At 44.7% G+C, this 114,498-nt stretch overlaps 3 protein-coding genes and 25 non-coding genes across 30 annotated transcripts; 4 read left to right on the top strand and 24 right to left on the bottom strand.

Annotated features, from left to right (window-relative positions):
* The first annotated feature begins 16,765 nt into the window (after positions 1-16,765).
* Positions 16,766-56,113, top strand: DNAJC5B (DnaJ heat shock protein family (Hsp40) member C5 beta). Its single transcript, XM_015855671.3, has 5 exons — positions 16,766-16,939; positions 19,054-19,184; positions 43,744-43,957; positions 48,344-48,518; positions 53,568-56,113. The coding sequence occupies exons 2-5, from the start codon at positions 19,078-19,080 to the stop codon at positions 53,660-53,662; spliced, it is 591 nt and encodes a 196-aa protein (XP_015711157.2). The 5' UTR covers positions 16,766-16,939; positions 19,054-19,077; the 3' UTR covers positions 53,663-56,113.
* On the bottom strand, positions 24,075-24,163 carry TRNAY-GUA (transfer RNA tyrosine (anticodon GUA)). The gene is given in 2 exon segments: positions 24,075-24,110; positions 24,127-24,163. It is a non-coding gene; the product is annotated as a tRNA-Tyr (tRNA).
* Positions 25,231-25,303, bottom strand: TRNAA-AGC (transfer RNA alanine (anticodon AGC)). Its single transcript has one exon. It is a non-coding gene; the product is annotated as a tRNA-Ala (tRNA).
* Positions 25,629-25,717, bottom strand: TRNAY-GUA (transfer RNA tyrosine (anticodon GUA)). Its single transcript is given in 2 exon segments — positions 25,629-25,664; positions 25,681-25,717. It is a non-coding gene; the product is annotated as a tRNA-Tyr (tRNA).
* On the bottom strand, positions 27,254-27,342 carry TRNAY-GUA (transfer RNA tyrosine (anticodon GUA)). The gene is given in 2 exon segments: positions 27,254-27,289; positions 27,306-27,342. It is a non-coding gene; the product is annotated as a tRNA-Tyr (tRNA).
* TRNAA-AGC (transfer RNA alanine (anticodon AGC)) lies at positions 28,419-28,491 on the bottom strand. Its single transcript has one exon. It is a non-coding gene; the product is annotated as a tRNA-Ala (tRNA).
* TRNAY-GUA (transfer RNA tyrosine (anticodon GUA)) lies at positions 28,817-28,905 on the bottom strand. The gene is given in 2 exon segments: positions 28,817-28,852; positions 28,869-28,905. It is a non-coding gene; the product is annotated as a tRNA-Tyr (tRNA).
* Positions 30,345-30,433, bottom strand: TRNAY-GUA (transfer RNA tyrosine (anticodon GUA)). The gene is given in 2 exon segments: positions 30,345-30,380; positions 30,397-30,433. It is a non-coding gene; the product is annotated as a tRNA-Tyr (tRNA).
* Positions 31,718-31,790, bottom strand: TRNAA-AGC (transfer RNA alanine (anticodon AGC)). Its single transcript has one exon. It is a non-coding gene; the product is annotated as a tRNA-Ala (tRNA).
* TRNAY-GUA (transfer RNA tyrosine (anticodon GUA)) lies at positions 32,117-32,205 on the bottom strand. Its single transcript is given in 2 exon segments — positions 32,117-32,152; positions 32,169-32,205. It is a non-coding gene; the product is annotated as a tRNA-Tyr (tRNA).
* TRNAA-AGC (transfer RNA alanine (anticodon AGC)) lies at positions 33,243-33,315 on the bottom strand. Its single transcript has one exon. It is a non-coding gene; the product is annotated as a tRNA-Ala (tRNA).
* On the bottom strand, positions 33,645-33,733 carry TRNAY-GUA (transfer RNA tyrosine (anticodon GUA)). Its single transcript is given in 2 exon segments — positions 33,645-33,680; positions 33,697-33,733. It is a non-coding gene; the product is annotated as a tRNA-Tyr (tRNA).
* Positions 35,005-35,077, bottom strand: TRNAA-AGC (transfer RNA alanine (anticodon AGC)). Its single transcript has one exon. It is a non-coding gene; the product is annotated as a tRNA-Ala (tRNA).
* TRNAY-GUA (transfer RNA tyrosine (anticodon GUA)) lies at positions 35,403-35,491 on the bottom strand. Its single transcript is given in 2 exon segments — positions 35,403-35,438; positions 35,455-35,491. It is a non-coding gene; the product is annotated as a tRNA-Tyr (tRNA).
* TRNAA-AGC (transfer RNA alanine (anticodon AGC)) lies at positions 36,529-36,601 on the bottom strand. The gene has a single exon. It is a non-coding gene; the product is annotated as a tRNA-Ala (tRNA).
* Positions 36,931-37,019, bottom strand: TRNAY-GUA (transfer RNA tyrosine (anticodon GUA)). The gene is given in 2 exon segments: positions 36,931-36,966; positions 36,983-37,019. It is a non-coding gene; the product is annotated as a tRNA-Tyr (tRNA).
* On the bottom strand, positions 38,306-38,378 carry TRNAA-AGC (transfer RNA alanine (anticodon AGC)). The gene has a single exon. It is a non-coding gene; the product is annotated as a tRNA-Ala (tRNA).
* On the bottom strand, positions 38,703-38,791 carry TRNAY-GUA (transfer RNA tyrosine (anticodon GUA)). The gene is given in 2 exon segments: positions 38,703-38,738; positions 38,755-38,791. It is a non-coding gene; the product is annotated as a tRNA-Tyr (tRNA).
* On the bottom strand, positions 39,853-39,925 carry TRNAA-AGC (transfer RNA alanine (anticodon AGC)). Its single transcript has one exon. It is a non-coding gene; the product is annotated as a tRNA-Ala (tRNA).
* TRNAY-GUA (transfer RNA tyrosine (anticodon GUA)) lies at positions 40,252-40,340 on the bottom strand. The gene is given in 2 exon segments: positions 40,252-40,287; positions 40,304-40,340. It is a non-coding gene; the product is annotated as a tRNA-Tyr (tRNA).
* On the bottom strand, positions 41,464-41,536 carry TRNAA-AGC (transfer RNA alanine (anticodon AGC)). Its single transcript has one exon. It is a non-coding gene; the product is annotated as a tRNA-Ala (tRNA).
* A 546-nt stretch (positions 56,114-56,659) lies between the features above and the next one.
* On the bottom strand, positions 56,660-56,749 carry TRNAY-GUA (transfer RNA tyrosine (anticodon GUA)). The gene is given in 2 exon segments: positions 56,660-56,695; positions 56,713-56,749. It is a non-coding gene; the product is annotated as a tRNA-Tyr (tRNA).
* A 109-nt stretch (positions 56,750-56,858) lies between these two features.
* TRNAR-ACG (transfer RNA arginine (anticodon ACG)) lies at positions 56,859-56,931 on the top strand. Its single transcript has one exon. It is a non-coding gene; the product is annotated as a tRNA-Arg (tRNA).
* A 294-nt stretch (positions 56,932-57,225) lies between these two features.
* TRNAR-ACG (transfer RNA arginine (anticodon ACG)) lies at positions 57,226-57,298 on the bottom strand. Its single transcript has one exon. It is a non-coding gene; the product is annotated as a tRNA-Arg (tRNA).
* A 287-nt stretch (positions 57,299-57,585) lies between these two features.
* On the top strand, positions 57,586-57,675 carry TRNAY-GUA (transfer RNA tyrosine (anticodon GUA)). Its single transcript is given in 2 exon segments — positions 57,586-57,622; positions 57,640-57,675. It is a non-coding gene; the product is annotated as a tRNA-Tyr (tRNA).
* A 1,168-nt stretch (positions 57,676-58,843) lies between these two features.
* TRNAR-ACG (transfer RNA arginine (anticodon ACG)) lies at positions 58,844-58,916 on the bottom strand. Its single transcript has one exon. It is a non-coding gene; the product is annotated as a tRNA-Arg (tRNA).
* A 9,723-nt stretch (positions 58,917-68,639) lies between these two features.
* Positions 68,640-102,990, top strand: TRIM55 (tripartite motif containing 55). Of its 3 annotated transcripts, XM_015855729.3 has the most exons (11): positions 68,640-68,948; positions 69,372-69,544; positions 75,087-75,252; positions 76,977-77,072; positions 80,979-81,212; positions 82,042-82,064; positions 82,165-82,289; positions 84,311-84,537; positions 86,561-86,836; positions 89,014-89,101; positions 102,609-102,990. In XM_015855729.3, exons 1-11 carry the CDS (start codon positions 68,760-68,762, stop codon positions 102,617-102,619), a joined length of 1,608 nt encoding a protein of 535 aa, XP_015711215.2. In that variant the 5' UTR covers positions 68,640-68,759; the 3' UTR covers positions 102,620-102,990. The 3 variants fall into 3 exon arrangements, with proteins under 3 accessions (XP_015711215.2, XP_015711213.2, XP_015711214.2); XM_015855727.3 differs by lacking the exon at positions 89,014-89,101; XM_015855728.3 differs by lacking the exons at positions 86,561-86,836; positions 89,014-89,101.
* An 872-nt stretch (positions 102,991-103,862) lies between these two features.
* On the bottom strand, positions 103,863-105,337 carry CRH (corticotropin releasing hormone). Its single transcript, XM_015855730.3, has 2 exons — positions 105,023-105,337; positions 103,863-104,820 (listed from the first exon to the last, which is right to left on the bottom strand). Exon 2 carries the CDS (start codon positions 104,804-104,806, stop codon positions 104,300-104,302), a length of 507 nt encoding a protein of 168 aa, XP_015711216.1. The 5' UTR covers positions 104,807-104,820; positions 105,023-105,337; the 3' UTR covers positions 103,863-104,299.
* Positions 105,338-114,498: the final 9,161 nt, after the last annotated feature.

Raw genomic sequence — 114,498 nt, 5'->3', positions numbered from 1 at the left:
TGGGATGGGATGGGATGGGATGGGATGGGATGGGATGGGATGGGGATGGGGAGGGGATAGGGATGGGATAGGGATGGAGATGGGATGGGGATGGGATGGGATGGGATGGGATGGGATGGGATGAGATGGGATGGGATGGGATGGGATGGGATGGGATGGGATGGGGATGGGGATGGGATGGGATGGGGATGGGGATGGGGATGGGATGGGATGGGATGGGGATGGGATGGGGATGGGGATGGGGATGGGGATGGGGATGGGGATGGGATGGGGTGGGATGGGATGGGGATTGAATGGGATGGGATGGGATGGGGATGGGGATGGGGATGGGATGGGGTGGGATGGGATGGGATGAGATGGGATGGGATGGGATGGGATGGGATGGGATGGGGATGGGGATGGGGATGGAAATGGGATGGGGTGGGGTGGGATGGGATGGGATGGGATGGGGATTGAATGGGATGGAAATGGGATGGGATGGGGATGGATTGGGATGGGGACGGGGAGGGGGATGGGATGGGGATGGGGATGGGGATGGGATGGGGATGGGGATGGGGATGGGGATGGGATGGGGATGGGGATGGGGATGGGGATGGGATGGGGATGAGGATGGGGATGGGGATGGGGATGGGGATGGGATGGGGATGGGATGGGGATGGGATGGGGATGGGGATGGGATGGGATGGGGATGGGGATGGGGATGGGGATGGGGATGGGGATGGGGATGGGGATGGGGATGGGATGGGGATGGGGATGGGATGGCGATGGCGATGGGGATGGGGATGGGGATGGGATGGGGATGGGAATGGGGATGGGATGGGATGGGATGGGATGGGATGGGGACGGGGAGGGGGATGGGGCCATTGCTTTTCCCTATAAAAAACAATTGACGGAGCAGTTCGTATTTGCGTTGGAATGCTGGCGTGAGGCATAAAGGCGAGGGGTAGCATGACATAGTTTGTGAGGTAAAAAATAGGTTGTAGGCAAATCACGTCAGCCCTGGAGTTGCGCTCCTGAGGAGGACACGGAGTAACACCAGAGGTCATATGGACCACAGAGATGTGCATCACGTTCAGTGGGACAGAACTATTTGGTTCCATTTTTAGGAATAATTCTCCCTTTGTTTCTCTCCATGGTTGCTTCCTTTCGTCTCTTTATTCCTATGTCATTAAATAATAATAATACTAATAATAATCCTATATATAGTGTGATAGGTAAGGGAGCGCTTCTGTGCTTTGAAGTGCCTGTACCCACTTAAAAATCAAATTTTATATGATTCATATGACTTCATTTTGCATAACACATTGTTCTCTCGAGCGCTCGCTCACTGGCAGAAAGGCTCAGATTTCACACGATAACAGTTATTTATAGGCAGTGACATGGCTTTGGAGGAGCCCATTTAGGAAAAACACCTGGTTTGGTTTGGAGGATGTGGGTCTGTTTGAACTGGCTGTAAGAAGAAGTTGTTTTATAGGTGTGGGCTGATGGCTGTTTTTCTCCAAGCTAAGAATTTTAACAAATGCACCTCATTCTTTTACAGAGCTGCAATTCAGTGTCATATCACAGATGACTACAAGGCCATGGACACGAGAGACAGCAGTGCATCAGCTGACTCAGTTTAGTAGCTTTTTTTCCGCTGTTTTCATCCTGTTTCTTGAAATAAAGGTGTAACGAGCTTTTACTCTGTATGATATGATAACGTATGCAGTCACCATTTATAATAAGCATACAGTTAGCCGTAAAACAATGTGCTTGGCTTTCTTAAGCCAATGCACCTCAAACCATGCATTTGAAGTGATGGCAGAACTTAATTTTCACACAAGTCAGTGCTGCCCACCTCCATTCACTTTTCAGAGTTACTGTTGGTTCTCTCCTGCTCCTCACAGATCTGTACTCAGATGAGTTGGATTTTTAGCCCATCTGAAGTTCATTTATCAGCGGTATGTTTTGCAAAAAAAAATGAAAGCACATTTTTACTGAGCGTACAGAGTAGGTTTCAATCAAGGTCAGGCTGTAGTTGACGATGTGTCTTCGTGGTTCCTAACAGGGATGTGTTCTTTCCATCAGACGAGTTGATACTCGTTCTTTAAGGTCATACACCAGTACATCCTTAACTAACATAATCAGCATTTTCTTTTATTCTCCCCCGCTCATAATCAAATTATCTTTGATCTCTAATTAACATTAAATAAACACCTTTAAGGAATCTGAAATGCGTTCTTGTGAAGTAAGCATAGGTTTTCCAGACAGTGGATGATTCCCTGAGTGTTTTGTTTTCAGGACACCAATTACTGGTTTTCATACATGCAGAAGTTACGTTATCTGAGCTATGGTTTCCTGTACAAATTTACTGAGAAGATTCCCACCCACCCCGGATGAAAGAGGAAACCTTGCAATTATGGCTTTAGTTAAATATTTGCAGCCTAAGTGCATTACAGGGGAGGAAGTATTGCTGATGGCCAGTTTTGTCACAAAGCAGGGAACCCTCACAGAGCCAGCGAATTGGAAGATCACAGAAACATCATTAGTTCAGTTTCTCTGTTCCTGTGGGAAGAGGATCAAATCACACAGGTACTACAGGAAAACGTTTTGCTGGACCCGCTGTGCTGCACAGAGCACCGCTTTGGGGCACAGCCAGCTCACACTGGCAGAGCTGAGCAGTGCATAGAAGAGGAGGCTTCAGTCACGTTTTTGTATGCAACAGAAAATAAGGATCCGCAAAGGCATCCTATGGTTGTACTTGGAAAATGCCTGATGAGCTCTAAAAAGCTTCTTTGTACAGATAAACAATCAACATGCATGACAGTCTGTAGCTTTTCTTTTGAGCAGAAGTTACTTGGTACACGCAGCACAGTTTATTTCTGTAGGCAGGAAAAAATGTCTTATCAGTTGTGTTCTCAGTAGCTGTATTGTTATGTTTTGGTTTTGGCATGTGCCACTTCTCTGGCACATAGTCAAATACACCTCCTTTTTTTTTTTTCCTCCCTACTCAGGAGGAGTTACTGTCAGTTATTGTCTGAATACTGTACATTTCCACAGGACTTCCAAACACCAGCAGCCCAGCAGCAACACACTTGTCCCTCCTTGGCTCCCTTTACTCCTCTGCTGTCATTTTTCTCCAGCTTTACTCTGGATTTGTGTCAGTCTTCTCTGAACTCTGTGAGGACAGGACATCCCGGGCTCCTGTTTGCTATCTATTGTACCCCAGATCAGCTGCTGCACAACTGTTGCCCATCCTGTCAGTGTGGTGGTCCTTCCATAGTGCTGTAGTTTGTCCTGGCTTTCACTGGACAAACCATTACTGGGGCTGGTCGAGATCATTTTAATACCAGCCCCGTCATTCATAGCTTTTACCTGCAGATTTAAGGAAGGTGCTCTCAAAAACAGGATAGCAGTGAAATTACTGTGAATGATTAAATCCAAGAGCAGTAAGAGGTATCCTGAAGAATGCTGTTTAATCTAACCTATCAACCATTGCTAACTACTCTGAGGATGATTTCCAATCATTTTGGCATTCACATTATCACAGTATCACAGTCTCGTGCGGGTTGGAAGGGACCTTAGAGATCATTGAGTCCAACCCCCAGGATTCGAGCCTCCTGTGTAGCAGAGCGGCACTTCTACCACTTGCGCCACAGGGGGGGATAGCAGCTTTGTGTTCTCTGTGGCCAAGGTTCATCTTTCCTAACTTTAGACACTTAACCTAGAGAGTAATTGCCTGAGGCTACTTTCAAAGTCAATAATTAAGAGAAAGACAGCAGGCATTCAGGTTGTGTCTGAAATGCCTTCTTGGAGGGAAGGAAGGAAAGGAGGAGGGAAGAAAGGAAGGGAGGGGAGAAAGGAGGACCTCAATTTATTCAAGAACTTGGCTAATGGACACATACCTTTCTGCACCAAAACCAGCAGCAAATGACTGATCCCAGCAGACTCCCATTTCTCTCTGCTCACAGCCCTAACAACCCTCATCATCAGTTTAAGAGAAGAGTTTTACTGACCAGTTATAGCCTCTGTAAATAGGACTGACCATGGAAACTAGTTAAGAAAAGTCAGTTACGAGCACAGCAGCAGTGTGACAAAAATGCAATTATAGTTTCAAAGACATCCTGTTGTAAATCCAGTGATGGCACTATTGGCAATAGCAGTGTGTAAAGGTCTTCTTTTCTACAGTAACTAGTTCTTTAATGTATTTCTCGAAAACTTGCTGGAGTAGACTCGGTACAAATGGTCTCAACTACTGAAAGTTATGGTTTTCTCAATGGTTATTGCTGTCCAAAAAAAAAAAAAAAAACGGCAAGCAGATCCATAACTAGGAACTGCTAATTAGTTGGGGGTTTAAATATTGTATTTAGGTTCAAGCAATTCCTGGTGTCTCATCTTGATTCTTTACTGGTCTATTGGCCAGTATTAAAGATGTCTTACAATATTAAAACAGAGAATATCAAGTACTGCTAGAAGTGAAATAACGAGCTGGAGTTCCTACGTACCAACCTGACTAAAGCAATAGTGTCTTATTAATCTCACTATTTGGCATTGGTGAAAACTGAAGGCAAGCAGCTTGTTGTCATTTAAAGCTGAAAGGTGAGATATTGCTTAGTAACACTGGATTTTTTCAAAGAACAGCTTAACTTACGTCATTTCTGATTATTTTGAAGATGAGTGCACTCCCTTATTGCAGAATCTAATTTGTATGAGGATTTAGAATAGTTGCTTTGTTATATGTGCTAAAGTTACTGGATAATTTCTGCCAAGAAAAAGAATAGATTAATGACATTATCCCTCCGGTGTGTGAAGCAAATCAGAAATGAGAGCTGAAGTAATTTGCAGCATTTACACATCTGATAACTTGGATGACTACATCCAGGAACATAGTAGTCTTCCTCTTACACTCACCTTCCTTCTGGCAGTTGGACTTTTTTACCGTTCACTCTTATTCGCACATGCCATCTTGTGCCATTAGTCCCTCATGAGAAGCGTTAGGTTGAGATAAATGTGATTAGAATTAACAAATACCTTCAGAGGATCACATCAGTAGTAAAAAAAAAAAAAAAAAAAAATGTATATTAATTGGTATTCTGATTAGACTTCTTTCTATCTCAAGTAATTATTATTTTCTCTTTCTTTTCAGAAGATGGCCAAATGTACTGCTTTGGTTTCTCCATTAGTTTGAGATTGCATTAAAAATTCATCAGGCATTCCATCTCATTATGCTTCCATTTCAGCTCTTTGATGGGACTGCACTTCTACCAAAAGCCGCATGAACAGAAGGTAACTCAATTCAGATGCACAGAGGTGAGAGGATTCCGTATTTTCAGGTTTTCCACTTGCAGCATCCTGACATTGCCCTGAGAAGTAAAGAATGTGTTGGCTGCAGCCTGACTTCCCCCTGAGAGCCTGGAAAAACAGCTGTCATTCTGCCCATCCCCACATTAACTGCTTGAGCAAATGCAGTGAGCACATTTCATTACTTGCCGGAGACTGGCTCCGGTTTTATTTAGTTTTATTCTTTATTAGACCTTTCGTATTTAACAATAGCAGAAAGGTAGCTGGAATCCTGTCTGATTTACAACTCACTAAATTCCTATGTGCTTAATCCAATTAAAACTGGAAGGAATGTTGCCAATATGTCAACAAAAATGCAACAAAGAGAGGGGAGGGTTAGTTTACAGAAACTGCTGAATTCCTTTGTCTTGACCAAATGAAAGAAAATTGTTCTGGTAAGACAAGTGCATACTAAAAGGATTAACTCTGATAAACTGACTTTTATGTTCAGATAAAAGCTAGTCCAAGTGCTAGGAGTACATTTTTCAATCAATTTCTTAAAAGCAGCTTTGCATTTAATTAGGGTGGCTTGTTTAAAAGCTGGGGGAGGGGTTTAGAGCACTGAAATGCAGCAGTTGGTCTTCATGGTGGTACTGAAGTGTGGGCTTAAAATCAGGTGTGCTGAGCTCATTGCCGTGAGGGCCACAGTGCTGCATCCCACCTCTCCCACACCGCTGCATCACACACATCTGGCTGAGTGCTCCTATCTCTGCAGTGCTCAGGGTGCTGTGCTGGCAGAAAGTGAACCTTCCCCCAGTTAAATACATAAATAAGCAGAGAGAATGGGACCAGATGAGTAGCACAGCTGGTAAAGTTACAGGTATGTAGCTAGGGTCAGAGTGTGCCTTTTGGTGTCAGCCCTCAGCTCCACCACATTGTCTGTGTCAGAGAAATCCACACAGATGGTCTCAGTCAGGATTTCATAAGAGATTTCTCAGCTACTCAAAGAAGTAATTCATTTTAGAGAACCTAGCTTAAAATCTCACATACTCCTTGGGACATGTGTATGATGTGTATGGTAACAGACAGGCGTAGCAGAATTTGCAGTGAAAATCTGAGTTGACAGGGATGATGTACTAGTGGTAGAAAGTATATACCTAATGCTATGCGTGTTCTTACATGCTTTGCTGAGTTGGAATTATGGAGAACACCCTCTAGTCATGTGTCAGAACATGGGTTAAATCTACATAAATCAATACCACGTCAGCATTTTTCTAGGTTAAATTACATGACTAGAAGTCTGTATGCTAGTGACGTATGGGCCTAAGAAAATAAGTGACTTTTGCAATATTTAATCTCACCTCAGACACAAAGTATTTAATGTAATTTTATTCAGCAGTTTAATTCTAAAATATATTAACTGAGTAATTATACTAATCCAAGTGTAGCAGAGTGTTTCGCAGAATAACCAAAAACAGGGAAAAACATGATGTCTGCTCAGGCATACACGGGTTGTACTTAGATAAAGAATTCACGATTACACAAAATTAGTAGAAAAAAACCATGTTCTGAAATACCTGTGATTGTTATAAAAGGACAAAAATAGCATGGCGTCTCTAAAGAAGCACAAAGATTCAAGAACCAATGGATCCAAATAGCTTCATTGGATAAATATTGGTTGTATCGGTGCTGACCTTGAACTGGATGATCTGTGGGCAAACTGTATGCCATTGCATCTGTAACTGAGACAATCAATTCTCAGATAGTGGAAGGATTGTCTTTAAAGAAGTCATAAGCAATGCTAATACACTGCAAGTCAATATTATTTGCATTAGAAGTGAATTGTTTATTGCAAGGTATGGGAACAATCCATAGATCGTGAATCACAGTTCACAGAATCACAGAATGACCCGGGTTGAAAGGGACCTCAAGGATCATGTAGTTCCAACCCCCCTGCCTAGCAGGGCCACCAAACATACACATTTACTAGATCAGGTTGCCCAGGGCCCCGTCCAACCTGGCCTTGAACACCTCCAAGGACGGGGCAACCACAGCCTCCCTGGGCAGCCTGTTCCAGGGCCTAACCACTCTCCTAGTGAAGAACTTCCCCCTAACATCCATCCTAAATCTTCCCTCTTTTAACTTAAAACCGCTTCCCCTTGTCCTGCTATTGTCAGCCCTTTCGAAGAGTTTACTCCTCTCCTGGGTGTAAGTTTCCTTCAGGTATTGAAAGGCTGAAATGAGGTCAACTCCCATAAGTGAAGTCCTGCTCCTAAATGTGACTCTTTCTAATTCAATTTTCAGATATATTTTTATTTTCTTGTGGCTTCATCATGTCCACACGCGTGACTGTCTGTCTGAGGAAGTACTTCATGAAATAGATCATTCTAAACACAACCTGAAAAAAAGAGAACATTTGTCATGCAAACTTACTGATAATCGCCACTTATCAAATATAGAAACAAGCCCTGTTTTGAGTGCAATTTGCAATGATACATTGATTTAAACTGCATGTTACTTTAAAATACTGCGCAGGTAGGAAAAGGAAGAATTAGTGAAATCCACAATTGCAGGTTGTATATTTTGAATCGTGAAATGATTTATGAGGGAAAGCAATGAAGTTGGGTGTCTGTCACCAGCAGAGGAGATTGTGGCATGAAAAAACATGAAAAACAATGACCAAATATTATCACTATTAGCAATATTCATTTAATATACCATACATACTCTGCTCACAAGGTGGGAGCCTTTACTACTGCTGCACTCTTGGTCAGCGAGTGCTGGAGGCTGGCGATGAGAGAAGGCTTCTGCCCAGCTTTCCAGGAAGGTTTGCTGTTTTCCTGTAAGCTGCTATTCACAATACAGAGATCATCTCACTTCTGTCTGAGAGGTTTTTACAAAGATTTGTGCCTGAGCCAACCTTGGTTGGCCTGCTGGTTGAAGGCAGCAGGGCTGCACTATTCCCCAAGATGCCTTCCAAAATAGCACGCTTACTTGAGTGCTACAAAACACATTTGGGAATCCCTACTATTTGTAAAGTCTTTTGAAATACTTGAAGTAACTTGTAGAAGTTTGCAGAGCTGGTGGGGTTTCTTGGTTTTGTTTTGTTTTTGTGGAAAGCAGGAAGATAAAGAACCTCTCCTCCCCTAAAAGTGAGTCATACTCCTCCACTTTAAAAAAACAAAAACAAACAAAAAAAAAAACCTGTAGAATTTGAGAGTAAAACCCATTAGGTTCCCCAGTCACGTACAGTAATTTATAGAAAAGAAATATAAATAAGAGCTGCCGATGACTGGGTGCTAATTTTTTGTCCATCTTAGCTGGAATTTGTGCCACTGATCTATACAGAGCTGGGATTTCACCTTCTGAATCAAAAGTGAATACAGAAAAATCACCTTCTGAATTGAAGTTATTTTACAGGTGTGATTGCAGCCACAACATTATTTATTGAATTCCCTAAGATTTTTCCATGAAGTCCTGGGCACTTTTTGACATAATAAATGCCTTGTAATTACTTTGCCTGAACTAAGAAGAAACATGAGTTACGCTAAAGCCTGTGAATATTTACTGCCAAAGTTTGCTTTTTGGTATAGCGTAACCCTTCATTTATGGATAGCAGTTACCATGGAGTTTTGCAGCCTGAATTGTCTACTGCCATCCATAGCCAAGTCGTGACATTGCAAATAGGAGGATGTTCACGAGCAGGGAACAAATGCCAGCATTCTGTACCTGTCTGGTTACTCTGACCTTATGACATGTAAGCCACCAGGCTGGGAAAGAAGCAGTTGTGGTTCTGGCACTATTTTCTTGTTCCATGGGAGAGATGGTGCCATGTAACCTAGCTGCATGGCCCAGCTGTGGGACCCCATAGTGTGGTCCAGTTGTGGGTCCCTACAGTGAGACCCAGCCATGCAACCCAACAGTAAAGATCCAGCCGAGCAATGCAGTAGTGTGACCCAGATGTGGGACACCAGCATGGCCTAGCTGTGCGACATGGTGGTAGGAACCAGCAGTGGTATGACCCATGAGTGGGATCCCATGGTGTACTCAGCGATGTGGCACAGCTGTGGGACCCTGCAATTGGGACTCATCTGATGGCTTCTGGCCCCGCCGGCCCTATGCCCGTAACTGCCCTGCAGCTGCAGCTGCTCGCCCCACTACGCTCATCTTTTGTTTCTCAATCATAACCCAATTAAAACCAGCAGCTGCAAAATAATCAATGGGTTAATTTCATTAGCTTTTCTCTCTGTGAAATAAACAGGCAAATGAAACTCTCCTCGCTCTTAATTAGTTCGTATAAATGTTGGCAGGAAAACAAAGACACTTGTACACTCCTTTATTTTTATAAGAGACTTGCCTGAAAGAAAAACCTCAGACACGTAATTTCCTTTTTTGTTTTTCCCCCCTGCCTGGTGCTGTCAGTTGGAGGCCAACCCTGCACCTCCGAGGGCACAGAGGAAGGCGGTTTGGCAGTGCTGGGCACAGTGCTGCCCCACAGATCGGGGCATGTCCCAGAGAGGTTCTGCAGAGCGATAGGCTGCAGTTGGCATAAACTCCCTCCTTGTGTAGGGAATTCACCTGCCCCAGCAGCCCCAGCTGAGCGCTGCGGTTCCGCAATCATTACCGCTGGAGCTGTGCCATGCCACATCACCCAGCAGAACAAATTTGATCTGGATCGGGCGTGGGCACATGATTACGCTTTTGTCAAATTAGCAGAGCGCTCCATGAAGGTTTCAGGCTGCCTGCGTGCTCTGCTGGCTGCAGAGGAGGAGGCAGTGCCTGCGCCATGACGGGTTAGAGCTGCACGGGGAGAGGCCTGTCCTCACAGCCATCCCCATGCAGCCAAGCCAGCCAACTGGAGCTTCTTCTGGGCCCACTGAACCGGTAGAGGGTGGTAGCAATCTAAACTTGGCAGCCCTTACAACATCTACTACAGCATCAGACATTGGCTGACACTACAGCCACAAATACTGTCAAACATCAGCCTGTACTATGGCCACAGGCCATAGTCAAACACTGACATACTTATAGCCACAAGAGTATCCATCCTCCCAGCTTTTGCATGGCATTTACTCGTGCTTCACTCTTGCAAGGTATCCTGGCCTATGCATAAATTTAATGGTGGAGTTTTGGGGTGAGCTGGAGACAACATAAAGGCTCAACTGCTACTGAAACTAAAACTAAACTCCTGTTTTACTGAAACACAAGTTTTCTGAGTTACTGAGAAGTATTTCCAGTTGCTTTTCCTATCCCTACTCTGCAAAGAATAGCGTTGATATTTATGGTTTAGTTTATTTACTTTAATGGTAAAACATGTGCTAATTACATGAATTTCTAGGAAGTCTTTACTTAATGCCAAATAAGTGATATTAAGAAAAAATAAATCTGAGGCTATCTTCTCACCTATTATTCAGTAAATCTACTCCTAAGACTGCATATTGCTTTTATTCTTTGATTTTTTAACTCAGCCACTGAAAAGTCATTCCTTTCTGGATGCAGATAGCAGGATTTTAACATCGTTACTCATCAGCACTTTAAAAAGATTTTTTTTTTCCCCTCAGCCATCAGTTAAGTGAGCATTTCCATGACAGTGTAATACATCCTCTGTGTGGATTAATGAAGCTTCAAATAGAGATGACTACTGATTGCCATCTCCCCCGCTGCATCCCCTCCTCCTGGGAACTATTTAGGTGAGAAGCTATAGTGTGGGGGAGCTTGGGGGAGAGCAGGTGCAGGGACAGAGCCAAGGACTGCGCTAAGGATTTCATGAAAGAACTTCTGTAGACAGATTGCAGAAGGTGTCAAAAGGTGGTTCATTAAGGGAACTGTGTGAAGGATGAAAAAGTGAAGAGAACATCATTTGCAGCTTGGAAGGCTGATGGTATCCTGGGCTCCATCAGAAGGGGGGTGGTGAGCAGGGACAGGGAAGTGACTGTTCCTCTCTCTCTTCACGAGGCCCCATGTGGAATACTGCATCCAAGTCTGGGGCCCCCGATACAGGAAAGATGTGGAGCTGTTAGAGAGGGTCCAAAGGAGGGCCATGAAGTGATCAGAAGGCTGGAGCACCTCCCCTGCAAAGACAGGCTGAGGGAGCTGGGCTTGTTCAGCCTGGAGAAGGCTGCTAGGAGACCTCATTGCAGCCTTCCAGTATTTAAAAGAGGATTACAGAAAGGAGGGAAATCAACTTTTTCCTCAGGTAGATAGTGATAAGACAAGGGGGATTGGTTTTAAGCTCAGGGAGGGAAGTTTTAGATTGGATGTTAGGGAGAAGTTCTTCACAGAGAAAGTGGTGAGATGCTGGAACAGGCTGCACAGAGAGGCTGTGGATGCCCCATCCCTGGAGGTGTTCAAGGCCAGGTTGGATGGGGCCCTGGGCAACCTGCTCTAGTACCATATCTGGAGGTTGGCGGCCCTGCCTGTGGCAGGGAGGTTGAATCTTGATGATCCTTGAGGTCTCTTCCAAACCAGGCTATCCTATGAGTCTATGATTAGGTAATGGAGAAAGGTTGTGCCTAGTGGAGAGGACTGAAAGCAGCTGTGGGTTCCTAAGGTGCAGGTACGGTGTTTTGGTCCTACAGCTTCCTAATCTGTTCCTGGTAAAATAAGTTCAAAAGTAGGTCAAAGCAGTCACTCACACTGCTCAAGTTGATCTTCCTGATTCCTAGCTGAAGCTAATTAGGCTGTGCTAAAATGCATTCATTTTCCTTTCTACCAGACTGTGGCATTGTTAACTTACAGTATATAGCGGTAGAATAATGCCTTGAATTGCTACAGCAGTTTGAAAAACTAATAAATTACCGAGACTCTGCCTAAAGACAGCATTAGAAGACTTGTTCCACTTTTGCTTGAAGTCACAGATAACTTACCTCTGAATTGTCAAAGCTGTATAAACCAGGAACTTCCTATCTTTGTTTTTTATAAAGAAATTTAACTTCATGCCACACAGATTGATATGATTTGTCTTAGTTACTCATTTCTTTAGCAAGAAATAACCTTGATAGTTATGGCTACCAAGCTTTAAGTGGTTTTAAATTTAGGGAGACAGAACTGTCTCCTAAGCTGCAGATGAAAATGAATATCTTGTTGAAAAAATTAAGCGTATTACCATTACTTAAAACTTAATTGCCTATAATTTTATTTTAATTTTATTTTTGGGTAAAAGAAGTGTTTATTTGTATGTCACTTAGGTAGTCCACCAAGCCTTCAAACTGGTTTTATTTGCATGAGCTTGGAAGTTACAGTCCTGGATTACATCTCTGGGTCAAACTGACCAGGTAAAGGCACGAGCAATTTGCATATGCAACAGACTGTTCATTTGAGGTTTGTATTTCTTTGGTTTGCTACTTTTTCAAATAGTACAGTTGTTGAGAGATATTAAAAAGCCAAAATACATTTAAATTGAGATACTCTATGTGAATGGTAACAGAAGGTCACAATATGTTCAGAGAATTCAAATATATGGTTGTTCTCTTATGAATACTCCTTGAATAGATGGAGTTACAGATGGCTAAGCAGATGGAATACCTTACTTCCAATATAGCTATATGTATTTAAAAATGGGTGCAATGCAATCATATTATTTAAATCTGTTCTGTATTTCTTTTGAAACCATAATGACAGTGACAATTCAGTAACAGAGGAATGTGACAAGAATGTAATTTATTGCCCTAGAATTGTTGGGCTTGTCTGAGATCTTAAAAGACTCACTCCTAAGAAAGGCACTTAAAACAATTCTCTCTTTTTTAAGAGGTTGATTCACCCTGGGGGTGTTCAAGGAACGTTTGGATGTTGTGTTGAGGGACATGGTTTAGTGGCAGCTATTGGTGAACGGTTGGACTGGATGATCTTTTAGGTCTTTTCCAACTTTGGTGATTCTGTGATTCTGTGATATCTTTCAGGTAGGGCATGTGATTCAGAACTAAGTGGGAAGAAAAGATAAGAAGAACATTTGAGGATGCAACTGCCTCAGAAGCATTCTTCTCTTGTTAACAAAAATCAGCCCTCAATCCTGAACCAGAGACCCAGCACATCTTGGCAGAAGCATCCTTTTCCACTTGCTCAATCTGTTGCCCTTTGATTAGGTTGTTCAGTTGGGTGCTATAAAATTGACAACACAGCAAAATATTCACATACAAAACGAGAGACAGATTATGCTCAAGGACAGAAAAAATGGCACACATTAGCACTGTATATGCTCATTATTGGCATACATACTCTCCTCTTATTAACCTACCATACTTCACTCACATCTTCGTGCTTTACTTGTTTGGGGTCTTTTTTTTTCTAGTTGCCATTCATTCACCTGAGAAAAGTCATCAGTTGGCAAGAGTTCTTGTTTCAGACTCTTCATCTTCCTTCTTTATATTCTCACTTCTTGTCAGTCTCCAGTATAAATCACAATATCTTGTTAGTGTTCTTGCCATCCTTTTGGTAGAGTAAGGCAGAGCAATGAGTTATAAAACTAATCAGATTAGGAAAGTTTTGGGGAAAGGAGGCATTTACGTGCTTACATCAAGGCTGTAAACTAAGTAAGTGAAATCATTCTAGAAATGACCGATGACACAGAACAGGGCACTGAAAGCAATAAAACACTCAAGTTAACATAACGGTTGAGACTGGGAGGGACCTCTGTGTCCAACTGATCCAACCCCTTGGACCCATCTGGTCCAAGCAGGGACAACAGAGCGGGGTATCCAGGACTGTGCCCAGGTGGCTTCTGAAGAACTTCAAGGAGGAGACTCCACAGCCTCTGGGCAGCCTGTGCCAGTGGCTCCATCACCCACACAGCACAGAAGTGCTTCCTGGTGTTCAGAGCGAACTACCACAGGGAATCATAGAATCATAGAGTGGCCCAGATTGAAAAGGACCTTGAAGGTCATCTAGTTTCAGTCCCCCTGCTGTGGGCAGGGTTGCCAACCACTAAACCAGGCAAATTTGTTTGTGCCTGTTGCCTCTTGTTGTGGTGCTGGTCACCACTGAACAGAGCCTGGCCCCATTCTCTTCTTACCCTCCCTTCACATGTTTACACTGATGAGATCCCCACTGTGCCTCCTGTCTTCTAGGCTCAGTGCTCCCAACTCTCACAGCCTTTCTTCATAGGAATGATGCTTCAGACCCTTCATCCTATTCATGGCCCTTTGCCATGTTTTCTTTCCTTGCTTGTATTAAGAATCAAGAGTTAGTAGGGTTTTGATGGAGGTTGGGAGTGGTCTATCTTGTATACCACTTGTATCTCCTGCATGCTTTGGTGATGTCAATATTAACAACACCTGGTTCAACAAACTAAAAAATAAATAATAATAATAATAATAAATAATTCAGCTTTTAAGAATCATCTTTCCTTATCTTGGAAGCTGAAAATTCACACCATTGTTGAGCAATGATGCCAATCCTTTCATGCCGGTGTGTGTACCTACCTGTCTTTCAGCTCCAGGCTCTTAGCTTCTGAACTTGCTGTGAGCCAGGAAAAGGAGGGAGTGGTGGGGTGAAGGACCGGAGTGACTCAGAGCTCTTCAACCCCTACTTCTGTGCAGCTGCAGGCTTCTGAAGAAACTCTGGAGCTCCTGCTCATTCTGGGCCAAGTTTCAAACTTTTACAGGCTGATACACAGCTTTGTGTTTCCAGACATGTTGTGATTTGTTTGTTTTGAAATGCATGTATCATATAAATGAAACGTAAAATGTAAGTAAGACTTACATAGATGTAAGGTCCTTCAGGACAAGGAACGTCTCGATTCTGCATTGGTGGGATCATGGTGTACTGTTAGGTAATGATGTGTTATGATACAGAAAGTAAAAATGAACAGGAGGAGTGAATAAATAGTCAACAAGTTTTGTTCTTCTAACTGTATAGATCATTTGAAGAAAGAGTTAGGACTATTCACTACAGTTGGAAACCTTTAAAGATTCACTGGAATGTACCTAGACTATATGATTCCCAAGGGAAAAAAAAAAGACACCCAGATGTGCAGATACAGTGTTAATTTCCTTCAAACAAACCAAGTTTTCTTATGGAAAAAAGCACACCAACATTATAGGGTACAAAGCAATGTTAACACACCAGAGGGAGCTGTATTCACACAGAACGGCCCATGAGACAAGAATGCAGAGTGCTGTTTTCTTTTTGCTAATAGGACGTACAGAAGTACAGAGAATTTGGGTAGCCTCAAGGTCATTTCATTTTCTTCCTTTTGTATTTTTCCCACCAGTTTCTTCTTACTATTTTTTTTTCTTTTTTGTTTTTCAATAATGATAAAATTATTTCAATCTTTGAGAACAGGCATGATGATCAAATAATGTTTTATTGCATTCATTCAACATAACAGAATTAGCTGTACCTACTCTGTCTTTCATGTCCTGGAAACAATCCCATCAGCCATGTTGGTTGTACTGTGGGAAAAATGTTTTAGAAATAGTAATATACTGCAAGTCAATGAGGAGTGGGGCTGGGGGGTGGGGAGGGGAGGTGAAAAACAGCCCTGAAATGTCAGACTTCAGACAAAGCAGAGGAAGAGCTGCCAGAGCAGGTGTTTCCCTGCGGCCCATGGAAAAGGCTTTTCCACCACAATGGCAAAGATATTCTCCTGCAGTACACGGAGAGGACCACAGTGCAAGAGGCTTTTCCATTCAGCCAGTGGAGCAGACTGCACCAAAGCAAATATCCACACTGTGGCCCATGGAGAGTCCCATTCCAGAGAAGGTGGATATTTCCTGGAGGCACTGTGGGTTATGAAAAGGAACCTAAATAGGAGTATGTTCTTCTGATAGAAAATGCGCTTTAAGGAGATCTTACACTGCAGCCCACAGGAGGAATCCATGCTAGAGCAGGGGAGAAGTGCGAGAAGGAAGCAGAGAGAAGCTGTTAGGAACTCATAACATCCTTCCCCATCCCTTCTGCACTACTCAGGGGCAAATGAACTGGTTTAGTTTCAAGGATGAACTTGTTTGCTGCAAGGATGTCATGCCAAGAGCTGTCCTGTTAAGTCTCTGGCATTAACAGTCTTCTCAATTTCAAATGGAAAAAAATGGATTTCTAGACTTTTCAGTGACATGTTAGAGGAAAAGCTATATTAGAATAAAAGAAGACACCCCATAACTGCTTAGATAGAAATCTTACAAGAATTCAGGAGTCCTAAAGGATCGTCACTTAGTCCTGCTCCTGAAGAGACTGTGTAGTAAACTGAAGCCATTGCTGGTCTTGAGAAGTGAAATTTAGAACACGACCGTTGTATCATTAAATAAACTTAACAAATTCACACTAAAAAAAAGAAGGGGAAAAAAAAAAAAAAAAAAAAAAGGATCAATTCAAGATTCCATCAGGAGTAAAGCACAGAAGAACAACTAGCTAAAGACATGGATGTGCTATACTTTTTTGTGTCAATAACTCTCAGATATACCAGCCTTTGGGTTCATGAATGTTTTATTCATTCTTTTATAGGTCTTCCTGAGAGATAACCAATTGGATACTGGACAAACAAACAAAAAGAGTAATCAGACTCCACTGACCTGTTTAACCTTGAATGTGAAGGATGAAAAGCAGCAGCTGTTTTCAGTGGAACAGGGCTTCTGGTGGCACTTACTTCTTTCCCTTTGGATTATATTTGCCTAGAGACACCAAGATAGCAAACTGAGGATGTTGTGACTTTATACACGGCAGACCGTTCCATCACTATTTGAAGCAGGTATGTTATTTGAATCACCTTGCCTTATTTTTCATTGCAAATCCAGACAAGTTAGGGGTGTGGTTAAAAGAAAAAAAGCCAAAAAAAAAAAAAAAAAAAAAAAAAAAAGCTTGTTATTAGAACTCTTGTGTAAGATACTTCATCCTGGACAGTATAACATTTGCACAGAGGAAGTTAATGTTAGCTGGGGTTCCATTCTCCCAGGAGATGTGGGATAGTTATTGGAATTTCATCTTACTGTCAGTCGAGGAAGTAAACAGTATCTTCTTGTCTCTGTTCTATTGAAATAAAAATATATAGCCTGAAAATAAGACGCCAACACAATTTTAGCCATTAGGAATCAAGTACTAAAATTAAAATTGGAACCATTTTCTTTTCCTTAATTTACAGAGCATAACTTTTCTCCTAGTTCTTGTAGTATTTTATAGGACTGCTGTAAATAAGCAAGCAATAACTCTGAGTAGCTAGGCCTTCAAGGTGATTAATCACTAGAAGACTGATTAGGCTAGTGAGTCTAAATTTCCATAGCTGACTGGCCATTAAAATTATTTTATGAGAAAGTACAAATTATACAACCTTTTTGTTCTTCAGAATAAAAGTCATCATAACTTCAGTTTTGTTTTATGCTCTGGGATTTTCATGTAGATAATCATCATTATGTAATGAAATTTTTAAATAATCCTGCATAGCTGTGACTTTACATGGTTGCCTAGCACTGATTCCTGTGTGATGGGGATAGATCCCAAGATTATGTTACGAGCATATTATTAACAAGCAGCACTATAACTTCTGCTCTTGATCAAGTAGTGTCTACAAACTTGAATATAAATTCATTATTAATTTTTAATTTAAAAATTACAATTTTATCTATTTAGTTGGTAGCTTGTGTATGACATTTAAACGTAGGAAGGATTTTTTTTTCAGCTGCTTGCAAGACCCTGAGTTGTATTAGCTTAGTAGAAAAAGAAAACTTCAAAGAGAATATGAATAAATGGAAGTTGCTTAGTAAATCACATGGTATGTACTAGTATTACTGTCTTTATTATATATCTGTGTGTATTTATGTGGTATTTGATTTTCTTTTTAGTACTGAACAAAGCTAAGGAGCTTAAAAGTGTTACAAGGCTGATTCTGAACCAAAATGTGGACTAGTGAATAATATATGAATAACAGTAAGATAGTATTTCTAGCTCAGCAGTGAGAGGGGTGAAAGATCAGAGTGGGTAGTCTTACCGAACAGAGCAGGTTCTTAGAAATTCTTCTTACAGCTGGAGTTATAGCTCACGTTCAGACTTTTTCTGTGATCACTTGCCAACATTCAGAGAAAGGTGCAGCATCCAAATGAAGAGGTTGCAGTGAGAGTTTTGCTGTAGCAAATCAGCCAACAAAGAGATGCAGCTTTCTCTTTATGAACCATTGTTTTCTACATCTGGTGTAGAAATCATGTTAAATCATGTTATACAAGTACGCATACAAGTTTCTTCATGTCATTACCTAGCATTAGCTAGGTTTGCTTTAAGACATTTGGTTCCTCCAATCCCCAAGGATATATTATGAGTGGCAAGTAGGTTGCAGAGCCTATTTGGTGCAGAATCATTTGTTTGGCTGCTTTACTTCTGAGACACCTGAAGGAAGGAATCTTAAGGGGACTAAATCTGTTGGCCTGTGCTAAACTTTCACTTGCACTGTACATTAAGGTTACCATGGTAGATATATAGCCAGGTCATGAATTCTGACCAAATTCTTGTATTGTAAACCATACTTCAAATGGGATAGGATTCTGGCTGACTTCAGTATTTCCCATACATAAGACTGCAATAAGTAAAACAATATTCTCTGTAAAACTTAGATCACTCTCCTACTTGCCTGGATTCAGATTTATTTCACCTTTCTCAGGCACATAAATTGGCACCGCAGTCATCCTGAGCACCCTGTAGAGGTACTCCTATCTTATGTATGGGAAATACTTTGAGATCTTAAGGAATGGAGCGCAATTCAATGTAAGTTTTACTTTAGTTTTACTGTCTTGAAAATGTGTGATTTTAACTTTTTCTAAGAAATATTATCCATATATACTTGCAATCCGTGCTATTTTAAATTCTGCTCTTCATTAGCAGCCTTGGTAATGCACTGCTAATATGGCTGAACAAAGACAACGTGCTTTGTCAACATCAGGGGAAGCACTATATGGAATCCTGGCCCTAGAGAAGGGAGCAACACATGATGAGATTAAGAAGTCCTACAGGTATGTAAGATGTGTTCTGCAATGTGTCTAAAACACAGGCAACTTTTCTTTCTTATTGAAATTGAGGCAGTGTTGTGCGCACACTGGGAGTAGCCTTCCATAGAAGTTTACAGAGCTATAACACTGAATGTGTTTGCTAACATTTTTATATTTAGCATCTTGTAGCGGCAAACCAAAATTACTCTTAAGATTGTGCTTTATTTCCACTGGGGAGTTTTTCCTTATTTTACTTTGGATTTGTACATGTGTGTGTTCATACTTCTTCCTAATTTTTTTCCTTTTTGGACTTAGCTTCTGCCTTTGTGGGATTCGATGCTTCAAAGTGCTAAAATTGTCAGTGGTTGAAAAGCTAATGTTGATTTTACTATGTCATCATTAACTTGAGACTGAAGTTGTCAGTTACTTAAATCAGTGGCAAACAAAGAGTCTAAAACTACAAAATAAGAAAAAATCGATGATCAGCGAAATTGCTTCTTAAATTAATCCAATATACTCACTCTTCAACACTGTATTGTTATACAAGTTCTTACTATAAAGTAGTTTATTCTAGTTCCAAGAAGCAGAGAAAAATATACTGACAGTAGGAACCAGCATGGCAATTTACATTTGAGTTTTATTTGCCACAACACTTGGCAAAGAAAGTTGAAGCAGCTGATATGCTTACAATGGAAAACCCTTCTGAGTTACTTGCACTTCAGACATTTGTTGTTACAATTTCCTTCTCCTCTGTAAGACTGAAAAAATTCAGAGATGATTCTCTTTGAACCCATTCATTTAATAGCAAAAGTATCCTGTATGCTTTACCTTAACTGCTTGAATCCAGACAAATGGCAGGTCAGACTGTTACTGTTGAAGAAAGCTGATCATGTTTGTAAAGCACAACCCTAGAATAACACCTCCAGTTCTTGTGTTAACATCTTTTCCAGAAGTATGTTGAAAACTGAAGCCAATTCACAAAAGTGCATGATGATTCATGGACTACAGTAAGAGAGAGAGATAGAATGAGGACAATCAGTTTATCTCATCATTAAACAACACATAAAAAAAGGTGGTAACATACTTGATTACAGTGTTTAAAGACTTTGAAAAGGAATAATGTTAAGTGCAAGGGGGTTCTTCAGTTTATGAAGAGAGACATAACCAAAACCAGCTGGATGGACCCTAAAACCAATTAAGCAATTAACCAAAATGAAGTATTTGGTTTTAAGTGAGTGTAACCAGCAGCTGAAACACATCAGGAAAGGAATTTCTCTTTTGAAAGAGAAGGGGGGGACTTTAAATAAGTTTTACTCAAACAGGAGTTATCAACATGATGTATTCTACTGCTGAAATTTAACAAGGCCTAGAAGTAAGTCTAGAAGATTTAATGGGTCTTTTTGCTCTTAAATCTGTTCTACTGCTACTATAAGAGAAAGAACATTAAAGGTCATCAGTGAAATAGATGTTCTTGACATCAAAATATGCCAGGTGTGTATTTAGAGGCTTAATAAATATAATAAAATGTCTACTATACCATTGTAAAGGACATTATTTGTTGCAGTGTATTAGTGAACCAGCTTCAACACACTGTCAAATGTAAGAACATATTTGAACTGAAAAAGAGGTTATGATATAGATCTTTCTGCTTTATCGTTTAGCTTGAATTTTTCTGGGACTTGGTTTTTTAACAAATTCTATCTCTCTTTCTCTGTTTCCTAAAAAGCATGTGTTCAACAGAGGCAGGAACAGTAATGGACAGCCAAACTATATGCACAGCGGAAGCAAAACTATATCATGGTTCTCTTGTCTTGCATAACTATCCCACAGGGGGATAAACTTACTACAGTATCAAATTCACTCACGACTTGCACCTCCTGTGTCCCAGTAGTACAGCCTAGCTCTATCTTCTGTATCAAACCTTGTGCTTTCTTGTTGCTTTTCTGTTTAATATTCTGTAAAGGAGGCCTTCTTTAATCCCCAAAGAAGAGAGTTGTCATGGAAGAATGTAGAATGAAATTAACTTTGTTTAATGCTGAACATGAATACGGGTGATTTACACAACGATGTGTGATAAAACTGACAGTAGTGCTTTATCCATCTTTATTAGTAATTATAGCAAAAAAGGGACTGCTTCTAACTAAAGTGGAAATGTCAAAGGGATTCACTTTTAATGAAGTAGCTGTAAATATTTGCAAGATAAAATGATGAGTCAGTCTCACAGATTTGTTTTAATTATAGATTAATTTATGCTAATCCAAAAATCTGCTGCTGAACTGGTATTCTTTAGTATAAGGTATGAAACCAGCAATACCTGATTCTGAGTTTCCTGCCATTATTAATTAAGTCAGTATTAATCATACTACCACAGCCCAGGGCAAAATTTACTTTTTAATAAACATGACAGAGTTACCTCTCTGTGCTTTTATTTGGAGTTTGGCACAATCTAATTTCTCAAGCAGATAATGCTAACGGGCTTTTAATCAGCAGAATTTCAAAGGAGATCTGTTTAACTTCAGTTCTCTTAAAATATAAATAAATAAATAAATAAAATCCTTCTTAGGGGGGAAAAAAAAAAAAAAGGCATAATAACTTAAACTTTCCATTGACTTCTGCTTTCCATCCTGACAGTGGAATAGTATGCAGAAATACACAGTATTTCCTGTTTTCTTCAGAAGCTCGAAAGGACCCAGTTTTGAAAGGCGAAAGCATAAACTGGTCACAAGCTCAACACAAACAATAGGCACAACTACGTATTATTGAAGTAAAACTTTAGATATCACAGGTTTTTATGTTTTTAATAATATTTAGGCAGTTCTTCTAGACAGTAAATCCCAAAGTGAGAAAATATCTGCATTTGCAAGGGAGAAATGCAAAAGTCCTTGACCTTTCTTGTATGAACAGAGGATGGAGAAAAAAAACATTCTCTAACAGTAAAGCTCTCGAGATTTTTGTAATGCATGAAAGTCTATGAAGTAATTTTATCCTACAAGATTAATATGTCCATGTATAACACTATTTGAATAAATTAAAAAGTGAAGGATAAAATGAACACAATACAAACTTAACTGCAATGAATATCACAAGAACTTTAAGACATAGGATACTAAGCCCACACTGTAGATGAAGTAGTAATAGGAAAGAAAAATAAATAAATAAAAAATAGCGTGATATATGTGCTATAATCACATTGCAAAGGGTTCCATTAATTTTGCTGTTACTAAACTCCAAAATAAAAAATGCCACAAAAACCTTCTTCTTTGTTTGACAGCAATATGAAAAAAAATAATGATTATATCCCTTCAGTAATAATCATGCCCCATTCTATGTCATCTTCATGCCAAACAGAGCTCAAAAGACTTGGAAATGTCCTTTCTATAACCTCTGTAAAATTATAAGTGACTAGTACAAAGTAAGTCCCCATACAAGCCTCTCTTCAGACTGGAAAAGGACACTCCTCTGATCAGATAAGAAGTACGAATTCATCTGTCATGCAGATACTATTACAAACTAGTTATCTCTCACGAATAATTTCCTTGAAAAAGGAAAGATCAAGTCAAAGACCAGTATCCCAGATCACATACAATACAAAATCAAGAAAAAGGGAGGTGCTCTTGTGAAAACCTCTTCTGCTTCATTGAGGTGCACCATTCTTCTTACGATTACCAGAGTACAGGCAATTTCATATTGGATAGAGAATATTTTAATAAGTGGTCACAACATGGGACTCTTCTTTGCTCCACACAAAACCTTCACTTCTCCACATTCAGGAAACCTCTGCATTCACTGTGGTCATCTTTCAGGGGAAGGTCTGCTACCCCCATAAACATCCTGCTGGCATGCTCCTCACATTACTGCACTTCCTCAATGTCCTTGTACACCAAGGCCTGAAAGTGGGCATTGGTGTCTTTCCACCTTTGCCCATGTGGTGAGGAACTGCAGTGAACCCCGTACTTTCCTCCAGACCTCATTCTGTACTTCAACAAATTACTTTCTGGACCTCTCTTGTCTTCTAAAGCCCAGGCACACGGAGATTTCCTGACAGAGCCCTGGAGACCATGATATCCCTTATGCCAACAGTATAGGCAAGGAAATTAAAAGCACTGGAGAATGCGGGCATCAGTCCCGCTGCCTCTCACATGCTAAGCGAGCGCTCTACCACTTGAGCTAATTCCCCAGCACACAGCCTCCACCTCACCTCACCTTGACCGTCACATAGCAGCCCCTCACCCACATGGTCCTGCACTCAAATGTTGCCCTCCCAGCACTTTTCTTTGCCAATCACAACCAACAAACACTTATTTCAAGTGGTGGTGCTCTCTTCAAATAAACAGCTAGTCAAGATCCACAGCACCTGCCATATCTTCTATGCAAACTACAACACGGTCGTCTTCTAGATTGCATGCCAGAGCTCCAGCCTCAGATTTCTACCCGGCATACAGAGGTATCCCAGCACATTTCCAAGGGCAGTGGGGAACCCATATGCCAAGAATGCAGGCAAGGGGATGAAAAGCATTGGAGAATGTGGGCATCAATCCCACTACCTCTCACATGCTAAGCGAGCGCTCTACCACTTGGGCTAATTCCCCTGCACGCAGCCTCTGCCTCAACTCATCTGTCACACAACCAGCCCTCACCCACGTGTTTCAGCACACAACTCTTGTTCTACCAGTACCCTTCTTCTTTATGCCGAGCAACACGCTCAATTTCTAGGTGGTGATGCTCCTGGTAAAATCACAGCTGCTCTACACTAATAGCACCTGTCCTATTGTCTACACAAACCACCACATGCTATCATCTTCTCTACTGCCCACCAGAGCTCCAGCCCCAGATCCTATCAAACACAGCATGCGTGCCCCGGTTCCAAACGCCCCAGTGCCACAGACTCAGTTGGGTCAAGAGCCAAAAGAGCATTCCTTCGAGCCGGAGTTGAACCAGCGACCTAAGGATGGCCATGCAAGGGAGCCTACAGTCCTCCGCTCTACCAGCTGAGCTATCGAAGGAATCACAGGCACCTGCCCTGCTCCACACCCTTCATGATCCCAGACGCGTCATTCCTATGCCATAACGCAGCACAGCAATGCCTAAGCTCCCATTCCACACCCAGACACACTCACCTCCAACAACACTACACCTTCACCAGGACTTCATGCACTCATCTCACTAGCAGCACCACCTGAAAAACAACTCCGCCTTCCCAAACACTCATTTTTCAGCCAGAAACACAGGACACACAACTCCAAGATACTTCACTGCAAGCAGAATATGCTCCAGTCTTTTTTGACCTCTGCTCACACATGTCATCAGCATTCATCCACACACCAGTTTCCTCAGCATTCTGAGAACTGCATCAGCGTTATTTCCAGTCTCAGTATGCCTGCAGAGCTAAGAACATCTGTACAATCTTACCTCAAACAAGTTTTGCGTACTACTACGATCAGGAATTTCAGGGCCTTTGCAGATAAAATCCCAAGTCTACCTGCCAGCACGCACCATTTACAGCCTCTGTGGTCCCACTTATTCTGCTTTGTCCTTCTGACTTGAGAAGAGCGCTATCTTCATACGTGGAGAACGCCTTTTCTGCCTCAGTGATGTGCACCATAGCTCTCAGTTTTTTCCAGAATAAGAGTAATGTCATACTGGATGTAGAGTGTTCCAGTAAGTCATCACAACATGGGATTCTGCTTCTCTAAACTCAGTCTGCTCCCCAAGTTCTGAACACCTCTACGACCATTGAGGTCTTTTCTCAGGGGAAGAACTACTGCCATCATAAGCATCCTGCTGGTATTCCCTCACCTTACAGCACTCCCTCAGTGTCTTTGTACACTAAGGCCCCAAGGTGTGCATGGTACTCGTGCTGCCATTTTATAAGTGATGAGATTATGCTGAGAAACGCTTTCTTAGATCCAGATCCCATTCTGGATCCAGATTCCATTCTCTACTTCAACAAGTTGCATCCTGGTGCTCTCTGTGTCTTCCGTAGCCCAGGCACACAGATGACTCCCAGTAGTGCCCCAGATTCCGTGGTGTCTCTTTATGATAATAGTGCAGGCAAAAGGTTGAAAAGCATTGGAGAATGTGGGCATCGATCCCACTACCTCTCACATGCTAAGCGAGCGCTCTACCACTTGAGCTAATTCCCCTGCACGCAGCCTCCACCTCAACTCATCTGTCACACAACCAGCCCTCACCCAGGTGTCTCAGCACACAACTCTTGTTCTACCGGTACCCTTCTTCTTTATGCCGAGCAACAAACTCAGTGTCTAGGTGGTGGTGCTCCTGGTAAAATCACAGCTGCTCTACACTAATAGCACCTGTCCTATCGTCTACACAAACCACCACATGCTATCATCTTCTCCACTGCCCACCATCGCTCCAGCCCCAGATCCTATCAAACACAGCATGCGTGCCCCGGTTCCAAACGCCCCAGTGCCACAGACTCAGTTGTGTCAAGAGCCAAAAGAGCATTCCTTCGAGCCGGAGTTGAACCAGCGACCTAAGGATGGCCATGCAAGGGAGCCTACAGTCCTCCGCTCTACCAGCTGAGCTATCGAAGGAATCACAGGGACCTGCCCTGCTCCACACCCTTCATGATCCCAGACGCGTTATTCCTACACCATAACACAGCACAGCAATGCCTTTGCTTCCATTCCACACCGAGACACACTCACCTCCTACAACACTACACCTTCACCAGGACTTCATGCACTCACCTCACTAGGGGCACCACCTGAAAAACAACTCCGCCTTCCCAAACACTCATTTTTTCAGCCAGAAACACAGGACACACAATTCCAAGATACTTGGACCAAAATATGTTCCAGTCTCTTTTAACCTCTGCTCACGCATGTCATCAGCATTCAACCACACACCCGTTTCCTCAGCATTCTGAGAACTGCATCAGCGTTATTTCCAGTCTCAGTATGCCTGCAGAGCTAAGAACATCTGTACAATCATGTCTACCTCTAACAAGATACGTGTACTACTAAGATCAGGAATTTCAGAACCTTTGCAGACAGAACTCCATATCAGTCTGCCAGCAAGTGCAATTTACAGGACCCTTGGCCCCACTTATTCTGCTTTGTTCTTCTGACAGGAGAAGGGCGCTATATTCATACCTGGAGAACAACTTTTCTGCCTCAGTGATACATAATTCTCACATTTTCCAGAATAAGAGTAATCTCATATTGGATGGAGAATGCTCCAGTATGTCATTGCTACATGGGATTCTGCTTCTCTCCACTCAAAACCCTCTTTTGCCTGCGTTCTGAACACCTCTACAACCACTGGGGTCTTTTCTCAGGGGAAGGACTACTGCCCTCATAAGCATCCTGCTGGTATTCCCTCACCTTATTGCACTCCCTCAATGTCTTTGTACACAAAGGCCCCAAAGTGGGTATGGTACTTGTGCTGACATTTTATAAGTGATGAGATGATGCTGAGAAACGCTTTCTTAGATCCAGATCCCATTCTGTACTTCAACAAGTTGCTTCTCATTGTACTGCCGCTGCACAACTGATGAGATGATGCGAGAACCACTTTCTAAGATCCAGACTCCATTCTTTACTTCAACAAGTTGCTTCCTGGAGCTCTCTCTGCCTTCTGTAGTCCAGGCATACAGAGGTCTCCCAACACATTCCCGGAGGCCGTGGTGTCCCTTTATGACAATAGTGCAGGAAACGGGACAAAAAGCATTGGAGAATGCGGGCATCAATCCCACTGCCTCTCACATGCTAAGCGAGCGCTCTACCACTTGAGCTAATTCCACGGCACGCAGCCTCCACCTCAGCTCATCTGTCACACAACCAGCCCTCACCCACATGGCTCAGCTCACAACTCTTGTTCTTCCGGTACCCTTCTTCATTACGCCAAGGAACAGGCTCAGTTCATTGGTGATGATAGTCGTAGTAAAATCACAGCTGCTCAACACTAATACCACCTGTCCTATCATCTACCCAAACCACTGCACACTCTCATCTTCTCCACTGCCCACCAGAGCTCCAGCCTCAGAACCCATCAAACACAGCATGCGTGCCCAGGTTCCAAATGCCCCAGTGCTGCAGACTCAGTTGTGTCAAGAGCCAAAAGAGCATTCCTTCGAGCCGGAGTTGAACCAGCGACCTAAGGATGGCCGTGCAAGGGAGCCTACAGTCCTCCGCTCTACCAGCTGAGCTATCGAAGGAATCATAGGGACCTGCCCTGCTCCACACCCTTCATGATCCCAGACGCATTATTCCTATGTCATAACACAGCACAGCAATGCCTCAGCTCCTATTCCACACCCAGAAACGCTCACCTCCAACAGCACAACACCTTCACCAGGACTTCATGCACTCACTTCACTAGGGGCACCATATGAAAAACAACACCGCCATCCTGAATACTCATTTTTTCAGCCAGAAACACAGGACACACATCTCCAAGTTACCTCTTTCAGTCACCATCCACTCACTTTTCACTTCTGCTCAGCCACCTCATCGTCATCCTTCCACTCACATGCCTCCTCATGCGCTCTCAGAACTACTGGAGCAGTCCTGCACAACATCCCATTCTTTTCAAGCTACTCACTCCGTTCTGTGCTGAGATCCTTCTACAGACAAACTGCAGCTCTCAGAACATTTGTGTTTTAAGAAGAGGGTTGTCAGGGCCTTGTAGCCAAAATTCAAGGCAGACAGCAGAGACAGCACAGCCCCTGTAGACAGAATTCTTCCGATATGCTTCCCTGACAAGACAAAGTCCATTCATGCAATTATGATTCACTGATTCAGCTCTATGATTCAGTGAGATTCGCTATTCCTTCTTATCAGAAATTCCAGACTAAAATGCAGAATCCTGTTTGCCAGAAAATATGCCAGTGTGTGTTTGCAAAAAGGGATTCTGCTTCTCTGCAAACAAAGATAACTCATTTTCCACGGCACTGCTAGCTCAATATTGAATGATCTTTTCCTGTGGTGAAAGTGCTGTCGTCCCTTAAGTATCCTTCTGGCCAGCAGGTGTTCTGAACTTTCATATCAAATGTATTGTCTTTATACACTAAGGCTCCAAATGGGCAAGGAACTCTTACTACCTTTGCACAACTGATGAGATGATGCTCAGTACCACTTTCTTAGATCTGGATTCCATTCTGTACTTCAAGAAGTTGCTTCGTGGAGCACTCTCTGTCTTCTGTAGCCCAGGCATACAGAGGTCTCCCAACACATTCCCAGAGGCTGTGGGGAACCCTTATGCCAAGAATGCAGGCAAGGGGATGAAAAGCATTGGAGAATGTGGGCATCGATCCCACTACCTCTCACATGCTAAGCGAGCGCTCTACCACTTGAGCTAATTCCCCTGCACGCAGCCTCCACCTCAACTCATCTGTCACACAACCAGCCCTCACCCACATGGCTCAGCACACAACTCTTGTTCTTCCGGTACCCTTCTTCTTTATGCTGAGCAACACGCTCAGTGTCTATGTGGTGGTGTTCCTGGTAAAATCACTGCTGCTCTACACTAATAGCACCTGTTCTATCATCTACACAAGCCAACACATGCTATCATCTTCTCCACTGCCCACCATCGCTCCAGCCCCAGATCCTACCAAACACAGCATGCGTGCCCCGGTTCCAAACGCCCCAGTGCTGCATACTCAGTCAGGGCAAGAGCCAAAAGAGCATTCCTTCGAGCCGGAGTTGAACCAGCGACCTAAGGATGGCCATGCAAGGGAGCCTACAGTCCTCCGCTCTACCAGCTGAGCTATCGAAGGAATCACAGGGACCTGCCCAGCACCACAGCCTTCATGCTTCCAGACTCATTCTTCCTACGTCATAACACAGCACAGCAATGCCTCAGCTCCTATTCCACACCCAGACACGCTCACCTCCAAATGCACTACACCTTCACCAGGACTTCATGCACTCACCTCACTAGTAGCACCACCTGAAAAACAACTCCGCCTTCCCAAACACTCATTTTTCAGCCAGAAACACAGGACACACAACTCCAAGATACTTCACTCCAACCAGTATATGCTCCAGGCTCGTTTGACCTTTGCTCACGCATGTCATCAGCATTCATCCACACACCCGTTTCCTCAGCATTCTGAGAACTGCATCAGCGTTATTTCCAGTCTCAGTTCGTCTGCAGAGCTAGGAACATCTGTACAATCATGTCTAGCTCTAACAAGATATGTGTACTACTAAGATCAGGAATTTCAGAACCTTTGCAGACAAAACTCCATTTCAGCCTGCCAGCAAGTGCAATTTACAGGACCCTTGGCCCCACTTATTCTGCTTTGTTCTTCTGACAGGAGAAGGGCGCTATCTTCATACATGGAGAACGCCTTTTCTGCCTCAGTAATGTGCACCATAGTTCTCAGAGTTTTCCAGAATAAGTAATGTCATATTGGATGGAGAACGTTCCAGTAAGTCATCACAACATGGGATTCTGCTTCTCTAAACTCAGTCTGTTCCCCAAGTTCTGAACACCTCTACAATCATTGAGGTCTTTTCTCAGGGGAAGGACTATTGCCCTCAGAGGCATCCTGCTGGTATTCCCTCACCTTATTGCACTCTCTCAATGTCTTTGTACACTAAGGCCCCAAAGTGGGCATGGCACACATGCTGCCATTTTATAAGTGATGAGATTATGCTGAGAAATGCTTTCTTAGATCCAGATTCCATTCTCTACTTCAACAAGTTGCTTCCTGGAGCTCTCTGTGTCTTCTGAAGCCCAGGCATACAGCAGAGCAGAGGCCGTGGTGTCCCTTTAAGATAATAGTGCAGGCAAGGGGATGAAAAACATTGGAGAATGTGGGCATCGATCCCACTACCTCTCACATGCTAAGCGAGCGCTCTACCACTTGAGTTAATTCCCCCACATACAATCACCACCTCACCTCCCCACAGCTCTCAGCAAATCACCTCTCACCCTCTTGACTCAGTACACAACTCATCTTCTTCCAGCACCCTTCCTCATAAAGCCAAGACACTCTCAATTTATTGGTGGTGGAGCTCCTGGTAATGTCAGTGGTGATCAAACCCAAGAGCACCTGAGCAATCATCTATAACAATAACTACACAGCATCGTCTTCTTAAATGCCCACCAAAGCTCCAGTCTCAGATCCTGTCAAATAAACAATGTGTGGCCATGGTTCCAAATGCCCCAGTGCAGCAGACTCAGTCAGGGCAAGAGCCAAAAGAGCATTCCTTCGAGCCGGAGTTGAACCAGCGACCTAAGGATGGCCATGCAAGGGAGCCTACAGTCCTCCGCTCTACCAGCTGAGCTATCGAAGGAATCACAGGGCCCTGCCCTGCACCACACCCTTCACGCTCCCAGACGCGTTATTCCTATGTCATAACACAGCATAGCAATGCCTTGGCTTCCATTCCACACCCAGACACGCTCACCTCCAACAGCACAACACCTTCACCAGGACTTCATGCACTCACCTCACTAGGGGCACCATATGAAAAACAACACCGCTATCCTGAATACTCATTTTGTAGCCAGAAACACAGGACACACATCTCCAAGTTACTTCTCTCAATCTCTGTCCATTCAATTTTCACTTCTGCTCAGCCACCTCATCGTCATCCGTCCACTCATCTGCCGCCTCGGCGCTCTCAGAACAACTGGAACAATCCTACACAACATCCCATTCTTTCCAAGCTCTGCACTCAGTGCTGTGCTGAGATCCTTCTACTGACAAACTGCACCTCTTAGAAGGCTTGGGTTTTAAGAAGAGGGTTATCAGGGCACTGTAGCCAAAATTCATGCCAGCAAACAGAGGCAGCACAGCCCATGTGGACACTATTCTTCCATTTATGCACATCTTCCTAACTATCACCTCCTGATATGGCGACAAATCTTGGCTGCCTAGTTACTGTACTTTTGTACAGTGTCTTTTCCTCCGCACACGGGGAAAAGATGGGACTCACAAACAGTGCATAATGCTGGAAGTACAAGTTTAATGCCTTGCAACATACTCTATATAGTGGTAGAGGTGACTGCCCTTGGCAGACACTTGTGATCTCCCTGACTCCCCAGGTGCACACCGGCACCACCTACCCAATGTGCAACACTAACAGCTCTATGATCCAGTGAGCTTTGCTATTCCCTCTTCTCAGAAATTCCAGACTAAAATGCAGAATCCTGTTTGCCAGGAAATATGCCAGTGTGTGTTCGCAAAAAGGGATTCTGCTTCTCTGCAAACAAAGATAACTCATTTTGCCACGGCAATGACATATCAATAGTGAATGATCTTTTCTTGCAGTGAAAGTGCTGTCATCCAATAAACATCCTACTGGCCAGCTGGTTCTGAACTTACATATCAAACGTATTGTCTTTGTACACTAAGGCTCCAAATGGGCATGGCACTCTTACTACCTTTGCACGACTGATGAGATGATGCTCAGTACCACTTTCTTAGATCTGGATTCCATTCTGTACTTCAACAAGTTGCTTTGTGGAGCTCTCTCTGTTTTCTGTAGCCCAGGCATACAGAGGTCTCCCAACACATTCCCAGGGGCTGTGGGGAACACTTATGCCAAGAATGCAGGCAAGGGGATGAAAAGCATTGGAGAATGTGGGCATCGATCCCACTACCTCTCACATGCTAAGCGAGCGCTCTACCACTTGAGCTAATTCCCCTGCACACAGCCTCCACCTCAACTCATCTGTCACACAACCAGCCCTCACCCATGTGTCTCAGCACACAACTCTTGTTCTACCGGTACCCTTCTTCTTTATGCCGAGCAACACGCTCAGTGTCTAGGTGGTGGTGCTCCTGGTAAAATCACAGCTGCTCTACACTAATAGCACCTGTCCTATCGTCTACACAAACCACCACATGCTATCATCTTCTCCACTGCCCTACAGAGCCCCAGCCTCAGATTTCTATCAAACACAGCATGCGTGCCCCGGTTCCAAACACCCCAGTGCCGCAGACTCAGTTGTGTCAAGAGCCAAAAGAGCATTCCTTCGAGCCGGAGTTGAACCAGCGACCTAAGGATGGCCATGCAAGGGAGCCTACAGTCCTCCGCTCTACCAGCTGAGCTATCGAAGGAATCACAGGGACCTGCCCTGCTCCACACCCTTCATGCTCCCAGACGCGTTATTCCTACGCCATAACGCAGCACAGCAATGCCTTTGCTTCCATTCCACACCCAGGCACACTCACCTCCTACAACACTACACCTTCACCAGGACTTCATGCACTCACCTCACTAGGGGCACCACCTGAAAAACAACAACGCATTCTCTAACACTCATTTTGTAGCCTGAAACACAGGACACACAACTCCAAGATACTTCACTGCGACCAAAATATGTTCCAGTCTCTTTTAACCTCTGCTCACGCACATCATCAGCATTCAACCACACACCTGTTTCCTCAGCATTCTGAGAACTGCATAAGCGTTATTTCCAGTCTCAGTACGCCTGCAGAGCTAAGAACATCTGTACAATCATGTCTACCTCTAACAAGATACGTGTACTACTAAGATGAGGAATTTCAGAACCTTTGCAGACAAAACTCCATTTCAGTCTGCCAGCAAGTGCAATTTACAGGACCCTTGGCCCCACTTATTCTGCTTTGTTCTTCTGACAGTAGAAGGACGCTATCTTCATACGTGGAGAACACCTTTTCTGCCTCGGTAATGTGCACCATAGTTCTCAGAGTTTTCCAGAGTAAGAGTAATGTCATATTGGATGGAGAACGTTCCAGTAAGTAATCAACATGGGATTCTGCTTCTCTAAACTCAGTCTGTTCCCCAAGTTCTGAACACCTCTACAACCATTGAGGTCTTTTCTCAGGAGAAGGACTACTGCCATCATAAGCATCCTGCTGGTATTCCCTCACCTTATTGCACTCTCTCAATGTCTTTGTACACTAAGGCCCCAAAGTGGGCATGGCACTCATGCTGCCATTTTATAAGTGATGAGATTATGCTGAGAAACGCTTTCTTAGATCCAGATTCCATTCTCTACTTTAACAAGTTGCTTCCTGGAGCTCTCTGTGTCTTCTGAAGCCCAGGCATACAGCAGAGCAGAGGCCATGGTGTCCCTTTATGATAATAGTGCAGGCAAGGGGATGAAAAGCATTGGAGAATGTGGGCATCGATCCCACTACCTCTCACATGCTAAGCGAGCGCTCTACCACTTGAGCTAATTCCCCAGCACACAAACACCACCTCACCTCCCCACAGCTCTCAGCAAATCACCTCTCACTCTCTTGGCTCAGTACACAACTCATCTTCTTCCAGCACCCTTCCTCATAAAGCCAAGACACGCTCAATTTATTGGTGGTGGAGCTCCTGGTAATGTCAGTGGTGATCAAACCCAAGAGCACCTGAGCAACAATCTACAACAATAACTACACAGCATCGTCTTCTTAAATGCCCACCAAAGCTCCAGTCTCAGATCCTGTCAAATAAACAATGTGTGGCCATGGTTCCAAATGCCCCAGTGCAGCAGACTCAGTCAGGGCAAGAGCCAAAAGAGCATTCCTTCGAGCCGGAGTTGAACCAGCGACCTAAGGATGGCCATGCAAGGGAGCCTACAGTCCTCCGCTCTACCAGCTGAGCTATCGAAGGAATCACAGGGACCTGCCCTGCACCACACCCTTCATGCTCCCAGACGCGTTATTCCTATGTCATAACACAGCACAGCAATGCCTTGGCTTCCATTCCACACCCAGACACGCTCACCTCCAACAGCACAACACCTTCACCAGGACTTCATGCACTCACCTCACTAGGGGCACCATATGAAAAACAACACCGCAATCCTGAACACTCATTTTGTAGCCAGAAACACAGGACACACATCTCCAAGTTACTTCTCTCAATCTCTGTCCACTCACTTTTCACTTCTGCTCTGCCACCTCATCGTCATCCGTCCACTCATCTGCCGCATCGGCACTCTCAGAACAACTGGAACAATCCTGCACAACATCCCATTCTTTCCAAGCTCTGCACTCAGTGCTGTGATGAGATCCTTCTACTGACAAACTGCAGCTCTTAGAAGGCTTGGGTTTTAAGAAGAGGGTTATCAGGGCACTGTAGCCAAAATTCATGCCAGCAAACAGAGGCAGCACAGCCCATGTGGACACTATTCTTCCATTTATGCACATCTTCCTAACTATCACCTCCCAATATGGCAACAAATCATGGCTGCCTAGTGACTGTACAGTGCCTCCGCACACGGGGAAAAGACGGGACTCACAAACAGTGGGTAATGCTGGAAGTACAAGTTTAATGCCTTGCAACATACCTTATATAGTGGTACAGGTGATTGCCCTTGGCAGATACTCGTGATCTCCCTGACTCCCCAGGTGCACGCCGGCACCACCTACCCAATGTGCAACACTAACAGTTCTATGATCCAGTGAGCTTTGCTATTCCCTCTTCTCAGAAATTCCAGACTAAAATGCAGAATCCTGTTTGCCAGGAAATATGCCAGTGTGTGTTCGCAAAAAGGGATTCTGCTTCTCTGCAAACAAAGATAACTCATTTTCCACGGCACTGCTAGCTCAATATTGAATGATCTTTTCTTGCAGTGAAAGTGCTGTTGTCCCTTAAATATCCTTCTGGCCAGCTGGTGTTCTGAACTTTCATATCAAATACATTGTCTTTGTACACTAAGGCTCCAAATGGGCATGGCACTCTTACTACCTTTGCACACCTGATGAGATGTTGCTGAGTACCACTTTCTTAGATCTGGATTCCATTCTGTACTTCAACAAGTTGTTTCGTGGAGCTCTCTCTGTCTTCTGTAGCCCAGGCATACAGAGGTCTCCCAATACATTCCCAGAGGACGTGGGGAACCCTTATGCCAAGAATGCAGGCAAGGGGATGAAAAGCATTGGAGAATGTGGGCATCGATCCCACTGCCTCTCACATGCTAAGCGAGCGCTCTACCACTTGAGCTAATTCCCCTGCATGCAGCCTCCACCTCAACTCATTTGTCACACAACCAGCCCTCACCCACATGGCTCAGCACACAACTCTTGTTCTACCGGTACCCTTCTTCTTTATGCCGAGCAACACGTTCAGTGTCTAGGTGGTGGTGCTCCTGGTAAAATCACAGCTACTCTACACTAATGGCACCTGTCCTATTGTCTACACAAAGCACCTCATGCTATCATCTTCTCCACTGCCCACCAGAGCTCCAGCCCCAGATACTATCAAACACAGCATGAGTGCCCCGGTTCCAAACGCCCCAGTGCCGCAGACTCAGTTGTGTCAAGAGCCAAAAGAGCATTCCTTCGAGCCGGAGTTGAACCAGCGACCTAAGGATGGCCATGCAAGGGAGCCTACAGTCCTCCGCTCTACCAGCTGAGCTATCGAAGGAATCACAGGGACCTGCCCTGCTCCACACCCTTCATGCTCCCAGACGCGTTATTCCTACGCCATAACGCAGCACAGCAATGCCTTTGCTTCCATTCCACACCCAGGCACACTCACCTCCTACAACACTACACCTTCACCAGGACTTCATGCACTCACCTCACTAGGGGCACCACCTGAAAAACAACAACGCATTCTCTAACACTCATTTTGTAGCCTGAAACACAGGACACACAACTCCAAGATACTTCACTGCGACCAAAATATGTTCCAGTCTCTTTTAACCTCTGCTCACGCACATCATCAGCATTCAACCACACACCTGTTTCCTCAGCATTCTGAGAACTGCATAAGCGTTATTTCCAGTCTCAGTACGCCTGCAGAGCTAAGAACATCTGTACAATCATGTCTACCTCTAACAAGATACGTGTACTACTAAGATGAGGAATTTCAGAACCTTTGCAGACAAAACTCCATTTCAGTCTGCCAGCAAGTGCAATTTACAGGACCCTTGGCCCCACTTATTCTGCTTTGTTCTTCTGACAGTAGAAGGACGCTATCTTCATACGTGGAGAACACCTTTTCTGCCTCGGTAATGTGCACCATAGTTCTCAGAGTTTTCCGGAGTAAGAGTAATGTCATATTGGATGGAGAACGTTCCAGTAAGTAATCAACATGGGATTCTGCTTCTCTAAACTCAGTCTGTTCCCCAAGTTCTGAACACCTCTACAACCACTGAGGTCTTTTCTCAGGAGAAGGACTACTGCCATCATAAGCATCCTGCTGGTATTCCCTCACCTTATTGCACTCTCTCAATGTCTTTGTACACTAAGGCCCCAAAGTGGGCATGGCACTCATGCTGCCATTTTATAAGTGATGAGATTATGCTGAGAAACGCTTTCTTAGATCCAGATTCCATTCTCTACTTTAACAAGTTGCTTCCTGGAGCTCTCTGTGTCTTCTGAAGCCCAGGCATACAGCAGAGCAGAGGCCATGGTGTCCCTTTATGATAATAGTGCAGGCAAGGGGATGAAAAGCATTGGAGAATGTGGGCATCGATCCCACTACCTCTCACATGCTAAGCGAGCGCTCTACCACTTGAGCTAATTCCCCAGCACACAAACACCACCTCACCTCCCCACAGCTCTCAGCAAATCACCTCTCACTCTCTTGGCTCAGTACACAACTCATCTTCTTCCAGCACCCTTCCTCATAAAGCCAAGACACGCTCAATTTATTGGTGGTGGAGCTCCTGGTAATGTCAGTGGTGATCAAACCCAAGAGCACCTGAGCAACAATCTACAACAATAACTACACAGCATCGTCTTCTTAAATGCCCACCAAAGCTCCAGTCTCAGATCCTGTCAAATAAACAATGTGTGGCCATGGTTCCAAATGCCCCAGTGCAGCAGACTCAGTCAGGGCAAGAGCCAAAAGAGCATTCCTTCGAGCCGGAGTTGAACCAGCGACCTAAGGATGGCCATGCAAGGGAGCCTACAGTCCTCCGCTCTACCAGCTGAGCTATCGAAGGAATCACAGGGACCTGCCCTGCACCACACCCTTCATGCTCCCAGACGCGTTATTCCTATGTCATAACACAGCACAGCAATGCCTTGGCTTCCATTCCACACCCAGACACGCTCACCTCCAACAGCACAACACCTTCACCAGGACTTCATGCACTCACCTCACTAGGGGCACCATATGAAAAACAACACCGCAATCCTGAACACTCATTTTGTAGCCAGAAACACAGGACACACATCTCCAAGTTACCTCTCTCAATCTCTGTCCACTCACTTTTCACTTCTGCTCTGCCACCTCATCGTCATCCGTCCACTCATCTGCCGCCTCGGCGTTCTCAGAACAACTGGAACAATCCTGCACAACGTCCCATTCTTTCCAAGCTCTGCACTCAGTGCTGTGATGAGATCTTTCTACTGACAAACTACACCTCTTAGAAGGCTTGGGTTTTAAGAAGAGGGTTATCAGGGCACTGTAGCCAAAATTCATGCCAGCAAACAGAGGCAGCACAGCCCATGTGGACACTATTCTTCCATTTATGCACATCTTCCTAACTATCACCTCCTGATACGGCGACAAATCTTGGCTGCCCAGTGACTGTACTTTTGTACAGTGTCTTTTCCTCTGCACACGGGGAAAAGACAGGACTCACAAACAGTGCGTAATGCTGGAAGTACAAGTTTAATGCCTTGCAACATACCTTATATAGTGGTACAGGTGACTGCCCCTGGCAGACACTCGTGATCTCCCTGACTCCCCAGGCGCACTCAGGCACCACCTACCCAATGTGCAACACTAACAGCTCTATGATCCAGTGAGCTTTGCTATTCCCTCTTCTCAGAAATTCCAGACTAAAATGCAGAATCCTGTTTGCCAGGAAATATGCCAGTGTATGTTTGCAAACAAGGGATTCTGCTTCTCTGCAAACAAAGATAACTCATTTTCCACGGCACTGCTAGCTCAATATTGAATGATCTTTTCTTGTGGTGAAAGTGCTGTCGTCCCTTAAATATCCTTCTGGCCAGCTGGTGTTCTGAACTTTCATATCAAATGTATTGTCTTTGTACACTAAGGCTCCAAATGGGCAAGGAACTCTTACTACCTTTGCACAACTGATGAGATGTTGCTCAGTACCACTTTCTTAGATCCAGACTCCATTCATTACTTCAACAAGTTGCTTCGTGGAGCACTCCCTGTTTTCATTAGCCCAGGCATACAGAGGTCTCCCAACACATTCCCAGAGGCCGTGGGGAACCCTTATGCCAAGAATGCAGGCAAGGGGATGAAAAGCATTGGAGAATGTGGGCATCGATCCCACTACCTCTCACATGCTAAGCGAGCGCTCTACCACTTGAGCTAATTCCCCTGCACGCAGCCTCCACCTCAACTCATTTGTCACACAACCAGCCCTCACCCACATGGCTCAGCACACAACTCTTGTTCTTCCGGTACCCTTCTTCTTTATGCCGAGCAACACGCTCAGTGTCTAGGTGGTGGTGCTTCCGTTAAATCACAGCTGCTCTACGCTAATAGCACCTGTTCTATCATCTACACAAGCCATAACACAATATCATCTTCTCCACTGCCCACCAGAGCTCCAGCCCCAGATACTATCAAACACAGCATGCGTGCCCAGGTTCCAAACGCCCCAGTGCCGCAGACTCTGTCAGGGCAAGAGCCAAAAGAGCATTCCTTCGAGCCGGAGTTGAACCAGCGACCTAAGGATGGCCATGCAAGGGAGCCTACAGTCCTCCGCTCTACCAGCTGAGCTATCGAAGGAATCACAGGGACCTTCCCTGCTCCACACCCTTCTTACTCCCAGATGCGTTATTCCTACGCCATAACGCAGCACAGCAATGCCTTTGCTTCCATTCCACACCCAGGCACACTCTCCTCCTACAACACTACACCTTCTGCAGGACTTCATGCACTCACCTCACTAGGGGCACCATATGAAAAACAACACTGCCATCCTGAACACTCATTTTGTAGCCAGAAACACAGGACACACATGTCCAAGTTACCTCTCTCAATCACCATCCACTCACTTTTCACTTCTGCTCAGACACCTCATCGTCATCCTTCCTCTCACCTGCCTCCTCAGCGCTCTCAGAACTACTGAAGCAGTCCTGCACAACATCCCATTCTTTTCAAGCTACGCACTTCATTCTGTGCTGAGATCCTTCTACACACAAACTGCCCCTCTCAGAACGTTTGTGTTTTAAGAAGAGGGTTGTCATGGCCTTGTAGCCAAAATTCAAGGCAGCCAGCAGAGACAGCACAGCCCCGGTAGACAGAATTCTTCCGCGGTGCTTCCCTGACAAGAGAAAGTCTGTTCATGCACTTCTTAACAGCTCTATGATTCAGTGAGCATTGCTATTCCTTCTTATAAGAAATTCCAGACTAAAATGCAGAATCCTGTCTGCCAGGATACATGCCAGTGTGTGTTCGAAACAAGGGATTCTGCTTCTCTGCAAAGATAACTCATTTTCCATGGCTCTGCTAGCTCAATATCGAATGATCTTTTCTTGTGGTGAAAGGGCTGTCGTCCCTTAAATGTCCTACTGTCCAGCTGGTGTTCTGAACTTCCATATCAAACGTATTGTCTTTGTACACTAAGGCTCCAAATGGGCATGGCACTCTTACTACCTTTGCACAACTGATGAGATAATGCTGAGTACCACTTTCATAGATCTGGATTCCATTCTGTACTTCAACAAGTTGCTTCGTGGAGCACTCCCTGTCTTCTGTAGCCCAGGCATACAGAGGTCTCCCAACACATTCCCAGAGGCCATGGGGAACCCTTATGCCAAGAATGCAGGCAAGGGGATGAAAAGCATTGGAGAATGTGGGCATCGATCCCACTACCTCTCACATGCTAAGCGAGCGCTCTACCACTTGAGCTAATTCCCCTGCACGCAGCCTCCACCTCAACTCATCTGTCACACAACCAGCCCTCACCCACATGGCTCAGCACACAACTCTTGTTCTTCCGGTACCCTTCTTCTTTATGCCGAGCAACACGCTCAGTGTCTAGGTGGTGGTGCTCCTGGTAAAATCACAGCTGCTCTACACTAATAGCACCTGTCCTATTGTCTACACAAACCACCACATGCTGTCGTCTTCTCCACTGCCCAACAGAGCCCCAGCCTCAGATTTCTATCAAACACAGCATGCGTGCCCAGGTTCCAAACGCCCCAGTGTCCCAGACTCAGTTGTGTCAAGAGCCAAAAGAGCATTCCTTCGAGCCGGAGTTGAACCAGCGACCTAAGGATGGCCATGCAAGGGAGCCTACAGTCCTCCGCTCTACCAGCTGAGCTATCGAAGGAATCAGAGGGACCTGCCCTGCTCCACACCCTTCATGCTCCCAGATGAATTCTTCCTATGGCCACAACACAGAAATGCGTTGGCTTCCATTCCACACCCAGACACACTCACCTCCAACACCTTCACCAGGACTTCATGCACTCATCTCACTAGCAGCACCACCTGAAAACAACACTGCCTTCCCAAACACTCATTTTGTGGCCATAAACACAGGACACACATCTCCAGGATATTTCACTCCAACCAGAATATGCTCTAGACTCTTTTGACTTCTGCTCAGGCACGGCATTCACCCACACACCCGTTTCCTCATCATTCTGAGAACTGCATCAGCATTATTTCCAGTCTCAGTTCGTCTGCAGAGCTAGGAACATCTGTACAATCATGTATACCTCTAACAATATATTTGAACTACTAAGATCAGGAATTTCAGAACCTTTGCAGACAAAACTCCACGTCAGCCTGCCTGCAAGGACAATTTACAGCGTCCTTGGCCCCACTTATTCTGCTTTGTCCTTCTGACATGAGAAGGACGCTTTCTTCATTTCTGGAGAACAGCTTTTCTGCCTCAGTGATACATAATTCTCACATTTTCTAGAATAAGAGTAATGTCATATTGGATGGAGAATATTCCAGTAAATCATCACAGCATGGGATTCTGCTTCTCTCCACTCAAAACCCTCTGTTCCCCAAGTTCTGAACACCTCTACAACCATTGAGGTCTTTTCTCAGGGGAAGGACTATTGCCCTCATAGGCATCCTGCTGGTATTCCCTCATGTTACTGCACTCCCTCAATGTCTTTGTACACTAAGGCCCCAAAGTGGGTGTGGTACCCGTGCTGCCATTTTATAAGTGATGAGATTACGCTGAGAAGCGCTTTCTAATGTCCAGATCCCATTCTCTACTTCAACAAGTTGCTTCCCATTGTACTGCCACTGCACAACTGATGAGGTGATGCAAGAAGCACTTTCTTAGATCTGGATTCCATTCTGTACTTCAAGAAGTTGCCTCCTGGAGCTCTCTGTGTCTTCTGTAGCCCAGGCATACAGAGGTCTCCCAGCATATTCCCAGAGGATGTGGGGAACCCTTATGCCAAGAATGCAGGCAAGGGGATGAAAAGCATTGGAGAATGTGGGCATCGATCCCACTACCTCTCACATGCTAAGCGAGCGCTCTACCACTTGAGCTAATTCCCCTGCACACAAACACCACCTCACCTCCCCACACCTCTAATCACCTCTTATCCACATGTCTCAGTACACAACTCTTCTTCCAGCACCATTCTTCATAAAGCCAAGCAACACACTCAATTTCTAGGTGGTGATGCTCATGTTAAAATCACTGTTGCTCAAACCCAACAGCACCTGAGCAATCATCTACACAAATAACTACACAGTATTGTCTTTTTAAATGCCCACCAAAGATCCAGCCTCAGATCCTATCAAACACAGCATGGGTTCCTAGTTTCCAAATGCCCTAGTGTTGCAGACTCAGTCAGGGCAAGATCCAAAAGAGCATTCCTTCAAGCCGGAGTTAAACCAGCAACCTAAGGATGGCTGTGCAAGGGAGCCTACAGTCCTCCACTCTACCAGCTGAGCTATCGATAGGGATAGGGGGAATAGGAAGAGGGCAGAAGAGGTTTTAGGGTGTGTTGGTTTTCTGGAGAATGGCCAGAGATTGACTGCCTGATCCCTCTAGCCAAGCATGAGTTTTAAGAGCAATGTCTCTCCTATTTTTCACTATAATTGCTAGGTTTTGTTTTCAGCTAAGAAAAGGAATAGATTGTACAAGCTACTTAAATACTTGGATGGCACATTATGTCATTAGTCATTCAAGAATTAACTTGTTTTCCCAGTTTTCCTATTTCATCTTTTATTACATTTGAGGTACCATCTGAACAGTATATTAAATATGACTGAACATTAGCTTATTTATTTTATCAGAGACACATTTAAGGTGTTAGTTGTGATCTATGAGATGATGATCTGAGTTCATTCTACACAACTGGAGAGACTGTTGGCAGAGGCTAATCCCAGGCTTATATCATTCATGATATTGCCAAAATGTCTCCAAGATATGAACTTGCATCAAGAGCAACGCACTTGCATTTTACTAGGCGAATAACGCGTGCTGAGACTTCAGTAGAAAGTCAAGCAGTACCCCTCTCAGAGGATAGATTTGTTAGAGTAAACGTGGGCACATAGCCTTCGTATCACTATTTAATTATTTGCTTTCTCATTAATAACTTCGTTTGCTTGTTTGTTTTGGTATAATGGGCATGAAGCACTCAGAAAGAACCCTGACAAAATATCACATAGCCGAGCTCGGGGGAGGATGGCGGAATGAAGCGCATTACTCAAGCGGTTTTAATACCACTAGAGGTCAGCACTAGTCGTTGAATAAATGTCCTGGGAAAATCTCATTGCCACTGCTTCGAAGGGAGGGCAGATTTTCGAAAAGATACACGTCTGTGCTTGTTCTGCAGGTACACGTGAGCTCACACTACTCCAATGCGCTCGGAAGCAAATGGCTTCTCCAAAGCTGCACGTCCCCGGCGCTATTTGTGAGCCAATGGTCCCGCGCTGCTGCTTACAAGTTGTAGCTGTTCTGAGATGCCATAGCAATGAGTGCAGTCAGAGAAAAGTGACAGCACTGAGCTCTGTCCCAGCAAAGGCCTAAGCAGCACAGACAGCCCAAAGCAGTCAGCAGTCAGCTTCTGCTGTGCTAAGACTGTCTAAGAAAGGGGCACTGGTGAATTAGGCCCAAAGACAGGCATTAGAAACTGGGGCTAATTCACTATGCCTGTCCATCATGTATTTCAGAAAAGATGCTCTTCCAGCTCCTCAATTTGTTTTTCCTCATCACTGTCTCAGCTCCTGCAAACACAGACGATGCTTATAAAAATTTAATACAGTTACTACTGGTAAACAATCAAACACTTGCTTTAAAGATAATTTTGATGAGATAAACATGGTTTCTTAAAAAACAAAACAAAACAAAACAAAACAAAAAACTTTCTCTAAATGTTTATCTTTGTTGAAACCTGCTAATGGATGCAAATCAGCTGGCAAACATAGTGCAACAAATGGTTGTGATTTATTATCACGCTAAAATCTGTTCTTTCAGCATCTCTTCGTCACTGACCTTGGGAGCTGACTAGGTATCAAGGCACAACTTTCATGCCTAGTGTAACTTTCATTTGCAGTGGCACTTTCCTTTCACTCTGCATGCATTAGATTTGGAAATAAGAAGGCCTGGGGTGAACACAGTGTTCAAAATAATTGAGTCTATTTTGCAATGCTTTATTTGTATCCATGTAAATAAACATATATGTACACACTACAGATTTTCTTTTCCTTGTGTTGGTGTTTTGTTTGTTTTTTTTTTTCCCCCCATCTTTAAGAAAACTGGCTCTGAAATATCATCCTGACAAGAACCCTGACAATCCAGAGGCTGCCGAAAAATTTAAGGAGATTAACAATGCTCATGCAACACTGACGGATCTCTCCAAGCGAAACATATATGACAAGTACGGATCCTTGGGGCTCTACGTGGCAGAACAGTTTGGGGAGGAAAATGTTAACACTTACTTCATGCTCTCTAGCTGGTGGGCAAAGGTAAGCTGTTATTTTCTGTTGAAAAGCAAGTAGTGCAATGCACACAGGTACCTACATATACAAGGAACCCTTTGAAAAAGCTGTTATTTGACAAAGAGTGGGATCGAGATTAAAATGCTAACAGAAGCTTAATTAAACAATAATAAATATCAGAAAATTAACAGTGGCAGATGCAGCATCAGCTCAGAAGAGAGCTAATATAAAATATTTTCTTTATCTTTCTAACTTGGTAAATAGTTGAGTGCACATTTTGTAACACTTTCAGACATTAATTAGATTTGAATCTGGTGCTTCAGGTTAACTTTGACTTTCTTTTCTGTAATGACTAAATAAAAGTGACTCATTGTTCAAAAATGAGAAGTCCCACTTACGTGACAACCAGTTAATAAGTTATTTCAGTACAAATATAGCTGTGTTCTTTGCTATATATAGCACTCAGCTTAAGCAAGCAATAATAAATACATAACACTGTGGGATTATGGTGTCATATATGTGCCCTGTCAGTTTGTGGTGAGGGGGTGAGAGAAGGGATGTGGAAGAAGTGAGAACTGGGGAGTGGAGGAAGAGATCAGGAGAAGAAGAGCATGATGCATCAAATGCTGATACATTGCTCAAGGGAAAACACATCACGGAGTGCTCTAGTGATAAGAGTTGTGTTTGTGTGCTCTATTATGTCACTGTTGTCCCCCGATGTTTCTGTATGTCAAATTCTGGTGTTTCAGCAGAAGTGAGATGTTACAGAAATGCAAGAAACCAGCAGGATTGCAATAGGCAAAGCTCATGCTCTCCCTACCAGTTCCCAGCAACAAAATGACCAGAATGCGAGGGCTCTGCTGGAGCAAATGGAAAATGGTCTGAACTGCATGAAGCAAGCATGCTATGACAGCTCTGATCTGAGATCAGTGGAACATGCATTGCTGTGTTTATGATGGATCAGACCAGTGCTTCACCACTCTGCAATAGGGAGATCACCTGGGCAGTTCTGTGGGTATGAGATGCCATAATTTGTATGTTGGATCACATGGAAATGGTTCAAATGCCAAAAAATTCCCTAAAAAATATCCAGCTAAATTCTTCTGCAGGCTGGGCTCCCCCACTGCTGCTTTCTACCACCGATGGATTCTTCCCTGTTCTCTTTGCTGTCCTTCTACACTTTTCTTCAGCCTCTTTGTCACAGCTCGTGTGCCAGGAAGCATTCCCTTGGAGCCGAGAGAACAGTTGTATTGACTCCTCTAACAGTCTTGATAAATAAGGTTTTCTTCACATTTAGCTTTTATTTCCTCTTCTGCTTGCCGACTGTTAACAGAGATTTTATGAAGTGTAAGATCCTCTGTGGTTACCATATCAGGAACAGAAATAACTGCTTTGGCTTTGACTCATAAAAACAGCAACAGATACTAGAGAGAAACTAGCAAATCTCTAAGAGCTAAAGGGGTGTGTGGATAGATTGAAGGGAGCTGTATCCTAGAGATGAGAAGAGATATGCTGAATATTCCAGAAAAATCTGTTACCGTTTCCTGGGTTTTAAGAATTCCCAGGAAGAATCCAAAATATGCACCACCTGGGGATCCAAAATCCAAAATACACATCACCTGAGGATTGCTGTGAGCAGTCTCTGATCCTCCTCCATCCCAAAAACTCGCCACCTCTAAAGCACACACAGACAGGTCACCAAATGTTGTTTTTTTTCCCAAACTGTGGTCACTATTCCTCATCTCTTCTTTTTTTTTTTTTTTTTTTTTTTTTCCTCATGTACAAATACCGGGTCAGTTTCAGGTTTTTGTATTATCTATCAGAATATGATTGAAGTCTGACTGCAGATGATTTCCGTATTCCTAATTTCTTCCATTCTGGTCTGAAAAAGGTAGAGGCAACATCTTTTGCTCCTTATCTTCTTCAGCTACCAAAATTCCTGGTAAATCCTCTTCCCTATCACACTCGCACTCAGAACATCTGACAATCAGGAGGAGGTGTATCATTAGAAGTAAAGAAAATCGGATGAAAAGAGAAATGCAAAGTGAAAATTATGTTTTTGGAAGTGTCATTCTTTGCAGTCATATTAATCTCGGAACATACTAACTTGAATAATGGGTACTTGAACTGCTCATCCACTGGCAGGCAGAGGAGTTGTTCATTCAACTATTATAGCAAAAAGCAATTTTCCCTCTTCTGTGAAGAAAGTTTATTGATCACATTAGAGTTCCTGATTTACCAACCATGATATTTTAAATTAAAAATATAAAATAAAAACTACACATTTAAAATATTGCTGATAAATTCAAGTATATATTTGGCTTTATACACGTCTATTCATATTTTTCATTCTGTCACTTGTGCTGATTTTTTTTTTGTTTGTTTTCTCCATTATGGCATAAATGATAAACAGGCATTTAGCTTCTTTCAGGGGTTCTGAGATTTCTAACAGTTTCAGATGTCGGTTAAAAGGAAAATGTTTTAAAGCAGTATGTCTGAGTCCTTCTAGTCTTTTAAAACCATCTTGACCACTCTTGGTATATCTGTGAATAGAATGGATTATCATTGGCCTTGAGCCTGTAAACATATGAATGGTAAATGTTATGCATGTAATGATCTTATTACCTTCAAAGCCCAAGTTAACGCTGCCTGAAACATAACTGTTATTTACACAGCTTCATTGTCAAAGTGTGACAATATCCTGGAATCTGGGCTTTATTTCTTCTTCACCAACATATTTATTTATGAACATAACTGCAAAAGCATGTACGTCAAACTTTATGTAGTAAAGTGCAGCCTGGATACGTGTAACACTGAAGCTTAGATATACCTACAAGCTAACTCATGCATATCTGCTGGCCACAAAGGTGTTCTGTCTTTATACAAGCATATTCCACATATCAGCTCTAATTCCCCTTTCAGGAATATCATTGCTTCTGCTTTTCTCTTATATTACTTTGTCCGTGAAGACATGTGGAGGGTTCAGGTCCAGGCCTGGGGCACCCAGAACAGGAAGGACGCGAAACTCTTAGAGCATGTCCAGAAGAAAGCCACTAAGATGGTCAGAGCACTTCTCCTATTAGGAAAGGTTGAGGGAACTGGGCTTGTTTAGCTCAGAGAAGGCTCCAGGGAGACCTCATTGCTGCCTTCTGGTACTTGAAGGGAGCACAGGAAGGGGAAAGGCTGTTTACAAGGCTGGATAATGATAGGACAAAGGGGAGTGGTTTTAAACTGAGACAGGGGAGGTTTAGGTTAGATATTAAGAGGAAATTTTTCACTTGGAGGATGGTGATGCACTGGAACAGGTTGCCCAGAGAGGCTGTGGATGCCCCATCCCTGGAGGCATTCAAGGCCAGGCTGGATGTGGCTCTGGGCAGCCTGGTCTGGTGGTTGGTGACCCAGCATATAGCAGGGGGGTAGAAACTGGATGATCATTGAGGTCCTTTTCATCCCAGGCCATTCTGTGATTCTATGATTCTTCTCCACTACACACACCTTGCTCAGGCCTAGGCACGTGCACGGAACACCAGAAGTCAGTGCCATCCTACAGGCTCCCCTCCTGCATCCCCTGTCCCACCATCACCATGTGGCACTCAGTGGAGCTGTGGAGCACAAGTATTTGTGGAGTTGTGCTGGAAACCGAGACAGTGACCTGATCTCCAGGAAGAAAACCTCTGACAGTTTCTGGCTGAGAGATCTGTCTGTGTTCTCTGCTGTCCACCCCACAAGCCATCCTGGCTGTGCTAAAGCCTTCATACTTTGTGCACCAGGGATGAGAGTGATTGGGCAGATGTTGGTGAGAGATTCTTGTTGCCAATGTTCCCAGCTCAAGAACTCACAGCTCAAAAAGTCTAATTTAGGAGCTGTCACCTCTGTGCTCCTGTGCAGGCTAAATAGGAGAAATATCTCCAATGGGCAACTCAAGTCCTTCTAGAGCTGAATCACCCTCTGGAAGAGCTTTTAACTTTCCATCACCTATGTGGGAAGCTCATGGAGACAACAGTCCTAATTTAGATGCCTTAGTTTAGTGCCTAAAGTTATGTGGGATGCAGCTGGGTCTTTGCTTCTTTTTCTCCTGGCTTTGCTATTGACAAGAACCTGCCAGTAAATAAGCATTTGAGAAAAAGATCTTGGGCAAATGAGTCATTTTTAAGATGGAAATGAGTCATTTTAAGGTGGGTGCGGTTTTGCATACTGCCTGGAGGTGTTTTCCAAGGGCCGCCAGCTGAAGACAGACTTTGAGGAGTTGGGCATGCAGGGACCTGTTGGTTGGTGGCAGATGTGGTCTTGAGTGTCACATACGAGCTTGTGGGTAAGGAGGGAGTTTCTCTGATGAGCCTCTTTGCAAAGGCTGACACAAGTTTCAGGAAGGTCGTTGCTCATGGAGTTTTCCTCCCCCTGTCTTTAACCCAGGGTCTGTTTGCAGTCTGTGGCCTCCTGACGGGCTGCTACCTCTGCTGCTGCCTCTGCTGCTGCTTCAACTGCTGCTGTGGAAAGTGCAAACCCAAAGCACCCGAAGGGGAAGAACAGGAATTCTGTGTGTCTCCAGAAGACCTGGAAGAGCAAATTAAGAACGACATGGAAAGAGGTGTGTGGCTTATTGTGCAGTAAAGCTGTTCACAACAGTCTGTAGAGCTTGTAGGCCAAACGTTCTGCTTGTGATGTTCAGGCTGGTTCCCGACCTCGATGGGGATGAGCCAACTCTCTCCAGCTAACACCATAACCAGATGAACTTCTCAAGTTGCATGTTAATTAAAACCTAAACATGGCACCAATAACTATCTCCTCTAACTCTCATTAGACATAAACATTAGAAGTCTCAGGGCTCATCTGAAGAGATGTTCACCCTCTAACCCCCATACCCCTGTTGTTTCATATCCTAGATACTTCATGTATGCACCAGGCTCTGCCTGGGTGAGTACTTGCCACATCTCACCTGCCTGAATTAGCACATCCAGGTTTCACTCAGGTAAAATCCATTGCTTACTGATATGGGCTAATGCACCCATTCAAGAAAAAGCTTAAGAAAAGAAAGCAGCAGAGCCTCCAACATTGAGGGTGTGCAACAGCCTAAGAGAGCCTGAATGGGAACCACCACGGCCCTGCCTCCTCTACCCCAAGCTGCTCTTTGTCTTCTGCACTGACAGTAGCAATTATGAGACAGAGTTTTGTATGGCCAGTTTTGCCTTTGCCCAGTTGCAAATTTAAATAAACTATGATTAATATTATATTTTTTTTTATGAGGAAAGACCTAAGCAGTCAGCTTACCCATCTTTGCTTCTATCATTATGGAGGGCCTTATGCTGTTATATTCCTATGTTGATTACGCTTAAATTAGCATAATGTGACTGCGAATGTCACATTTCCTTAACAGGAAGAGTTTTTCCCTCCCTTTTCACACAAATTTACCCTTCCATAAATATGTCACAAAACCCTTATAGTAATTGAAACAAATGCTATTTATATAACCAATATGTCAATGAATGTTCTTTTTAGATTGGTTTTGCCTACAGGCATGTCACAATAAATATAGCCAGCTTAAAAATTGATCATACTTGATCACTCAGTGCAAATTCCCCCCCCCCCCCCCAAAAAAAAAAAAAAAAAAAAAAAGAGTGGAACATTTATAAACACAATGCATTACTTTAAATAAATATAATGTACTGTAAGACATTAAGAAAGAGGTATTCAAAGTCAGGCTGGATGGGGCTCTGAGCAACCTTATTTAGCTGTAGATGTCTCTATTCATTGCAGGGGAGTTGGACTGGATGACCACTAAAGGTCCCTTCTAAACCCAAACAATTCTGTGATTCTGTGATTAAGGACCTGAGAACTGCAAACATAAAATTAGTCTTGATGCTAGTAAATCTATTATGAATCTATGACACCATAATCAAGTCTGAAATAAGAAGGTAAAACTCGGAAGGATAAAATTTTTTAGTTCTGTGCGTCTCTCTCTTTTTGATATTTTAGCTTTTGTAATTCAGCAACCATTTTGTTGTCCCCAGAATCCAAAAATCCAGAACTAATTTCCTCAGAGTCAAGAAAAAATGTGGTCTCTCCTTTTGGCAATGGTGATGTTTATTGACACAAGTTCTGAAATTTTAGGCCAGCTTCCTGTCCCTTTACTCCTACCAAGTCTCACCAAAATATCAATTTTTTTTTTTTTTTAAAAAAGACCGCGTGTTTACCAAAGTACCTGTACGTTTTAAGTACTTTGAAGACAATATTAAGTATATAGGTAAGGCCTGAAGAAATCTAGTTATTTCTGTCTTTCCTAGATATCTCTTCAGTCTTGCAATATTTTCTTGCCCATCAAAACCAGCTTGCTTAATTAGAGTAGAATCCTCCACATTTTAGAGTTAGATGAAAAAGAAAACGACAAATCAAAAATAAAAGGAAAAGCTTCTTGACAGAGGAGGATGTGAACATTTTTTCTGCAACTGATAGGAAAATAGGTGGGGAGACCTCACTGTGGCCTTCCAGTATTTGAAAGGAGTGTATGAACAGGAGGGAGTACATCCATTTACGAGGTTGGATAGTGATAAGACAAGGGGGAGTGGTTTTAAACTGAGACAGGGGAGATTTAGGTTAGATATTAGGAGGAAGTTTTTCACACAGAGGGTGGTGATGCACTGGAACAGGTTGCCCAAGGAGGTTGTGGATGCCCCATCCCTGGAGGCATTCAAGGACAGGCTGGATGTGGCTCTGGGCAGCCTGGTCTGGTGGATGGCGACCCTGCACATAGCAGTGGGGTTGAAGCTGGATGATCATTGTGGTCCTTTTCAACCCAGGTCATTCTATTATTCTATGATCTAGAGAAATGAGGGATAATTGGTTTTAATTGGCTTTAACTGCACTTCCCTTCCCTCTTTCCCCCACCAGAATTTAGGGATGCTGGTCAAAAAGATTCAGGTGACTTATAACAGCAAAGAATGGGCTTTTTTAGTAGACGTCTTCAAATTTTGAGCCAGATAAATGAATACTTCCTTTATGTAATGATCAGAAATGTTCCCATAGGTAATTCAAAAGCGAATGTAATCATTCCTGCAGCAGATTTCATTTTGGAGGAGGAAACAATACAAGAATCCAAATTCTTCTCATGCCCTCTGCCCACAGACTGAGCACTCTGGCTAGTGATTAATTTCTTTGCTTCCCGCTGTGCCCGGTGTCTATATTATCACTGGCCAGAACTTTTCTTACGAAGGTCAAAATGTAGATTCTAAAACTAAGGCTATACTTAGTTATATCCACATTTTTGATAGTCATTCTTTGCTTTTCTGAGGAAGACAACAGCGGTAAAACATCTCAATTCCTGATGCTAAAATCCTCTGAGAGCAACTCTACCAGTTCTTGCTGCGCTCAGTGGGAGCTGCTTGGAGCCAGCCATTCTGCTCAGAAAAGGCAATATGCATGTTCTGGGAGTAGAGGGTTAGACATGACATTAAAAAAGCATCAGGTACAGTAATCTGTATTACACCACAGTTTTACAGATGACCTGAGACCCTTTGACACTGGCACAGGGAAGCATCATGCACATGTCTGCAGTGTGGGCGTGTGGTGTATGTTTATTTTCAGATGCACGCACACACTGCAGGTTGACAGATTTTGCTCCTGTCGAAGTCAACTCTTGTGCTGGTTTTTGTGGTCCCAGGTGAGATGATGTTTGAATTTGGATTGCCTTGGTGTTTCAGTGATGCACTCAAACTGTTTGTCAGGTTTGCTCCCCTCTCTTGTTTCGTTATCACTGCACGATGTTTCTAGACCAACTTTAGTTTTACAGAAAATGAAATCCAAAAGAAAAGAAGGGGAAAAAGAACTTGAATAGCAAAATAATCTCACAACTCAGAAGCAGTAAGTTTTTAGCACTTCATTGTCTCCTCCGCACTCCATATGATACCAATGTAGGCGAACAGTGAGCAAGAGCTATCTATAGAAAGCAGTTTAAACTGTGAATTCTGCTGTACCTCCATTCTGCAGCTCTCCATTAACAAGCTATATTTATTAAGTTTATTGTGCCAGAGGTTCCTGCTCTGATAAAAAGCATCATACATCTTTGAAAGGTGCAGGCAGCAAAATATTTATGGAAGGTGTCAGCTCAGGACTGTCCACAGAGCAGCTGGAATCAACACAACATATTTTTAGCAGGTTCTGTTCCCTTGTTGCACATCTGGATATTACAGCAACATTAACTGCTGGTCCCTGCCCTCCATAAATGATCTTCCAAGAAATGAACAACTTGGAGGCAACGGAGGGTGGGAGTGAGTGCTGCTCAGAAGACTGGAAAATACATAGCAATGTAAAAATGGATTGGAGCTGCCAAACTAATGATAACTTGCACTGAGCTCTAAGAATTAATTACTCATGTACTTTTAGAAGTTATGAAACATGTCTGTCTTTGTCCTTGTGTCTAAATTAGGAATTGCCCATACAGAGAAGCTGCTCAGCATTTAATCATCCTTGCCTTTCACATTGTAGGAGTCAAAGCAGTTCTGCCCGCACTGGGGGGAAGCCGTATGGCATGCCGTTAGGTTCCTGCTCTGGGTTAAGTTACTTCTGTACGTTACATCTTCTGCCCATGATTCATCCCATTACTGCCGTGTAAACAAGAGGAAATGTCAGATTATGATTTTTTTCCTAAGCACTCCATCATATGGGGGAAAAAAGTCATAATTTGTATTCAATTACTCTGAAGCCTGTGTTAATATCAAGAGAGAGTGCAAAGATTTTCATAGGAAAGCACCTTCACCCAAATTGCTAAACCCTTCAGAGGTAAAGCACACTCTGAGACCCAAGTACAGAAAGGTAGCTTGGAAAGAAGCCCAGGAGAAAGGCAGATAAATGGTGTTCATCATCAGAGTGAACATCAGCCATTGGGGAACTTCGCAAGGGCTGAACTTCACTCTGCAACAAATGTATTTTTTTACAGATATATTGGGAAACCGAGTATATAACTGAATGGAATGAGAAAGCACAAAGTACCAAGAAGTCATATAGTGATAGTATGAGTTCTTGGCAGTTCCAAACTCATCAAAACAATAGTTCTCAAAATCCTACTGAAAATATATTACATTGGACTTCAGAATGCAATTTAACATTTTTATATGCCTTGCTGGCTTTCAGGATGCCTGATTTCTCCACTCCCAAGCACATTACTGCTCCCGCTTTTCTGTTGTTGTTGTTGCTTTCCTTTTAACTCTCTTTTTGCTTCACTTTTAACTTTGTCTTCCTCAAGACTCATTCCTGGCCCACTCCTGCACACGCTGCCAAGGTCAGTGCTTGCTGAGTCACAGCAGCACTCAGTGTGTTCCTACATTTGCTGGAACAAACACTTGTGACTGGAACAGGCAGGGACCCTTATCTGCCAACCTCTGCACAGCACCAGGTAAAGCCACTGCCCAATTTAATAACAATAGCCACTCTGAAATCTGCTGTTACACCTAGACAAGGCGTAAGAGCATCTGTGGATGCTGTGTGAACATCACTGTCTCTTCAGCAGGCACACGACGGTCTCTGAAGCCAAGATTAAGCCGTAAGCCAGGACAGCAGATGAAATGTTGTGGTGCCAAAAAGAAGTCTGACTTTGGCAGCAAGTGAAGGATTCTTAAAGTAATTTTTGTCTCCTTCCTCTGTTTAGATGCAGAAACTCCTATTGTGCTTCAGCCGACAAACGCAACTGAAAAGACGCAGCTCATAGGGGACAGCCATCGGAGCTACCACACAGACTCCTAGAGCAGGCACACACAGCCTGGTGGTGCTTCCCAGCCAGTGTCACAGCGAGGAAAAACGCGTGACAAGCTCTGCAGCCTGTACCTGTAACTAACCGAGAGTAACCTCAGAGTCATTTCCTGTCAAGGTAGAATCTCCCTCTAGGCCACTTCAAGTAGTTTCAGATCTACCCTCCGTGAAGAGATGCCTACAGCCAGCGCAGAGCTCTCACTGCTTCAGACTGCCCTCTTGGCACCATCTTCCCTCTACAACACTCTCCTTGGTGCAACTGCTCTTCTCCCTGGCCCTCAGCTGGGGTTTCACGTCTAAGACATGGTCTCCAGACACACCAGCCCCATCTCTGTGCCCTGGGGAAGATTTCTTTCTAAGGAAAATCAGTGGCAAGGCTGGTGGGGCTTCTGCAAAGTGGAAGCACTCTCTGGAAAGCGGGCAACACCTTAATGATATCAGCCCAATTCTGGCAACTGGAAATCTGAGCCAGGGTGATGGGCTCCAGGGTCATTCAGGTGGTGGGAACAAAGCAGATAACTCCAAACTCAGGAGCATCAACCATCATGATATGCATGTAGGCTCTGTATCCTCCTGCACACATGCAGACCGTGCCTGCACAAGCTGCAAACACACCAGGGAGAGGATTGCTGGCCCTGGGCTCTCCTATCCTCACCACCAACACAAAGCTTTCCCATTCCTGCATGGATGGGTCTGCTGCTCATACTGTGCAGCCTCAGCTTTTCCATTTGCAGCTGCAATGTGCTGGAAGTTGATCTCCAGCCAACAGCTTTTTGCGGCCTTGCTCACTGCACGGTGCCCCTGGCCACTGTCCACACCACCCTGCTGGCACTGGGATGGCATCCACGCCACGTGTGCTGCCTTGTGGGACAGTGAGGTGTTGGAAGGGCAGAGGAGCAAGCGTCCTCCTTGCAGTCTTTGCCCTTAGGTGAGCCTGGGTCCTCCTCTCTGCCCCTGCTTTAAGAATATACTTAAATATACAGGGGCATTAAGAATATACTGCATGGCTTTAAATGAATCAGGTGTATGCCGCTGTGCAAATCAGTGGAGTTACGTGTGGGTACAGCTAAAGCAAACATAGAGAAATGAGACCCCTCATTTGTAAGAGTTAAAGAAGAAACTCTGAGATCTTAAACTTAGAACTTCACTCATTTAACACAGTAGTTTAAGGCTTAGACAGATGAATTTCACTTTATTGATCATGTTACATCAATCACTGTCAGCTCTCTACATTTGCTATTTTTGTTCCTCTAATCACAGTGCTGTGGCCCAAAGGGGGAAGTAATGTACCACTAACCAGTCAACGTATAGCTAGTCAAAAATCTTATTCTCTTCTTTAAAATTGGATTCGGTGGTTGTGAAACATTATTGTCTTCCTTCTATTCTCACCTTTCACATCAAATGTCATTTAGTGGCAGCTAGATATATGAGAAAAGAGTGTGTTTCATAGCACTAGCAATCACTCCAAGTCAAGAAGTTCTACTTTCAACATTTCTTTACAGTTCCCACAATGCATGGATATTTAAAAAGCCATCAGCTCTAGTTCAGAGTACATGTCTGTTCTCCAAGCATGGGCACTGGGGCCACCTGATGTTTGCATAGTCCTCAAGGAAATCTACCTGCGAAGTCTCCTGTCCTGCTCCCCTTGAAGCACCTTTGGCTTCACCAACAGCCACAGATCAGGCCAGGGAAAGAAGGGTAAATCCCAGATCAGTAAAAGCATTTTGGCAGTTTTGTTCCCATACAACACCCTTGATGACCCTCAGAACCCCAGTTTATGTGCCAGGTCTGAATCTTACTGAAATCAAGGAAATGGTTTCCATGGGCTGGAGAAGTACCATAAGTCAAGTGGTTCTCATTCACTCTTTCTAAATAAGAGATTTTGCTTGAGAAAGATTTATGACTCTAACTTGCAAAGTGATGCAAATACAAGCGAGCTGCTGCATGTCTGCAAAGCCCTTTTACTGACACGAGGATCTGAACAGAAGAACCACAAGAGGTACCATCTAAGACAGCCAAATAATAATAATAATAATAAACATTGTCCAAGCCACTGAGTGGGTTCTTCAGGATTTATAGCTTGGATACCCGAACCCACAGTTTGGCTTCAAAAAGACAAGGTGGATTTCAGGGTACCGGGGTGTTGGGATCAGCCATTTTGAGGACATGCAGAGAAAGGATGAATAAGGATTTCAGGATGCGGCTGTTCCACGTGGGCTCACTTGTTTGTTTTGCTTTTCAGAAAAGCTGCTGAAGGGAACACAGCTGTGCTTACATGATCTGTTTCTATGTAAAACTCAGTCACACACCCGTTAATTTTCTCACAAGGTACAGTTCCTCAGGTTTTTGTTCTATTGTGATGCTTTTCTTTAGATGTAAAGGAAGATGTGTTCCAACCTACCTTTCCCGTCAAACCCTCTGACTAATAAAGCTTGCACGTACAAATTGCAGCACTCCCTTTACTTTTCCAACCCGTCAACAACTTCACTGCAGTAACCAACGAAGCAGCCTTTGAGACAGCTGTCCAAAAGGAAGGCAGTAGCACCCGGGAAGGTTCAGGTTGGGTATCAGTAACAAATTATCATAGAATCATAGAACTACCAGGTTGGGAAAGACCTTGAAGATCATCAAGTCCAACCGCTGCCTAACCAGTACCCGAACTCTAAAGACCCTCCACTAAATCATATCCCTGAGCACCACATCCAAAGAAAGGTGCTTCCCTGTGACTTGCTTTGGGAGGGTTTGTGGTCAACTGGGGTGATCTCGTGTCTCGTTTCCCAGTGCTGCCGATGGTCAGAGCATCGCAGCGAGACTCATAGAGGTTAACAGTGCGGGCGGGTCTGTTAAGGGAAAAACAAAGAACCGGCGGCTGTTTAAAGAGTAATTAGTTCCAAGTACTTTTTCGGGAGCTGCGGTTCTAACTGTGGTGTAGGAAGGACAGCGCCCGGTCTCACGTACTGTGCGGGAGGGGAAAACAAAAATATTGCCGTCTCCTTCGAGCCGGAATCGAACCAGCGACCTAAGGATTCCCGCAGGGAACGCCACTACAGTCCTCCGCTCTACCAGCTGAGCTATCGAAGGGACTTGGCGATTGGCGCTCCAGCGCGGTACATCAACGTACAGAGCGGCTGTTCGGTGACGCACGAGCAGCGGGCTCTAGGCGGCGGGGAGGGAGGGCTCGGAGCATGGCGGGCCAGTGGCGCAATGGATAACGCGTCTGACTACGGATCAGAAGATTGTAGGTTCGACTCCTGCCTGGCTCGTGTTTTTTTTCCCCTCTCCTTTACGCGCACACGTATTGCTGGCTTCTTTTAACCCGAGCTCCTCGTTTCTTACTACCTGCACCCAGCGGAGAACTGTCTCCTGCAGCCTGCAGGGCAGTCACCGGCAGCCGCGGTCTGTTGCTTCCTAATTTGGGAGTTTTGTATTTCAGTGGGGAAAAAAAACAGCTCTGTTTATTTGAATAGTGCCAAACGGCGCTGTGCTCCCATACAAACAGCCAGCCGGACACAACGCTGCTTCAGGGCCGAGCGGAGAGACACGGAGCTAAAACAAAGCGAGCCAGGCAGGAGTCGAACCTACAATCTTCTGATCCGTAGTCAGACGCGTTATCCATTGCGCCACTGGCCCCACACATGAGCCATTCCCCTGCCGCCGCCCGCTCAGCAAAGCGCCCTGTCGGTCGCGGCGCTGCCCAGCTCTCAGTGCCGCCAGGCCGCACACTGCGGGACCGGGCCGGGAGGGACGCGTGGCACCGCCGGGCCGCCCTGCCGACACGCACTCACACACGCACACTGCCCAGGCACCGCCGCCCCCCGCACGGCCCGGCCGCTGCCGGCACAACGCGGCTGTAACTCAGCGCCACGCAAACGGAGGGGCGGGACCTTGGGCGGCCGCGGGCCAGCGCTGCGCAGGTCCCTTCGATAGCTCAGCTGGTAGAGCGGAGGACTGTAGTGGCGCTCCCTGCGGGAATCCTTAGGTCGCTGGTTCGATTCCGGCTCGAAGGAGACGGCATTTATTTTTTCTTGAAGACACTTTTCTGATCTATTATATGCGTGGTAGTGCGCTTGCTTGGCATGTTCTGAATAATAAAGCTAGCGCTCATATTCTGCTTTCTTTTTTCTTTCCTGTCTTCTATTGTATTGCTGCCCTTTATCCTCCTTTCCTTCGTTTTCTTTCTCATTACAGGTGCTACAAGTGTGCGGAACACTTGGCAAGGACTCCTGGCTGACAATAAGTACGCGTGTCTCGAGGCAACCGGCTGCCTGCATTGTAATGGAAGAAAGGCAGGTTTCTCCTTCAAAAGAACGTGGAACGGGTGTTCTCCACGTGAGAGAGTGCTTTGCAGATACGAGTGGAAATGAGAAAGGCAGGAAAATTGTCCATCAGCAGACAAACAGATCAAGCTCAGCCAGAGTGAAACCTCCAGAGTGAAACACTATGTGTTGAACCGCTGGCCCCCATATAAGGACTCTATTGATCAGTACATTTGTAGGTACTCACATTTTTATTAGTACCCGAGAAGTATAGATACAAATGCTTTTCTGTATAACTGTAATGAAGCACAAGACAGAAAGATATTGAGGCCCTGGAGCGTGTTCAAAGGAGGGCTACAAAGCTGGTGAGGGGCCTGCAGCACAGGCCATATGAGGAGAGGCTGAAGGAGCTGGGAACGTTCAGCCTGGAGAAGAGGAGGCTCAGGGGAGACCTTGTTGCTCTCTATAACTTCCTGAAGGGAGTTTGTAGTGAGCTGGGGGTCGGCCTCTTCTCTTGTGCCATTAGTGATTGGACCAGAGGGAATGGTTTCAAGCTGCAGCAGGGGAGATTCAGGCTGGACATAAGGAAATACTGCTTCTCAGAAAGGGTGGTCAGGTACTGGGATGGGCATGTTGGGGATGGGTTGATGGTAGGATTCGGTGATTTAAGAAGTCTTTTTCCAACCTTAATGATTATGTGATGATTTTAGTCTCTTGAGCTATGTCCTTGTTGAATTAATACATATGTAATTGTTTGGCTCAGCTTTCCAGTTGTCTAAGATGTGCTTGTGATTAAATAACTGTGTATGTAGTGTTAGTAAGCACTTCGTTTTGGTGTCTGAATGGGCCAAGAAGACAAAACAAAGCAAAACAAAAACAAAGAGAAAAGAAAACAATTAAAAAAAAAAAAAAAAAACAACGAGCCAGGCAGGAGTCGAACCTACAATCTTCTGATCCGTAGTCAGACGCGTTATCCATTGCGCCACTGGCCCCGGGCGCCGGCGGCATCACAGGCGGTGATGGGCCGCGGGGCGGGGCGAGGTGCCGCAACTCCGGCCTTGGTTCCCCATCGCTGAGGGGAAAGTGATGGTCTCATCTCGGGATGGAGAGAGCGCAGGGAGGGATGGGGATCCCCTCACAGCTCAGGAACATTACAGACTCAGCCTCAGAACTTCTAGGGGCCGCTTTCTGCCTGTCCTTGTAGCAGCCCGGGTGTGGGTGAGCTGCTGGCAGCAGTCACACAGAATCACAGAATGACCCGGGTTGGAAGGGACCTCAAGGATCATGTAGTTCCAACCCCCCTGCCTGGCAGGGCCACCAAACATACACATTTACTAGATCAGGTTGCCCAGGGCCCCATCCAACCTGGCCTTGAACACCTCCAAGGACGGGGCAACCACAGCCTCCCTGGGCAGCCTGTTCCAGGGCCTAACCACTCTCCTAGTGAACAACTTCCCCCTAACATCCAACCTAAATCTTCCCTCTTTCAACTTATAACCATTTCCCCGTGTCCTGCTATTGTCAGCACCACTCCTGTGGTGGCATTTGGGTGCTCTTTGGTTGCTGTTTCAACAGTTGTCCAAGCAGGCTGACATAAACAGGCCTGTCCTGCAGAGAGCCCGGCTGCTGAAAGCAGGCTCTGTGTGGTGTGTAGCTGGAGCTTCATTAGGCAAAGAGTTAGCTAGAGCTGGACGTATTGGAACGTGGTAGACATGAGCGGCTCTTCTTTCCATTCCGTAGGAGCAGGGTGAGATGCACAGCATCTACTGCCAGGGAAAGTGCCGGTAACTGCTGGAGACAGACATTAGTCAGCACAGCCCTCGGTGAGCACTCATTGCTGCTGGCCCTCCCTCAGCTCTGTCCCTCCTCCATTGCTCTGGACTATGCGTGACTACAAATGAAGGCCCTCTGCTCAGCCACAGGTCCTCTCCTTACCTTGAACACACAAGCAGATGGTGAGAGGATGTAGTTTCTCTGCAGAAAAGGCTTGACTTGCTTGTGAATGCTCCTTCAAGTTATGTACCATCTTGTGGGATACTAAACATACTGTGCTCTGGATAGCAAAGAGGACATTGAGAGTGAAGTTTGAAGAGGACGGGCCACTCTGGCACTTTCTTGATTCAAAGGAGAAGATATTGCTTCACCTTCACTGCACAAAGCCATGCAGCTCAGCTTGTCCCTGCTCCAGTTGTCTGTGGACACTTCCAGCACCTGAGTCAATTTGATAATCTAGCAAAGTGTCTCATTTCCCACAGGTGAGAAAGGTGAATCAGCTCAGCTGGTGCAAACAGTTGGACCCCACCCTGCAGCCAGTGGCTGTGCAAAGGAGGAGGGAGATAGAGGCAGGGGCTCCCCAGTCCCAGTGTCTAGAGCAGCTCAGATGCTTGCAGTTGCTTGTAAGACAGGAGGTCATGCTGAGGTGACAAAGCAGAAGATACAAACTGGGAGGAAGGTAGCTGGGCAGGGAATAAGCACAAAAAGTGGAGAAGGTATCCAGTAGGCAAGGCACTGTGGGCTTCCACAGACACCTTACTTTCAATCTGTCATCTCTGTCCTCTTTCTGTTTTCCTTCTTGCTCTCCTTATGTTTTGCAGGTGCTGGTAAGGTGGGCGGTGAAGATGAGGACAGATTCCTCATCGTTTGCCTCAGGCCATTGCAGGGAGGTGAGTGCTGAGAGGAGTAGCCTTTTCATGAGCAGAGACTTGCAAATAGTTCTTCTGCAGATGAGTTTAACTTCTATTCCCCTGGGTTAATCACGAGAAACCACAAACTGAATGAAAGGGTGTGAACATGTCCAAACTGCTGCTGGGCGTTTAATAACAGGAAAAATGTAATTGCAAACAGAAGTTGGTAGAGGTAGGAATAGTGCCTTTTCCCAGCTGGGTAGCTTGGACTCACAGTTTCTCTCCCATTTGGCAGTCAGACATGTCCTCCACCACCCGCCAAGGCCAGGCAGGATGTCTGGATCCCACCTATTTGCTCCAAGCCCAGACAGGGCTGCAGCCAAAAACAATGGCCTCAGGCAAAATCGTGGTCATGCCTGGAGAAAGCTGGAGTCGGAGCAGAGAACTCAGGCTAGTGGCCAGGGGAAGGAATTAACATAGGTAAGAAATGAGAAGGGGTGTGCAGACAGGGAAGGACATGTGCCTGACAGCGTGCTGCTAAGCCTACGCTTTGGTGGCTATTCCTAAACATCTTGTTGTGGCTTCTTTTCTCACTGAAGGGGGTTTTCAGCTTTCTTCTGGCTCAGACCATAAAACAAGAACCACATGTTCTCTCACCACCCCGTAAGTCCTCCAGCAGCTCCCCAGGAGCTCCTGAGTTTTGCATCTGAACCTGTTCTCACTGACAGCCTTCTTTCTTTCTTTCTCCCATCTCTAGAAGAGACTTCTCCCCTTCTGGCTATTGCTAATGCAGGAGGGTCTTGCAACCAAAGGAGGGCACACACAACAATACTTTGGATGCAGTGGAGAACAAGCTGGCAACTATGAGACTTGTAAGGTGCCCCAAGCTCTGTGTGGAGATTTACCACATCCTTTGGCAAGGAACGAGTCATTAGTATCCAATTACACTGAAATCATACTTAATTCAAGACAGGTTAAGGCAAAATGCAAATAAAAACATTTGCTTACAGCTGTCAAGACAGATAAACCTTTTAAAAGAGGTAGGTGGAGAAATGAGAGAAAATCAGACTTCAGTTACTTGCTTTGAAGATTAAATCAGCAAGGCCATTCCCTCCTATCCAGGCATTTTGCTGCAGGCTGTCCTGACACACTGAGTAGCAGAGAGCCTGTCTTCCTCCTCACCTTATACTTCAGGCTATGCTGACCAAGAAGTGTTTCTTCATGAGGGAACAAAATACCTCTCATGTCTAATTTCCTTGTCAAGAAAAATAACCACAATTTCTTTCATTCCAGGGAGGTCCCCTGATTTAACATGGAGCTTATCCTGTTATTTTTTTCCTTATCCAGGGGACACACTGACCTTTTTTCTCAGCAAAAATAAGAATGACTTCATTCCTTCAGCATTACCTGGCTAGCCAACAATGCCTTGACTGAAAGGCTAAGGGAGAATGCTGCCATGTGAAAGATGTTGGCTTAAAGCTCAAAAGCCACAATTTTCTTTCTCCTATTTTGTTGCTCTGTAAAAATGTATCGATCTCTCCTTTGCTCTGCCTGCTGTCACTGCTCCTATGGGCCTGCGGCAAAATGTGTCTGCCTCACAAGCCTCATTCTGGAAGGTCTTGATTCAATTTAGTGTTGGGGTCAGGATGGAGCGGGGCTGTTTCTGCCTGAGCAGCACAGACTGCTCTGCTGTTCACAGGATGTGGATTTTCAGTCTGTTATGTTAGTGGAAGTGGATAAAGGAGCTGAAAGTGTGGAAGCGGGTTGCTGTGATGCTGCAAAGTAGAAGAGGTAGGAGAGCTGTGCAGGGCTTTGGGGTATCAGTAGTGCTTATTCAGTGTATAAGAGCAGTGCTTACTCAGTGTATAAGACGTCCTGGGACTTACAGCTGTGCCTACATGCATTCTCATCCCTTACCACGTTACTGTGTTTTTCACATCTTCTGTTTCCCTCTGCTAGCTTTCTTTCTCCAGTTTTACAGAGGCATCACAGGGACCATGCAGAGATACCCATCCACCAGCCTATGGCAGTTTCCTTGCTAAGCTGAAAGTAAATGGTCCAAAGACTTTTCCGCACCCCTGCAGCATGTGAGGCTGGAGAAGAATGGAGATAACAGCAGCCCAGGCTGAAGAGAAACAGACACATTTCCCTCAGAAGTGATTCCCAGCTGTTAAGTAAGGAAAAGGATTAAAGCAGGATCACTAGAAGAAAGTGTTTCCTGTTCTATATCCAATTGCCCATTCAATTGCTTTATTTCTCCATTCCAGTCTGGTGTAACCTGTGAGGGTCAATGTAAAGAATATTTCACAATGACTTACCAGAGGAAGGGTGGGAGAGTTGTCACTTTCTTCAAGATTAGCTGATAACTGACTGGGTGACACCTGACTTGATAAAGGGACATTTATACTTCCCTGGGATGATTGAAGGGCCAGTGATAGCCACGCCTGTCCCATGTTGGCTGCAAGAACAAGGTGGATACCCGGAGTATAAGAGTGACTGAGGTATCCACTGATGACAGAGGTAACTGGGGATGCTCTTTGGCTTGATTCCTGACATTCCTCAAAATGTTGGTCCAGGGGGTCTGATAAAAAACCCAGTGATAGGCAAATACTTCCTCCTTACCCCAGAACTCTCTGTCTTGGGAGCTGGAGTTGAACCAGTGACTAAGGATTATTCCGAAAGCACCACAGCTCTCCTTCGTTTGCAAAGTCAAAGCCTTTGAAGAGGTACCAGAAATTGAATTTGTTCTGTGGCCAAATGACTCACTGTTTTTCCATTTCCTTTTCTGCATTCTCTCAGACAGAATTGAAAAGGCCAACTCCTGGAAAGCGGAACAATTACAGTATGGTGGGAGATGGGGACTCAACACCGCACACGCGGATGCAGGCTGACATGTTTGAGATGGCTCTTGAAGTAACAATTTAAAAGAATATTAATCTAATCCACTGCTGTTTGGTACAGTGAACACAATGTCACAATGGATGGCATCTCTGATCATAGCTTAAATTGTGTTCGTTCAGTTCCTGGCTGGTTTGAAGGCACTTCTACCATCATTGTGTTCTTACATGCTCACATGAAACACATGTGAGGGAGTGAGGGAAAGAACATGGTTGGTAAATGTCCAAAAGAGGAACTTGCTCTTCTAAGCTGACTTTAAAAGAAAAAAGGCATCAGCATTCAGAAATGAATAGACATGCTGGTTTTGCTGTACACCAAAAGAGCATTTGCAGGGCAAAGGAAGGTATGAAAGGAAAACAGATAAAATTGAAATACAGCGGGGAAAAAAAGGCTAATGGACAGAGGTACCACCTCTGTCACAGGCCATGAGCTACGCAGGTGCTCTGCCAAGTCTGGTGATGCCTTCTTGTCTGAAAACCTTCCTGCCCCCACTCCACATATTTCTGTTTAACTGTAATAGCATAAACCTCGATCCTTCATCTCCCAGCACTCAAGCTTTGCTCTGTCCTGCAGGAATGACCCTCAGGATGAGGAGGGATGAAAACATGTCAACAAGTCGATGGACCTGGGACAGAGTCTAAGCAGGTCTTTGACATGGTGTGAAGTCATATGCCGAGTATAACTTTAAAAACAGCCTTTCCTTTGAATTACAGACCTAAGGATTATCCTGGAGAAAAAACACCCATACATCTCTGTATGGAGGCAGCAGACCGAAATAGCGCTGTGAGAGGTTGATGTTGAGCGGACTGGGGCTGTGGAGAAATGTGACCCTGGCCAGGGCTGTATCTCTGTGAAGTGATGAGCTGACGCCAGCTGGGAAGATGGAGCTGGATCTGTGCTGCAGAACACAAAACCCTTCCCCATTGACCATTGCTGTTGCTTTCTAACAGCAGAGCTATGGGCTGTTACAGACAAAGCAGAAATGAGATCTGTTCCCTGGTCAAAGTTCCTGCTGCTGAAACTCTGCAATCATTTTTCCTTAAGTTGTAGCAGGTTTGGGGGTTCCCAACTACTGTTGTGTCTGGGCTACCCAACAGCCCCATTATCACTGTGCTAGCTTATCCTCCATTAACTAAGCGCTCAATACCTGCGTTAGTCCATGAAATGCAAGAACTACTGAGGGAGGAGCCAGTCATGCCTTCCCTTCTGGGAACAGGAGAAACATTTAGTGATGATCTACAGACTTCTATGGGATGCAGTGCTGTTATAGCCAAGTAGAGGGGAAAGAACTGTAGAAGTGCTAAAAGACTAAAGCGTTGGGTCACTGAGTCTCCAAGAGGAAGCAGGATTGCATTCTTCCATTTCCTAACTGGTTTCATTTTATTTATAGCCTTTTCATTCATGTCTCATTCTCTGTGCATGTTTCTGCAGCATATATTTCAGTGTGTGGAAAATCAAGTCTGTTATCTGTGAAACTTGTCCGTAGCCCTGGAGAGAGCCTATTTTTAGATGGACGGTCATATACGGCACTTTCTGCCCCACACAGTAGTTTGGACATGATTTGATGCCTTACATGTGAAGTTTAGACCTCTTTGTAGCACTAATGTGTCTGAAGTGCACAAGAGGATGAGGATTGGGGACCTTTGGGTTTGCAAAGCTGTGTTTGAGTGAGGGAGCAGCCGATCAGTGATGCTGTATTTGTTACTCCACTGCATAGGCAGCTGTCTTTTTGGACTCACTCAGTTTGAGAGCCTTGATAATACAGAAAATTACAGAGGAGATGATTTCCTGTGTGCAAAGGGACTTTCTGAAGATGTCGTAACCTCCCATGGTGGTCCCTGTTTCACTGGAGGTGTTAACCATCACCCAGTTGTTTCTAGATAATCATATTGCACGTGGGCACATTGCCTATCACCATGTGAAAAATGAACGTGTAAACTGCATGGTAAGATGTCTGGTAACATCTCAGAAGGCAATTGCTTTTGAAATCTCTTGTCTCTGTTGCAGAGACTTTCTTTTGAGACATTAGGCCAGGTACATTAAAGGGTAGGTTCGGTATTTGCTCTGGGATGTTCAGTGATAGCACTAAAGTCATGAAATACAAGATACCACTTGCAGTTGGCGCTTCTATGGGTAGGAGGTGGGGTGGGTGGAGGGGAGATGGGATATTCCTCTGCCCTCCATAGAATATCTGGCTAAAAGTACAAATATTTGCAGTCAAAACAACGAGCAGAGTTAGTAGAACTGGGGAGGAAGGGGCGCTGTGTTGTCATTTTAATCTAAATCTTACGTTCAGGTGGGCAGAGATGGAGGCAGCCACCTCATCATTTTTTGTTAGGATATTGCATTGTGGGGGCAATCAGGACTTCTCAAGTGGCTATTTGGGGGGGAGATGGGGAGCTAGGTCTGGGGTTCTCCCCATGCAGCAGTGGTGGAGCCAGAGGTGCAGCCTTGTCCTTTCCTGGGCAAGGAATCTGATGCTTGCAAAGCAAGCCTTGTCCCTGCTGAGCTTTATGGCAAGATAAGCCATGCAGGAGTTGTCCTCTGGTGAAAATACACTTTTCCCTTTATTTTCCAGGCACGTAAGAGGCAGAGGGCAGATCTCCTGTGACTGACAGATGAGAGTTTCATGACGCTGGTACAGGATAAGAGGTCACAAAGGGAAATTCTGTGAATGTAAAATGCAGGGATGTCATTATGGCATTGAAACCTGAATCTGGACATCACTCAGCCTCTCCTTCCTCCTTCAAATTCCTCTCCTAAATCCTCTACTTTGCAGTCAGCCTTCCAGGCCCTCCTGGCCTTCAGTCCACAGCCCACAAGCTGCAATACACTACAAAAATAGAGGAGCTGGAAGTGATACCAAGGAAAGCAAGCATAATTTTGGGAGCTAGTTTCTAGTTGTGTCAGCAAAGCCAGGAGACACTCCCAGGCAAGCTATGCTGCAAAAAGATACGGCAGAAAAAATATCCTTGCAACCTTCTTGGTGATGGCTGGCAGACATAGTCTTTATGGAGCTGAGGCAAATCCTCTCCTCCTGTTTTGTTCCACTGAGAGACTGCTTGGCTTGGTGCAGAGATCCATGAGGGCTGGTGGGTGCAGAGGCCAGCAGATGTCCTCCACAGATGCATCAGAGGTTACCCTCAACCGGTTCACAGAAGACATCAGTGAGTTACCACAGGTTAGTATAATTTTCCCAGAATTATATCCCAGGCACACAGTGCACCTTCAGAAGTGCCTCTGTACACTGACTCAAGTGTCAATGGGTTTTCCTGTGTCACTGCTGTACACCACTGTTTGCAGCTGGCTCTGCACAGCAGCATATCTAGCCCTCAGCTTTCCTTTGCAGAGTTTTGCTGTTTCTGCCTGTGCTGCAGGCTGAACTGCCTCACCATGCAGAGAAAGCTTTCCTCACCCAACACAAAGCTCCTTTATTCACACGGGGTTTGATGTGCAAGGGGCAGCTGACTCAGGGACAGGAGAATCAGCAGGAGGCCTTCAGATTCCTTCAGACACCAGAGTCACCTCTGACCTGACCACGGAGTGGAGGGAGCAGAACTATCCTCTTGCTGCTGCCAAGAATGACTCCCTGCCACCCCTGCCAGAAGCCCCAGCTGTCTGCTGTTCAGCTGCCGGAGCAGCTTTCCCCTTGCAGCTCCTGAGCTCTTGCCTGCACTGTGGACCTGGATCGAAGTGTGACTTCAGACAAAACTGTCGCAAATTTCTCATCAAAGGAGGCCTTTGGAAAAAGTTTGTTGTTTTTATGGGGCTGCTGACAAATTTATAGGGGTAGCTGAAATTCTGGCTCAGTAGGCTGCAAATGGGTGCAGGATTTAACCCAAGCGCTTAAAGCATGCAAGGCATCGAAGATAAAAACTAGTCGGTAATACACTGAATTTAATGTGATCTGTTGTCACTGCATGCAGAGAATATTATTCATTTTTTCACGTGGAAATCAATGAAAACCTTCACTTTAATATCTCCCTGAACTGCACGGTGTGCGGACTGGTGTGGCATACAGATAGAGGGAAATGAGGTCTGCCCAGGACACACGGGAGATTCACTCAACCGCTGTATTATTACACATATCACAGCCAAGCACTACAGAGTTATAAGCTAACAGAAACACAAGAACTTTCTGCAAGATCCTTAGAGGAAAAGGCATTGAAGTTATTGATTAAGATAGCAGACAATATACTGATTGCATGTACAGTACAGTGGCAAAGTGATTTTATACAGTACATGCGGGGACTCTGGCTTAAATTGAGAATGAGAGATTTTATTACTTGTACAGTTGTGCAATAAATTATTGGCAAGTGGAAGCACAGATGGCTTTCCCTTAAGATCAGGCATCACATGCCACACATTATCTGGGAAATTGTCATTTTAAAAATAACTCTAGAACAAGTGCCAAGCTGAGAGGGATATCGGTGGCTAATAAACAGACACAAACAGCAGTGCCCAAAACCAAAATGCGTTTGAATTAAACTAGGCAGAGAGAGAGTGTGTACAATTAGTACCTATTCTCTAGCAGTAAAAATTAAAGCTTTTCATACTGTAATTCTTCTGTCTCTTTCTTATTAGAAAATTCAGATAGTGGCTTTGGGGCATATTTAAGCTACTGGATTGAACACTCACATTAAATTCTTGGTTCCTAAAAAATTCATACTGGAAGAAAGTTAAGTGCAGTTATTGGTAGGCAGTGCTTTCAGCTGGTTTGTAAGGCAGTGACATGCTTACATCCTGAAGGATGTGAGCCAGAGAGCAGCCATCTCTCCTGTTTTCTCTTCTAGGAACTTTATGTGCTCCATGCCTTGGGAAGGCCAGCTGCTGGAGCCTGCTGAGACACAGGGGCAGCACAGCAGATTGCACACTGCAGCCTCAGCTCTGTGCTCAGCACCGTGACTGTATAGCACAGGAGTAGTGGCTGTCAGTCTGGGCAGCAAGTTTGCTTTGGCCCTGTGAAGATAAGGGCTGCTCAGATGGTTCGTGCTTATCACTTGGCTGCTCCCAGGGGTGAAGGCTGCCATGTGCGAGTGAAGAGAGCCAGGGCTCTGCCGCTGCCCCCCCCCCGGCCCCTGGAACTGTCACCTGTCCCAGCCTATCCTCCTCTCACAGCTTATATGGGCACGGCAGAATGGCATCTTGTGACGCCGCGCTGCTAAAAACAGCCCCGGCTCCCTCTGGCCCCTCGTTCAAACAATGTCCTCCAGTGAGCGAAGCCCACAGAGCCTCTGATTGCACTGAAGCTTGGGATTTATTGCAAGGAAAATTCACCCAGAAACGGAGCAGCGACGCCGTGATCCTGAGCGTATGCCCCTGGAAAAGCTAGGGATGAGCACCTCTCTGGGCTACAAGACCTTCTCCAAAGAGCAGCAGACCATGGATAACCTGGAGAAGCAGCTGATCTGCCCCATCTGCTTGGAGATGTTCACCAAGCCGGTGGTCATCCTGCCCTGCCAGCATAACCTGTGCAGGAAATGTGCCAGTGATATTTTCCAGGTAGGTCCACTCCTGTGGAAAGCTCTGAAGATTTGAGCAGCGCTGGGTTGAATGAATGGAAAAGCTGAGTATCACCCGGCTCAGCTGATGGCTTTTCATAGATGTTAAGGCTGTTTGGGGGGGCTGCCCTTGTGCTCTTGAAGGAGCTGCATTATGTCTAGCACAGATCATTGCAGCACCATGAGCCTCATCTAGGTGGCTTCAGCAGTTTCTCCAATAGACCTTTAGATATTTACTTTGAATGGCTTGACTCAGAGTTCCTTGGGCTGGTAGGGCAGAAGAGGGAAGAGGGAGAGATATGCCCTGATTTCATCAGATTTTGGTCTGTCGTGCTCCAAAAATGATGCCTTGTTATCAAAATGTGTTCTGGTAAAGCTGTACGTGGACTTACTCACCTCTTCTTGTGCTGCTTGGCAAGAACAGGCCTCGAACCCCTACCTGCCCACCAGGGGAGGCACGACAGTGGCTTCGGGAGGTCGGTTTCGCTGCCCTTCCTGCAGGCATGAAGTGGTCCTTGACCGGCACGGAGTGTATGGGCTGCAGAGGAACCTGCTGGTGGAGAACATCATTGATATATACAAGCAGGAGTCCACGAGGTAACATGGGAGATCTGCCACAAAAGCAGACATGACTGGGATGGCTGGGGTGTCTCCTTCTGGTCATTGTTTGTCAAACAGTAGGTTTATTTGTTAATTTCTCTCTTAGAAATACAGAAAGGGGTTGTGTTGCTGTGCATGCCTGCCTGCTTGCTGTGCAGTGAAGTCAGCTCTGAAAGCAGTATCCAGATGGATGCTGGATTTCCCTGCTTCCACTTATAGAACACAACTCTGTCATTTTCATTCCCTTGAGCAGTACTTACCCCGTATAGTCGGCAAGAGTATTCTCATGAATGAGGGAAAAGTAGCTAGATTCATGTTGTTTATTTTATGAACCACTCAAACAAACGTATTTCTCTTTAACCTGTGTATTCTCATGCTAAAGAAGGGAATGGGATTTCAAATCTTGTTAGAAAATCCTAAGGGATAAAAAAGGAGATAGCTGAATTGCACCCAGAAGATACCCAGGATCATAACATTACATTAAAATACAATAAGAAATCTCAACTTCCGTCAGCTTGGGAGAGGAACACATGAAACTGAGTCTTATTTAGAATTCCACAGAAGTGAAGGAACAGCTAGAAATAATATGTATCAGAGCTATATGGTGATGTGTTAGAATCCCAGGGCAGAGGAACAGGTTAATCCTAAAAATTAAGATTTCTCCTAATGTTAAGTTCCTCAAATGCATATGTCCATATCCAGCAGTGGAACAATATCTCATCTGTCTGCCTATACTGGGTTGGGCACAGGCTACCACTCTAGGGAACATAATAGGAAGGAGGCAAAGGCTGGTCAGAGGCCACTAAGCAAGCAGCTCTCACCCAGGGATGCAGCCTGTTGTCACCACTATGCGCATGTAGGTCCAGGTTTGTAAGGCAGGGTATTTGTACACCTGAAGGAAGGTGGAATCCTGGCCTCCTTCCACAAGCAGCTGGGCTTTGCAGGGATAGCAGAGGTGATATCACTGGAGCTGGTGGACTCAACCACTGGACCCAGCTCCTTGGGTGGCTTAGGGCACTTCCATCTTCCTCCAACACAGAGGTTGTTTTGGGGCACAGCAGTGGCTCTGGCTATTCCTGTCTAAGTTCTCACAGAACAGTTGTAGCTGCACATGGATTTGAGCTCCAAAACACTAGAGAGCACAAAGTTGGCTTAAAATTGTCCTTTCTGCTGCCCTTAGCACTCCATGGCCAGGGAAGGTCATCTGTCCTTGTGTGTGTCATTGATATCCAAGTATTATTTGAGTCATGTCTGAGGAATCTCTGAGGAAATGAATCAACAGAGTGGTGGATTTTGCACTCAACCAAATAAGCTGGACACTTGTGGCCTCGTGTGCTATATTTCTTTTTCCAGCTCAAGGGTTGTATTAGCGGCCCACCAGACTCTGAGAGGAATGTTGTCCTATTTCCCAACCCGAACCTCCCCTGGCATAACTGAAGGCCATTACCTCTTGTCCTATTGCTGTTACCTGGGAAAAGAAGCTAAGCCCCACGTTGCCACAACCTCCCTTCAAGCACTGTTCTCTTCAAAACAGTGAGGTCAAAAATACAACATCATGAATAAAAGGGGAAAATCGGAAACAAATATGAACATGAATGATGTATTTGCATAGATACCTGCCTGGAACCCTTGTTTGCTTAACCTTTTCAGGTGTTTATTTAACCTTGATGAATGTCCTTAGAATTAAAATAATTATCAGGGTTATGTAGCAGCGACAATGCATAACAGCATTATCTAAACTATTTGGCACTTTGTAGGCTTCAGCTGCTTATCTCCCTCTGCCTCAAATTCCTCGGCCTCTCATCAGATGCGGGGGCTCTACCCAAGCTCTCACAGGCAGCCCCTCTCATTACCAACGATTACATCCTTTTTTGTCTTTTATCATGCTGCACATCAGACTCCACACAATGACAGCATAACCTGTTGCCCGATTTAGTATCTATTAGCAAGACCAGGGGAAAAATATTCAAGCAGGATGTGACTTTAAAGCTTTAAAGGACAGTAACATGCTGAACCCAACAGAAATAAAGTTAACTAAAATATTACCCCAATGTTTGAACGTCTGTAGGCCACTGTTAACCTGAACTTTCTGAGGAGCATCAGGGGGGCTGCTGCTACCAGGAAAGGGTAGCTGCTGGAGACTGCAGCTCCTCAGTCTCTTCCAGCCTCTAATGAGCTCCACCAGCTATTCCTGAACAAAGGGTGCTTTGGTTTCTGTGTCCTCTGGATCCAGCTCCAGGGTTTGTAGAGTGCTCCTCCCCTGCACCTACAAGGGACAGTACTAGGTAAAGGCTGGCCCTGCTGTGGAGCAGGAGGTGTAGTACAGCAGGGACCAGGAGCCATGAAGAGAGCAGTGTGTGCGGGCTCTGTAGCAGTGGGGATGCACAGCAGGGCAGCATGCCCAACACCACCAGGAGCTGACATGTCAGAGGATGTGGCTCTCCACTATGGGCTGTGGGAGCATGTGGGCTCTCAGATAGGCTGGACCTGGGAGATGAACAGGCAGTGTGCACTAGGGAGGGTCAGTGTTACAGTGCAGGTTGATCCTGGGGCCAGGGCAGTTTAATACTCTCATTAATGACCTGGATAATTGGGCAGGAGCTTACCACTATCAGATTTGCAGGTGATACAGAACTGTGAGGAGTGGCTGGTACACTGAGTGGCTGCTCTTCCTATCAGAAGCATAAATGGTTAGAGACATGGGACGTCAGGAGTTTCATTTAGTTCAATAAAGGGAAGTGGCAAGGATGCTAGAGGATGTACGCAATGGGGGTGGAACTGTTTTAAGTCTGTGCCATTTAGGCCTGACTTGGTGAATAGGTTAACACACTCTTTAACATGTTTTATACAAGACAGGCAATTTTGCTGTCAGGCTCAACTAAATTTACTTTTAAGTGAGAAAGGAATGCAAGTATGAGGTCATAAATGGCATTGTAGATGTAAATCTGCATAAATCCACTTCTACATATGAATATATTAATATCAGTTTTATTAAGGCCTTACTATATCTTTAATTAGAATATACTCCTTTATGACCCCAGTAGCTTTGAAATTCTTCACCAAATTATAGAATCACAGAGTGATTGAGGTTGGAGGGCACCTCTGGGTCCATCTGGCCTAACCCCTGCTAAAGCACCCAGAGCAGGTTACCCAGGCCCACGTCCAGGTTACCACTGCACAGAGCCTGTCTCCATCCTCTTCGCACCCTCCTTTTAGGTATCTGTAGACACTGATGAGATCCCTCTGAGCCTCCTCATCTCCAGCCTGAGCAGCCCCAGCTGTCTCATCCTCTCCTTACAAAAGAGGTGCTCCAGTCCCTTCCTCATCTTCATGGCCCTTTGTTGGACTCTCTCTTATAGTGTGGAGCCTGGAGCTGCATGCTACTCCAAGTGTTGCCTCTCCAGTGTTGAGAACCCTCATCTCCATACAGAATGCACAATACCTGCACATTAAGGTTCAAATCCAGTTTTAATGGGAAAGAATAAGTCTGTGTTACTCAAATGCAGGCTTAGCATCTCAAGGAGCAGAGCCAGAGAACAAGAACACCAAGCTATTAGGCTGTTACAGCTACCTGCTAATTGTGGTCACAGCCACATCTATGATGAATCTTTTCTTCAAGTAAAGCCACATGTCATTTTCCTACTGGCTACTTTTTAATCTTCCATTTCAGAAGCAGCCACTGTTTTACACATAGGAGCTGCATTTCAGATGCTGCTACACCAACAAATACATAGCAGATCTCCTCTGAAAACCTCTCTCCTTTTGCAGAGCCTCAGAAGCAGGCTGTAAATGTGTTTACCTCTAGGCTCCTGTCACTGCTGTCAGGGCCCGGAGAGTTCAGGGAGTTCTGCCAGGTTTCTTCCAGCTCCTTGCATCACCTTTGAAGGCTGGCTACTTCTGGCCAGACTTGCTTGACACCGTTGCCTTTTTGCCCTATGCTGTGTGTCTGTTTTTCATGCAAGTGGCAGAACTCCAGTGTCAAATAACATTCTAGTCGTTTCTGGCCTTGTGAATATTTTCAGTAAGAACAGCTAGTTCAGGCTTAATTAATCGCACTGATGTTCATTGTCTGTTATTACCCTTACATGTGGGCCTTTGCACGGGTACATGGATAATTTAGGGGCTGTCTGCAGTCATTTGCAAACAACCTAAAGCACACTTTAGAATGGAGACACACCTCTTTTGACTAGTGTCAAAACCTGTGCTTTGTTATTAAAAAATCAGTTCCATGTCTGCTCTACTAAGCTCTATGAAAAACTCTAATATAATCTAAAATATGGTCTAAAAATCAGGGGGGAAAGCTTCCATTTAGAATGCCATTAAATTTGGTGCCTTCTGGAAGTATTTCCAGTCCAAGGATGATGATGTATTTCTTTGTTGTCATTGCTCCACTTGCTACAGGTGAGTCATAGTTCTCCAACCAGGCATTAGGCTATAATGGATCTTACTGGAAAGATTTTACACTGCCACAGCTGAAACTGCAACCTTTGGAGGCTTGAACTCCCAGACACACTCCCTCCATCACTCTGCTACCCCCATCCAGTACCACACTGCCACACCGTCACATGCACAGGCTTAGAAAAGCATCAGCCTACCCATACTGACTTGGACAGAGCTTCCTCTTAAACTGGGCATGTCAGTTAAGTGGGTTATTAAAGGAAATTACAAGTGAGTTGGTTTCTGTAATAGCAGGGATTGAATAGTGTGTGCATGGCTGCATCATTTTGGTGAAGGGAAGATTTTGGTGAACTGAGATAATGAATCTAGTGATGGCTCTTGGTTTAGCATAGGTGGTGGTCACACACTCCTTGTGTAACCCATAACAATGGTGGCTGGAACAATCAAAACAGCTGCTGCTTAAAAGCTCAACAGTGAACAGGATATAGAATCATAGAATCATCTGAGCTGGAAAAGACCTTGGGAATCACCAAGTCCAAACAGCTAGACAGATGCCACACAGATAAAATTAGCTTGTGTGAGGCCTTATTTTGATTGCTGGCATGGTGTAAAGGTTGTAGGAACTCTGTCCCATTTGATACTGGCAGACCTGACCTGGACTTCAGAAGGAGTGTAAACAGAAATCATAGTGCACAAAGGCCCGCTGACACCTACTTCACTTTAGACCCCTGCATAGCAACTTTGCTGTTTCAAGGCCAAGTACCCAATATTTTGTGTGATGAATTATGTATGTTTCCTATTTCAGGCAAATGACATGCAGCAGACTAACTAAAGTACATTGATGGCCTAAGACCAATCTTAGTGAGGTTATTTACATTTTTAAATATGAGTGAGAACTCAGTCACACTCCCAGTTCAATATCAACATTACGATATTCTTCTCACATCCTATCGTGGCAGGATGTTAAATGGTACCTCTATCTATTCAGTCATCCTTTGTGACAGGTCTAAATATACCACGAGTATTCAGCTCAGCCTCAGACACTGCTGTGTGATTGTACCCTACGTCATGTTGATACCCTCAATAGTATCATCAGAAACTTATGAGACCGAGTTTGTTTTAAACTTATTCTCTTTTGCAGGCCTGAAAGGAAGTGTGACCTGCCAATGTGTGAAGAGCATGAAGATGAGAGAATCAATATCTACTGTTTGAACTGTGAAATACCCACCTGCTCCTTGTGCAAAGTCTTTGGTGCCCACAAAGACTGTCAGGTTGCTCCCCTCACAAACGTTTACCAGCAACAGAAGGTAAATATATTTTTGTATCTCATCATCCCCAGCAACTGAAGGGATCATCAACAGGAAGGTATTCCCATGAGCTTCCTGTGAGTTTCTGAAGTGTCCCAAGGGTGCCGTTTTCATTCCATTTTGTGAGTAAAGGGCTCGCACAAATCTGTTGAAACTATTTAAGAGTCCAGAGAAATAAATCTATGAGAAATCACACGGAAAGATAATGCAACATCTCATTTTTTTTTTAGTTCAGTGAGTACGCAACTGATGCTAAGATTTAACATGAAGCTGGGGATCTCCCCTTGGGGCTTCCTTCTCTTTCACTGCTTTTACATCAGAACAATAAGTAAGATTTCCAGCACATAATGGAAAGAGAACAGACCATTGCAAATCAAACTGTTATCTATCATGCACATTTGCCTTTAAGCAACTTTTTAAAAAAAATAATAATTATAAGTGGAAAAACCTCTGTCTGCAACTGAATGCAAGAATATTCAATAGTTGGTAGCACAGGAAGTACCGAACATCCTCTGCCCTTGCTGTCACCAGTAAAAGACTTGTTTATTTTTAATACAGTATTAATTTAAAACCTGACTCACTGGGTTATCCTCATGAGATAAACAGCTCATTTTTCTGGAGGGCCCTCGTGGGCCAAGCAATCAGACAGGCCAAGTTTGCAGTCCCAGCCTCCAACTTTGTCACACAGATGCTTGTGTGTGAAAACTACAAATGAGATAATGCTTTAGAAAAGTAGTTACAAGCATTCTTTTTGATTAAAAAAAAAAAAAAAAGGAGAGAGAAGGGAAGAAGTTTATTGGATAGAATCCATGCCCCCAATCACTCTCTTTCCATAGAAATTTGCAAGCAGTGGTTTCTTTCCCTGTGTACTTGTGGAGTGGAGCTCTCATGCTTCAAATGATGCATGCTTCAAAGGACCCATTACAAAGCTGTAGAGGCCACAGACACAGTTGTCTTTACAGCTAGATCATTACATCAGTATGCCAAGGGTACCTTGTCCTCCTCTGAACCCTCAGTAAGTTCTCTAGAGAGTGGCTTCTCTATCTTTCCTCCCCTAAAGACATACCAGTCATCCCCATCTCCACACTTGGATAGTTGGTCTCTGTGAGAGGGTTCCACTGTATGCCTTGTGCCAGTGCCCCTGTCTCCCTTTTCTCTCCCTTTTCTCCCTTACTTTCTGAGCACAGCTACCAGCTCCACTGCCCTCATGGCAGAACCTCCATGGTACCCGTGGTCCCTCCAGGTCCATGGACCATCTTTTCTCCAGGCCTGAGACCTACCGTCCTTAGGGAAATACCACAGTGGTGTGGCTGGATCCAGAAAACGGATTAAAAAAAAACAGTCTCTCAAAAGAGAGAAAGTCTTTTCTGTCAACAAACCCAAATGGAATGTTAGAGAGTTCCTGAAGCATAGCATAGTGCTTTAGATAAAAGCATCTAGAAGAACCTCCTAGAAGAAAGTGCTTCCTCCTCTCCAAATCACAGCTTATTCTTCATTTTCAAAATTCCAGTGTTTTCAGATTGTTGTAGGAGAGGAAACAAATGTCAAAACACTCCAGTTTTCTGTGGTTCTGGTGAAAAGTGCAGCTAACACCTTAGCATGGCTCATTCATCTCCTGCTCCCCAGTTTTACATGGGCCACTCCAGAGTGGGATGGTGGATGGCTGGTGTCCAGAGCCCCAAAGTGTCTAACACCCTCTCATTTGTTCTCCCCACACTACCCAGTCTGAGCTGAGTGACGGCATCGCAGTCCTGGTGGGCAGCAATGACAGAGTGCAAGGCATAGTCACACAGCTGGAGGAGACCTGCAAGACAGTTGAGGTAAGTATCACTTTTTATGCAGTTATGTTAGTGTTGAGTTGCAGCTTTTAAACTGGTGGTAATGATCACTCTTTACCAGATCTCACTTTACTCAGATGGGTTCCCACATCACCTTGAAAAACCTGTGGATTTGCACAGTACCAGTTGTAGTGCCTCACCGTGCCCCTTGTGCTGACCCTGTGACTGAGGACAAAGAGTAAAAGTAATCCAAACCAGCACGTCTTGCTCAGCATTCTTAGTTGCATGGATTACAAGCCAAGTTAAAAATGGATCTAAAAAATACCATAAGCTCTAAGTTCAGGTGCTAAAGCCATAGAAGACCAATATTAGTCTCAGACTTCTCTAATTCTGAGAAGAATCTTATTCTCAGACACATGTGTAGCCACAGCATAGCTCCCAGCTATGACAGTGAAATCTCTAATTGGCTATTTTGCCTCTAGTATACTAGTTTCTTAATATATGTGTGTAGTCCTTTAAGGAATCTTACATTGCTTATGGGTGGGATGAGGTTGGGCCTTTACTTTTAATTTATATTTTCTGGTAAAGGTCTTCCTCTGACAGAGCTGGAATTAGTTTAGTGTCATTTAGTAACAGAAGTGGCCTTCATTTCTTCCAAGAGGTCTTCGCCAATGAAGCAAATGTGCATTTCAGCTCTGACCAATTTCAGCATCACGGAGTAATAGGCTGAAAGCAGCTCATATGAATTGATTTTATGATCAGAGTTTGTGAAGCATCTGGTGAAAGAGTCGCATCCCTTTCAGTCTAATTAGAATTCTACTAACACAACAGAGCTGGAGCAGAAAAGGAAACAACAGTGAAATAGAAGCTAATCCAAGATGTGTAGATTATAAATTATAAGAGAAAAATTGATTCTGCAATCTCTGTACATAATTGCCCTAGACTCTTGTTTCCTCAGAGCACGAAAGAAGAGAAAGTGTCCAAGCTCAGTTCAAAGAACATAAAACCATTAGCCCAAATAAATGAGAGAGTGTTAGCAGCAGAGTCAGAACTTTGTAGTCAGGAAGCTTTCACACTGCAAGGATGAAATTGGCTGCTATCAGGACTTTGCAGACAGAAACAAGCCTTTCAAGTGGGTTAACTGCAGAAATTTGAATGATTCAAAAGCAAGAGCTTATACTCATTTCAGTTGAACTAGCTGATACAGAAACAAAACTTCAATCATTATCTGAAGCATGGAGAAAACACTGCGCTAAAAATATTTTTAAAAATACAACAGTTTTGAAACTAGATTCTTCAGAATTATCCACTCGGCTTAAAGCCTAACCTTTAAACTAGAAGCCCAAAGAAAGTGCAGCCATTTTACCCTCAGATTTTCTAACAGACTTTTCACCTTTAAAGTCAGAGATGGAAGAAAATAGATCTTAGAGCTTACCTTGGCACTTCCATGTTATATTTCAAGCAAATCACATTTCCTACCACGCAACAGCTTTGTCTGAATTGACATCAGTTTGTCCTTGAAGTTGAAAAGCTACAGCTGGAGCTGAGAAATGTGCACGCATGGAAGTAGCGCTCATAATCCAGGATTGTCTCTTCCTTTACTTAACGCTTTGCAGAGAACAATGTCTGCTCCAGCAGAAAATACATGATCATTTTTCTTTCAGCTGGAGAAAGCAATAGCCTGCTGTTCTGTGTTTAGCTATTACTTCTATCCAAACCTTAAAAAAAAAGAAAAAAGAAAAAAAAAGGAAAAAAAAAAGAAAAACAATTTAAAAGAAAAAGAATCTGGTAAGTAAAACAATTGTATAGCTTTTAATTGATGGAAAAGTAGACCATGTTCAGATATATTACTGAAGAAAAAAGAAAGGCAGAAGAAAAATAGTGGAAAATGACAACAAATAATTAAATAGTGTTTAGCTCTGTAAAAACAGAAGAGTCAGATAATAAAGAAAAAATTACAGTGTTTCAGTGCTAATAGCAGTGACAAGTCAATACAGATAGTTCAGAACAAGCAGTGCAACTCGAGCTCGGTGACAAGGACTCCTTCCTTTCTTTCTCTTGTAGCCGTGCTTTAAAAAGCAGAAAGGCTAAGATTTTTTTAGAACGGGAAGTCATGTCTTTATTAACCTTTTTTTATTACTCAGAATCTGATTAGGATAATTCTGTCAAACAGAGACTTAATATGGGAACATATTATACAGAAAAACGGAAATATTTCAGCATTTGCTGTTAGCTTTGCATTCTGACATACAAGGTTCACCACTCTGTAATGTCTGCTGGCAGAAAACAGTATATATTAAAGCTCAGAAATAGGGAAGGACTTCTCAGGGCACGCTCTCTCACTTCTTCCCCGAGCACTTGTGCTATATCAAATGTCAAAGACAGCACACACACCTGTCCTTAAGTTAAGGTTGTTTTTATACAAGTGATCTGAGTGACATTTCAGAGGAGGTCATTGTAGACTGAAATGGAGTCTGGAGCAAGAGGAAATATGCAGGAAACAGCAGGAGAAAGTGAGGAAAGGAGTGGAAGAGGAGAGGAAGGTTTTCTGAGGTCTGAACATTAGAACAACACTTGGCTTCCTCATCCCTACCCTACAATTCATCAGCCAGAGAAATTTCCTGGAATTACCAGGGACTTCCACAATGGCAGGTCTTGGGCAGGACAACACCATGAGTTTTAAGGTAGGAGTGTCTGTTTAGCCAAGTCTTCCTCAGTGGAATCAGAAGTGGGTATTAGGGGCAATGCAACAATGCCTGTATTTGTTCCTCACCCTGCAGCACAGACTGTGGTGTTAGGCTACCCACCCATCTTCAGAAAGCCTTCTCCTTTGAACAATACAGAGCAGATCATTCCCAGCTCTTAGGAAAGAGCTCTGGTTGAAAGTTAAGGAAAAAAGTGGGCCTCTCTGTGGCCAAACACTGTAAACAATCAGTCTTACCAGTTCCAGAAATACTGTGGGGATGTTAATAACCCTGTGCTACCAGGATCTCAGCTTCATGCCTCCAGGGATGAAGATGAGGAATTGATTCAGCCTCAGTTCCTAGGAAAGAGATTAAAGTAACCACCCCCATCCACAACCAGGTATAACCACAATAAGGACATGCCCGTCTATGTGCCCTGGGGCTCAGAGATGAATCAAGTTCTTGGTAGGCCTCAGACATTACAGATAACCTGTCTCCGCTTTCCTCCCCATAAATCCTCCTTTGCAAGTGCAGCGTGTTCTTGTTAGAGAGCGCTCAGTGAAGCAGTCATCAAACCCTTTCTAAGGGAAATACAGTGTGTTGTCTGAGTAGAAGGACAGGAAAAGTGTCTCAGAAAATGATGTGAAAATCAGTGCCTGAAGGTAGGGTTGGAACCCGATTCCTCCTCCTTTGTGCTTTTGTCACACAGCATTTCTTCCCACTACCTCTCCCTCATTCAGCGCATGGTAAATGGGCTATAATGGACACCTGCTGTCAAAACAGAGTCTGAAAGGGCTGATGTGAAAATCGGGCCTAAGCAAGAAAGTTCCAGGTAAAAAAAGAAAATTCTCCAGAACTGCTTTGAGATGGATGATATTTCCCTTAAAAAAAAAAAAAAAGCATTCTGTTCGTGCAAATGAACACAGCTGCTACTATGGTGATTTCTTTTACTTTTCCTGCAGGCTTTGAAGTATCACTACAGACATCATAAATACCTTTCACAGTTCTTTAGCGGGCTGGCAAGTTATACAATAACCTGTTTGGGGGCTTTCAGTGGTTTGAAATCCAGAGTTTGAGAACAGTTTTAAAACTTTTGTTCCAATAGCTTGAACTTTGAAAATTATGAAAGTCTCCGGGGTCATTCAGAATCCTTTGCACTGCTCAAAAAGAGGAATTTCTTTGATGAAAATGCTTCCAAGTAACTGTAAAAATAGAAACTCTTTTAAGAACATAACATGTTTAACATAAACCAAATGATTCACAGGAATGCAGCAGACGACAGAAGGAGCAGCTGTGTGAAAAATTTGATTATCTCTATTCTGTACTGGAAGAAAGAAAAAATGAGATGACACAAATAATCACTAGAACCCAGGAGGAGAAACTGGAACATGTCCGCTCCCTGATGAAGAAGTACGCGGATCATTTGGAAGCTGTGTCTAAGCTGGTTGAGTCAGGAATCCAGTTCATGGAAGAACCAGAAATGGCCGTGTTTTTGCAGGTACAGAGTCCATAAGCAGAGTCAGAAGAAGAGCGATGGTTTACTGAAATACTATACAAGCATTCCTGAATTTTAGGCACATCCAGAATTTGGTCAGCTTTGAATGAATTCTCATACACACTCATTTTAAAACATACATCAGATACCATCGAGTCCAGATGATGGACTCTATATGTTTCTATTTTCTCACCCCTCAAATACAGACAGAGATTTCTGTGATCTAAAAATTTCATTTGCACAGTAACAGTGCTGAACTTTACAGGACTACATGTAGATACTGCAAGTCCAACTTTTATACCTTTACTTCAAAGCTTCTGTATTTTCTTAATACGTACTTTGAACAGCCAATTAGGTGTTGGCTAACCATTGGTAGCTTGTTCCCCAAATTCATTACTGTAGAATTTCTCTCCTGCAATATTACGGTTCCTCTACATTAAAGGCTGAAAAATTCTTTTCCAGTAGAGCACAATATTCTTTCCAGACAAAAAAAGTGCTGTGGCTCCAGATGTGTGCCCTCGTGGATGCTGTGAATGATGTAACAAGAGTCTGTAACAGAACAAAAATATTTCTATTTCATTTCTGTAAATATTTGGTGTATTTGCTGTCAGATTTTAATTAAATAAGTCTTCAATTAACTGAGGAGATTACTTAGCTGATTACTGATTACCATACGAGTCTGATCGTATTCAAAGACTTCATGACTGTAATTTTTGAGATCCATATTGATGTGTTTAGAAGCAGCTACTGGAAGAATTAGATCTCAATGTAGAATATATCTCAAAAAATGGAATTGTTTAATAAGTGAGTTATTTCCTTCTTGTTTCCACAGAATGCAAAAACATTGCTCCAAAAGTAAGTATTCAAACTTGATACACTCAATCTGTTATAATCAATTACAGATTGCAAATCTATCTGCAAATCTGAATGCAAATAACCAATCCCTCTGTTTTAGAATCACCGAAGCATCTAAAGGATTTCAGATGGAAAAAATAGAAGATGGGTATGAAAATATGAACCAATTCACAGTGAACCTCAGTAGAGAAGAAAAGATAATAAGAGAAATTGATTTTGACAGAGGTATGTCATTTATTTCACCTAAATAGTTGTCTTAAATTGCAGCTGTATGTAGTCTATGTGATGATACAGATTAAGAAAACTTGAGTCAGGTATTTGTCTCCATCCCAAGGTGTAACTAGACCATTTTGTATCCCTTATAATAAAAAAATTATGTATCATGGTTAAAAAATCACATAATCTGTTTGCACCATGAATTTCACTTTTTATGTAGCCTCAAGACTTCCCCAAGAGCGTGATCTTTACTGACTCCTCATGGGAAGGAATCACAAAATTAAGCACTTACCTCAGTCTATAAAGTTCTTTTTCCCACCCAGGGGATACCATTATTTTGTGGCTTATCTTCTATTGAAAGTCATTACAGAAGTAGAAAGTTTACTACTGAAAGAAATTAGGAAGGATTTTTAACCTGTAATAATAGAGAAATGCAACAGAAATGTGATCGAAATTCAGGATTGCAGTAATAGAAGGAAGCAAAGATTGTCATAATCTTTCATACATTTAGCATCTTGTTGCATTATTTGTTCTGACATCATGACTAAATGTACCTCATATGTCTACGCACCAGTGCAAAGTTGCAATTCTGCATTTATCAAGGTAGCCTGAAATCTGGGCTCACCTATTCTTTACCTTACATAGTAAGCCACAAGAAAATAGTGGACACAAATGCTTCAAAAAAGCAGACCTCTCTTATTAAAAGGCCTCATCTCTTCTACTAATGATCATCTGGATATTTCTAACCTTGTGGCTAGAGCTGGGTTCTGTTAATACATTTACATTTAGCTCTAATTAACTCTTGTACAGATTCCTGAGGCTCAGTGAAGTGGCACCCATCACTTGCTTCCACGCCACAATTTCTACTAACTTCAGCCTGTGTGGCTGGTCCCAATAAGAGCACTTGTATGGGTTGGGATGAGATCCATGAACTAACTCTACTTGGCTCAGGGGTCCATATAGCGGGACAGCAGCCATGGCACCAGTCAGCAGCACAGCAGGTGTCATCTCGCAGGGCCATAAACCTCCAGGGATTTATGCTGTGAGGGACAAGCCCTGCATACAGCTTCGTGCCCTGTTTGTCCCTGTGATCAGCCACAGCTGCTACGTCTCTGCCATCCATGTGTGTCTGCCAAGATCAAGACCTCATGCACTCTGCCATGTGATAGGGAATGTGACACCCACCTGCTGGGGACAAGGCGCTAGTAAGGGCCTTGGGAATCGGGACAACAGTCCTGCTGCAGTCAATCAGGTCATCTGCATGCAAAGGATGTGGAAGCGGAGATTCAGGGGTGTTTGTTTGTAGCTGCATTTCTGCAATACAAGAGTGTTGTTATTTGATTTGCAGATCTACATTCCTTCTACAGGTTCAGGCAGAACCACAAGCTGTGCAAAATGCATAGCCGATTTGTGGGCTAATGCATCTATCTCGGATTATTTATGCTCTGAAGTACCGAGATGTTTCTGAGCAGCACCCTATGTTTGTGAGGATGAATAACATGATTATGCAAAACCAAACACATTGTTAGAGAGCTGCCTTTGGAAAAGATCCCAACCACAAATGCTGACAGTAGGGTGTCGTAGGATGTGAAAGCATGGTTTGACAAAGTTTAACAGCCTGGTTTTAGGGAAGTTGGTACCCCAAACCTCCACAGTTTACAGAGAAATGGGCTGCTCTGGGTTTGAGACCTTAAAAAATGTGTGTGGAGTGTGCTCCCTGCTGTGAGGCTCTGCGGCAGCACCCCATGCAGACTCATCACTTCTGCCTGGGAGACAGATCAGCAGCAGCTTTGCTGTGCAGCTGTAAATATCTTTATCATTACACAGGGTAGCAATCTTCAAGGCAGTGAAGGCCAAGTTGGATGGGGCCCTGGGGATTTTGAACTAGTTGGTTGGCAGCCCTGTCCATGGTGAGGGAGTTGGAACTGAATGTTTTTTAAGGCCCCTTCTAAGCCAAGCCATTCTATGGTTCCTTGATTGTATATTGTCCCGTGCTGCTCAGCCCTCTCCTCCTGCATTTGTCTCATTAGAGGAGGAGGCAGAAGAAGAAGAGGAGGAGACAGTAGAAGGGGAAGATATGGATGAAGTTCACACAGAGTCATCAGGAGAGGAGGGGGAGGAAGAAGAAAAGGAGGAAGAGGAAGGAGCTGAAAGAGCACCACAGCCACCTCAACAAGACCCTGAACCGCAGAACGCAGTGGGTGAGCCCCCAGCTGATCCTGCCCCAGTACAGCTGCCCGCTGCCCCGGCTGGCCAGGTAACTGCCCCCATGGCCCCGCTGCCCTGCCAGCTCTGCTGAGTGGCCTGGCAGAGCCAGGGTCCCACTCCTGCAGCACCAGGGAGCCCCTGCGCTGGAGAGCAAGGCTGCTTATTGCCCTTTCACATATATATGCAGCTGTACCCTGTCCTCTTAGCCTGCGTGTATATCATGTGATGGGCAAAAAATTACCTTGCTATATAAACCAGAATATATGCGGGTTACATAATATATAAATAAAAGAGATTCAATTTGGGAGTTAAACGCATTATAATGGATGTTCTGCTTGCTGCCTCCTGTGTTTTAACTCAGACTAACTGTTATAAATGAAACAGTTGATAAAATATTTAAGCTAAGAGAATTTGGCATTCCCTGTGGATTCAATGAGCTTTCCACCGTTGGCTTTCAGATCATGCTTCTAATCTCTTTACTGGGAATGACGTTTACCTTCTTCTCTGCTCTGGTTGTCCTCAGGCTATCATCTATGAGGATGCAGGGGTATCATAAACCAAACCAAAGAGGAAGCTGCCTTTAACCTAGCAGTGACACAGCCTGGCAATAAACAGATTCAGGGTGTAAATAATTCAGGCCAACACTTTTCTTTAAGGATTGCTATTAGAATGAGACCATAATTCTAAATGACTACTTAAAGAATATAGTTTTCGTATGCCATATTATCTACCCATCATTTAGAAATTAGTTCAGCAAGTTTTGCTCTCATGCAGTTTTTCTGTTGAAGCTGCTGAATGGTTGAAGGCTGGTCTGATGATATTTGAAGAGGTCGGTGTGAAAACAAGAGCAAGTGATGAATTGTTGACTATAGCAAACTTCCCACATTAAACAAAGGGAAAAAATGCTGTAGATTCATTCTTGCTTTGATTTAAAAGCATACATGAATGTGCACCAGTTGTGTGAAGATGCTCTTAAATCAGTTTTTATTGATTTAACTAGTTTGTCTTCTGAAGATTTGAACTGATATCACTAAACTTGTGTAGCATAACTGATAATGCAAACAAGAAATAGGTGTATGCAAGGCTGCCCACTAATACCAAATCCCTCACTTCTAAGGCTAAAGTGGAGAAGGTATGGAATGCTGCTGTGGCAATTGTAAATTCCATTATGACTTGGTCAGACATGGAGTCTGACATGGCGTGTGGCACTGCAGTGCGCGGGATGTGTATCTCAGCTTTTCCCTTCTGGTGTGAGAAAGGCACAGCAGAAATGCAGAAGTTATAGAACTCTCAGTGAGCCATGAGAGCTTGGTAAAAGCAGAGCAGTACAGCTCCAACAGCTGCTCCTCCTCCCAGCACACTGCAGCTGAGGTTGGCTGTTGTATTGATATGATAGCAGGACTGGTGGGTAAATGTTTCTCTCTGGTGTCTTCATATCCTCTTTATCTCTTTATTATATCATATATATGATATAAGCAGTCACTTATATCAACAGATTTGCTGCCAAATGTCATGCTCCACCCAAAACCCAGCACACCATTCTGAGGCACCTACACCTGCTGTTTGTGGCTAGTGCCAGCCCACGGGGCTCTTATACTGGGTATCTTATGTCTTCAGAATTGGATTGGGTTTTTATCTGAGTATGGGACGAAATGCAGTAATTAATTAAGAACCTGTAATTTTCCAGGCAGCTGTATCCCTGTACTGGACAGTCACTGGACAGTGCATTTGAGACATGGGGCCTCCTCCTCTTGTGCCCATTGTTATCGTTATTATGGAAATGGATTTAAAATAAGGGTCAAACATAGATTAAGGAACCGCTTACCCCTTCCCAGCTAATTTAGCCCTTCTGTTTTAGCTTTTGGTAACTTATATTCTTTGCCATATCTGTGTTATTTGAACGCTGATTGCTTTTGCTTCCTTTGATTGCAATTCTTTGAGACCTTATATTAGGGCAAACGTATTCCTTGCAGAAAGGTATAACAAACAAGGCATACAGAGAAACCTTGGCTACGGCAGGAAGGTAACATGGTGCACTTTGCTTCTTCTTCTTTTTATCTGTCCTGCTTAAGGATGAGGTTGTGACACCAAGTGGTTCTCAACAGACTGCAGAGTCTGACAGTCAAGTGCCACCTGCAGCAGAAACCATCGATCCCTTGTTTTACCCTAGCTGGTATAAGGCTCAGCCACGGCCAGCAAGCAGCCCGAGCTCAGCCCCAGAGAGTGGGCTGGGGAAAGTTTCTCCGGAAAAAAGTGCAAAGAAGGCAGAAGCCCCTGAAGTGGCAGCAGTGGAGGAGAGCGCACCAGGGAGTGGTAAGGAAAGTAATGCCACTGCGGCGACGTCCAAGGTCAGTGCCACCGAGGTCAGCCCAGAGGGTTGTGATGTGCCGCGAGGCGGGAGCGGCAGCTGCTAAGGAAAACCTGACCTAATTTTCTTTTGCATGTTAAGAATAATCAGAGAAATATGGAAACGGCCCAAATGGTCATTTTGGCCAATCCCCTGGATTTGCGGATGACTGGAAGATATGACAGGCTGTTTGTCAGCTGCAGAGCAGCATGCCAGCAGTTGTTTGTGCTTAGCTGCCAGTGGACCTAATCGGAGTGGCTCATGCACATGCTGCCAGAAGGGCCGTGCTGCCTCTGCCCATTGATGCTTGCATGTGTTCGTAGCTGACAAATCCCTTGAACAAGATTATTCGTGCCACCTGTTGGAAACCTGTGTACATCTTGTGTTTACCAGTGGCTAAGCAGCTGTGGCTTGGCTTTGCCTTTTGCAGCTTGGTGGCTGTAAATGGGGTGTACAGCTTTTCCCTGCAAATATGAAGCCACGCAAACACTCAGTGCCTTCTTGTGTGCTTGACTGGCTGTCAGTAGGCCATATGATTTACTGGGTTCAGATCTGTTGTGGGGGTTTTCCTCCATGAGTTCTTGTGACTTGATTAAAGGTGAGCATGATGGTAATATCCAGTTTTGTGCTGGACTACCAGCAGCATGGTGAGATAACAGAGATTAATGTCTTGGGCTATGAGAGGCTATTTCCCTTTAGAGAACAATATTAGAGTGGAGATAACCTGAATTTGAGTATTATTTCTTCTGCATTTGTGTGTAAACTTCTAATGAGTCAAAGGCTCAAAAACCAGAGCTGAGGGGGCTGCATGGTAAGTATTTGCACATCACACCTGCTTATGCTTTAGTGGGATGATCAGCCCCTCAGCAGCATGATAAATCAGACTGTCCCAATTGGCAGAAGTCAGACTCAAGCTCTATGGTTTAACAAAGACATTACCTGCATGTATGTAATGGCAGGAGAGTATGTGTGTGCATGCAGAAAAGCACAAGCAGGCAGTAAATATTTCAGTGCTGTTTCATTAAATGTTGGAGTTGGCCACTCAGCCCTAAGATAATAAACCATCATGTGGTGGGCTAAAAGTTAGAAGGAGGACTGTGTTGGCTGAAAGCTTTATGTGGTGACGCTTGAATTTGGTGGAAGTATTCTCAATGATTTCAATTGTAACAAGAGCAAAAAACTGACCTACAAATTCCAGTAGCTATTTTTCAAAGCCAGGTTTTGATGTGAGAATAAGAGCAAAATAAAAAATAGACATTTAAAATTATCAAATCACAGTGATCATATATTAAGTATATTCCAAATGAGCTGGCAAAAGAAAGTAAATCCACAATTTGCTGCTGTTTCTTCTTATCAGTTCCACAAATGAACAGGATCGCAAACTTCAGCAGAGGCAGGTGAAATCCTTAATGGATAATTACCCAGGGGGTTGTCTGACTCTGGTGTGTTTATGGATTTAGATTTACCAGCAGGAAGTATAGGAGCAGAACTAGTGCTTGGTGTGGTCAGCCTTCTGGAAAAGGGCTGCCATGGCTTTTGGTCACATGCGGCAGCAATGCGGTACCCAGCACCCCTCATGGCCAGGTACAGGGTGTGAAAACAGGCAAGTGGGAAAGATGCCAGTGCCTGTGGCTGTGTGGATTTGTGGGTGCTGCCCCTTGATGTTTTCTAGGATCGTGAGTCACACTGACATTTGGGGAGGAGAATGCTGGGAATAATAGTGTGTGGTTGTGGGAACAGTGGGAGAACTGAGGAGGATATTGTCCCTGGGCTGGATGCAGGGGAAGGAATGGAAAAGCAGAGGGAGCAGAAGGGTGCAGAGTGTGCTGAGGAACAGAAAGACTGGAGTGAGCAGGCTAAGTAGGTATTGGGGTGATGCCATGGCCAGAGTCACAGATCTGAGCTGGATTTGTGTCACAAGCAAAATGGCTACTGTCCCATGTCAGTCGTCATTTTCCAGTGAACATTCACTTTGTTTCCTTCCTGCATGTGAGTTTTGTACAACCAACTCTCAAATGACAGTATTATTTACTTATTTACTGTCCTGGTTGATGTTTCCTATGCCACTGCTTTTACCCCTCTATTCTAATTAAAGAGTGTTAAGGAAAAGCACTTAGTGGTAAAGACAAGTTCGTGTTATGACAACACTGGTGAAGCATTCTTCTTATTTTCTCACAGGAGTTAGCATTCTGCATATCACTTTTGGCATTTCTTATCATACTACATCATCTTTGGAATCTGATTCAGTACATTTGTTCTTTCATGGGTAGGAAATATTTCATTTTACCATTAACTAACAGTTCAAATAGTGTCTCTGGTGATGTTCCTCTATGGTCTTAAAGGAAGTCTTCCCTTTTTTTCCCCATCCAAAAACATCATGCTACCTCATAATTCAAACTGCCTAAAACATTTCTTCCTTGCACCTTCCACATGCCACCCTTCAGCTTACTCCTGCATGGTTGAACATTGCATCTCCCTGGTTAAAAATGGAAAGAGAAATGTACATCCTCAGGTCTGTGGGCTTATATTTCCACTGCTGTTCAGCTGACCAGTAGGATGGAGACCCTGAGATTTGACAGATGTGCAGAGCCAAGCTTATTAAATCTTACAAATGTGGGGAGTAAAACATTAGGAAAGAAAGAAAGCTGAATAATTCTGCTGCTGATACTCACACTGTAAGCAATCAGTCTCCTCCAGGAAGCAGAGCCCAGGCTGTCCCCTTGGAGCACCGCTGTGTGGACCTCATGCCCCAGCCCACACAGCATACCTTGCAATGGAGAACTCCTTTTCAGGTCTTTTTCTACCAAAAGGCATCCAAAATCACCTCTCCCGTGTTCCCAGGCACACAGGAATCCTCACTGGAGGGAAGGGAAGACTTGGGCCTGCACTGATGCATAGCAGCAGGCAACAGCACCACTCAGTCTCACCAGACACACTAGATGGGACTGCTGCCATGCCGCACAGATACCTATGGCTCTGTGTGTGCTTTATGCCTGTGCTTTAATAAGCAATGTCCTGAATAGGGGCTTTTCATGGCAATTAGAGTGATCAGGGACTGTAATTTGTACTGCCAGGTTTTCAGCCAACATGTCAAGGCTGGATGTGGCTCTGGGCAGCCTGGTTTAGTGGTTGGTGACCCTGCCTACAGCAAGGGGGTTGAAACTAGATGATCTTTGAGGTCGTTTTCAATCCACCCCATTCTATGATTCTATGTTTCTATGATTCTATGATTCTGTGTCATAAATAGAGGAGCTGATTCCAAAATGTGAGTTCCAGGGCAGACTATGAATACTTTGGCTCCTCTTCCTTTTTTTTTGCCCCACGTAGATCCAGACTAAGGAGTCCATTATATACTGAAGCACAGCAAAGTGCCAAATTAGGACATGTTTTTGTTTTTTTGTTTTGTTTTCTGTAGGAAAAGGCTTTTTCCCTTAGATTGTAGTAATTAGAGCTGAAATACCTACAATACCAAGGACTAGAAATTCACCTCACAGTGAAGTTGTCCTGAATACAACAAATGTAAACTCAACTATTCAGTAACTTCTCTTCTGGAGTAACTCCTCTCTCATAGACAGTGTCCATGGTTTAGTTTTTCCAGCTCCAAATTCACACCCTCCTTAGGTAAGCTGTGTATTTATATTCCATTTCTGAAGTGATATGGCTGATGTGCAGAGAATTCTGAGTTACCACTCATGCATTCAATCTTATTTACTGTAGATGAAAGACATCTAACACAAAGCAATAGTAGTTACCTTTGAGTGTTCACTCTAATGACAGAGAAATGCAGTTTTGATCTATTATTCAATACAAAAATTATTGTTTTTCCACACTCATTTTCTGTAATTCACTTTAAGCACTGTACAATATAGCAATATGATACGGTGCCTCTGTAAGAAATGTTAGATTTCTATTCATATTTTACATGCAGAGATTCTGACACTGTGGCTGAAGTCCATCTCTCCTAAAAAAATAGGAGGGGAAAAATAATCTATCCTCTATGCTTTATCTGCATAAGTTATGCAGAAAGATGCTGTGTCTGGTGGTAATTTGAATTTGAAAAGCATCGGACACTGTGAATCTCAATTAAATTTACGGAGCATCATTTAAGTTTCATTTATTTGTGTTTGGTTTTGAACATTTGTCATATTATTACAAGAGGACACGGAGCTTATTTGTACTCCTGGGGAATCAGGCATGCAAACAGCATTATGCTCTTTTTTTCCTTTCTCTTTCTTTTTTTAATTCAAACTACCTTTTGAAATTAAAAATAGACCAATGCAGAAAGCTCCATTTGAGACCATTTGAGACCTCTTTCTCTGTGGTCTCTGGTGACGGCTTTATGATTTATTTAATCATGAAATAAAAAGGAGGTGAGGGAGAAAGACATTTTGGTTTCAGACTCTATTTGCATCAAAATGATCTGCTTCCCCACGTGCGGTGAGGTGGCTGTTCAGACAGGTTATGTGTCTTTATCTGTCATGTGGAATATCAGGTCCCTGCCCTTTTCATTTTTGTGTGATAAGCCCCTGAAAGCCAAATAACAAAACTACTGGAAATAAAAATGCTAATAACATTTGATGATGATAATAATAGTAGTAATATAAATCTGCAGGACTGTCATTAAAACAGCGTATACTTTATTTCCAGCAGAATGCTCTGGTAGAGTTTTCCTTGTTTTTCAACAGCAAGAAGCCAGATCCTCACAAATTTCTTTATTTAAGGGCAGTTTGCTGAGAGATAACACTGCTGATGGTTCCCCCAGAGCACAGGAGGGCTTGGGACAAAGGAACAGAGGGTGCAGCCCACAGGCAGTCGGCTTAGTGAGTCTGTGGAGGGGTAGCATGAGGTGATTCAGGGTGAAGGATATAGAAACCTCAGCCTTACGGAGACACTTCCCACTCCAGGGAGCAAAAAGTTAGGGGCATAGTCACCACAGGCTGCTCCTGCAGCTAATGGAGAAAGAGAGGTATTGCCAGTGAGAGGCATCTCGCTAGCAACAGCTGCTGCTCACTTGGCACCCTCTTCACATCCATCAGCTGAGACGGAGGTGACACTGCTCCTAACCCAGGTGCCTCTGCTCAACATCTGACGTTAGGGGGATGTTTTGAAGCAAATCTGAGCCTCTGCAGTGACAGACGGGAGTGAAAGATTGGAAGACGGAGTGGGAACAGATCCACACTCTGCCTTGCCTCTGTGGGGAGTCATGTATTAGGGAGGATGACACAGGCATTAACAAGCAGCCCACTCGGTGCACAGGAGACGCAGATCTTAGAGTCTAAAACAAAAACAAGAAAGCTTATAGAGGGTGTGTGTGACAGGTAACAGAGGGAGGTGAAGCTAGCCTTTACTGAGTCTTAAATTGTATTCTTGTCTTCAGTCTGAGAAGACAGGCTAAGTGGGATAGGGAGAAAAGTGCACATTTTGTGCATTAGACTTAAGAAACTCCTTCAACAGCTTGACTTTTCAGGACTCAGATGTGTGTCTTTGTTTTCATTATATCTGGAGGATGCTACCAGTAGCATGCAGATGTGGAGCTTTAGGCATGTGAAGAGTAGTGCATCTGTTTTATAAACACTCGTGGCACCCAGCTGCTGAACTGGTACACCTGGAGGGGTTAGGGGTCTTCAGTCTCTTGTCAATCTGACTTCCACATATGCATCGAGTCATCCTTAGCAGTATCTTTGGTTTCTAGGAGCCCTCAGTCTCTTCTACAAATGCAAATCCTCAATACAGAGATGTAAGCCCGTCTCTTTTTCCAGATTTAGGCAACCAAACTTGAAAAGCTGGCCCTAAGTTCTGTCCTTCAGTTCACTTGTGCAGACCTCTGATAGCTGGAGAAAGCCTTGCACGGAAGAGCTCTTTCCAGGAATGTGTAATCCTAAAATTGCCTTCACATTCAGAACCACTCTGTCCCTCAGTCTGTAACAGGAATCCCAACATCAGCAGTGGTGGGGCACTGTATGGCAAAACCTTCTTGTGCTGTCACTGAGAGAAGGCAGATCCCCAAATACCTTCATCTGCTCATATTATTTTGATCTGGTTAAAATGTAGAAGGTAATTGATAGAAAAATAAGAAAAAGTTTGTTCTTTTTTCCCTGATCATTTTCTTTTGTAGGCCATATCTCTCGTGCAGGGACATCACATGAACTTGCTAGAGTTTATGAAAACCCTGTATTCTCCCAGGTCTGTGATTGTCTGGCTTATTTCATCTCAGAGAAAGTACTGGACCCCATATTTTGTTGACCAAAACCCCCATCAAGAGAAGTGTCCATCTGTGGCACCAGAGGACTCGGGCACACACATCCAGTTTGAAAGGAAATGCAAGTTAATCATCCACAAACAATATTATAATCTAATTTCCCTTTGCTGCCAGTACAGTACAGAGCTTTAATTCCACTAGGATATAAAATATAATCAGGACTGAGCTGTTTGGGAGGAGAAATACTAATAGAGTGGCCTATGTTAATCTTGTTTTATTAGTTTTAAGATTTTCTATTACTTGCTTGTAACCTTCTGCCATTTGCCAAAATTACCATAGGGACAGTTCTCTCTGTATTCATGTATTGTAGCTCTCTTTGCCCTGCTGCTGAACGCTTCAATTTCAGCAGGTAATCCTTCATATATTTTTTTTCCAGAGACAGCTTCAAATCACATGTCAGAGGGTCAGTATTTAGCTAAGTTTTAGCCAACTGGCTGTCATGTCAGTATGAAGATGATACAGACAAAATAAGACAGTTTGAAATCAAAATACACACTGTTCATTGCTCACATGCCTCTGTTTCTCCTTCACTCTATAAAAGATACAGGTACGTATTTTAGTGGAGTGCTGCTCTGGGATGACTGCACAAATGCCGGTGATACACAAATAATTGTTTCATTTCTACAAACTCAGTCTTGCTTATCTGCTCAGGTAAGCAAGCTGAAAAGCCTTTAAAGCCAACAGCTCTCAGAGAGGGGATGGCTTGCTTGAGAGGCTGGATTTTGAAGGAACAATACTTGCCCAACACAGCCATCCCACAGCGTATCATAGAGCAGGATGAGGAGCGGGTGTCAGCAGCAGAGACTGCTCCAAGGATAATATGCCCCCTTGAACAATTGTACTGAACTTTATTGAAAGGTCTGGAGATACAGAGAACAAAATTCAACTTTACCACCTATCTCCGGATATGCTCAAGGCTTTTCTTTCCTCAAGAAAAAACCTGGATGGTTTTCTACCATGCCTGTAAACTTAAAATATCTGCTAGATTTGACTGAATGGAAAATGGGTCATCTATCCTCAGTGAAGCTGAGCCTTTTGCAGAAGACCCATGAACCAGTTAGCCTACAGGTCCCAGCTGAATTCTGTTTGAAGCTTCATCTGAAGCGCATCTTAAATTTCACTTTGAGAAAAAAGTTTTCAGCCTGTGCTGAAATAGAGGGCAGACCCTAAATGCAAAAACATCCATTAACATTCCAAAAAAATTCCACCTCTGCTTCTCCATAACTTGAAATACCGAGATGGGACTCAGGTATAACTCTCAGATCTGAGGCCACTCAGTCTGTTGTTTAGTTGGTGGCAAATTCTGCCTGTACATTTCCATTCTGCATCTTGATTTTGTGCTTAAGGTGAGGTGTTGGTTTTGTTTTCCTTTTGTTTAGTGAACACACACAGAGAAAATCAGGAAAGTCTTGATTGCTCCTCTTTTAACACCTCTTTCCCTCACTTCTGAGAATTATCTGAGTGATTCAGAGGCAGCAGTGATGAGTCGTGAGGGCAATGCATTAAAGCCAGCTTTCAGACAACAGTTTCTCATAATTAATATGAGTGGCAAATATTTCACCTGAAGTTTTACCTTGAAGAGTCTGGCCTGCAATTTGTCTGGTGAGTCATAGGTACCATCTGATTTATGTATATTTCATTTTTCACTCCATTACTAGCAATAGGATTCAACAATGACAGCATGGACGAAGTTATTTCTCCTGTTGAAATTAATACAAAGCTAAGCTCACCTCGACTTTGTCTTTCAGCAACTAGCTCATTTAAATACTGAATTCTTCCTCCATTAAGCCTCTTCCCCAAAGCATTGCTCACTCCGTTCATTGTTGAGACGTTTTGAAAAGAAAATAGAATGTGAACAAAAGGTATTTCTTAATCATGGATGAGCTGTTGCAGTTTTACATCGTATTATGGAAGATTTATGTCACAACAACACAAGCCATCTCTTTGTACAATGTTTGGTTAGTTGTCATCCGGTTACCCTGAGACACTTCAGAATTTCATTGCAGCTGTGAACTGAGCCACTTAAAGCAGTGGCTGTTGTGTCTGAACCCTTGGAGATGGACCAGTATTTAAATAGCAACCTATCCAACTAGCCGTATTGAAAGTCCCACTAGCAGTAATTAGTAGTTAATTAGGGCTGGGCCCTTGTGTTTGAATATCCTGCCCTGCTACTTCCAGGCTTATCTGGCTGCAGGACAGGGAGGGACTGAAGCATTTGATGTGGAGGTGCAGGTTGGATGGCTGTGTGTGCATTCAGAGACAGAAAAAAGGAGAGGGTCATATCACACACAGCACTGATTCAGTCTTAGATCCCTTTTCAGTTGGTTTATACTCCTGACACCTTTACAGGAATCTTCAGGTTGTTAGGTAACAGGCCAGTGACTAATTCAGACAACCTGCTATCCCAGATTTCCATCCAATGGAGGTAGATTGGTGCCGTGATATCCAAACCATGCTCCAGATGTCCCACATAGATGTAACACCCACTTCTCCTTTCACTGAACCGAGGGTGAGGATCTCACAGCCCTGGAGAATAAGTGATCTGAATTTCTTATTGTTCTACTGCATTTAGAGAGCACCCTATAAAATCTGCCTGAGCCTATCTCAGCTACCAAAGGTGGTGACTGATACATCACTTCAAGCACTCCTGACTCAGCACTTCTGCACACAGAAGTGGCTATTCTTCATGATGACACACTTGCTGTTTGACTTACTCTATTACAAAATGCCTTATTGAGGAAAGGTGGCTCTTGTTTCTTCCATCTGTAATGGGAACATTTTCAGTGTCTGGCACCAGATTTACTTTTTCTGATGCACTCGTTTTTACATTTGCATGCAATTTTATAACTTCATCTAAATAAATAGACTTTTTTTTTTTTAATGGAATTGGTGCTCAGATGCAGGTCATTTTGAAGCTTGGTGCTGGTGACAGTTGTCTGTGGTGTGTACTCTACACCACTAATAACTGGGTCAGTAACTGAGATAGAATCTGCTGTGCCATAAACTTTCCATGTCTGTTGCACAGTGGCATCAGAGAGTGGCAACCTCTTGCTTCAGTGGATGGTCTGGCTTTTCTTCTCACATATCCATCAGTGTCATTCTCTCAGAGAATGTGTGCTGTGTCCACAGCTCACATATGCCACCACAACACACTTACAACAACCCATCTAAGTCCAATGCTCACGATGCGAGCATAAGCAGTGCTTAAATCTCCGGAGCCTGGTATGTGTCCACACCTCGCTGCTATTCTGGATCTGTTATCTGATCCAGTGAATGGAACTCTGGAGTGAGTCACTGTCTGAACTGGCACCGTGTCTCATCCATTGGCTTTACAAAAATACCATTTGCAGAGGAAGAAAAAGTTTTAAGTTATAGCACTCTGTGTTACAAAGGAAAGACGATATAGTAGAAACAAATGGGACGTTAAACTGTTGCTAGATTTGCTGCTTCCCTCTGAAAGTTAAGAGTGAAATTTCTCTAACATGGTGTAGATGGATTACTATCATAGAGCAGCTCTTGGAAGATCTTTAGTTCACATTTGATTTGTTGATCTGAAGTCATATCTACTTACCTAATGACGAAGAATTAGGAGGAAGAGGGGAGAGGTGGTAGCCACAAGCAGCTTTCTGGCACTGATGGCCACTTATTCCTGAAGCCCCTTAGGTTGGTTCTTCCTTTGCTAGACTTGTTCAGCAGGACTGGAAATGCAGTAGAAAATAGAAATGATAGATGGTTCATTGATCAGGAGATCCTCAAGGACTTCATTGTCAGAGGAGCAAAGAACTATGGGTGGATAAATCCAGAAAATGCACTTCTGATCATGCAGCCTTAATGTTCACATTTGTAAGACTCCTCCCCTCTTGAGTTGCCCTAATTTTCCTAGATACTTCTGCAGCAATGGGTGAAATATAAGAAATGTGTCTTATTTGGTTTTTCTTTTCTTTTTGAGTCATGAGAAAAATTTCTTATATAGAGAGTGAATTTGCTTGTCCCAAGTGCCAGCTAGAAGACAAGCAGCCTCTTATTCATTCTCTAAAACTGCTTCCAGCACTGGTTCAAGAGTCTGGAACGTGGTGTCATATGAGAGATGTGCATATCCTACACCAAGATAAGCTAACTAGTCTGTTTCCCTCTGAACCACATCTAGTTTCTTTACGGTCATTATGCAGGAGACCTTGTGACAGGCAATAGCAACACAATGTTAATTGCAATATAATGAAAATCTATTAAAGTAAGGCATTTGCCTTACTTTACTTTCACCCAATAGACTTTTAGCATTCATTGCCAACCACTATTATGAAAGTGACATAGCTAGTAGTGTGATTGATGGAGTTTGTCTGCGCTTATTATTTGGTCTGCCACCATGTGTGTTTTTGTGACAGGTAATCGTAGCAATTATTGCACAGAATATTCCATTGGTTCCCACTAATAAAAAGATCCATACAGAAGAAACCACTTCTTAGCTTGAAAGAGAATTGTTGTGATAAGTGTGACAGCTGCCAGGTGTTTTGCTGAAAGAGCTAGACTGCATAAAAATATGAAAACAAAATGCTTGAACTAAAGTTTAAACTATTTAAAAATAACCTGTTGTGCTCCCTTTGTTTCCGCTGCCTGGAAGTGTTGAGTGCCAGAAGTGTAACACTTGACATTTGAGGCAGACAAACATAGCCTACAGATTCTGTGATGGCTTTGCGACCAGCTAGGATTTTTTAATCATGCCTGTTCTTGTCAACATTGGAGGTTGCTTCTAAACAAGCAAGCAAAAACAAGGGAATTAACTTTAATTTCTCGCTCTTTTTCTGAGGTTAGAGGCTCCATAGAAGCAAAAATTCTTGTAGTTTCACTGTTTTTCTCCCCAAGACCCACATTTTCTTACAAATTCACGCCCTTGCTATCATGCTGGGTCAAAATTAGGTAGCAAAGGCATTGCATAGCTCTCATGCCTCTCAGGGTGCAGGTTGATTTTTTTCTGGCAACAAAGGTAGTTTAGGAGTTTCTTGCCAAGTGGCCCTGCTTCTTATTCCTGCCTGGATGCCACCACTTGCATGGCAACTGTGCTGATGCAGCTGTTTTGGTGTGTTTTTTTGGGGCTGTGTTGGAACCAAATCAAATGGTCTGGGTTAAAAATATCACTCTTCACCTCAAAAACAACAAAAAAAATTGATGTCATTCCAGTGACATTCCCATTCTTAGCACAGCCCTGCAAACAGCTGCAGTGGTGCAAATGGACAGTGAGCCATGGAGGGAAAGCAGGAAGAGATGGATGGGGAGCCAAGGGGTACGACCTTCTGTAGTTAGTGCTGCTGCTCCAGCAAATATTCATATAGCTGTTCAAGATGACTATTTGTAACCAACTAGTGTATCCACCTACATAGCTATAAGAATAAATCAGAAATATCACCCTTGCAAAGCCTTCAATAGATACAAAACAAAGGACCATATTGGTTCAAAAATATGAGAAGGTCATTTTTGCTTTGCAGAATTGCCTTTGCTATTCTCCCATGACCAGCATAAAGCCAGCAGTCATTTTTTGTTTCCTTACTAATTACACAGAATCCTGATCATTTAGCCATGTTCAAACTACATGAAATGTAACTGTGGGTGATCTACAGCCCTGGAGGAGGAAACAGCTATTTCAGCCTTCATTTCTCTCACATCTCCCTGCAAGATGATGTGACACAACCTCCAAGAGGCCCATTATAAAATTGGTTTCTACACTTCATACCTTATCAGAAGTCATCAAAAATAAGTTAAAAAAAAATGTTAAAATAAAAATAAAACTGAAAAAGACTATGAATACCCTTCACCTTCCCTCCCCGCTTCCTATATATAGGAGTTGTTGATCTTGTAGAAAGTGATGGTGCCATCAAATTTTGCAGTTCCTTTCTTAAGAGTTTTCTGATATACTGAGGTTAATTATTACACCTTTCCTGTGTAATTATTTAAAAGTTAGATCTCATCTAATCTGGTCACCAAAAGCATCTCTAGAGCCAGGAGAGAGAAAGAGGCACCTTCAGAGGGCAATCCTCTGAAGACACCTCATTTAGGATGGGGCAAATCACCCTCCAGTAGTTCCTTTGTCTCATCACTGCCATTGAGGGAAGGAATATGGTTTACCTGACTGAGTATCCCACTGTTGGATGGCTAGAGTTCGCTACAGGATAAACACAATAAATGAAAGGTTATGCAAAGCCAGCCCACTCACCTTCCTTCCTTCCATGTCCTTTGCTAGAACCCTACAAAGATTTAGCTTGTGTTTGCGCTTAAGGAAGCAAATGCTGAAAGGTGCTGAATAACAACAAGTTTGATACGACTCATCTGTTAAACCCTGAGATCTTGTGCTGTTTGCTCGGGCACATCCCGGCCTGCTGGCTCCTGAGGGGTGCTGAGTGGATTTTCAGTGGGAGTTGTGGTTGCTCAGCACCTCCACAGAGCTGGCACATAAACTCCTGCCTGGACTTCTCTGATGGGAAAAGCAGACCAGCCATCAGTCATGCAGGGTGTGCTTCCCTCTGCACCATGAGCTGGCCTGGTAAAAATTCCTGGTGCTCATTAAAAGCATCATCTGATGTCACTCAACACCACGGGGGAAAATATAAATCAAGGAGTAAGTATTCAGCACTCTCAGCATTGGCCTAATGTGATTCATGTAATCTGAGGGAAAGACTTCAGTTATTCCTTTTTACTGTTAGAGGCCCAAATCCAGGGCTGGGATTTGTTATTCTAGGTAGCGTGGAAAGCAAATGCTGCCCACAAGTTCTTCATAACCTCAGATCAAACACCAGTAGCAGCTTCACAGCAGTTACCTCACAGCATTGGGCACACATTACCAAGCATTGAGCCCGAAGACCCAGGAAGGCGAGTGGGCAGGGCTGGGTCCTGTGTGACTCAGCACACAAACAACACCAAAGTGTCACAGGTGTGAAAACACAAACCTAAAAGCCAGGGAATGGCCCCGCTGCCAGCTCCATACTGGCCTCACACCTGACCAGGCCTGCTGTTGAGCTGTTGCTCTTGGAAGGGCAGATGGAGGTGTTGCAGGCTGGCAGCCTGCTGAGCCTATTGAGGTGCAGGGAGAAGGCGTTCTCCAGCCAACCAGACCCTATGGGAACATGCTGGGTTCTGGCAGTGTTGTGCTGACACAGGGAGATGCCATCTCCATAGAATATGAAGGAGTTAACGCATGATGAAACATGGCCTTGTCAGTGGTGTAGACAAAGATTGTTTTGTTTGAAATGCAGCACCAGCAATGCTGGTTAGCGAGGTAATGCGGTCACCTTTCCCATCCAAGGCGTTATCTCTTCTAATATGCATGGTGCCACGAAACAGCCTACCTAACATTAAGCCTATAGATTGTTCTTTGCTTTGACGTTGAGCTTAGTTTGGTGGGTATTTCTGGATAATGGCTTGACAGAATAGCAAGTGGAGGTGATAAGGAAAGCCTGTCCTGCACAAGAGGACAAATGCTAACATACCAGGATGGCTTCAAATTTAACAAGGTTTTTAAAAAGTCTACAATTGCAGAAGATGACTTCTTAGACCCCTGCCAGCCCTACTACTTCATGAGGTGAAGGCAGTGAGGGGTTTGCCCCATGGCTGCTGACATACACTGCTGAGGCTCTGTGTGTACAACTGCCCAAGCAGTTTCAAAACCACTTTTAGCCAGTCCAGGCGCTCCAGCTGTCCTTCCAAAAATAAAAGGCAAAATTTTCAACACCACAGAGGACTAATAAACCACCCACGCTCCTGCATCTGCTGAGATGTAGGGAGCACAGAATCCCTTACACCTCTGAAAGTCTTGCCATGTATTCATTTCTGATATCTGACTCTATAATCTGGGCTGGAACGCTTCAGCTGACAGGTTTGTACTCGGCACTTCCCAGTCTGAGAGTCACATCGCTGTGGTCGGCACTCAGTCAGCTCTGGCCTTTCCAGCTGAGCATTGGCCCCACCAGCCCCACTCTGTGCAAAGCTTTGGCACAAGCCTGGGAAAACCCTTCTCATGGCAGTGCTAAACTCATTTCTGAGCACCATGTGTTGCTGTGAGTAGGAGAGTTGTCTTGCTTTGCAGATAGAAATGTAAGCCAAAGATGAGTGTGTATTTCAGTTATTAAAGCAAATTCTCTGATAGTATTTCACTGGAACAAATAGGGCGATGCCAGCCTAGAGCACCTGAGAATCCAGGTCTAAAATGGGAACTTGGAAATCTAATGAGACACACATGAAGAAATAGGGAGCTGCGTGTTCATCCCTCCATTCTGCTTTGTCTATTGGTGTCACGGCACTCGAGCAGGGAAGTAACTGAATGAAGCCCAGCAGCCCACTGACATGTAACACACCATCCCCTCACCAATTCCTGGGGCACACTTTAACATGAAGTACTTACAGAAATCCTAAGCCAAACCATCATTCCATGCTTCAGCTCCTTGTAAGCATCCCTGCTTCCCTGTTTGTTCCTGGATATGTATGTTAGCATCGCTGCTTTGGTAACTTTTCCATTTTAGGATGGTATTATAGATAATGTGTTAAAGGACACAACTCTGCCATTCCAACCCCTCTGAGTGATATCAAGCAGTTCTCAGAGATCAGCCTGAATATCCCAGAGAAGGGAGAAACCCTGCACAGAGATTTGGGCAGTACTATTTGAATTTTAAGGATGCGCAATAATGTGCATCCACAGAAAGAGAGCTAAAAAATGCTGTGTATTCTGTGTTAAATTATGGTTTTGATGACGACAGAAGGCATCCCTTAGCTGCCAAGTCATCCATTTTTGTTTGTTTTACCTTTAATAGGATTTCTGGTTGTGTTCACAAAGCCGGTGTTCATTCTCAGCTAAAGGAACCTGAACATGTTGACAGTGGTAGAAATGTTTCTGTATATTATATTGGCCTGTTAAAGACCCACGTACCTTTAAAAATCAATGACAATTCCTGTGGTCAGCAGGCACAGTGCATCATGTCCAGATTCCTTTTTCTTTTGTTTGTGAGTTGTTGTTTTTTGCACGAGTGTAAGCTACTTGGGCAACTAACAAGCAGGATTTGTTCTGAGATGGTAGAACGGGTTGTAGAACCAGAAACTGACATTTTCTATTCTTGGTCTGAGTGAAATTAAAGCCAATTTAATATTAAAAGACTTTAAAGAGAAACAAAAACCGAAGCAGACTGGAGGCAGATTTCTGAACACTGATAGTGCCGAGTGCCAGTGCTCTGTGGTGATTTCTGACTTAGCTCCGGGGCTCACTGGGACACGGGCAGTTGTCACCTTCATGCAGTGATATCCCAGAGGCCCAAACCTGGATGCAGCCCCTTGTACGGGCTCTGCTTACATGATGTGGTCCTTTGCAACTGCCCACGGCATGATCTCCTCTGACTTGTCAGCCTGCCCTCCCCAGATTTCCATGCTCCCCTCCTTTCTCCCCTTTCCCACTCCACTCTGCCTTCCTGTGTGGCGTGAAATCAAGCGGTTTTTAATGCAGTTCCTCTCACACACCTACCAACCTCTCCTTCCTTTGCAGGCTGCTTCTGAGCCATCCCCTGCAGGGCAAGCGGAGGCCGCTGCCGGGAGCAGCGAGCAGAGCACCGAGCCCACCCGACACATCTTCTCCTTCTCCTGGCTGAACTCCCTGACCGAGTGAGGACCTGGAGGGGCCACCTGGGGCCAGCACAGGAGCGGCCCAGGAGGGGACACCTGAGCAGGTCATGCTCCTAGGAGCCCACTGACCTCCATCCACATCATACCCAGCCCTGGAAGCAGCGGTGTCCTGGAAGGGATGGGAGCGTGGGGACAAATGGCTCTATTGTCTCTATTCTCTATTTCTCTATGTAGTCAGAGTGTTTTCCAGTAATTTCTTGTTTCCAAGGGAAAAATGGCATCGCTACCGATGCAGGACAAGTACACTTCACTTTTGTCATTCGTCTGCTTTTGGCATGGCCCCTGTGTGAGTGTAGCCGTGTCCTTGTGTGAGTGCAGCTGCTCCCTGATGCCGCCGGCAGACACGCTTCTGCAATGCTCCCCAGCAGCACCCTGTGCCCAGCCCAGCAGCACTGGGGACACCCCCGTGGCACCCCCAAGGGAGGGGTGATGTTTGTCACCCTCCTACTGTCACCCGCGGTCCCCATGGCATCCCATACTGGGGGAAGGAGATGGAAACCGGCCCTTCTTCCTTCTTGCCTTTGCATCTACTTTCCCGAAGGGAAAACCTGGATATGGGGGTGGGGGGGGGACGGCAGGAGGGGTGGGGACAGACAAACCCCATCATCACGGGGCAGATGTTGGGGTTACGGCAGAAGTTGAACCGTTGAGGTGATTCTTCTGACAAAATTCCTGTCTTAGAAGGAGCGCTCCTAACGCACTGAAGGTGACAGAATGCTCGAGGGAGACGGGGTTTCCTTCAGAGAGCTCGGTGCCGGAGCCCAGCCCTGAGCTGGGGCCGAGCGCGGAGCTGCTGAGGTCTGCGGGGACGGGGCTCAGCCCCGATCGGTGCTTATTGCCTCCAGAAAACGCTCCTGCGGGGGAACTTTCGGGGGAAGGGCTGAGGGTTGCGCAGAGCTTTGGGGCTGACAGAGAGCGGAGAGCTGCCCGCTCCCGTCCGTCCAGGACGAGAATCTGCTGCGGGGTGCTGGTCCCGGTAGCGTACCGGCCACCCGTGGGGGGCGGAGGGGGCCGGCAGCCCGCAGCGAGCGGCGGAGAGGAGCGCAGAGCTGCACCACCCCCGGTCGGGGCGGGCGGCCCACGGTGTCAGCAGGCAAGAAAGCGTGTCCAGCCATCGTTCCTTTGCAGCTTTTATTAAAAATATAAATATTAAACATTCTCTTACACAACAAAATCGACCGAGCGCTGAAAAGATGTTTTATTGTGAAAATGTCGTACAGGGTAAAAGTGGACTCGAAGTAGCGGACAGAGGTTCCCCTCCCTCCTCCCACCCCGGCACGGAGCTCCCCGTGCTCCCCGCCGCCCCCGGCCGTCCCTGCGGAGCCCTCTCGCTATGGGAAATGGAGAAATAAATAAGGGTCGGGGTGGGGGGGCCGGCGGCACCGCGCGTCCGCGCATGCTGAGGGGGGGCGGCGGCTCGGAGCGCGCCCTTCGGGGTTCGAAGCTCTATAAAAATAAAGAGATGACATCAGAGCAGCACTATGGTACGTCGGGCGGTGTGATGGCTCTGGTGCTGACCGCGGGGTCCCTTTGGCACGGCGCGGGGGGGCCGCCTCATTTCCCGATGATTTCCATCAGTTTCCTGTTGCTGTGGGCTTGCTGCGCCAGCTGCTCGGCTCGGGCCATCTCCAGCACCTCCCGCAGCAGGTGGAAAGTCAGGTCCAGGGAGATGGGCGGCTCCTCGGAGCGCTTCTCCCTTTCCACCGCCTCCCCCGCTCCTTCGTCCCCTTCGGGGCTCCCCGACCGCTGCAGCTGCGCCGCGGCCGCCCGCAACAACTCGGCGGAGGCTTCGGGCCGGAGGTGGCCGCCGGAGGAGGCGGAGAAAAGGCCGGCGGGGCGCTTGGTGAGGTGGCCCAGGCGTAGGAAGTACTCCTCTCCCATGCGGAGCAGGACGGGCAGAGTTTGCTGCTGCTGCTGCTGCTGCTGCTGCTGCGGGAAGAAATCGGGCTGCTGCAGAGCCCCGCGGGCGGCTCCCGGGCTCTTGCTGAGCGCTCGGCACTCGTGGCAGGGCAGCAGGGCGAGCAGCAGGATCCCCGCGCACACCAGCGGCTGGAGCTTCATGGTCGGGGCCAGACCTGCAGCGGGGCGAACGGGTGGGGGACACGCGCGGGTCACATGCGGCCGCAGTCGGGCGGGGGGCACGCAGCGCGGCCGCTGTCCCGGTGCTGAAACGCGGCCCCGGCGCCCCCCGAGCCCCTCCGCTCCTCTCCGCCCCCGCCCGCCGCCGCCCGGCCCGCCCGGCCCCCGCCGTCGGGGCGAGCGCGGCCCCGCTCCTACCTGGGGCGGCGGCGGCGGCAGGCGGCGGGGCTCGGCGGTGCCCGGCGGTGCCCGGCTGTGCCCGGCTGTGCCCGGCGGTGCCCGGCGTCCTTCCTCTGGCTCTGCCTCGGAGCCTCCTCCCGGCGAACTTGTGATCAGATTTGGTCCTAATCAGAGCCGGGGCGAGGGATTTTTATAGCTTAGACCCTCTCCTGGAATCACGCAGAACTTGCCTAATAAGCTGACGCTCTCCTGACAGCCCGATTGCGTGCCCCGATCCACTGCTGAATAAATCATGGGGGCCCGTCGGAGCGGCGATGGGCCGAGTTTCGCTATCGCAACCCCAAATCTCACGTCCAATTATATCAACAGATATTTATCGCCTCTGCGGTGACGTCAGCGGGGCCGGGGGCCGGGGAGCCGCGGGCCCCCCCTCCTCCCCATTGACAAAAACACTTGAATGAGATCTCCTAGCGGGCGCGTACGCGGAGAGGTCACTCCGGGAAACTTTCCACTCTCGGGACGGCTCCCTCCGCCCGATCCTTCGCTCTCTCCACCGCCGTCTCCGGGCCCCACCGACGGGGCGCAATGGCACGGGGCGGGGAAGGCGCGGGGCTCGGGACGCTCCGCGGGGCGATGGGCGCGGGCATCCCCCGCCGTTCCCTGGACGGCTTCCTACTCCCAGCTCCGGGCGCTGCTCCTCTTCCCTCGGCTGTCCCCGGCCGCCGCTGCCCGCGATCCTCCCCAGCTCCGCACCCTCGGGGCGATGCGCTTCCCCGCCTGCTCCCCTCACGGAAGGCCCTACCTCCGGGGGGGTCTCCAATCAGCAGGTCCCTCTGAGGTCCCTTTGGGGCGCTCCCCCGTCAGCATGGTGCCTGCAAACGGCCCCCCCTTCCCCCTCCTCCAGCCGGGCTGCTCGGCATCTCCCCAGGAGGGAGCACCGTTCAGCGCGGTGACTTCTGCCCAACTCCCATCCCGTGCGCAATCTGCCTCCTTCAGGTTGCACATCCCGACAGCTTTGCGTCTCAGTACTGTTTTCCCACCGCCTCACTCGCGACGTTCATCTCATCCCTCTCTTTAAACCGAGAAATTGCACTGAAATCCCCCCCGGCTTTGACCTGCCCCAATCGTGGGCGCTCGGGGTCACACACTTGTGTGTGTCCCACTGCAGCAAGGAGATGAGCACAGCACGGAAGGTGTTTGCACATTATGGATGCCGAACCGGTGGCAAACCTCAAATCCATTTCCTTAATGAAATAACGAAGTTCAAAGCACTGAACGCATGAGGTTGGCTGCAGCCCAGCTCTGAGCATCCCCTGAGGGACGCTGCACACTCGGTCTGCTGTCACACCTACCTCCGGCCTCAGACGTTGCTGAAGTGCCAAAGAATCAGATCTTGCGCATCATAAGCAAACAAATGGAAAAACAGGTTGTAATGCCGGGGATTTGTCTCAGCATTACCTCCGTTAGCTCAGGCATTCGTGAACCGAAATGCGTCTTACAACAAAACAGAGCAGGATATCTCGAGGAGCTCATCTCAGCAGAAGCTATTTGTATGCTTTTAAAGCATGTCAGCGCCGCTTCCTGCGAGAACAACAAGAGGTTCAAAGAAGCAGGAGCTAAGTTCAGTCAGGTGATGGAAAATGCAACAGGCACTCACTAAAACTGAACCCTCTGGACGTGCTCAGGGGGGTTATCACACACAGTGTCTCCATTTTTAAGTTTAATATGCCCTTAAAGGACACAAAACCTCTTCAGATACTGAGGCCATAAACTTGAAGGAGACATACTGATCCAAATACATACTTCTTAGTACTGTGGGTGCGATCTGATTAAGATACAGAGCTGCGTCTCTCCTAAAGATTGATGCCAGTTAGAATCGGCTCTGATTATTTTATGTTTCTCATTACTTACAGTTACGTTCAGGTCCTTTTGGGCAGTTTTGTCCCTTGAAGTGGCAGCAAATAGAGCAAAGGAGTGGGCTCAGATGTCTCCTGCAGTTGTCACACCACCAATGCAACAATGCCAGGTCCTTCCCACCTGAGCCCCAAGCAGGGCCCGTGTTTTCTCATGAGCTCATCATTCTGTCTGGTCCCAGTCACACTTTCCCACGTTCTCTACATAGTCCCAGAGCAATCTGCTGGTAGGCTCACAACAGTGTGGGGTGGGCTGCAGGGTACTGGAGTGCATTGTTAACCAGGCTCATAGAATCTCACAGGTATGTGAAATAAAAAGTGCTTCCCTCAGTACTTCAGATGCAGAACTGACTCCCTCCGAGCACTGGACTCCTTTTTCCAATGAGGAACCATTTCCCAGGTGAATGCTCCTAGGGTGTCGGGCTCTGGAGCAGGTTCCTCAGGGCAGTGGCCATGGCACCCAGCTACTGGAGTTCAAGAGGTGTCTGGGCAGCGCTCTCAGACAGATGGTGTGGGTGGTGCTGTGTGGGGCTAAAAGCTGGGCTCGATGATCCTTAGGGTCCCATCCAGCTGAGGGTATTCTTTGATTCTATGAAATGGCAGCTGTTAATCCTTGCAGCACAAGAAATAAATCATGGATTCTCACTGTAGGCATGGAGAAGGGAAACAGGCAGATATCGGGTAGATCTGGATTACAGATAGTGGCATGGTTTGAGATTAACATACTCTTCACAAGAAAAGTATTTGTTTTTGACTCATTCTGCAAACACCACAGGCAGACACAATTTTTGCAGTGAAGCACACAGTAACATTGTCTAGAAATACGAAGTGCTAGCAAGGTCCATCTTCTCTCTGCTGACATGTGTTGGGCAGCACCAGCCCTTGAGCCTCAGCAAACTCAGGCATCTACTGCAAGGCAATTTATAGACCCCCACAGTAGCTAGGGGGAAGGGAAGGCATGCCCAGAGCATGATGCAACCCACTGCAATATAATACTTTAGGGCTTCTGGAGAAGCTCACCTCGCTCCCTTGTCTATAAAGGGAGTGCCCCTGCACTAAGGGACATACCTTAGCCCAGTCACTGAATGCTTAAATAGCCAATGTTAGGGGAGAGGAATCCCCTCCATGCTGACCGACCATGGCAGTGAGCTCACACAATTCTAAAAATAGCAGTATAGAAGTGATGGTGTTAAACCCAGGGTATGGCTCTTACCCCAGGTATGTCTGAAGACGTCCATCTACAAACATGGAAGGAGACGCACCAGATGTAGATCAGCTTTCCACCACAGTGTAGGATTTCGTTCACTTCTTGTTTTTGTCACAGGGCAGTGAGGCCTTCTGGCATTGTTGCATTCAGCAGACACTTCCATAACCACTCACATAACCACTCGGTGTGATCACCAGCATTACTTGGTGCCTGCCATCAGCTCTCCAAAGCACTATCTTACATTGTGTGACTATTTCAGGTGAACCCGACACATCTTGCCCACTCTGAAGTGCCAGCAATCGTGCAACAGCCTGAGTATACGTGACATTTTCATTTGACACTTTGCTGCTGAGAAATCTAAATCCAGTGGTCTTAAATGTTATGGGTTCTGGGACAGTCTAGAAAAAAATATATCAACAAAATACCAAAAAACAAAAGAAAAGGTATATTCTCTTCCAGAATTAGGAAAAATAATACAAGCCTCAGCTATTGGTCAATGCTTCTCAACCCAGATGTCTCCAAAACTCTCAGTTCAATTTTAATTTCTCTTTCAGACATTTAGGAGGTATTACTTCTTAGAAAGAGTGGTCAGGAACTGGAATGGACTACCCAGGGAGGTGGTGGAGTCACCGACCTTGGGGGTATTCAAGGAATGACTGGATGTTGTGTTGAGGGACATGGTTCAGTGGGAGCTATTACTAATAGGTGAACGGTTGGACTGGATGATCTTTTAGGTCTTTTTCAACCATGGTGATTCTATGATTCTATTATTTTTTTGATGACTTCACTCTGGGAAAGAGAACACACTCTCAAATCACAGGGAGTTTCTTGGTAAGACCCATTGACATATCAGCGCTCCACTCAGAACTTCCTAAAGTTGCAGTGTTTTTTCCTACAGTCGTGAGAGACAGAGAGAAACATCCCTCAGTTTTCCACATTTTGCAGTGGGGAGCAATGTAAGATTGTCATGCCATGAGCATCCCTCACAGGTCATCATGTGAGACAGTTCTGCATCCCGCATTTTCCAAGACCAAATTCCTTATCTCAACCAGAGGACTCTTCATTCATGGGTTAATTTCACACTTTGGATTTACGGGCTGGGGGTCTCAACAGAAGGAAAGTATCTTCAGAAGCATCCTCTGGGGCACTCTTGTGTCCTAAAGGGATTCAGCCTTTCTGTGCATTCCTGGATCTCCAGCGTCATTTTCCTTGTGAGGTCAGCAAACACCACTGCCTAAGAGCCCACCCCATCTTGGTACCTCATGCACCCAGGAGGGTTTATCAACCAGCACAGACAGGAGCTGTGCATTTACCTCCCTGGACATCCCCAAAATGTTTCTGTGCCCACAGCCACGGCCAGTGGAAGGACTTGTTGCAGGAGCAGGATGGGAGGAGTGTGCATGCTGAGTCCATGCCCTTTTCCTCCCAGCAGCCATCATCTGGGGAGCCAACAGCTGACCTTCATGTTTACCTCACAAGACCTGTCAGCTGCTATTCTTATACTTGGATAATGGATGAAGAGGGCTGCGCAGGTATGTGTGCAAGTTCTCCACACTGTTAATAATTCTGCAGAAACTGATTTTACAATTATTGGTAGCATCAAGGAAATCCATCAAATGAGCAACCCGTTAAAGCACCGAGCAATTCATATTCTGAATTGTCTCAGTGTCTGTGTACATCTCACTGTAAAAGAAAGTTTTTTGTGTGTTTGTTAGCTGGGTGTTGCTAACAGGTGCTGGCTCAGCATCTTCCAGCATCCAGGCAGAAGGAATATGAGCAAACTGGTGGGACTGTGGTCAACCCATCACTCTACCACCAGAATAGAAGAGAACAGGAGAAATGGTCCAGTTTGTGCAGAAAGTGAAACCCTCACTCAGTGGCATAACTTCCACTGTGTTTGCTTACCGTGAACCAGGATTTCCTTCATAGCATAAGAAACAAGATGCATTTATATATAAGAGCACCTACTGCACAAGAAGATAAAGAAATGAAAATAGTATAGAGGGAAAAAAACCCCAGTGTGATTTAAAGGAGATGTGTGATAATAAGAGCAACTCTTGCTCCTGGAATCCTGTTACAACCTCAACGGTTGCTAAAAGAAGGAAACTTTAACCTTCACGCTTGAAAACATGATTCAACCACACCATTAAGGCTGAGAATCTCCAAATAAATACAGGAAGAGCTCAGAATGTCACCTTCTTTAAAAATCTCACGATTCTGAAAACAATCTCGATATTTGGGGGAGGAAGAGATGGGAGCAGCACAGTTTTGGAATACTTGAGAATAGAGATGTAACAACTGCCTTCTCACTTCTTTCAAGTGAGGAGGTATGGGAAGAAATACAAACGCACTATCTATCTTGAATGGCTGGGCATTGGACTATATATAGAATTCGCTCTGTCCTACTTAAGTTATGACTAATGCTAAACAATTAGAAATTCAGATGTCTGCATATTTGAGGGAGCAAACATCTCTAATCTCATTTGTTGTTCATTAAGAAATGGAAGAATCAAAGTCTGTCTTAGCTCCAACTAGGCTGCGCTTATCAACAGGTGCGTGTGGCTGGAAGTGGAACCCCATGAGACTAATTGCAAGGATAAAGAACAAGATGAGGCGTTTCTTGGAAAAAAAGATTGTTGTCTTTGTAATGACCATACTCATGCCAAAGACTGCAAATTCTTTAGGGAAAGGACTTTCTTTTTTGTTCCATGAGTGCTTGGTGTCTAGCACAAAGGCGCCCCAGTCTGTGACTAGGAATTCTAAGTGCTACTGCAACTCAAGCAGTACATCATAGTAAACAGTAGTATTAAATTAGCTGGGAACATGAAGGTAGCTTTCATCAGCATCTCTGATGTACAGGATCAACAAACATTTCTCTAAGCCAGTGGCTAACAAAGTTTTATTTGACAAGACATAATTTTTATGAGGACAAGACAATGCTAATACCAAAATAAAGTCTATTGTTGGGAATCTGGCAGGAGTTTTTGTCTGGTTCCTTTAATTTAGGGCTGCGGTGTCTGGAAGCACTGGACTGGGTTCTGATACGGCCAAGATGAAAGACTGAATGAAGGAATCAAAGCGCAGAATGGAACCACAAATCATGCCATCTGATAAATGGAGGAAATGGTCAGTCTCCACTGGACAAAGCCTATAGATTATTTGATTATTCAATTATCACCATGGCCTACTTTTATTGCAAAGTACGCATTTCATGAATTTACTCACTGGATGGCTTCCTTCATCTCTCTTTTGCTTTGTCATCACTGCAGACCTAAACTGAGGAGCCACAGTGGGCACAGCCACACACATTTCCACAGACTGTTCTTATGGACAATACAGAAATATTTTAGTCTGGAAGAAAATACCGGCTTTACTTCTCGTTTCTGATGCTGGGAGAACAAATGCAAGCAGCAGTGGAGGTACTGTAGCTGCTTCCTTACAACTATGAGCTTCCAGGAAGTTAAGAAGTAGATCCATTTTTGGCCTGGAGTAGCAGGATGGCATTATAAACCCCTCTGTTTTAGGTTAGTGGATATGAAAATCAAGCAAGATGGACAATGTGCATTTTTAGACACTACGTACCTGTACCTGTTGGAGTACATCCAGAGAAGGGCCACAAATGGACCTTCAAAATGCAGACCACAAAAATGGTCTGCAGAATAGAACACCTCTCCTATAAAGACAGGTTGAGAAAGCAGGGGCTGTTCAGCCTACAGAAGGCTCCAAGATGATCTTCTGGCCTTTCAGTGTCTAAAGGGGAGCTAAAGGAAAGAAGGGGACAAATTCTTTAGCAGGGTCTAGGGTGACAGAACAAGAGGAAATGGTTTCAAGCTCAGGGAGGGTAGATTTAGAGGTTGGTGAGGCACTAGAAGTTACCCAGTGTTGTGGTTGTCTCCCATCCCTGGAGACTTTCGAAGCAAGGCTGGATCAGACCCTGGGCAACATGATCTGTCTGTGATGCCCCTGTTCATTGCAGGGAGCTGGACTGGATGACCCTCAGAATGCCCTTCCAACTCTACAGATTCTATGATTCTACATTCTTTTTATTTCTCCTTCACCAGGAAGACAGTGGCATCAGTGATATAACCAGACCAAGTCCCCCATTTTCTGCCAAATATCCTCCACTCCCCATCAAACTGAGACAGTCCAGCACCACCCAGAACCAAGCCCCACAGGCTAGAAATAGCATCAGGAAATGTGCATGGATATAGCTGCAGGACTGCATTGGATGTGGAGGTGGTTGGACTACCCCAGCCTGCATCATGCTGTTCTGGCAATGCAGTACTGTATCTCCTGTAAGAGCCTTGCTGAGAGATTGTGGCTCCTCGTTTTTACTGTGCAAGAGCAGGCACATGGGTTTGGAGCAGCTCCACATGCTCTCATTTTGCTCTGCTGTATGTGTCCTTGGATCAGCATTTAAACTGAACCATGGCTACAGACATTTAGGTAAATGCCAAGAGCTCATCAGCACCCATCTCTGACATAACCTGGCTCATCCCAATGAAGTGACAGAGGAAAGCTGATGTTTTAGGAGAGAAGAACTAAAAGCCGTAGGGTGGCATCACAGACATTAGTAGCTACACGTTCACAGTTTCTCTAAGGATGCTTTCAAATGGGAGAAGACGGCTGCTACCAGAGCAGCCAAAGCTTATTTTAAACTTAGAAAATAATGTCAGAAAAGTAATCATTGCCTCTATTTTAATAATGTCTAATTTTAAGTAACAACTTGCATTGAAATAATCTCTTTTGAGGCAGTCACATTTATGGGCATACAAAGGTTGGGAATGTCCCGACAGTTCCCTTAGTGAAGGCTGTGAAAAATAATTTTAGAGCAGCCAAATTTAAGGTGTTAACAATGAGTGTCACTGACCTTTGTGTGTTGCTGTAAGACAGCCATGTGAAGTGATGGCAAAGACACTCCCTGGGGTGGTCTCTCTTCAGTTTTCTGCATCTTGTGCCCAAGGAAGCTTTTGAAAATCTTTGGCTCAACAGGCAGCTCCTCAGAATATCCAAGGGTGCCACCCCTGGCATCTGCTCAGAAATACCTCTAACATGAGATACATCCAGTAAAAGCTGTGACACAAAAGCACTTAGGGTTTAGTCAGAATTGCTCTTAGGCTTGAAACTGAGAAAGGTCTGTTCTTCTGCTAATAAGAAAAGGAGGAGGGCCCCTGGTTGTAATATGGGGAGTACATCCCAGTCCCTCCCTTATCCTATCTGTATTAATGATACTGAGGAGCAGAAGGTACTGTTTTCAACTCTGTGGAGATAAAAATTGTGCATCCTGAAATCTAGGGTTCTGACATTGACTGCAATTAAACTTGTTTTGGCCCAGAACTGAAAAGCACACACATTCCTACTATTTGTCTTGGCTGAGCTTTTGGCAGAGCTGTGTGATGGAGGCTGGCTGACTGTTGCAGAACAGGAATGGAAAGGAGATGCCAATAACAGGGAACTGATAAGTGAATTGGCACATAGCAATAGGTGATTGAACTGCACTATAGCATCCTATTATGTCAAAAAGAACCATGACAATAGGTAAATACATGTGAGTCTAGATACTTTCTAATTTCAGTGCTACAGAGATTGTGCTTAAGGGGCGGAATTGCTCTCTGCATTCGTTATTCCTGTTAAGAAACCAACCCCAAATTAAAGAAATGAGCAAGTAGCAATATTGTACATTTTATAACCAACCAACACTTCAACCACAGCTCTATTTAAACTCTTACATAGCTCCTGCGGGGAGAAAAGGAATGAGGTATTAATGCATCTTGAGACTGAAGGAATCATGGCACAAATTTTTTGTTGTAGCTGGGTACTGAGACTCTTGCCTCAGGCATGTGACTGTCCTCACTACTTCATCTGCTTAGCCACATGCGAGGATAAACTTTCAATAAACTTAGTTACCTAGATAACTCTCTGAAAGATTAAGATCCCAGTTCTGGTCTCTTAAAATGGGCCTTCATTTTAAAAAATGAGCTATTAATTATCCCTCTAACAAATCCAAAAGAGATTCATCATTGCTGGAGACACAAGTAACAAGTTTTCCATTTATACTTCTATAACTGAAGTCCTACTCAGTTTGATTCTTGTATTCTAAGAATCAGGTTTGAAAGATGCCAACTTTCTGGTTGGGTCTGGTAAGTCTTTTCATGCTCTCTGACACCTTCTCCAAGCTCTACCAAGCTACCAAGGTCTGTTCATTACCAAAGTGCAAATACTCTACTTCAGCCTTCAGCTATGACTAGAATGTAGCTGAGACAGACTAAGATGTTTTCAGGAGTGGAATCTGAAATAAACCTTCCAGTGGCTTGTCTTGCCCAAGGGTGACTGAACTGAGTTGTTGAGAACTCAAAGCATGCGTAAGTCCAGGT

The sequence above is a fragment of the Coturnix japonica genome, chromosome 2 (assembly GCF_054131305.1).
Source record: "Coturnix japonica strain WE chromosome 2, WE-NBRP24, whole genome shotgun sequence".
Classification (NCBI taxonomy): Eukaryota; Metazoa; Chordata; class Aves; order Galliformes; family Phasianidae; genus Coturnix; species Coturnix japonica.
Note: the sequence above shows the minus strand (reverse complement) of the source record. Positions and strands in the feature narration are given on the sequence as shown.

What these genes read in the sequence shown, in the direction of transcription:
- DNAJC5B (XM_015855671.3), top strand. Translation starts at nt 19,078, where the DNA reads ATGGCTGAACAAAGACAACGTGCTTTGTCAACATCAGGGGAAGCACTA. An exon ending in TCTCTAGCTGGTGGGCAAAG is followed by an intron (nt 43,958 to 48,343) that starts GTAAGCTGTTAT and finishes TCTTTAACCCAG; the next exon opens with GGTCTGTTTGCAGTCTGTGG. An exon ending in TAAGAACGACATGGAAAGAG is followed by an intron (nt 48,519 to 53,567) that starts GTGTGTGGCTTA and finishes TCCTCTGTTTAG; the next exon opens with ATGCAGAAACTCCTATTGTG.
- TRIM55 (XM_015855727.3), top strand. Translation starts at nt 68,760, where the DNA reads ATGCCCCTGGAAAAGCTAGGGATGAGCACCTCTCTGGGCTACAAGACC. An exon ending in AGACCTGCAAGACAGTTGAG is followed by an intron (nt 77,073 to 80,978) that starts GTAAGTATCACT and finishes AATGATTCACAG; the next exon opens with GAATGCAGCAGACGACAGAA. An exon ending in GCAAAAACATTGCTCCAAAA is followed by an intron (nt 82,065 to 82,164) that starts GTAAGTATTCAA and finishes CCTCTGTTTTAG; the next exon opens with AATCACCGAAGCATCTAAAG.
- CRH (XM_015855730.3), bottom strand. Translation starts at nt 104,806, where the DNA reads ATGAAGCTCCAGCCGCTGGTGTGCGCGGGGATCCTGCTGCTCGCCCTG.